The 144,179-nt window shown below is 43.8% G+C and overlaps 3 protein-coding genes and 1 pseudogene across 3 annotated transcripts; 1 reads left to right on the top strand and 3 right to left on the bottom strand.

Annotated features, from left to right (window-relative positions):
* Positions 1-24,558: 24,558 nt before the first annotated feature.
* LOC146274033 (protein NLRC3-like) lies at positions 24,559-27,977 on the bottom strand. Its single transcript, XM_084704041.1, has 4 exons — positions 27,714-27,977; positions 27,141-27,284; positions 24,848-26,693; positions 24,559-24,760 (listed from the first exon to the last, which is right to left on the bottom strand). The coding sequence occupies exons 1-4, from the start codon at positions 27,970-27,972 to the stop codon at positions 24,559-24,561; spliced, it is 2,451 nt and encodes an 816-aa protein (XP_084560167.1). The 5' UTR covers positions 27,973-27,977.
* Positions 27,978-42,010: 14,033 nt separating this feature from the next.
* LOC146274032 (uncharacterized) lies at positions 42,011-57,228 on the top strand (annotated as a pseudogene).
* Positions 57,229-59,030: 1,802 nt separating this feature from the next.
* On the bottom strand, positions 59,031-103,796 carry LOC146274031 (NACHT, LRR and PYD domains-containing protein 12-like). Its single transcript, XM_084704532.1, has 11 exons — positions 103,663-103,796; positions 101,465-101,729; positions 100,679-100,822; positions 98,431-100,273; positions 98,176-98,343; positions 91,861-92,031; positions 90,879-91,049; positions 89,830-90,000; positions 77,718-77,891; positions 67,879-67,925; positions 59,031-59,792 (listed from the first exon to the last, which is right to left on the bottom strand). Exons 2-11 carry the CDS (start codon positions 101,718-101,720, stop codon positions 59,257-59,259), a joined length of 3,681 nt encoding a protein of 1,226 aa, XP_084560658.1. The 5' UTR covers positions 101,721-101,729; positions 103,663-103,796; the 3' UTR covers positions 59,031-59,256.
* Positions 103,797-115,773: 11,977 nt separating this feature from the next.
* On the bottom strand, positions 115,774-140,552 carry LOC146274030 (NACHT, LRR and PYD domains-containing protein 3-like). The gene is given in 11 exon segments (XM_084704039.1): positions 115,774-116,640; positions 116,643-116,992; positions 118,477-118,523; positions 120,506-120,679; positions 120,778-120,809; positions 128,277-128,451; positions 133,267-133,434; positions 133,568-135,380; positions 135,786-135,929; positions 136,358-136,622; positions 140,296-140,552. Coding segments are annotated over 10 exon segments (3,342 nt in total). The 5' UTR covers positions 136,614-136,622; positions 140,296-140,552; the 3' UTR covers positions 115,774-116,457.
* Positions 140,553-144,179: the final 3,627 nt, after the last annotated feature.

The following is a 144,179-nucleotide window of genomic DNA, read 5'->3' as shown; positions in this document are numbered from 1 at the left end:
CCCTCCCTCCCTCCCTCCCTCCCTCCCTCCCTCCCTCCCTCCTGCTCTGAGAAGTCAGCCCTCCCCTCCCTCCCTCCCTCCCTCCCTCCCTCCCTCCCTCCCTCCCTCCCTCCCTCCCTCCCTCCCTCCCTCCCTCCTGCTCTGAGAAGTCAGCCCTCCCCTCCCTCCCTCCCTCCCGCTCTGAGAAGTCAGCCCTCCCCTCCCTCCCTCCCTCCCTCCCTCCATCCCTCCCTCCCTCCCTCCCTCCTGCTCTGAGAAGTCAGCCCCTCCCTCCCTCCCTCCTGCTCTGAGAAGTCAGCCCTCCCCTCCCTCCCTCCCCTCCCTCCCTCCCTCATGCTCTGAGAAGTCAGCCCTCCCCTCCCTCCCTCCCTCCTGCTCTGAGAAGTCAGCCCTCCCCTCCCCTCCCTCCCTCCCTCCCTCACTCCCACCCTCCCTCCTGCTCTGAGAAGTCAGCCCTCCCCTCCCTCCCTCCCTCCCTCCCTCCCTCCCTCCTGCTCTGAGAAGTCAGCCCTCCCCTCCCTCCCTCCCTCCCGCTCTGAGAAGTCAGCCCTCCCCTCCCTCCCTCCCTCCCTCCCTCCCTCCCTCCCTCCCTCCCTCCCTCCCTCCCTCCCTCCCTCCTGCTCTGAGAAGTCAGCCCCTCCCTCCCTCCCTCCTGCTCTGAGAAGTCAGCCCTCCCCTCCCTCCCTCCCCTCCCTCCCTCCCTCATGCTCTGATAAGTCAGCCCTCCCCTCCCTCCCTCCCCTCCCTCCCTCCCTCATGCTCTGAGAAGTCAGCCCTCCCCTCCCTCCCTCCCTCCTGCTCTGAGAAGTCAGCCCTCCCCTCCCCTCCCTCCCTCCCTCCCTCACTCCCACCCTCCCTCCTGCTCTGAGAAGTCAGCCCTCCCCTCCCTCCCTCCCTCCCTCCCTCCCTCCTGCTCTGAGAAGTCAGCCCTCCCCTCCCTCCCTCCCTCCCGCTCTGAGAAGTCAGCCCTCCCCTCCCTCCCTCCCTCCCTCCCTCCCTCCCTCCCTCCCTCCCTCCCTCCCTCCCTCCCTCCCTCCCTCCCTCCCTCCCTCCCTCCTGCTCTGAGAAGTCAGCCCCTCCCTCCCTCCCTCCTGCTCTGAGAAGTCAGCCCTCCCCTCCCTCCCTCCCCTCCCTCCCTCCCTCATGCTCTGAGAAGTCAGCCCTCCCCTCCATCCCTCCCTCCCTCCCTCCCTCCCTCCCTCCCTCCCTCCCTCCCTCACTCCCACCCTCCCTCCTGCTCTGAGAAGTCAGCCCTCCCCTCCCCTCCCCTCCCCTCCCCTCCCCTCCCCTCCCCTCCCCTCCCCTCCCCTCCCCTCCCCTCCCAACCTCCCTCCCTCCCTCCCTCCCTCCCGCTCTGAGAAGTCAGCCCTCCCTCCCTCCCGCTCTGAGAAGTCAGCCCTCCCTCCTTCCCGCCCGCTCTGAGAAGTCAGCCCTCCCCTCCCTCCCTCCCTCCCTCCCTCCCTCCCTCCCTCCCTCCCTCCCTCCCTCCCTCCCTCCCTCCTGCTCTGAGAAGTCAGCCCTCCCCTCCCCTCCCTCCCTCCCTCCCTCCCTCACTCCCACCCTCCCTCCTGCTCTGAGAAGTCAGCCCTCCCCTCCCCTCCCCTCCCCTCCCCTCCCCTCCCCTCCCCTCCCCTCCCCTCCCTCCCTCCCTCCCTCCCTCCCTCCCTCCCTCCCTCCCTCCCTCCCGCTCTGAGAAGTCAGCCCTCCCTCCCTCCCGCTCTGAGAAGTCAGCCCTCCCTCCTTCCCGCCCGCTCTGAGAAGTCAGCCCTCCCCTCCCTCCCTCCCTCCCTCCCTCCCTCCCTCCCTCCCTCCCTCCCTCCCTCCTGCTCTGAGAAGTCAGCCCTCCGCTCCACTCCCCTCCCCCCTCCCTCCCTCCCTCCCGCTCTGAGAAGTCAGCCCTCCCCTCCCTCCCTCCAGCTCTGAGAAGTCAGCCCTCCCTCCCTCCCTCCCGCTCTGAGAAGTCAGCCCTCCCCTCCCTCCCTCCCTCCCTCCCTCCATCCCTCCAGCTCTGAGAAGTCAGCCCTCCCTCCCTCCCTCCCGCTCTGAGAAGTCAGCCCTCCCCTCCCCTCCCCTCCCCTCCCCTCCCCTCCCCTCCCCTCCCCTCCCCTCCCCTCCCCTCCCCTCCCCTCCCCTCCCCTCCCCTCCCCTCCCCTCCCTCTCCTCCCTCCCTCCCTCCCTCCCTCCCCCCACTATTTAGTTCATCACATTCAGTGGGACTGAGATCAAAGACAGGATTGTTATTTGTCAAAAATTAACACCCAGCCCTCCCCTCCCCTCCCTCCCTCCCTCCCTCCCTCCCTCCCTCCCTCCCTCCCTCCCTCCCTCCCTCCCTCCCTCCCTCCCTCCCTCCCTCCCTCCCTGCCTGCCTGCCTGTTCTGAGAAGTCAGCCCTCCCTCCCTCCCGCTCTGAGAAGTCAGCCCTCCCTCCCTCCCGCCCGCTCTGAGAAGTCAGCCCTCCCCTCCCTCCCTCCCTCCCTCCCTCCCTCATGCTCTGAGAAGTCAGCCCTCCCCTCCATCCCTCCCTCCCTCCCTCCCTCCCTCCCTCCCTCCCTCCCTCCCTCCCTCCCTCCCTCCCTCCCTCCCTCCCTCACTCCCACCCTCCCTCCCTCCCTCCCTCCCTCCCGCTCTGAGAAGTCAGCCCTCCCCTCCCTCCCTCCCCTCCCTCCCTCCCTCATGCTCTGAGAAGTCAGCCCTCCCCTCCCTCCCTCCCCTCCCTCCCTCCCTCATGCTCTGAGAAGTCAGCCCTCCCCTCCCTCCCTCCCTCCTGCTCTGAGAAGTCAGCCCTCCCCTCCCCTCCCTCCCTCCCTCCCTCACTCCCACCCTCCCTCCTGCTCTGAGAAGTCAGCCCTCCCCTCCCTCCCTCCCTCCCTCCCTCCCTCCTGCTCTGAGAAGTCAGCCCTCCCCTCCCTCCCTCCCTCCCGCTCTGAGAAGTCAGCCCTCCCCTCCCTCCCTCCCTCCCTCCCTCCCTCCCTCCCTCCCTCCCTCCCTCCCTCCCTCCCTCCCTCCCTCCTGCTCTGAGAAGTCAGCCCCTCCCTCCCTCCCTCCTGCTCTGAGAAGTCAGCCCTCCCCTCCCTCCCTCCCCTCCCTCCCTCCCTCATGCTCTGAGAAGTCAGCCCTCCCCTCCATCCCTCCCTCCCTCCCTCCCTCCCTCCCTCCCTCCCTCCCTCCCTCCCTCCCTCCCTCCCTCCCTCCCTCACTCCCACCCTCCCTCCTGCTCTGAGAAGTCAGCCCTCCCCTCCCCTCCCCTCCCCTCCCCTCCCCTCCCCTCCCCTCCCCTCCCCTCCCCTCCCTCCCTCCCTCCCTCCCTCCCTCCCTCCCTCCCGCTCTGAGAAGTCAGCCCTCCCTCCCTCCCGCTCTGAGAAGTCAGCCCTCCCTCCTTCCCGCCCGCTCTGAGAAGTCAGCCCTCCCCTCCCTCCCTCCCTCCCTCCCTCCCTCCCTCCCTCCCTCCCTCCCTCCCTCCCTCCTGCTCTGAGAAGTCAGCCCTCCCCTCCCCTCCCTCCCTCCCTCCCTCCCTCCCTCCCTCACTCCCACCCTCCCTCCTGCTCTGAGAAGTCAGCCCTCCCCTCCCCTCCCCTCCCCTCCCCTCCCCTCCCCTCCCCTCCCCTCCCCTCCCCTCCCCTCCCCTCCCTCCCTCCCTCCCTCCCTCCCTCCCGCTCTGAGAAGTCAGCCCTCCCTCCCTCCCGCTCTGAGAAGTCAGCCCTCCCTCCTTCCCGCCCGCTCTGAGAAGTCAGCCCTCCCCTCCCTCCCTCCCTCCCTCCCTCCCTCCCTCCCTCCCTCCCTCCCTCCCTCCCTCCCTCCCTCCCTCCTGCTCTGAGAAGTCAGCCCTCCGCTCCACTCCCCTCCCCCCTCCCTCCCTCCCTCCCGCTCTGAGAAGTCAGCCCTCCCCTCCCTCCCTCCAGCTCTGAGAAGTCAGCCCTCCCTCCCTCCCTCCCGCTCTGAGAAGTCAGCCCTCCCCTCCCTCCCTCCCTCCCTCCCTCCCTCCATCCCTCCAGCTCTGAGAAGTCAGCCCTCCCTCCCTCCCTCCCTCCCGCTCTGAGAAGTCAGCCCTCCCCTCCCCTCCCCTCCCCTCCCCTCCCCTCCCCTCCCCTCCCCTCCCCTCCCCTCCCCTCCCCTCCCCTCCCCTCCCTCTCCTCCCTCCCTCCCTCCCTCCCTCCCCCCACTATTTAGTTCATCACATTCAGTGGGACTGAGATCAAAGACAGGATTGTTATTTGTCAAAAATTAACACCCAGCCCTCCCCTCCCCTCCCTCCCTCCCTCCCTCCCTCCCTCCCTCCCTCCCTCCCTCCCTCCCTCCCTCCCTCCCTCCCTCCCTCCCTCCCTGCCTGCCTGCCTGTTCTGAGAAGTCAGCCCTCCCTCCCTCCCGCTCTGAGAAGTCAGCCCTCCCTCCCTCCCGCCCGCTCTGAGAAGTCAGCCCTCCCCTCCCTCCCTCCCTCCCTCCCTCCCTCCCTCCCTCCCTCCCTCCCTCCCTCCCTCCCTCCCTCCCTCCCTCCCTCCCTCCTGCTCTGAGAAGTCAGCCCTCCACTCCACTCCCCTCCCCCCTCCCTCCCTCCCTCCCGCTCTGAGAAGTCAGCCCTCCCCTCCCTCCCTCCAGCTCTGAGAAGTCAGCCCTCCCTCCCTCCCTCCCGCTCTGAGAAGTCAGCCCTCCCCTCCCTCCCTCCCTCCCTCCCTCCCGCTCTGAGAAGTCAGCCCTCCCTCCCTCCCGCTCTGAGAAGTCAGCCCTCCCCTCCCCTCCCTCCCTCCCTCCCTCCCTCCTGCTCTGAGAAGTCAGCCCTCCCCTCCCTCCCTCCCTCCCGCTCTGAGAAGTCAGCCCTCCCCTCCCTCCCTCCCTCCCTCCCTCCCTCCCTCCCTCCCTCCCTCCCTCCCTCCCTCCTGCTCTGAGAAGTCAGCCCCTCCCTCCCTCCCTCCTGCTCTGAGAAGTCAGCCCTCCCCTCCCTCCCTCCCCTCCCTCCCTCCCTCCCTCCCTCATGCTCTGAGAAGTCAGCCCTCCCCTCCCTCCCTCCCTCCCTCCCTCCTGCTCTGAGAAGTCAGCCCTCCCCTCCCCTCCCTCCCTCCATCCCTCCCTCCCTCCCTCCCTGCTCTGAGAAGTCAGCCCTCCCCTCCCATCCCATCCCCTCCCCTCCCTCCCTCCCTCCCTCCCTCCCTCCCTCCCTCCCTCCCTCCCTCCCTCCCTCCCTCCCTCCCTCCCTCCCTCCCCTCCCTCCCTCCCTCCCTCCCTCCCCTTTAATGACTGTAAAGAGCGGGGCTGCTTAAATTGCTCGCTAGCACAACATTTTGATAATTCCGCTTCATGATGACTGCCGACCGACGAGGTTTTGTATTTTGCCAGCAGCACAGATCATGAGAGGGGTTCCCGATAACAGTGTCATTGCACTTTACTGCACTGACTATCAAAGGGGCGCTCACACAGTTTGTTGTTGCATTTTATAGATAACCAGTCGTTGTCTTGGGGCCCCAAGCCGGCTCGGCGCCCCAAGCAACTGCTTGTTTTGCTTGCCTTGTCGCGACGGGTCTGTGCGTGTGTCGTAATTTTTTCCCGGTACGGCGTACCGGCCAGTACCGGCTTACTTTCACCCCTGGTTCAAACCGACACTAGGACCTAGGTTTGAGCTGAGCTACATTTGACAACGTCTGGTTTTAGTGACCTCTCTTTCTGGAGCTAAAAACCCAGTTTCCCTCATCTCAGGGTTTAAAAACTCAGTTTTCACTAAACCCGCTTTCTGGGAATACAATTATGATTGTGGCTACAATCATAGTTGAACCATATTGTAGATTGTAGAGTAAACATGCAGTTTTTAATTGTTTTATTATGAAATGCAAGGCCTATTAACGTAGTTTGATATATGTTCAGTGTTAAGCAACATTACATAAAGAGGTGCATGTCCTTACTTGAGTTTCTCCAGTCTGCAGTGTGGATCCTCCAGTCCAGCAGAGAGCAGCTTCAATCCTTTTTCTCCTGGATGATTGTAGCTCAGGTCCAGTTCCCTCAGGTGGAAGGGGTTGGACCTCAGAGCTGAGGCCAAAGAAGCACAGCCTTCCTCTGTGACCAGACAGCCTGACAGCCTGTAGAAAGAGGATCAATATAGTGACAGAATCCATCTGGGCCTCCAGAGTGAGTCAGCACAGAGGGGTTCATTTGGCAGGTGCTGTCATAGCTGCACAACGTGCAGGGAGAGTGTGTACTGGCAACATCAAGCACGCTTTACGGCGTTCTATACATTATCCCGCTTATTACACGGCTACTTGACAAAAACAAATAACTTAACACAGTGTGTCTTTTTACAATGTATTTGTTACCATTCGTAGGCTTGTGTTGATCAGCAGAGAAATAGTTCGCCAAAGACGTTGAACTTCATAGACGTTTTACATTATTTAGGCTTCAAATCAGCTGACGTTGCTAAGCAACGGAGTACGCTGGGGTTGAGAAGTTACCGGACTACTTGCGGAGTGCTACGAAAGACGTGAATCCGAGGCAAAAAGGCCACTTCCCTTGACAGCTGTCAAATATGCATAGCAACGGTCAAATATGAAAAAAATGTTCACTGTTGAACGTTGGGAAGCCCCATTCAAGTGAATGGAACATTCTACAGCGTTAAGAACAGCCGTGTAATAAGGTTATCTAATGACCTAACATCATTAAATAAATACTGTTAAGCATTCTTCTTCGGAATTTCAACGTAAGAAATGAAACATATATGATGTCATTTCTTTGTAATCATCCCAAATAATGTTAAGTGTATGGGTATTTTTCCAAGTAGGCCAATCGATACGTGCGATGCATTGTGGGCTGCGCGCCGTTTACTGAGTGTACCGGTCTGACAGTATAACTCCGGGCCACTTTTTTTCCCCGAGTCCGCCCCTGCTCGCGTCCCCATACCGTGCCTCAGTCAACTAAAATGTAGCTAATTTTACATATAAAACGGTGAAATATCAGCCTACCTGGCAAACTTCACTGAGTTGGACTCCAACTGAAGAATATCCTACCTCAGTCGCTCTTTATTAGCTAGCCTCAAAATGTCCTGGTTTATACACCGCAAATATCCTGTAGTTATCCTGAGGTAAACTTCTTCTAAATTATTGTCAAAAACCTGTGAACTTCTTTTGTTCTGGACTGGCAAGTCATTTTTTGTTGACTTAAACTTTCAGATGTTATACTTTTTCTTATCTTTGAATTTTCTGAGCAGATATAGCCTACATCGCAGGCTCCGACGGTGTTCTTTCTAGAAACACGGCTAACTGATCAGAGAGAGATCACATGACTTAGCATGACAAGAAACGTCATGCCATTGGACAATATGATCATATTAAAATAACAGCAAGTTCTTCTGAAAAATGTAAGGGGAATTAAATGGAAGTGAAATTAACCAAATGTATGCCAATAAATGTATGTATTTTAAAATAACAGAATGCTTATCAGTATTTCTTTAATTCTGTTTGGTCATTAGATAATCATATTCTGCTCCAAAAGAGCAACATAACTACCTGTTGGCTCTGCCTTCCATCCTGAGAGAAGAGGAACTGCTATATTCGGATGCTGTTCATGGATAACGGTTAATCATTTAACCCCATCATGCCTGTCTTTCTGTATTTAAACATTTTATATTCTTGCTAAATATATTTACAAGTGAAAAGCACACAGGGCGCCAGTGGCGGACATGCCAGTTCTGGTGTTCTAGAGCAAATGCCAATGGAGCTCCACGGTGCTGGGCAGTGAGCACAGGGCACACTGCAGGACGTTGTGCCCTGAGGCCACCCTCATGAAGTCTGTTTCTGATTGTTCGGGCAGAGACATTCACACCAGTGGCTTGCTGGAGGTCATTCTGTAGGGCTCGGGCAGTGCTCAACCCAGGGCCGGCCCACGCTTTTATTGGGCCATAGGCAGAATTGATTTGGGGGCCCCTCCGAATTTGTATAATTACTATTAACATAATATATAACATTTTTTAATTAAGCTGTAGTTTCATGTGCTGTTGGGGGCCCTCTGGTGGCCATGGGGGCCCTAAGCAGCCGCTTAGTTTGCTTATGCCTTGGGCCGGCTCTGGCTCGACCTGTTCCTCCTTGCACAAAGCAGCAGTTATCGATCCAGTAACTGCCTGTCTCCTGGAATCTCCTCTATGTTCTGGAGATTGTGCTGGGAGACACATCAAATCTCCTTGCAACGGCACGTGTGAATGTGCCATCTTAGGGTTGCCTCCCGTCCCTTAAAATACGGAATCGTCCGGTATTTGAGAATGAAATAGCGCGTCCCGTTTTGAATCAATACAAATTGCTGATTGGGTAATACACGCTGCCATCGTTGGTTTGATTGGTTTGTTTCAGGATCACGGCTAATCAGAGCCAGAGGAGGGCGGGTCTCTTGGCGGAGAGTCGATTTGAAAGAATGGCAGAGGCAGCTCCAGATACCCCCCCACGTAATAAGAAGTACACTTATAAAAGGAAGTTGGCTTGACATGCTCCAATACTGCACACTACTACTTCTGGTCCACTGCTGTTATCGTGTTCATGATGTTCATGAAAGATTTAAATTTAAATTTTACATTTACATTTATTCATTTAGCAGACGCTTTTATCCAAAGCGACTTCCAAGAGAGAGCTTTACAAAGTGCATAGGTCACTGATAATAACAACAAGATAGCCCCAAAGCATTGCGGGTAGCCAAAACAAGAAGCACACATTGTGAACAACCAAAAAGTAAGTGCGAAAGGGAAAAACCATAAGAACATGTAGTTAAGCAAGTTACAATTAAACAACATGAATCTCTAAGTGCAAGTGTACCTTTAGAAAAGCAAGCAACAGTAAAAATAAAAATAAGCTTAACTAAAATAGAATACAACAGTTTAAATCAGCTACCACTAACCAACAAGAGCAACAGTCTCTAAGCAAGAGTCATTGTGATCCTTGAGGAAACTAGCGTTGGGTTCAGCAAACCATTCCTAAGTACCGTTGTACTCCCGGAACAAGTGCGTCTTGAGCCTTTTCTTGAAGGTGGAGAGACAGTCTGTGTCTCTGATGGAGCTGGGGAGTTGATTCCACCACTGGGGGGCCAGGCAGGAGAAGAGCTTGTGTTGGGAGTGGGCGGTCTTGAGCGGTGGGACCACCAGGCGGTTGTCTGAAGAAGACCGTAGGTGGCGGGTGGGGGTGTAAGGCTGCAGGAGAGACTTGATGTAGTCGGGTGCAGTCCCGTTCACTGCTCGGAAGGTCAGTACCAGGGTCTTGAATCTGATGCGGGCCGTGATGGGTAGCCAGTGGAGAGAGATGAGGAGTGGGGTAACGTGGGAGCGTCTGGGTAGGTTGTAGACCAGGCGGGCCGCTGCGTTCTGAATCTCCTGCAGAGGGTGGGTTGCGCATGCTGGGAGACCGGCGAGCAGCGAGTTGCAGTAGTCCAACTTGGAGAGGACAAGTGCTTGGACTAGCAGCTGGGTGGAGTGCTCAGACAGGTATCTCCTGATCTTCCGGATGTTGTAGAGGGTGAATCTACACGACCGGGAGACTGCAGCAATGTGGGCCGTGAGGGAGAGCTCGTCATCCATGATAACCCCAAGGTTCCTGGCAGAGGATGAGGGGGTCACCGTCGCAGATCCCAGGGTGATTGAGAGGTCGTGGGAGATGGAGGGTTTGGCCGGGATGATGAGAAGTTCGGTTTTGGCGAGGTTCAGCTGGAGGTGGTGCTCGGTCATCCAGGCAGAGATGTCTGCGAGGCAGGCCTCAATCCTAGCTGAGATCCCCGGATCGGTTGGGGGAAACGACAGGTACAGCTACTAGTAAACCGAACAGCTGTTTGGCCCTAGCCCACGCTAAATAAAAGAAAGGCAGGCCACAAAACAATAGTGACCGTCTCTTGTGAAACCCAGACGTAACAGAAAGAACAGGCGCTAACCTGGTCTTAACTTTGAATGCTCCATCCCCAACCCCCTCGGAATCAGAAGGGATTTTATTTGCCATGAATGTTTGCACAGACAAGGATAAATTGCATAAATTAAACATATAGGAATCTTGAAACTTAAATATGTGGACTAACTATACAAAAGGAGCAAAGTCGAGCTAATACTAAGGGGATTTAAAATAAAAAATAAGTACCCATAATTTACAATCTAACCTAACCTTCGCCAACCACCAGAATTCCTGGCATCCGAACATTCCGGGCATTCCTGTTAATGGCAGACAGCAGGTTGATTGGCATGTCGGACCCCGCGAACACTGCTGGTAAACAACCAACTAACAGCCTAACATTTAACACACGTCTTTCTGTATGGGTCGCTACACTATGTTTGTACTTAAACAGCTAAGATTCCTTGATGAGATGCCTTATCAATCTATTAACGTTATAAAAGATGAACACTGCAGTCAGATAGCTACCCTGTTTGCTATTGTATAATGCCTGTTTGTAGTGTATTTCAGAGTAGGCCATGATCTAGTAACTTAAAGGCTGGTAGTTGATTGAAGATAATAATGGGGATATGTTTAAGATTTAGATTGGACTCAAATGTGGATAATTGGATGTCTAGGCCTATATGTTATTTTTGCTTAGGGTTCACTTCAAACATTAAAAGAAGGGATGAGATAGCAGACTTCTTTATAAAGCTGAGCAAACAGGATCAGGTGGAAATAGACCCCAGTCCTTGCACCACCCCAAGACCTCAGAGCAGCTCCCTCCCCGAGGCTACAGGCACCAGGTCAGAGCATACTAGGCAGTCAGTCACTGAGTTTAGCTTGTGTTTGTAGGCCACACATGTAAGCCTACACAAAGGTTTTTTTTTCCAATTAAGCCTCACTTTAAAATGTTGGTTCTTGTTTTGATGGCTGTGGCATTTTTTATTAGTATACACTAATAGTTATGTTTTAATGTAAAAGATTAATAAAAGGATCTAACCTCTAACCTGGTTAGACCCAGATTATATATTCATGAAAACAGAGTGACCACAGTCTCGCCAGTTTGTGAGTACAGTACAGTGGGTGTCAGAAAGAAATGAATTGCTTTGGATAAACAGGCCACAATGAAGAACTCAGGCTTAAGTGAATTTTAATTTCTATTTCTCATCAGCAATCATATGAATAATTGACACTGCTTAGATGCCAGGCTAAGGTTACACACACATTTTCAGTCTTGGTCTGTGGACCCCCTGAAGTAGCCCTGGCCACCCCTTGGCCACCCCATATATAAAAGTCTGGTTCCGCCACTGCAATCAGGGAGGCTGGCACTGTCTAGGTGTTTAGGGTTACATCAAGAGCACTGAGTTGGAACTGATTATCGATGTTCAACATCCATTTGCACATTTTATTTTCATTTCTTCTTTATGCATGATTATGCTTTGCCTATGATCTGCACCTCTCTTCCTCACCAACCACCTCTGGAAAAGTGAAACTCTCACTGAATTGCTCCTCCCAGGCTTTCCTAAATGTTTTAACTGAGGTTTCCTGAGAGTTTCACCTTGTCTTCTGTTAAATACCTTTTGGGCTTATGTATGTAAAATGAATGTGTTTTCATAGTGGTTAAACTGTAAGCTCCTTTGTTTATTGTTGGAATGTTCTGAGACTAGTTAGGTCAAGAGAGGGGATGAAGGATTTAGAGGTATGTCTGTTTGACCAGTGAAGACTGACCACTGTGGGACAGTAAACCCTGGAGGATGGGTGTATGATATTAAATGGCCTGCTATCTAAGATTGTTGATACAATGGAGATTAGTTTGACCAGGGGGGTCATCTGGAGACATGAAGTCTGGGTGAGTTTTGGGTCATTTTGATGTTTTATGACACCCTGACTTGTTGCAGGAGAACCTCATCACCTGGGGGAAGGAGCTCTGGGACATCAGGTTCTGAGGCTGTTGTTTCAGCTGTCACTGAATTGGGTTAGAAACATTTGACAGACGTGTCCTGATTGTTGTATAGAAATGAACAGATGTTAGGTACTATATAAAACTCTATATAAACTATACAGGAATGTGTTCCGGTGCACCTGCAGTATGGCCGCACTGACGAGAGCTACGTGTAGCAGAGTCTCGACAGACAAAGCATGGTACCATCCACACCTTTCTCCTACCCCCGACAAGGAAAGGGTCCTACCCCCTTTGTCCTTATCTCCCAGAGCTTCAAAGCCCTGACCCAGCATGGGGTCAGGAACAGAGAACACATGGTCGCACAGTATCAGACAAAGGATTATAAGGAAGAACTTTCTTTTGTGGATTTACAAACATATTCTCAAGGACTACATGGCTCATGGACACTAATTCAATGACAGTAGTCAATGTGTTATAATGTGTGTTTTTCTCATTTACCTAGAATGTTGTTTAATTGATGTTTGATTATAACTCCCCTTCAGATATAGTTAAATCAGTCAATCTTGGTATCAAAATAATTGTATCATACTAACAAAACCAGTTATGAACTTTGTATTGTTATATTCTGAAGTTTCAGCATCCCATGGACATTTGAGATAACGGAACTCAAAGCTATCAGCCACTTCACACCTCTGGGCAGATCCCAGGACGACGCCCAGGTGGAAGTAACTGACCAATGAGAGAGGTCACCTTCACAGGGATGACCCCCTGTTCTTTGGGGTATATAACCCCCAAACATACAATCACCCCCGCTTGTTCGTAGGATAAACTTGTGGGTGAACGCGTCACTCTCTAACCTATTCCTCTTAACCTGCACCTTCACTGAGCGCCCGGAACTTTGACGAGAGATTCCGATTCTGTTCGTTGGACATAACGAACAATTGACTCCGTTCTTCAAACCGACAAAAGTAACTGCGATTTGCAATATTTCTTACTTGTGACATATTGGCATGTTGTGATTGAATTGTTGATGTTTGATTGTATTCTACAAATGATTTGACTTAATCATCGTTAGATCAGTTTCCATTGATCGTCCATTGTTACTATAGAAGCCTCTTCCTATCTCTACCTCTTCCTCAACTTCTCCCCCCTCCCCTCCACACGCGCTCTACGCAACCATTGTGTAGCGCGCTCTCATTAGAATTTAGGCCTACTGTACTGCTTTAGCCCAACTAACCCATAACTTGTCTGGTATGTGTTCACTATAATTACATTCTCTTAAATAAATCATTGTGTATAATACTCGCTTATCTCTCACGTTATATGATCTGCTCTACTTTCATAGAATTTACTACTTAAGATTAGACTGAAATTATACGAAATTAAGTATTACTAATCTTAAACGAGCAAACCACGCTACATACGCTATTACCTAGCATTGTGTTTGTCTCGTTAGAGTTTGTAAGTTGTTTTGTCAATTTTGTATTTTGCATTCAGTACGACCAGCAAACACTTCTGGATATTAGGTTGTCACTTAGCTTAAGGATTATTTTACAAACTTGAATTCCACTTTCCGGAGTTTGAGCTCGGACTGCAGCGGGCTCTTTGTTGTTCCGCCGCTCAGTTCTTGTTTGAACTCGGAAACGGAGCTTCTAACCTGCTTTTCCAACCATCCTACTCGCTAACGTTCAGGTTAACTTTCTTTGGGCCATGGATGTAGCGGTACTAGCATCTCACTGCTCTCCTGTCCTTGAACTATTAACTGTAAAATCAGACCCTTCTATCTACCTCGGGATTTACTCAGAGTGCAGTCTATATACCCCCCCCCCCCCCCCCCAGGCAGGTAAGGCCACTGCTTTGGATGAACTGTATGGGATTATCAATGATCTGGAGAATGTGCACCATGAGGCAGCCTTCATTGTTGTTGGTGATTTCAACAGAGCCAACATGAAGAAGGTCCTGCCCAAATACTATCAGCACATTGACTTCTTCACACCTGGAGACCAGACCCTCGACTATTGTTATACAGCATTCAAGGCCAGCTACAAACCCCTCCCCCGCCCTGCTTTTGGGAAGGCTGATCACACCTCCATTCTTCTCCTCCCAGCATATAGATGTAACCGGGTCATATTTTGAAGTTGTTCAGTTGTAATGGGACATGTCACCTTTAAATGCCAGAAAACTAAGATGACATCAATAGGTAGTTCCTTGATTGGTGTTGTATTGAATTCTGGGTAATTGGACAGGAGGGAGCGTGGTGCATCAGAGAAGAGGGCTGAATTGAGGGAGAGTTGGTGGTTCTTACAAAATATTACTTGTAAGTGGGACATCTGTCTTGAAATACTGACATAGCAATGTAATAGTATATATATATTTCATTGCTATGAATGGATGAGTTTGTTTTGGAAAGAATGTTTAATGTAGAATGAATGTAGATTCTGGCCACGTGAATTGGCCCAGTCGCTCTGTCATTTGTGGGTGTCGCTAATTTAGGTGTACATTTGTAAAATGAAATCCCGTTTTGGTTTATGGAGTGAATAATGTGAGGTGACATAGTTAACGTAAAAGTTAATGTGTTTGGCTAGGAAATTAAGTTGTATACAGGCTGTATTAAAGTGAATTGTGTCATGTTTCACCTAGCAGATTTAGCCATACTGGTATCAGCACACGTGTTGAGGATCGAGATGTGTGCGTGTTAAGAGCATGTAAGTGGGTATTATTTCTTTGAACATACTGTTGTATATTTTGGTTTTATGTATTGGATGTTAGTGGTGTGTTTTTGTATTTGTCTACTCTCAGTATCACCACTACCGTTTTGTACTGCTAAAACGTACTATTCCTTTTATTTTCTTACACAGCTATTTGGGCTACAGTTTTGGATAGGCTTAGCTTGTGTACCTGTTAGGTTATCATATTAATCTATCAGATAAAGAACCCTGCTCTTTATCTAGTTGGACTTGTGTGTTTTTATTCCCCGCCAACAAATGTTGGTACCAGGAGTGGGGTCACATTTGTCTGGTAGTTAATTAAATAATAGGGGTAGAGTTAAGTATAGTTAAGAGTAAGTATAGAGTTAAAGTTTATTTGACGTAGGTTTAAACATAATAAGGTTACCAACATAACATCATCAGCACACAAACATAAGACAATAACACAAAGACAATTCCATACAGCTCCATCTAGCATTCTAGAATGGACCCGGGAGAATCCAGCCCACCAGCACTACTCAGCCGATGGTCCCGAACCCCCCAGAACATTCTTCAACAGACCATTTTATAGATACGACAGTTCTCAAAAGTCATTGGCCCATCCTACAGACATGAAACTATACCAAATCTCCTCTGTCATTGGTTAAATCCTTAGAACAATACAGTTGAATCCACATTGTCTTCAGACCAACTGTCTCTTCCCCCCAGGTGACAAGAACTCTTTCAGGTCACCCAGACTTCCCGTCTCCTAGACTTCATGTCTCCTAATTAGGTGTTATAAAACTACAGGTGGCATCTCTACCAAATGGAGTCGAATCAACATACATTGTATCAAGCTTCTTAACCAACTGTACACTTCTCCTAAAACACATTCATTGTACATAGGCCCAACATTTCTTTCACAGAAGTGAATGGAGTTATCAGCACTAACAATTCAGCTAGTAGAAAATAATTCATTAACTTTTTTATTCAGTCAGTGGAGGAGCTTGCAGAGAATTTTGAACCAGCAACCCTATCACAGACCACAAAGTCGGAGCCATCAAAGCTTTTCCAAATTAAGGAGGTCAGTCAGGAAAAAGTACATAAAATCATTAATAAACTAAATAAGTCCAAGGCAAAGGATGTGTTTGGGTTGGACACTGCCTTTATCAGAACTCACTGTTCTTCCCTGGTTAAACCTGTAACCCACCTGGTAAACCTTTCCATCAGAGTGGGCAAATTAGTCGTAGAGTATCTCGAAAGCAACAAACTTAGACCAGGGTACTCTACAGAAATGGCTAACTGCTACCTTACCGAGAACAGCAAGAGTAAGTTGGACGAGGGTAATGTTGTCGGAGCTGTGTTTATAGACCTAGAAAAGGCCTTTGACACCGTTAACCACAATATACTCTTGAATAAATTCACCACCTTCAACTTCTCTGAACATGCAAAGTTTTAAAATAAACACTCAACGCCACTACAATCCACAATGGGTATCCCACAGGGATCCATCTTGGGGCCTCTGCTCTTTAGTTTATATATAAATGATTTACCAACCTGCTGTCAGTCAGCCAATTGTCAAATGTACGCTGACGACACATTAAATTATGCATTAGCCAGGGCACCAAGTGCAGCAGCAGAGACCCTGCTTTTTAATTTTGATAGCTTTATGAGGTTCTCTTTTCTTAAACTGACTTTAAATAATCTAGCTCCAGCCGTACTCTGTCCTTTTGTGACAAAAACCAATACAAGGAGAGTGGCCACTAGGGGAGCAGTGGGCAACTGCAGAGCAGAGGAGCGCAAAACCACTTTCAGACAGTCAGGTTTTTCAGTGATAGGGACCCATTTTTTGAATAATTTACCAACTGAAATAAAAACACAAACCAAACTGAAGACATTTAATAGAAAGGTGAAACACTTGAAAGAAAACCAAACATGTAGCCACTGAGTCAGGTCCATAAATACAGGACACACAGTCTGCTGTCCCTGGTGTAATGTATTGTGTTGTTACGTCCTTGTTGTAATGTATTGTGTTGTTACGTCCCTGTTGTAATGTATTGTGTTGTTACGTCCCTGTTGTAATGTATTGTGTTGTTACGTCCCTGTTGTAATGTATTGTGTTGTTACGTCCCTGTTGTAATGTATTGTGTTGTTACGTCCCTTTTGTAATGTATTGTGTTGTTACGTCCCTGTTGTAATGTATTGTGTTGTTACGTCCCTGTTGTAATGTATTGTGTTGTTACGTCCCTGTTGTAATGTATTGTGTTGTTACGTCCCTGTTGTAATGTATTGTGTTGTTACGTCCCTGTTGTAATGTATTGTGTTGTTACGTCCCTGTTGTAATGTATTGTGTTGTTACGTCCCTGTTGTAATGTATTGTGTTGTTACGTCCCTGTTGTAATGTATTGTGTTGTTACGTCCCTGTTGTAATGTATTGTGTTGTTACGTCCCTGTTGTAATGTATTGTGTTGTTACGTCCCTGTTGTAATGTATTGTGTTGTTACGTCCCTGTTGTAATGTATTGTGTTGTTACGTCCCTGTTGTAATGTATTGTGTTGTTACGTCCCTGTTGTAATGTATTGTGTTGTTACGTCCCTGTTATATATACTAATATATTGCATCTGCTGCATGATTGTGTAACTCACACTATGTAGTAAATTATATTTCGATAACTTTTTAGAAAGGCCTGACCAGGGACTGGGGTTGCAAATTAGCCTATTGGCTAAAAACCTTTTACGCAGCACATCTACAACATATTGTTATGTATGTAATAATATGCGGTGCATTGTCCCTGACAAATAAACTAATACATTAAATACAAATCAGAAGCCCTGGGTTGATGCAGCGGTCAGGGCCAAGCTGAGAGCCCGCACTGTCGCCTTTAACTCTGGGGACCCTGATCAGTACAGGAAGGCTAGATACGACCTTCTGAAGGCCATCAAAGCAGTGAAAAGGACTTACAGGACTAAGGTGGAGTCCAGCTACCATGGCTCTGACCCCAGGTGCATGTGGAGTGGACTTAAAGCCATTACAGACTACAAAGGGAGAGGCTCCAGTGAGACCCAGTCCTCTGTCCTACTGCCAGACGAGCTGAGTATCTTCTACGCTCACTTTGAGAGGGACAGTGACCCCCCTGCAGTGGAGCTACCTGAGGGCCTAGCCAGTGGTGTGCCTACAATAACTGTAGCTGAGGCATTGCTCCAAAAAGATCAACCCTCGCAAGGCACCTGGCCCAGACAGCATATCAGGTGCTGCGCGGACCAGCTGGCAGGGGTCTTCAGTGACATCTTCCACCTCTCCCTCAGCCTGTCTGTACTCCCCACCTGCTTCAAGAGGACCACCATTGTCCCTGTTCCCAAGAACACCAAGGTCACCTGCATGAACGACTATCGCCCGATAGCACTGACCTCTGTCATCAGGAAGTGCTTCGAGCGGCTAGTCAAATCATTCATCTGCTCCTCGCTGCCTCCCACAATGTACATTGATACATTTCTCACTACTATATATATATATATATATATATATATATATATATATATATATATATATACTACTATAGAATATTGCACTATTGCTGATAGTTGCTGTACCCCACTTGTCTTAGGTTAGTATAGCTCTATAAGGTCAGTATAGGTCATTATGTGTATTACAGGTCTAGTAAATTGTATTGTATACTATTGTCAAAGGATCCTCACTGAACCTTCGTTTTGAAGTACTTTGAAGAAATGATGAATAAACAAAAAAAGAGTGATGCGTATTAGAGATAATGTGCATTTGCATTACTATGTGTTTGTGACTTTCTTGCATACGTATATCAAGTTTTGCATTAAGATGTGTTTAGAATTTCTTCCGTACGTATATTGATTTACTGGGTCATATGAGCATTTGCATAAGGTGGTTTTAGAAATGGCTTGCATATGTATACAGAATTATAATATGTGCATTGGCATTAAATGTGTTATTAGAGAATGGCTTGCATATGTTTTAAGATGTGTTAGAAATAGCTTGCATAATGGTTTTAGAGCTTTTTTACCTTTTCCATATGAATAAAAAATTGTTTACAGATGTATATTTTAGATAAAATGAGTTTTTAATGCTTGCTGGTAAAAAGTTTGAGTTAGAATTAGTGCTGTCAAACGATTAAAATATTTAATCGCGATTAATCGCATTAATGTCATAGTTAACTCGCGATTAATCACAATTAATCGCACATTTTTATCTATTCTAAATGTCCCTGATTTCTTTTTGTCCCAATCTTTTTTCAAATTTTAATGCTCTTATCAACATAGAAAAGTGGTTCGGATTGCTTTGTGCAAAATTTTTTTTAATTGAAAACAACATTGCAATCGCCTGGCTTTGACGAGGGGGCAGAGAATTCGCATCAGCTGTGTGCTTGGCCATCAAGTGGTATTTTAGACTGGACGTGCTTCGATGATAGCTCAGTTTACAACGACAAAACACACAGATCACTGGTCTTGTCAATAGAACCATTTGGCAACTTTTTAAAAGCAAACTTTCCATTCAGAATCTTATTGGCATCCATTTCGGCATCTCGCGCTCGTCATCCACTCAAAACGTAACGTTAGCCTACTACCAGAGAATGTCTAATATCCGTAAACGGGCTCTGCTACTACTCTTTAGCCAGCTCGCAAGCCAAACGAGTGTTTGGCGTGCCTGTTGTTTTGTTTCCGGTCTAGCTAGATCCGGTGTGGTGTTGTAGTTTTTCTAACGTCGGTAGTTGTTGCAACAGCATGTGAAAAAAACTACAAAGTTTGCTAGGCCAAAAAGAGCGTTAATCGCGCGATAAAATAATTGACGCCGTTAATTTGGGTTTGCGTTAACGCCGTTAATAACGCGTTAAACTGATAGCACTAGTTAGAATGCTTTCAGTGTGACAGTTTGGAACTATTTTATATAGGATGTGGTAAAAACTGCTTGCATAGAGAAAACCGGATCTCCAGATCTTGAGAGACACACAGTGACCAGCTACTTTGACAGCTACTTTAGTCAACGACGCAAGTGTCATTCCTAGTTTGCACTCGACGCAAAGCCGACTTTTCCCTCCACAGACGCACGTCGAAATGAGTTTGCGCTCACGTGGGCGGTTCAGCGAAAAAGGAGGCGTGTTCTGGCGCAAACGTTCCCTGGTGCTATCTTGCAGTTTCCGAAAACCAATTCCACCACTGACCAGGAAAAACGTTGTTTAAAGTCATTGGCGTATTATTCAGATGCTATTTTAAGGGCGCAAGCTTGGTCCGTGCGCACTGCTGGCAAGGCCAGGGTCTTCTTTCTGCGAAACTACGTTACATTGTTCTGATTTATGGCGTGTTACATTTCTTCAATGATTACAAAAAGATTTTCATGAGAAATCTCTATGTATGTGAACTTGATTTGTAACAATTGTGGCAATCTCCTCCCACTCCTGTTTAACCAAAGCTAATTTGGTTAGGTTTCTTCTCCCATGCCCATCAGAATCAGAATTCGGTTTATTCGCCATGAAGCTTATGTTACACAAATACGCGATTTGCTGTGGTAGGAAGGTGCAAACAATAAACATATGCTGGTATAAATTAAGTACATTACTTAAACTAATTCTAAGAACTAAACAATTTTAAAATATAACAATTAAAAAAATATATATATATGTAAAAATAAGAATAATAATTTGAATGAGTAGCATGAGTGGGCAATTTAGTGCAATGAGAAAACTGCTCTGCTTTTCTCATACAATGTCACTTCTCTATCTTGTACGGCCCTGACGACAACGTCGATCTCCTCGGCTGTGAACCTCTGGCGTGCGCCTGGCAAATCCGCCGTTATAATAGCAATTCGCTATGGTTTCTTCTCCTATCTCCATCAGGATCAGAATCAGAATTCGGTTTACTCGCCATGAAGCCTATGTTACACAAACACGGAATTTAATGTGGCAGGAAGGCGCAAACAATAAACATATAGGGCCTACCGTTTCTTAAATTAAGTAAAAAATACAATAGTTCAACGAATTCTAAGAACTAAACAATTTTAAAAATTACAATTAAAAAAAATAAAATATATATATAAAGATAAGAATTTGAATGAGCAGCATGAGCGGGCAGTTTAGTGCAATGAAAAACTGCTCTGCCTTTCCCATACAATGTAATTTCTCTATCTTTTACGGCCCTGACGAGAACGTCGGTCTCCTCGGCTGTGAACTGCTCCTGGCCCGCCTGGCAAATCCGCCGTTATAATAGCAATCCGCCATGGAACAAGTGCTGCTCTTAAAGGGAATGTGAGATGATGCTCTGATTGGTTTATTGCACGTTACGCCCAAACCACACCCATTAGTAATGTAGCTACTTCAGACCAACCCTTTTTAGATTTGCGCCAGGGGCAAAGTCATTTATCCCGCCGGTATAATGGCAACAGCGGCGGAGTCCCGCCCACAAAGTTACTTGCGCTTTGCATTTTGATACTTGCGTTTCAGATCGTCAAAATAGGGGGGCTGATGTTATAAAGCCCAGTGACGTTACGACATTGTGGTTTGGTTTGGTGTCGATTCCCTCAGAGGGAGCCGCTAGCAAACCCAAAACTAAACGTGTGATCTCCGTGCATGAACCTGGGGAACCGTGAGACCCCGAGCGTGACTGGATCACACAGGCCAGACAGTATAGTTGAGGGTTGGTCCGAAAGCTGATCATCGCCGCACACACAGTTCTCTCGCTGTGAGCCCAGCGCATCGTTCAACACAATTTTTTTTTTGCTTATCATAGATGTAATCTATGTTCTAAGTACTTATATGTTTGTTATGTCAGATTGCTTTGTATTGTCTTGTCCCAAGAATTTCAGTGCCCAGTCTGACTTTGTTGTTCTGTGTACCTGACAATAAAATACTTCATGTGTTTTGTGTTCGTCATCACTCTGCCGAACGACTTCTAGTAATCCGGTATGACTGGTCACAGAGCGTTCTGTTTGGTAATGTACTGTACAGAATAAATAATGTGTATTAATCCGGCATCTTGAATGTTCACAGTGTCTTCAAAACTTCCTTGACACTTCCTTGAGAGATTAGGTTGGTTTAGGGCAGTTCTATGGGCGTGTGTAAAGGCCTCTGCAATATTGCTTGTAGAAAGGGCTATACAAATAACATTTGATTTGAAAACAATGACACGGTAGTCAGTAACCAATGTGAAACATTAATCTGCCTGAAAAGCTGATTTCACTGTGCTGGATTGAACCTTTGGAATATTCCAGAAAACAATCCTGTCTATACTGAGACATCATGTGGTCATCCTGAGGTATTTCTATGATGTATTATAATTATGAGAAGGATTACAAACACTAATACCCTCTGGATGTAGACATAAAGAATATGAGTCTGTCATTTTCCTCTCAAACACCAAGAAGTTTTGATCAGTCAGAGGACTGTCTGTCCAGGTTTGCTGACTTTCCTTTTATCTCAAATGGAATCGTACCAAACTATAGTGTCAGAAATGTTACATGCAGTGCACCTTTTTCTTTGTCTTTCTTTCCTTTTTAAAAAAGTGGAGAAGGACCAAATTGAGGGAGGAACAGAAGGGTAAAATCGTCCTTCTCCACTTTTTTAAAGAGTAAAGAAAAAAGGTGCAGTGGTCTCCTCATTCTTTCCAGAGCTATAGTAGTACAATGCACCAAGAAAGTATTAACATATTACATCCAATAGCAAGTCTGTCAGTATACTGTCTGTCTACAATAATATAATAAAGTATGTATGTATAGTATGTAGTATGTCTTAAATATATTCCTGTCCCATCCTGATCTGTTTCACCCATCTCATGTTTGTCTCCACCCCCTCCAGGTGTCTCCCATCTTCCTTCCTACCCTCATTTATCCCCGTGTTTTCTGTTTGGGGTCAGATCTTCTTGTTTGTCAAGGCTACAGTACCAGCATGTTTTTCTCTACCTCCTTTAGTCTTTTCTGCCTCTTAGTTCCTTACATCCTTGGTCCTTACATCCTGCCTGGCCTGACTCTGAGTCTGCCTGCTGCCCTGTACCTGAATGACTCTGTCTTGTGGATGACAAACCTAGCCTGCCCTGAATAGTCTTTTACGACCCCCTTGTACCTTTATTAGACCACAAAAATACAACCAGTGTGTGGTGTGTGACTCAGTGTGTGGTGTGACATTTTAACTTGACTATTGTCTCATGTAGAACACAAATACAGACCTCAGTGTCTCCAGTTTGCAGAGTGGATTCCCCAGTCCAGCAGAGAGCAGCTTCATGCCAGCATCCTTCACATCATTGTTACTTAGCTCCAGTTGTCTCAGAATGGAGGCTGACTTCAGAGCTGAGCTCAGACAAGCACAGCCTTCCTCTGTGATGTCACAGTCTGACAGCCTGTAAAAGGTAATCATGATATGGATTACAAACACAACTTTCTTCTCAAGGTAGAACTAAAGAATATCAGTCTGATAATTTTCCTCTGAAACACCAAGACGGTTTCTTGGTTGTTTAAGTTCCCTCTATCTCAATCTGAATCCTAACAAACTATAGTATGTCAGAAATTGTACATCCAGTTAAATAGTAGTACAATATACTAAGAATGTATTACATACTGCATCCAATAGAAGGTCTGTCAGTATCCAAGGCAGCACACTTTTCTGGCTATTTCTGATACAAAACCCTTGATGCAGGGACAGTGGTGTTGACCACAGGGACAGATACAAAACATACTGCCCAAGCTATCATACCATAATATAATGAAGTACTATGTCTTAAATAGATGCCTGTCCCACCCTGATCTGTTTCACCCATCTCATGTTTGTCTCCACCCCCTCCAGGTGTCTCCCATCTTCCTTCCTATCCTCATTTATCCCTGTGTTTTCTGTTTGGGGTCAGTTCTTCTTGTTTGTCAAGCCTACAGTACCAGCATGTTTTTCTCTACCTCCTTTAGTCTTTTCAACCTCTTCTTAGTTCCCCTGGCAGTGTTGTAGTACTTGAGACCGGTGTCACAACTAGGGGAATATCACTACATTGCCTGTGCATTGTTTAATTTATTTGTTAATATCATAACTGTTATTGGATGTAAAACGTCAAGATTCAAATGCAACCAATAATTTGACTCCTTTCTAATTTGACATTACTCATCACCTCTTCTTGCACCCCAAAAGGGAATGAGGAAGATTAGTTGCTGTCTGAAGATGTTGGCCAAATCAGCTATAATTACATGTGGTTACCTGAACCACAAAGAGTTTACAATAACGTCCAAAAGAAAACACACCATGTGTAATTATGAGACGCTCACTGATGAGGCTGGGACTAGGCCTACATAAAACCTTTATCAGCATTTAGAAAGAAAACATAAAAAAACGTTTGCAATCTGCCTCTGTACCAAAACTCTTCAGAAATCTCTTCCCCCATTACACATAGAGATTTAGGAAATATTAGCTATGTAACATGCTGTATGTTTCAGGGCGTTAGTTTCAGTTGCTTGCCAGATTTTGTTTGTGATAACGAGCCAGGCAACATAAAGCTTGTATTCTTCAACATAAAGAATATAAAGTTATGTTACAGCAACGTTAACTCATGTCCGCTCAGCTGTCTCCCAACTTAATGTTACGTAAGTTAAACACTGTGGTACCGCGCTCCTTCCTTCAGAGAGAGATGTGAAAGCAGAGACTGAGTACTAATGTGCCTCTAAGAAAAGAACAAATATTACAATAATATTTAAAAAGCAGCATTGCCTGGCCAAGCACACTGCACTACTTTAAGAGTGCTAATTACTGTTACAGATCAAATCTAACTTTGTAACTAGTCAAACCCTACTGCTTGTGTGTTTTAAGTGGTCTGGTCTGGTCTTGGTCTTAGTTTTGACCCGGTCTCGACCCCTCAAAGTCTTGGTCTTGTCTCGGTCTTGATAGACCTTGGTCTGGGTTTAGGTGGTCTTGACTACAACACTGTCCCCTGGTCCTGACCTCCTGCCTGGCCTGACTCTGAACCTGCCTGCTGCCCTGTACCTGAATGACTCTGCCTTGTGGATTACGACCCTTGACTGCCCTGACTATTCATTGGCCGGCCCCCTTGTACCTTTAATAGACCACAAACTCACAACCAGTGTGTGATTCAGTGCATGGTGTGAGATTGTAACTATAGTTGTGTCATGTTGAACATGAATACAGACCTCAGTGTCTCCAGCTTGCAGAGTGGATTCCCCAGTCCAGCAGAGAGCAGCTTCATGCCTGAATCCCCCAGGTTGTTGTTACTCAAGTCCAGCTCTGTCAGATCTGAGGAGGGGAGAGCTGAGGCCAGCGCTTCACAGCACCGTTCTGAGAGGTTACAGTCATTCAGCCTACATGACATAAGGAGAACATGAGACATCATCAGAGTCATGTTTATCATACAATCAGGAAATATAATATCTAACCCTTATACATACAGAGCAGTTTTGGAGTCTTTGACCACTGGCAGCAGCCTCAGAAGACCTTCCTCTGATCTGGAGTATATCTTCAGGTCAAACACATCGATCTTCTCTTCTGAAGTCTGCAACACGAAGACCAGAGCTGACCACTGTGTAGATGAGAGCTTCTTCTCACTGGAGAGACTTCCTGAGCTCAGGTAGTGTTGGATCTCCTCCACCAGAGAATGGTCATTCAGTTCATTCAGACAGTGGAACAGATTCATGCATCTCTCTGCAGAGGGATCCTCTCTGATCTTCTCCTTGATGTACTTGACTGTTTTCTCATGGCTCTGTGTGTTGCTTCTTGTCTGAGTCAGTAGGCCTCGTAAGTCAGTCTGGTTGGACTCCATTGAGAGGCCCAGGAGGAAGCGGAGGAAAAGGTCCAGCTGTCCATTCTTACTCTGCAAGGCCTTGTCCACAGCACTCTTGTAGAATCGGACTTCTGGTTTCTCTCTGAAAGGAGCCAACAGTTTGTTGAAGCGGGAAGCTGATGTAGTCTCAGACATCAGATTCTCATCATTGTTGATAAATGAGAGAAACACAAACACGGCAGCCAGAAACTCCTGAAAGCTCAGATGGACAAAGCAGAACACCTTCTCCTGGAAGGCTTTACCATCCTCTCTGAAGATCTGTGTGAACACTCCTGAGTGCACTGAGGCATCACAGACATCAATGCCACACTCTGTCAGGTCTTTCTCATAGAAAATCAGGTTGCCTTTCTCCAGCTGGTGGAAGGCCAGTTTTCCCAGTGACTGAATACTCTGAATGCTCTCTTCATCCCAGTGTGGATCGGTCTCAGTTTTCTCATGGTACTTCACCTTCTTCTGTTTGGTCTGTAACACCAGGAAGGCTGTGTACATCTCAGTCAGGGTCTTGGGAATCTTCTCTTTCTTCTCTTTTGTCAGCATGTGCTCTAGGACGGTCACACACATTAGGGAGAAGACTGGTATGTGGCACATGATGTAGAGAGTTCTTGATGCCTTGATGTGTGAGATGATTTTCCCGGCCAGGATCTCATCACTGCATTTTTTCCTGATGTACTCATCCTTCTGTGGGTCATTGAACCCTCGTACTTCTGTCACCAGGTCAACACACTCAGAAGGGATCTGATCGGCTGCTGCAGGTCGAGTGGTGATCCAGAGGAGAGCAGAAGGAAGCAGATCTTTCATGATCAGGTTTGTCAGCAGCACATCTATGGTCTTTGGCTCTGTGACATCATCACAGCTCTCGTACTTCTTGAAGTTGAGGGGCATCTGGAACTCATCAAGACCATCCAAGATAAATAGAACTTTCAATTTTGTCTTGTTTTCTTGTTTCTTGGTGAAAATGGCAGCAAGAAACTCTTTCTCCATTTCTTTGAAGCATTTTTTTATTACACCCATCAAGGTGTGCTTCTCTTTCTTCAACAAATTCAGCTGTCGAAAAGGCAGTGGGAAAATGAAATCAATGTCTTGGTTTTGATTGTCGTTTGCCCAGTCCAGAGCGAACTTCTGTGAACATATTGTTTTGCCAATTCCAGCGATTCCCTTTGTCAGAACTCTTCTGATATGTTTGTTTGGTTTAGATGGGTGTTTAAATATGTTGTTAATTGTAATTGGTTTCTCTGACCCTCTAATCTTCCTGTATTCTCCCTCAATCTGTCGCACTTCATGTTGGTCATTGACCTCTCCACCTCCAGCCTCTGTGATGTAGAGCTCTGTGTAGATACTGTCCAGGGAGATTTTCTCACCATGCTGTTTCATCCCATCAACTATTTCTTCATACTTAGACTTGAGTTGTTCTTGATGTTTGAGTTTGTTGTGTTTGATGTTTTCTGCATATTCATCTACAGAAAAAACATCCACATGTGAACTCAAACGTTTAAACATTTGTGATTCATTTATATCATTCAAATACAGATATCCCAATTTGAAAGTGAATTAGCAGCCTAATGTTATAGCCTCTTCATTACTAGACACAAATTAATTGGGGAAAAGTTCATTCATATTTTGTATGGTGTTTTTATGATTGATGATGATTGTAATTATTGGTAATGTAATGCCCTTTATTCTATCCATCATTCAGCTCTCTGCTTTCTAAATGACAAATATATATCAGCAGATAATAATCAGTAAAATTATTTACTGTGCTTTGAGAATTCAATGTATTATTCAACCCTCTACCTTCTAAATTATCTACAGAAAATTTACCAGTACAGTAAAATTACTATTTTATCATGATCACTTCTTATGTACCATGACAGTCTATTTGATCATGATCATTTCTTACGTACCATGACAGTCTATTTGCTCTGAGGGGTTTCCACCAGGAGCAGCAGCATGGCCTCCAGTCTCAGTGGTGTTGGAGGAACCCTGGACTTCCTGAGGAAGACAGGAAGTTGAAGTGTTCCCACCAGCCTCCTCAGCACCACTGACACCTGTGAGGAGAGAGAAGACAGGAAGAGTCAGGCCTGCACTGTCTCATCCTCTCAGGTGTTCCACTCTGTGGAGCTGTGGGTGACATGGAAGGATCATGTCCTGTGTCTGTGCTGGGTTTCCTGTCCTGTGTGGACTGGGGTTGGTGTTAGCGTGCTGGACTACCACTAATATAATGTCATCTTGTTTAGTTAAGAGAAGGGTGTCAGTCATCCTTACAGTGTCTGCAGTCCTAAGTGATTGATACACATGCAGAATAACACTGCAGACACAGAAAGGAGGGGAACATCTCCTCTACACTGCATCTCCGACAGTGAATACAACATATGTCTAGATATAACATACCACCTTATGACATTGCAGCATTATCACTGCATTGTTGTTTTTGTTTCCAATTTGGGATACAATAACAATACCCATAGAACACTTACTCATCAGCCACTTAGCAAGATTATTCTGATCCATCTTCCTCAGGATCTCCACAGTGATCTTCAGAGCTCCTTCAAGTCTGTATGTCTCCACCATCTTATCCACTGTGTCCATTTCATCAGCGTTCTCCAACTTGCTCGATGGGATGGGATTAAACCCATCCAGAACTTTATCCTGCAGGAACCATTTAAACTTCTTCCGCTCCTTTCCCTCTAGCTGCTGCAGAGTTTCCAACAGCTGCGTTTTATTACTTGTGGCCATTGTGGATCCCTAGAGAGAGTGGGTTGTGTGTTGCTTAGTAAAATAAGGGTCAACCATTTCTTAAAAACGACAAATGACAAAAGAGGTTTCTAAATTAGTATGTTAAAAGCCATGACACAAGTATTCTGCCGTGCAAAGGCAAAAGACCGTAACTTCAATTTTGTCGAAAATTATATTTTTTCATTTTCAGAACAGTTAAGGTCTGCTTTATCATGTGGCCAAATATCTTAAATGAACTCGTCTGTTTTTCAGAGAAAATAAGGTTGTTGTCTTCACCGTAACTTCCAAAAGCCTGCTTTGGCTTTAGAAAGCCAATGCAGAATGCCGTAACATCCGTTACGGTTCTTTGCCTTTGTTTTGCGGCACTCAAAAACGTTCAAATGGAGTTACGGTTTCACTTTAATAATTAATACGTAACCTAGCAACAACAAACACATCTAGCATTAGCCTAGCCTACTCGCTGGCGTTCAACACAAAACATCCCAAACATGAGTCGTTTGTAAGTATCCTTCCCTAGCAGTTAAATCAAAAACACTCTTGTCTTGTGAGTCTTGCGACAGGTAACCACGTGTATGTTACATTGGCTTATAATATACAGAGTTTATATCGTGATACGCAACTAAGTGAGCGAAGAAACGGAAGTTACTGTATTTTGCCTTGGCATGACCACTTACTATAGACTATAGTATACTACCGAAACTTCAAAATAGCGGTCAAAAGTGCAGTTTAAGATTGACATTTTCAAAAATGTCTAATTTAGACCATGTGTAATCACTAAAACATCAAACTGATATATTTCCAGTGTCCTACCTTACATTTGGCAGGACAACTACTTTGAAAGTGCAAAAACATTGAAGTCGTTTTTATCCGTTCTACACTTCGGCGAGTTACGGTCTTTTGCTTTTGTAGGGCAGTATTGTTGTTTTCTTTCAGACTCATTTTGTTTCACACTTCACAACATTTTGTTTTTGTAGTCTTGTGTGTTGGTATCTGATTGGTTTTAAATAATCTCTCTCTCTCTCTCTCTCTCTCTCTCTCTCTCTCTGTGTGTGTCGTTTTAACTGACACTTTTGACACTTTTGAAACACCTGTATTTTAGCCCAGGCGGCACCAGCAGTTATGGATCCCATGACAAAGACATTGTAGTGAGGTCAGCAAGACCACACAGAGCCAACATCTTGCCACACCTGAAGAGTGATTCAATCACATCAGACAAACCTAATCAGCCCTTGTGACACCCTCAGTATGCTGATTACCCACCAAACGCCGATGCAAAGGAACCATAGAATTGGGGGGGGACCTCCCCAATCTCAGCCCTCCTGCTAGCTTGCAAGCTTCAAAGGGGCTTCTTGAGACAACACGTCTCCAGCAACCATTTGCATCTGTTTGGCGGCAGTTGAACAAAGAACATACCTTAATCAGAACTTTTGAGGAAAGCTCTTCAGACTTCACCTTTACCACGAGAGTACAAGGTGGAGAATTATGAGAGGGATATTTGTGTCATGTTTGTTACTTTGTTTTAATGTTGTGTTCACTGAAATCTTGATTCTAGTAACTACTCCTTCTTCCTGAAAGATAACCATGTCATTCTTGGTATCTACACAAAGCTCTCATAATAAAACAATCATTCAACTATATTTTGTAACTGTACCAAGATGTCCAGAACAATATTTGAATGATCTTTTGAACCAGCCAGAGACCAGATCACACCTTTGGTAGGTGTGAAGGAAGGAGGGGGGAGTTGACAACCCAGCTTCCCCCAATCAACGTCTGACCCCAGACAGGTCCTCCCTCGAACTCTGAACTGTATAAATATCTGAGATGACCATCAATCTCGGACTCCAGCGAAACCAACCATGGCATGAACGCCATCGGGATTGGCGTTCCAAAGGACGTCTCCAAGCTTCTCCTGAGATTCAACTTTATAGTGACACTACGTTCACTACGTTCTGGACGTTTCAACAGAAGAACAAAAAACTCAATTATCATTGCGACTTGACTGAGATCCCCCATACTCAGCCACATGACCCGGCAGCGCAGCCGCGCTTTCACCTCCGATTCTTCAAATGAACCTTTGGCGCAAACCGCCCTCAACCTCATTGATCAACCCCTGATCAAACGTAACTATGGCTAACGCTCTTTCCTCCCCGACTTGGCATTGGCGTGAGCTCTGTTTATGATTTGTAAGGATGTAATCATTGACTTACCATTTCTGTCTTTCTTTAAGTTAGTCCATTTCATTCTGTTCATTGAAACCAATAACTCATATCAAACCCATAATCTAACTTGTTCATAAGATCTGTTTACCTTACTTGAATAAATTCATTGTAAAGATATTTTGACGTGCGTGTTCACTGATGTTACGATTGGCTCTACACTTAGAACGAATTCATTCCTAAAGATGAGACTGATTATTACATGTTAAATATAGGATTCCCTAATGTCCTAAACCAATATTAGGGTGGTGCCCCGAACTTTATGATAAATTAAATATTTATATTTTAACACGAGGAAACCCCGCTACAACATGACCTGTTCCTTATGAATATAATCATGACACTCATGACACTTCACACCAATGAATCCTTCAGCAGTGTACAAAGAAAAGTAGAATGGAGCAACAATAACACACTAAGCTAAACTTATCCCTATGCTGCCAGTGATAGCTGGTTCAATCTACTGTCTGGAGGTGCTCAAAATGAAATATAGAAAAATATATTTTCATTTCATTTATGATGATGACATTTTGTATTTATTCTTCAAGAAAATGTCATTTTCCTGTCAATCAGCACCCTCCCCCTCTCTATCTCCACTGTAGAGTTTAGTTTGATTCTCATCTATCTGGTTTGACCCATTTCTACATTCCAGTCCTGTGCTGCTACAGGGCTCTGTAGAAACCATGTCATGGATGAGGAAATGCAGTTTCACTTGACACTCCCAGTAGAAATTATCGGTGTTGGGTGGAGTTGTGGGTCTCATGACTTATAAGAATGATGGGTAAATACGACCTGATCTAAACATTTTTTTTTAAACCTCTGCCAGTCTGATGTCCAATCCCCCCTAATCATTCCAGAAACATGACTTGTCACCCTGTCACATGATCATCACTGTACTGTGTTCTGTACTGTAACTCTGGATGTTTGTCCTCCCTCACCTGCAGCCTACATCACTGCCCTGCCAGAACCCTCCTCTCTCTGCTCTGTCTCTGATCACCTGCCCTGCCAGAACCCTCCTCTCTCTGCCCTGTCTCTGATCACCTGCCCTGCCAGAACCCTCCTCTCTCTGCCCTGTCTCTGATCACCTGCCCTGCCAGAACCCTCCTCTCTCTGTCCTGTCTCTGATCACCTGCCCTGCCAGAACCCTCCTCTCTCTGCCCTGTCTCTGATCATGGTATTTCTCATGCTGAGGATACTCTTGCACAGTGCAAATGAAACATTCACCAATGCACAGAGGAACACATGGAACAGGTTTACACTAGATGGTGTATTGAATGAAGGTTTATGTCATCATGGGTTGTCATGGGCTAGCTATCTCTTTGACCTACAATCAAAAGCTGTTAGCACTAGCTCCCCAGTCTATAGAGGACCAAAGTAGTCTAAATAGGATATATACATTTGATAAGTTGTAAACCCTTGATTACACATGTACAGTGTTGTTGTCAAAGGTCAAAGCCTGTCTCCTCCCCTGGCCACTGTTAACTGATAACACAGCACATCCTCTTCCTGTCAATCAACACAGGTGGGAGGTCCTTAAGCTCTGACTGTTTAGACAGTGTTGCTAACACAGGTTAGCCTCTGATCACATTTACAGACACACCAGACACCTCTTAGTGCTCTACGGCCCACCGTCATTATGCTGCTTGCTAAAGCTGCTCATGTCTGCATGGCCAGAAGTTAGTTCTTTGTGAGATGAGACTTGGAAATGTCTGAGACACTAGTGTAGGTCAGAGGTCACCATGTTGCCATTTCTATGAACCATCTAAAGAATAAACAAACGCTATCTAGCACCATGAATGCTGCATCTTCTGGCTGTGCTTACGAAGGCTGTGTTGATGTCACCCCCTGATGTTCCTTGTGAGGGTGAAACCTCCCATATTGTGATACTATTTAACTGCCCTTCATTCCTGTATTCATGGTCCAGTCCTCTGAGATGCTCAGCTTGAGTGTATCAGACAACTGCACCAAACTGATCTGGAATAAATGTTTGATTTTGTCTTTAATTTGTACAGCAGTTGGGTAAGATAAGAGACTTCCTCAGTACTCATAGCTCCACTTTCCCCCTGAAGTTCAGCCTCCTGGGTCCAGATGTATGACTGCAACTCGCCGCTCGCCTGTCTGCCAGCATGCACAACCCGCCCTCTCCAGAAGATTCAGAACACGACAGCCCATCTGGTCTTCAATCTACCCAGACGCTCCCATGTTACCCCGCTCCTCATCTCCCTCCACAGTCTTCCCATCACGGCCGGATTCAAGAATCAGATTCAAGACCCTGGTACTGACCTTCCAAGTGGTGAACGGGACTGCCCCCAACTACATCAAGTCTATGCTCCAGCCTTACACCCCCACCCGCCACCTACAGTCTTCTTCAGACAACCGCCTGGTGGTCCCACCGCTAAAGACTGCCCGGTCCCAACACAAGCTCTTCTCCTGCCTGGCCCCCCAATGGTGGAACCAGCTCCCCACCTCCATCAGGGACACTGACTGTCTCCCCACCTTCAAGAAAAGGCTCAAGACGCACTTGTTCCGGGAGTACAACGGCACTTAAGAATTATTGTCTGGACCTGATGTTTCCTCGAGGATCAGGACCAGGATTTTTCCACATGTAAAGCCTTGCACTTTTCGAGGTTCATGTTGTTTAATTGTATCTTGTTCAACTACATGCTCTTATGGTTCTTGCCTTTGGGACTTATTTAGTTTTCACAATGTATGCTTCATGTTTTGGTTACCCGCAATGTTTGGGGCTATCTCGTTGCTATGATCAGTGACCTTTGCACTTTTGTAAAGCTCTCTTTTGGAAGTCGCTTTGGATAAAAGCGTCTGCTAAATGCATAAATGTAAATGTAAATTAAGCTTTGAAATTGTGAGAAAATCGTGAAGCTCCGCCCCCTCGAATGTATTGAATTTAGCAACAACAACGAGCTAAATCAATTGCAGATGTCAGAACAGACCTACATGCAGTCTATGAGTGTTTTATGTCATTACTTTGTCTTTGCATCCTACCAGCTGAGTAACAGAATGCAGGTTGGCTTTTTGCTGCCTATACAAAACCTGAGCTGAAAAACGGTTGTTCAACGGTCTACCTCCAAGTTTCAGTGCCACAATGTTTTCACCCTTTGCACAAGCTTTTAGCTACTCCTTTCACACGTATATAATGTACTGAGAAGCAAATCATGGAATTAGCTTTACAGCATCTTTAACACATTATCACTTTCAACAACATTAACTCAAGAGACCTAATGAACCGTGTAATCTTATCTAAACAGCTTTACTGCCTTCTCTGAAACTGCTCTCTCTGTCATCACATGTTCTGTAATAACACCCAGTCCAGTAGACATCTGTACTGTGTAGACAATGATTAACAGGAAAGACCAAGACGACATCAGATGCACCTTATTATTTTTTTGCTGGATTTTTACACACAGTAAACACACACCTTAAAACTATGATATGAACTGAACTATGAACTAGTTCAGAATTTAAATGGTGAACTATGAACGTGAACAATTCATGTTTACTTGTATGAACTGAACTTTGAACGAGTTCATGAGAGGTATGAACGTGCACAACACTGCAGATGATCTTATGAGAAGGTAAGACAGGACCTAGGAAGAACCAGTACTCCCCACAGGGAAAGTTAAGTAATAAGGAAACTATTGACGGGTTACTGAAGGCTGGTGTCCCGGTACACTGTAGCACATGTAACACGAGAGATGGAGAGAGTAATGGACAGAGACAGAGGGAGAGAGAGAGGCAGGTGTGTGTAGTGTGTGTATCATGCAGAGAGAGAGAGAGACAGAGGGAGAGCTGGTGTGTTTGAGACGGATGAGTAGATTAAATAAGAGTCAGAAAGTCAGGAAGGGAGGGACTGTCAGAGCTGCTGGTAGAGGTGTTCATACTGGGGAAACATCACCAAGTCTAACTCTGCTATATCAACATTGGATTAGATTCTATTATTTAACACATTATCACTTTCAACAACTTAACCTCAAGAGACCTAATGAACAGTGTAATCTTATCTAAAGCAGCTTTACTGCCTTCTCTGAAACTGCTCTCTCTGTCGTCACATGTTCTGTAATAACACCCAGTCCAGTAGACATCTGTACTTTAGACAATGATTAACAGGAAAGACCAAGGATCTGTATTGTGCTTTTGTACTCAAAATCACCTTCAGTACCATGAAAAACTAACTACTGAGTACTGACAAACAAATATTACCATTAAACCCATTAAAATCCTTCACTCTCTACTAGATACAGTTATTCATGTGAGCGTCCAACCAAATGTTCCAACGTTTCAGCTGTGTCTCTTGACCACACCCTGGTCCTCCATGTAAAAGGATTGTAGGTCTGAGCGTTCAACTAGAATCATCCTCACTTCCTGCCTGACCTGAACATGGTCCCTGGAGGGACTTACCTCTGCTTTCTCCTGGTCTGAATTCACAAACACAACGTCAAGTCAAGCAGGCATTGTCGTTCGCGCTGAAGAAGAAATCTGTTCATGCTGTTTGTGCTGCTCCTTCAAAAGGAGTGACTCTGTACAAAAGGTTCAGTAACAGATCAAAGTCTGGTCATATAGACGCCATCATTCATTATAGTAAAACGTACACTGAACAGTAAAATAAAACAGGTCAGAGTCCAGTGATATAGAGCCCATCATGAGAGCTGTTAACCCTTCAGCTAGGAGGGCCCTGGGTGTACTGTCACATCAGAACATCAGACACAAGTGAAGTTACAGACCTACAACTAGCTGAAGAAAGACAATATCCCTGAGACAAGATTTTTTTTATAGATGTAGAGTTGTTGGTCTGGATATCTACAGGACTTCAGGTCCCAGAATCCACCTCTCCACTGCCCTTGTTACCTGAGATCACAGTGACTTCACAATGCCCTGGTGGAAACACACTCTAGAATGTTGAATCATTAACAGCATAAACATCTAAAGCAGATTATTACACTCTGACCAGAAGTTCTGCTCTCCTGTATTAACCCTGCCCTATCTCCCCTGTCCCCTATAGACCTGCTGTACCTGGACTGACCCTCACCTGTGTGGAAGAAATTGCGATTTCCTGTGTGCTTACATTATTCACTAATCAATAGAACTAGTCATTGGATACTAGTTAGTATGTTCTCATGTAAGCTTGCTATTAATAAGAGTAGATTGTGTCTATGTGTCAGGGTTAATAGATGTTCGGGGTCAGGAGAAAGTACTGGCTAAATGTTCCTTGTTATGGCTACAAGGAGAGCTCCAACTATGATCTCTCTAGGCTGAGTGGTCATGTGTTGGGAGCTGTGAATCTTTTTCTCTGAGACTGTTGTAACGTCATTACTGCCTGACTGTCACTATCTATGTTTACATTCTTGTGCCCTATAAAAGATGGTCCTCCAGCCTTCAGGGCTGAGAGAGACATGATTGAGACCTAAGCCTGGTGTTGTGTTGTCATTTATGGTCAGAGGTCCGATTTTCTCTCCCAATCTGCAGATTGATAATACTTATTGAAATCCAGAACTCAACTGAACTTAGTCACTCCGTTTATGAAGAGACGGACAAAAAACTTTCTTCATCAATTGGCGTTGTCGAGCAGCAGGATTGCAGAACCAGATCCAGGAGAGACCCACGGCGGCACCAGTATAAAGCAGAACCCGTGACGCGCAAAAACCAAAAAGGTAAGGGGATCCTTTAAAAAAAAAAAAAACCCATTCACGGACTGCTTTGTGCTTGGTGCGCCTGCTGTCCCTCTGTGATACTGGTAACGTAAACAATTTAAGAACCTTTTATTGTGACGTTCAGTTGGGAGCCTGGTCTTAGCAGAGCAGAGTCTGCTAGGCCTCAACAGGAGGAAGATAATAGAACGTTTTAGTTTAGGTAGAGTTTGGTTTAGTAAATTTGGGTCATTGTTTGACTTGCTATTTTTACTTTGTCTTGGTCAGAGTTGGCAAACTCTGATAGCGTACAAGAACCCTGGTCGCGGGAAGTATTGAATGTGAATCTGATCTGTTAACGGAGAATACGGACCATATACTCTTGATCTGAGGTAAAGGATCTGTTAACAGAGAGTTATGGTTTTACAGATACAGACCAGGGGTGAACCAAACAAGGAAATGTTATTTTCTATGCATGTTAAAAAAAATTCTCTTTTGAACAGAGATCTTATTGGGATTTTATTTTGTTTGAATTGTAACTGTATTAAGTGTTGTTCTTCCTTTAGACCAAGCACAGTAGGTGGGCGGTCATAATGTGTTAGGGTCAAAGGCTTTATGCGAGAGACCGACTTTTAATGGTAAAGTGGGTTTTAAACAAGTTAGGGATACTTTGTCAATGTAAAAGGGACAGTTAGGAGGTTAACTGACAATCTTGGCACTTAATGATCAGCGAGGGACACAATCAAACACTAAGGGAAATATAGACTGGCAGTTATATGATTTAACTCGTCTTTTTTTAAGCACAAAATTGTGGTTATTTTGTTACTCATGAGGTAACGGAGTTTTGGAAATTAGTGTATGCGCGTTCCCAAAGAGTCGGGTCTTTGTATGCGCGTCCCATGATCGAGCGCCGGAAGGCGAGGATACTTTGGCTTGAAAAGGCCATATTTGTAGTTCACCACCACCACACTTCTTGTAGTTTATTCTTAAGAGTTTGTGTGACTGTTCTAAAGTGCTGTCTGATTATTGCTGCAGTAAATCAATTAAGTTGGTTTCATACCGTTATGAGATTCGTTACAGATAGCCTACATTGTAATTCAGTATGGGTAATCTAGCGTCCAATACGAAAGCAATAGAGACGTTGTTACCTGAGAATAGTCGGTATATGTTTGATTTACATGGAATTCAAGCAGTGTCAAGCAGTGTCAAGCGTTGAGAAATGGCATGCATGGACTAATCATGACCCGACACATTGTTTTCCGTTGGAGGGAACATTTGACGTAAAAGTATTGGAGAGCTTAAAAGTGGTTTTGCAAGACAAGGAAACAAGTCGGATGACTAAACAATTTGTCAACTGGCCAATGTTTATGATATGGTTAACTGAAGCTACGAGACGACGTGGAGTTGGCTATCTTGAGAAAATACGGTCCGAACAAGCTAAAACTGATTCTGATAGAGAAGCTAGGAAAGAGTTGGAACGTTTCGAGCGAGACAAACAAGAGACTGCTAGAATCGAGCTAGAGCACTTTGAGAAACAGAAGGTGCGGGAGTCATTGTTAAAACGTGATCAGACTGAACAATTTCAGAGAGTGAGGGAACTCGAGACATTGCTTGAACATGCTAACATGGAGTTGCGTGAACAGACTAGTGCGAAAACAAATTGTGAGAAGTCAGTAGTCGTGAAAAAGGCTGAAGGTAGCGCAAATTCCCTAGGAAAACCACTACCTAAGATTTGTAGCTTATTTACCGAAGATGAAGATGATGTTGTTGCTATGACTGTGGCTATGCAAAGGAGAGCCAGAGACAGGGAAAATGCATTGTTAGGTGAAGCATCGGGTCAGGAGCAGCCAGCACAGAAACTACCAGAAAAGGTTGAAGGGTTACTTGGTGCTACAAGCACCACAGATGTGATTGATCCGGTAGGCCTAACTAAAGATGAACTAGCCCTGCTGACGAAATTGAGACAGTTGAGCAGCGACCCACGGCGAGAAACAGAGAGGGCAATCTCTAGAGGTCGGGGTTTCCAATCAGCTCGGGGTTCACGTAACTCAAGCAAAGAAAGAGAGCCCCATACATATCAAACACGCAAGACATGTAACACTGACCAGTTAGACCCTCCAGTGCCCATGTACCCTATGCAAGCTTATCCAGGTCCTGATGCATTACAGCCTGTGTACCTTTATCGCCCGTGGTCAGTGACTGAGCTGAGGGAGTTAGGTAAGGGTTTCCCTGACATAAGAGAAGACCCAGCAAAATTTATTAGAGAGCTGCAAATAACTATCAATGCACACAGACCTACTTTTCTAGATTTGAATCAATTGTTAGAGGTAGCACTCCAGCCTGGAGTGTTGAGAAAACTGAAAGCATTGATTCCTGATGAGGATAACGCAGAACTAGTTTGGCCTGCACCAAACGCTGAACTTGAAAATGCACCATATGAAGCACTTAAACGCCGTTTGATAGCTGTAATACCAAAAATGGGAGTTGGTGTTCTGGACTGGAACAAAGTGTATGATTGTAAACAGAGGAAAGACGAGGAACCTACAGACTACCTAGAAAGGCTTACTAAGATATTTGACAAACACTCTGGGTTTACTGCGGCCGCTTCCCCTGTGCCACTTTGTCATGTGTTCATGTGTGGTTTGCTCCCTGAACTCCAGGTAGAAGTTAAGAAACAAGTTCTGCATTGGGAGAACAAAACAGTTGATATGATTATGGATTATGCAAAGCATAATTTTACATTAATGCAAGCAAATGCAGGAAAGAAAGTTGAGAAACCAATGGCTTTGCAAATAAGCTCTTTAGAACAACAGGAAAAATGATTCAAGGGTAAAGGTAAAGGTAAAGGAAAAGGGAGAAACTCGAAGGGGGGGAGACAGACAGATTAAATGGGCAAGGATGTTTGTCGACGCTGCGGGAAGAAAGGTTACTGGGCCCACCAGTGCCCTGAGACGTATGCGCAGTTTGGTAAAAAGACCCAGCATTCGTATGGGATCCAGTCCCCTCCTAACCAACAGTATCGCCTTGAGTACAATGGGTTTTCACAGCCCCAGAATCACCACCCCCAACAGAGACAGTTGACTTGGCCTGATACTGAGCCGTTCGAGCCGCCGCAAGGTCAGAGACAACAACAACAATAGGGAGGCCTAGGACTCGAAACACAACATGTATGCCGGTAGTAACTGTGTCTAGTGATAATGAACCTATGATTACGTTGAAGGTGGAAGGCAGAGACCTTCCTTTTCTGATAGACACAGGAGCAACTAGATCTGTTATTGCAGCACAAAACTATCCAAATTTTCCAAAATCAAGACAGACAGTCAATGCAGTGGGGGTATCTGGGATTCCTGTTCAAACAGTGGTTAGCAAGCCGTTAAGAGTTGATATTGGTCCATTGAGTGATGAGCATGCGTTTCTTTTAACTACGGGGTGTGAAGTAAATCTTTTGGAAAGGGATTTGTTGTGCAAACTGAATTGTGACATTAAATGCACTACTGATGGAGTGTTCTTATCTATTCCTCAGGAAAAGGAACACTTGGCCTATCACATTCTGTATTCCCACACAGATCCATTGGTGGACTGCAGAGATTGTTCAGAGCGTTCCACCACGGATGCAGCCTTATTAGCAGCAGTGCCCGAGCAGTTATGGGCTGAGCATGCAAATGATGTAGGACGCATTAAGAACGCTATCCCAGTAGTTATCACTGTAGATCCCAAAAAACCTTTGCTGAACAAACCACAGTATCCTATCAGTAAGGACGCAGAAAAGGGAATTGAGCCAGTAATTGCATCATTGTTAGCACAAGGAATCATTGTATGTTGTAAGAGCAAATGTAATACCCCAATTTACCCTTTGAAGAAGGCCAGTAAAAACACTTGGAGGTTTATTATGGATTTGCGAGCAGTCAACGCATGTGTTATCCCAACACATCCTGTCGTGCCTAACCCTGTTACAATAATCAGCTGCATTCCAGCTGACACAACTCATTACTCAGTAATTGACTTATGTTGTGCCTTTTTCTCTGTTCCCATTGCAGAAGAGAGCCATTATCTGTTTGCATTCACGTTTTGCCAGGTCCAGTATAAGTTTGCAGTTCTGCCACAGGGGTACACCGAATCACCTACGTTGTTTAGTCAAGCCTTACGAGAGGACCTCCAGGATGTCACCTTAGCAGCCGGCTCTACTCTGGTGCAGTATATTGATGACCTTTTGATATGTTCTAAGAACCTTGCCTCCTGCCAACAGGACACTATTGCTGTGCTACAGGCACTGGCTGAGAAGGGCCACAAGGCCTCAAAGGCAAAACTGCAGTTATGGTCCGAGGAGGTCAAGTATCTGGGCCATACACTCAAAGGTACAGAGCGGCTATTGACTCCTGATAGAGTGGAGGCCATCCGGTTGATACCGAAGCCTAGAACAGCAAAACAACTAAAGTCTTTTCTAGGTTCAGCGGGGTATTGTCGTCAATGGATCCTTGATTATGCTTTGTTGGCTAGACCTCTCCTTGATTTAATGAAGGGCCAGGCTGATACTCATTTGTTGTGGAACACTGAAGCTGATAAATCATTTGTATCTCTCAAACAGGCCTTGGCCCAGGCGCCAGCCTTCGGTCTGCCGGACTACACCAAGCCATTCACACTGTACTGCCACGAGGCCAAAGGGTTTGCCCAGGGTGTACTGACCCAGCAGCATGGTAATCTTAGGAGGCCTATCGCCTATGTGAGTTCGTCTTTAGATACTGTGGCAGCAGGTTTTCCCCCGTGCTTACGAGCAGTCTGTGCTGCGGCAACATGTGTGGAAGCAACTTCAGATATAGTGCTGGGGTCGCCCTTGGCAGTGATGGTTCCTCACGCAGTAAGTGCTCTTCTGTTACGCACCAAAACTCAACACCTGTCAGCCACTAGAGCTACAAAGTATGAACTGTAATTGTTGACTCAAAGTAACATTACATTCCATAGATGCCCCACATTGAACCCAGTTTCATTGTTGCCCACCCCTGATGATGGTGAACCACATGACTGTGAGATGGTTGTCGATAAAGTGCTAACACCCAGACCTGATTTGTTTGACAAACCTATGGAAAATGCTGAACTTGTGTTGTACGTAGATGGATCTTCGTCCCGAGCATGGGATGGCTCTCTAAACTCTGGATATGCGGTCTGCACGGACAGTGAGACATTCGAATCTGGTAAACTGTCTCCACAATGCACTGCACAGCAAGCCGAGTTGTTTGCTCTGACAAGGGCATGTTGTTTATCAGAAGGAAGGATCGTAAATATTTACACCGACTCAAGATATGGATTTGGAGTTACTCACGATTTTGGTGCCATATGGCGAGAAAGGGGTTTCATTAACTCCTCAGGTGGAGCAATCAAGAATGGAAAGATGATTGATAATTTGTTATCTGCAATACTACTACCGAGAAAGCTAGCTATTGTTAAGTGTGAGGCTCATACTAACAATACAGATGATGTTTCAAGAGGAAATGCTAGAGCTGATTTAGCAGCAAAGGCTGGAAAGGGACCAAAGAGAAGAGACGCAGCCCACCCACCTCCAAGTGGTCCTTTTATGCATTTACAAATTGATTTTATTCAGATGAACAAGTGTTGTAATTTTGAGTATGTACTTGTAATTGTTGACATGTTTTCGAAATGGGTAGAAGCCTACCCATGTCAGAAAGCGGGTGCTACCACGGTAGCCAAGATTCTCATGAGAGATGTGATCTGTAGATATGGGATCCCCACAAGACTGTCCAGTGATAGAGGTTCCCATTTCACAGGTCAAATTGTTCAGGAACTTTGTAAAGCGCTCCAGATCAACCAGCATTTCCACTGTCCCTACCACCCACAGTCTGCGGGGGCAGTGGAGAGGCAAAATGGAACTTTGAAAAACAAACTAGCCAAGATATGTGAAGAGACTGGCCTAAAATGGCCTGATGCACTCCCACTAGCTCTTATGGCCATGAGGTCCACTCCCCAAAGGAGGAATGGACTTTCTCCACACGAGATAGTTTTAGGGAGACCCATGAGATTGCCTGTCTCTCCCCCACTATCATTGAAACAGATGAATATCCACCAGATGGATGATACAATGTTAAACTTTTGTTACGCCCTAACTAGAGCAGCCAGGGTTGTGCATTCACAGGTGAAAGCTGCCCTGCCTGAACCTGCTGGGGAGCCATGTCATCCCTATCAACCGGGAGACTACGTGTACGTGAAAGTGCACAAACGGAGGACTGCCCTCTCACCGAGATGGACCGGTCCATACATGGTTCTCTTGGTGACTCACACAGCGGTGAAAGTGGAGGGTCGTCCGACATGGATCCATGCGACACACTGCAAAACGGCCCCTCCACCGAACAACACGGTGGAGGGTCCCAACGGAGAGCAAGGGGCCGGTGGAGGAGCAGGTGCACCTCCAAATGGTGTCTGCTCCAACTTGCCATTTGTCTCATCCCCACTGGGCTGCTCCTTCGGGAGTACACCAAGGGGGATGGAGACCCGGTCGCAGCGGCTGATTCGGGAGCAGGTTCCAGTCCAGCGGACCGATTTGAGCCAGAACCAGGACCCTGCCGTCCAGCACTCCAATCCAGGGGCGCCGAGACGAAGGTCCCAAAGAGCACCCACCCGGAGGTGTTGAAGACGTCAAAAGGTGAGTCACATGTGGAGAAAGCCAGAGAGGGGCTGCTGTTGCCACCATGCCTCTCTCCCCCATGTGTGATTCATGAAGCAGATGACAGCACCCAGACAGGAAACCAGAGAGAGGAGCCTGGAGAAGGGAAGACACTTTCAGTCTTCCTCCGGCCTCTACATGAAGCAGAGGACAGCACCCAGAACGGGAACGAGAGGATACTGAGGCAGAGGACCTCGGTTGTTTCAAGGAAACCGAGGCCGCTGCCTGAGCTACGACGAGAGATGATATCCACAGATAAACTGACGCACACACCTGACAGACATTTACTGATAACGGACGCACGAGTCCACAGATATCGCAGACATGAGCCACTACCAGAGTCAATATTACATGCTCCCAAAGAAACTGATTTGAACATTGACACCCATCACCTTGGAGTACACATGAAGACTGAATACTTCGCCAACACCTTCCTAAGAACCGCCAAAATGACTGCACGGAAAATGAGAGGAAATGGGTCTTGTTGGGTGTGTGGTATGATTCCCCAACATGCAGGAACCTATCCTTGGATAGCGGTCCCACTCTCTAAGGCAGATATGTGTGAGATCTGGAGTTGGCAGTGTATCGGGTTGAATGTGAAAAATGTTACTGTACACAAGCGACACATTCCTAAAGGAGTTACCTATTCGCCCCCATTGTGGTTAGCCTATGCCCCACAGGCGTGGTTATGTGTGACTCATAACGGGACAGGGAGGGCATTGGGGAACAGCACGTGTAATCATACTGTGTCGACATATGCTTATACAAAGTTGTCTGATTTGCCTGTTAAAGGAGGACCGATAAGTATTACAACAGATCCATTTGGGGTTCCTCATGCAGCTAACAATGGCACCATGTGGGTATGTGGTAACAGGGCTTATTATTTTCTGCCAGCCAACTGGTCAGGAACATGTTACCATGGGTTTATTGTAGGAGCCCTCAGACCTGTAGATGGGTTGCCCCTGCACCCCTTGCCAAAACATTGGTGGCACCGCCACAAGAGAAGTATTGTTAATGCAGATGCTAAGAAGCTGGGATCACATCACTTGGAATCAATAGTGCACAACCACTTTTCACGTTTCTCAGCTGCCATTCTCCCTGCGTATGGTATTATCACTGCCTTTAGAGATATTAGGAGCTTAGCAGTAGGGTTGGAGTCCATTGGTAATGAGACAGCCGACGCCTTAACTGCGGTTGCTTATGAGATGAAGGCTATGAGACAAGTAGTGCTGCAGAACCGGATGGCACTGGATTATCTGTTGTCAGCTCAGGGAGGTACATGTGCTGTGATAGGTCATGACTGTTGTACTTTTATCCCAGATGAATCTGCTAATATCACAAATATGGCTGCGCACATTAAAGAGATCATTTCCGATTTGGGGGAACCTGAACCTTGGAATTTTGCTGATTGGCTGACCTCCTCTGTGGGGGGTTTCTTTTCGACTATCATTCAAATGGGAATCACTGGATTGGGCATGTTAATCGTTGTTGTGCTGATTGTGGTTTGTGCTTGGAAGATGTGTACTGCCTGCTGTGTACAGTGCTGTGCAGTGGGCTCTCGGAAGGCTGCCAGTAAGATTATGGTAGCCCAAATCAAGCCACAGACAAAAGCAAGCAAGACTGATGATTACTTTATTGCCCTGGGAATGATTGAAATGTCTGATATTTAATCTCAAGTACCAAGTGTCTACTTTGCCATTGTAATAAAGATGGCCATTTGGCTCCTTTCTATTTTCCAACTGATATACAATGCTTGACCACAGATCAGTTAACAATAATTAAAGGTGGTTACTTTATTACTTTAATACTGTTTGAAATACTCTGAATTTAATGAACAGTGTTTGATCGATACCCTGCTGTGTTGAGCTCACAAGAGCATGACCAGGGGGTATGTCCAGCAGAGAAATATGCCTATGTTTCTAGAATCATTGATGAACTGTCATTATGCTGTTCACTTCATTGATTTTGTTTTACCTATGATTGGGTACTACGTAATACTTTTAAATCCTATAATCATGTATGCTGCGTTGGGTAGTAACAGATACGGTATTGTTTGATTGTTAAGGTTTTGAAATGTTATAAAACTTATGAAATGTAAGGCACCATAGCAGGCCCCAGATAAACAGTTGTTGTGTTGACGTTAAACGTCAAAAGGGGGGGACTGTGGAAGAAATTGCGATTTCCTGTGTGCTTACATTATTCACTAATCAATAGAACTAGTCATTGGATACTAGTTAGTATGTTCTCATGTAAGCTTGCTATTAATAAGAGTAGATTGTGTCTATGTGTCAGGGTTAATAGATGTTCGGGGTCAGGAGAAAGTACTGGCTAAATGTTCCTTGTTATGGCTACAAGGAGAGCTCCAACTATGAACTCTCTAGGCTGAGTGGTCATGTGTTGGGAGCTGTGAATCTTTTTCTCTGAGACTGTTGTAACGTCATTACTGCCTGACTGTCACTATCTATGTTTACATTCTTGTGCCCTATAAAAGATGGTCCTCCAGCCTTCAGGGCTGAGAGAGACATGATTGAGACCTAAGCCTGGTGTTGTGTTGTCATTTATGGTCAGAGGTCCGATTTTTTCTCCCAATCTGCAGATTGATAATACTTATTGAAATCCAGAACTCAACTGAACTTAGTCACTCCGTTTATGAAGAGACGGACAAAACACTTTCTTCATCACCTGTCCCTGACCACTATGCTCCTATAGACCTGCTGTACCTGGACTGACCCTCACCTGTCCCTGACCACCATGCTCCTATAGACCTGCTGTACCTGGACTGACCCTCACCTGTCCCTGACCACCATGCTCCTATAGACCTGCTGTACCTGGACTGACCCTCACCTGTCCCTGACCACCATGCTCCTATAGACCTGCTGTACCTGGACTGACCCTCACCTGTCCCTGACCACCATGGTCCTATAGACCTGCTGTACCTGGACTGACCCTCACCTGTCCCTGACCACCATGCTCCTATAGACCTGCTGTACCTGGACTGACCCTCACCTGTCCCTGACCACCATGCTCCTATAGACCTGCTGTACCTGGACTGACCCTCACCTGTCCCTGACCACCATGCTCCTATAGACCTGCTGTACCTGGACTGACCCTCACCTGTCCCTGACCACCATGCTCCTATAGACCTGCTGTACCTGGACTGACCCTCACCTGTCCCTGACCACCATGCTCCTATAGACCTGCTGTACCTGGACTGACCCTCACCTGTCCCTGACCACCATGCTCCTATAGACCTGCCGTACCTGGACTGACCCTCACCTGTCCCTGACCACCATGCTCCTATAGACCTGCCGTACCTGGACTGACCCTCACCTGTCCCTGACCACCATGCTCCTATAGACCTGCTGTACCTGGACTGACCCTCACCTGTCCCTGACCACCATGCTCCTATAGACCTGCTGTACCTGGACTGACCCTCACCTGTCCCTGGAGATACAGGTGTAGGTAGTCAGGTGGAGGAGAGCTGCTCTCCTCTCTCTGTCCCCCCTCCACACCTCCCCTGTGGTGGGGGGTTTGAGCTGTCAGCACCTGCCTGCTCGTCTAGTCGCCAACCAGAATCTAGAATTTCCCGGTCCCTTCCCTCACCCCCCCCCCCCTCCCCCCCTGCCTGTGATGCTGCACCGATCACAGTCCCCAGCCCTGTGGCTACCACTGGTTAGACTGACATCTACCAACTGACCCAAGTCAAACACTGGATTTTGGTGTTTCAACACCCATTGACACTTCCCGGCTGTATGACTATGTTTAGCCTGTGTTCTGCACCTCTTTCACCAACCGTCTCTGGAGGAGGGGATCCCTCACTGAATTGCTCCTTTTAAGGTTTCTTCAATTTTTTCTCCTCTAGAATTTTTTTTCTGGGAGTTTTTCCTTGTCTTCCTTGAGGGTTTAGGTTGGTTGAGGGGCAGTTCTATGGGCGTATGTGAACCCCTTTGTGACATGCTTGCATGTAAAAAGGGCTATAATGTACAAATACATTTTGATTTGATTTGGCCATTCTCTCTCTCTGTCTCTTTCAGCCAGAACAGTGCAGGGGGACACATAGGGACAACCACCCTTTTCTAACCACTTATCTTTATTCTCTCTCTCTCTCTCTCTCTCTCTCTCTCTCTCTCTCTCTCTCTCTCTCTCTCTCTCTCTCTCTCTCTCTCTCTCTGTCTCTCTCTCTCTCTCTCTCTGTCTCTCTCTCTCTCTCTCAGTATTGTTCCTACCCTCTGTCCTCTCTGACAGTAAACTTAGTAACAGTGACTAAATGACATCTTCTGTGTTGCCAACCTCTGTGTTCTGTGTAAACTATGTAATGAATGAGGAAACACCTGTAGTTTAGCCCAGGCAGCACCAGCAGTTATGGATCCCATAACAAAGTACTGGGTACCTGGTTACTTTGGGATTTGAAATAGTAACTTTGCTTTGGGTATATTTCTAGGTAAGATATATGTCGATGTAGACACAGTCATATGGACTATGACACCTATTATGTCCAGAAACATGACCTGTCCCTTATGAATATAATCATCCGCATTGTCCAATATCAGGTGATAATCGACACCTCGTTGGGCATTATCCCGCTTATACCATGGTCACTTGCCAACGATTTTTTAACAAACATTAATTTATGTTTTCAGGCGTTTTGCAAAATAAATCTAACGTTTTTTAACGTTAGCCAACTCTGATATTTTATAGTCCGCTCAGCTCATAGAACCAACACCGGCTTTCAATTGGCTGAGCTATTAGCCTGAAAGCTAAGGTTATGCTAGCAAGATTCAGAGGCAATAACATTGTGTACGGTTGACAAACAGTAAATATAATTTTACAGTATGTTTGACAATAAGATTTGCTAGCTAACCAGCCATGTCACTGTCCCAAAATCAATATCAAGATTTTCACAAACAATTATCGGCCATATACTAGTACTAGGCTACAGTATGGCCGCAGCCTGTGGAGCGAGTTGAATAGCAAATGGATGTGAGATGACCGCATCAAAGTTGACATTTTCTCCAAACAGTGATTCTAATTTGACAGTATGTTTAACAACAAGACTAGCCAGATATCGAGCCATGTCATTGTCCCCAAATAAAATCAAGATTTTTAAGAAGAAAATAATGGGCCATGTGTAGAGTTGCTGCTACTGTCGTATTGGCCGCAGACTGTCTCGATTGACTAGCGAGGTGAAGAGCGAATGGGATGTGAGATGAGCGGTTACGTGACACTGACACACTACATTCAGAAAAGAAACATTTTTCAAATAGGTTAAAATATATACTGAAGCCACTCATTGTTGTAAATACAAGTTAGCTTGTTAAAGTCTTTCAAAATTGTAAATGCAGGCTTTGACTACGTCACTGTTGTTATGGTTACGTATTTCAGATACTTTGTACAGGCTCCTGTGTAGCCAGCGGAATAATTTAGAATGGTCAAAAGACAGTTTTGCTGCAATGACGCAGTAGGTGTCCGTTATCACCCGATAATGGACACCCCTGCAGCCAATCAGAATTGAGTATTCACCCAGACCATGGTATAAAGAGGCATAACTGTAACAAATAAAACATTTGTGAAATTATTTGAAAGCCATGAATCAACCCCAAACAGCAACTATAACCAATCAGCAGTGTCACAGAGGGCTTCACAGCTGCCCACAGACCAGCACCTATAACCAATCAGCAGTGTCACAGAGGGCTTCACAGCTGCCCACAGACCAGCACCTATAACCAATCAGCAGTGTCACACAGGGCTTCAGAGATGACCACAGACCAGCACCTATAACCAACCAGCAGTGTCACACAGGGCTCCAGAGATGACCACAGACCAGCACCTATAACCAACCAGCAGTGTCACACAGGGCTTCAGAGATGACCACAGACCAGCACCTATAACCAACCAGCAGTGTCACACAGGGCTTCAGAGATGACCACAGACCAGCACCTATAACCAACCAGCAGTGTCACACAGGGCTTCAGAGATGACCACAGACCAGCACCTATAACCAATCAGCAGTGTCACAGAGGGCTTCACAGCTGCCCACAGACCAGCACCTGTAACCAATCAGCAGTGTCACAGAGGGCTTCACAGCTGCCCACAGACCAGCACCTATAACCAACCAGCAGTGTCACAGAGGGCTTCACAGCTGACCACAGACCAGCACCTATAACCAACCAGCAGTGTCACAGAGGGCTTCACAGCTGACCACAGACCAGCACCTATAACCAACCAGCAGTGTCACAGAGGGCTTCACAGCTGACCACAGACCAGCACCTATAACCAACCAGCAGTGTCACAGAGGGCTTCACAGCTGACCACAGACCAGCACCTATAACCAACCAGCAGTGTCACAGAGGGCTTCACAGCTGACCACAGACCAGCACCTATAACCAACCAGCAGTGTCACAGAGGGCTTCACAGCTGACCACAGACCAGCACCTATAACCAACCAGCAGTGTCACAGAGGGCTTCACAGCTGACCACAGACCAGCACCTATAACCAACCAGCAGTGTCACAGAGGGCTTCACAGATGCCCACAGACCAGCACCTATAACCAATCAGCAGTGTCACAGAGGGCTTCACAGCTGCCCACAGACCAGCACCTATAACCAATCAGCAGTGTCACACAGGGCTTCAGAGATGACCACAGACCAGCACCTATAACCAACCAGCAGTGTCACACAGGGCTCCAGAGATGACCACAGACCAGCACCTATAACCAACCAGCAGTGTCACACAGGGCTTCAGAGATGACCACAGACCAGCACCTATAACCAACCAGCAGTGTCACACAGGGCTTCAGAGATGACCACAGACCAGCACCTATAACCAACCAGCAGTGTCACACAGGGCTTCAGAGATGACCACAGACCAGCACCTATAACCAATCATCAGTGTCACAGAGGGCTTCACAGCTGCCCACAGACCAGCACCTGTAACCAATCAGCAGTGTCACAGAGGGCTTCACAGCTGCCCACAGACCAGCACCTATAACCAACCAGCAGTGTCACAGAGGGCTTCACAGCTGACCACAGACCAGCACCTATAACCAACCAGCAGTGTCACAGAGGGCTTCACAGCTGACCACAGACCAGCACCTATAACCAACCAGCAGTGTCACAGAGGGCTTCACAGCTGACCACAGACCAGCACCTATAACCAACCAGCAGTGTCACAGAGGGCTTCACAGCTGACCACAGACCAGCACCTATAACCAACCAGCAGTGTCACAGAGGGCTTCACAGCTGACCACAGACCAGCACCTATAACCAACCAGCAGTGTCACAGAGGGCTTCACAGCTGACCACAGACCAGCACCTATAACCAACCAGCAGTGTCACAGAGGGCTTCACAGCTGACCACAGACCAGCACCTATAACCAACCAGCAGTGTCACAGAGGGCTTCACAGATGCCCACAGACCAGCACCTATAACCAATCAGCAGTGTCACAGAGGGCTTCACAGATGCCCACAGACCAGCACCTATAACCAACCAGCAGTGTCACAGAGGGCTTCACAGATGCCCACAGACCAGCACCTATAACCAACCAGCAGTGTCACAGAGGGCTTCACAGCTGCCCACAGACCGGCACCTATAACCAACCAGCAGTGTCACAGAGGGCTTCACAGCTGACCACAGACCAGCACCTATAACCAACCAGCAGTGTCACAGAGGGCTTCACAGCTGACCACAGACCAGCACCTATAACCAATCAGCAGTGTCACAGAGGGCTTCACAGCTGACCACAGACCAGCACCTATAACCAACCTGACCCAAACTCACTCTCCCTTCACTGCTGTTTCACTAATGGACTCATCCCATCCCTTAGTTATTGTTCACTGCTTTTCTCAGTTTAGGTCAATACATGCATAACTTTGCAACCCCATGTGTGCAATCATTTTTGTCACAGACTAAAAGCCAGCCATGACAGGTTTAGTTGTGCAAGGCTCCATCTTCTCTTCAAGAGGAAGCATTGTGGTATCTTGGTCTCATTTCCTGCTCTAAACCAGTTCTCAGTTTGAGCTGAGTGGATAAGGGAGGGAAACCTGTCATCGTTTACAGACAGTATAGTTCCACATGAGTGGAATATGTACCCGAGGAAGATCAAGATTCATCAGAAGTGAATAGTTACAGTACAGTATTTCAGTGGCAAATTCAAGGAAGATTGTATTTAGCCAGATCACAGAGTAACTGCATCTTGGCTAACAAGCGCAAAGGAAAACCAATAACTAGTGCAACAATAACATTAGGCGTAAGTAATTGGCTTCAGTATATAGAAACAATAACAACTTGATTACAGTAACATCTCAATTCCTCAACTACATTCAAACAATGACGTGTCGATGACAGTAGTGACAACAACACCAGAACAACAACAGTGTGATGATGAATAGCAGGGTTGGTCTATATACTGTCCACATGGTCTGACTCACCACATATACAGTGTGATGATGGATAGCAGGGTTGGTCTATATACTGTCCACATGGTCTGACTCACCACATATACAGTGTGATGATGAATAGCAGGGTTGGTCTATATACTGTCCACATGGTCTGACTCACCACATATACAGTGTGATGATGGATAGCAGGGTTGGTCTATATACTGTCCACATGGTCTGACTCACCACATATACAGTGTGATGATGGATAGCAGGGTTGGTCTATATACTGTCCACATGGTCTGACTCACCACATATAGAGCAGCTTGTGTCATTTTCAACCATGTGAAAACACCAGCCTAAAACATCAATAATTAAAATTCAAATTGCTGTGGTATCAAAAAATAATTACAAGCCCACATCTACACCCACGAGAGTAGAAGATTTGCTCTTTTGACCACAGAACCAATCAATCAATATGCTACTGTGAATAATGACATATTATCACACTTACCTTATTTGACTTTAATCATATCTGATTGTCTTGAGGATCTGGGTGCTCTGTATTGAAGTGATGTTCTGAAGGCATTAACTACCAAGTCCATGCAATGCAGATGTGAACATGTCCTGTTGAGAGACAGATCTCTCTTCAGGCTGTGGGCGGATGCTGACAGGAAACCACAAGGTGAGAAACAGCACGTACACAACTGGCTCATGTACATGGAGCCACGAATAGCTTCAACCTGCATGGGCTGCCATTATCAGCCTTCCAGTGTGTCACTCTGAATAACATATGGAATAGTCACATTTCATGAACAGGAGTAATACAACGTTTTATATGATGATAGTTGTCTTTGTAGGCAGAATAGCAGCCTGAATATTACATACTGTCCCCTGACTGCTGTTCAAATGAGGAAGTTGAACATGCTAAGGTCTGCTGTATCAGATGAAACTCTCTCCTCAGAACATGACAGCTCTCAACTCAGGCTCCTTCCAGGAACAACAACACCTTAACACATTTACAGTCATGGGTTTGACAAAGATGACCAGAGACCAGGGTTGTGTCTCAGTATTATATCTGTCTCTACTTCTCCTTCATCAGCACTGATCTGGAAACCAGAGAGAATAAACAACATGGGCCACTGGGAATGACCTTTCACCTGTCAACTCTGACCAGGGAGGTACTGCAGGGAATGACCTTTCACCTGTCAACTCTGACCAGGGAGGTACTGCAGGGGGGTCGCAATTGTTGTTGTTGATCAGACTAGTTTTATTTTGTATTTAATGTCTGTAAATACACATTAAAATGTACCCTACATATTGTAGCAAACGGAGAAATGGAGGCAGAAGACGTTATCTTTCAGTCAGCAGTAACAGATAAATGGAGGCAGAATACGTTATCTTTCAGTCAGCAGTAACAGATAAATGGAGGCAGAAGACGTTATCTTTCAGTCAGCCCATTCAGCTCCTCACAGGAGCTCTCTCAAGCTGGGCAGTGGTTCACTCACAGCATGAGACTAGCTTGGACCTCCAAGCTTCCTGTACACAAAGAGGAGGACCTGCCCCTATCAGTGCTGTGCCAATCACAAGGCCACATGTTACACGGTGGCTCTGTCAGGTTCCCTGTGATTGGCCGAGAGCCTATTCAGTCCCCATCTGACTAAGATCCCCGCCCTAATATTATAGAAAAGAAGATACCTTTGTAAAAAAAATCTATAACAACAGGGTAGCTATGTTCATACATGGCACAAGGCCCAGTTTAATATAAAACAACATTTTATGCAACATATATAATAGGGGGTCCCTGCTCCATCTCTCCATCAGTTTGGGGGTCCTACAAATAGGTTTGAACAATAATCAATATATATATTTTGTTATTATTTTGTTGGGGGGGGGGGGGTGGGGGTGGTTGTCTGTTGTCTCTGCCTGGACATGAAATACTTTTGTTTAGCATTTTGTTCATTTACAACCGATTCATGCACTGTCAGTTATAATATATTTCCTTTCAATGCCAATACTGAAGGGGCATACAGCATGTCACTCCAAAGGTATTTAGTAAAGTTTTGGTCGGTTGTCAGATCAAATACCTCTTCAGAACATGCTAGATCTACAAATAGGTCTGAACATTGACCAAGATGGGAGGTAACATAAAGACTCATGTAGAATAAACATGGTTCACTTTGTCTGAATAACGATCGGTCACCATAACTTTCAGAAGATAAATATCAAAAACACATAGTAGTTTTTTTTGAAAACTGAATGTAAATATTTCACACACACCACAGTCTGGAGTCTGGTGAAGTCAGTCTTTTGGTCTGTTGACCCACCAGAACATGCGTCTGAACTAGATCTATGTTGACTGAAGGTCTGAAGGTCTACAGCAGTGCTGTTCAGGTGACTGCCCATCATAGTGAATCAGCACAGTAAACAACAAGCATCCAACAGTACTGTTCAGGTGACTGCCCATCATAGTGAATCAGCACAGTAAACAACAAGCACCCAACAGTGCTGTTCACCAAGTCTATTGATTGAAGTGCTTGGAGTTCTGTAAATAATGTCATTAAATCTCTGTCAATAAAAATAACGTACATTACACTTACAGTATTGCGTCTTCTCTTTATGAGTGCAGGTTGGGAGTGGACATTTCCTGTTGAGAAACAGTTCTCTCATTGAGTTGTGATACTGAAACTGACACGTAGCATAAAGAGGAAGAGGGAAACCAACAGAAAGAACACAAGTTGAGACCAGGGTTCAACACTGAGGGATTCATCCAGTTAGAAAGGTTGACACAATGGGGCTGACTGGATATAGTTTGTCTTTGTCTATTCTGTCAATGATATTGGATTTGGACTAGTGACTTTGCAACCATACTGCCCATTGTATTTATTTTACACTTTGTCCATTTGAGAGGACATCTTAGGCTTTCCAATGATGTCACAAATGTGAATAACTTCACAAACAGAAGTTAGGTTAATCAGTTATAGAGGCATAACTATAACAAATAAAACATTTGTGAAATTATTTGAAAGCCATTAATCAAACCCAAACCGGCATGTCATGTAACATGTAAACCTCTACAGAGCTTTCTCCTGGGTGTCAGGAGGATCTAGATCTTTGCTGAATAACTGTGCAGCCTGTGTGTCCTGACTGCTGCACAGAACATGCTGCTCAGACACCAGATGGATCATGTCAGGGTGAAGTGTGTTTACTGTCTGTGTTTGTGTATGAGGGAGATCTAACACTGTGTTCCTGTAGTGTTGCTGAGGCACTACATTACAGTAATACCAGAGGCTGGCAGTATTGACAGCAACTCATGACCTGATTATACATAATTAGGGAACACAATGAAACGATCACCTTCAGATTCACAACAGATACACAGAAGTGACACTAAGTTATGAGCAGGTGAGGTGTGCTTAACTCATAGTGAACAAAACACAAAGGATCAGATACATCATCTCTGAGAATGTTGTGACTTCCTGTTTTAGTCTAAACAGTTCTTTCAGTTCTCACCTAAATTACATTTACATGTATTCATTTGGCAGACGCTTTTATCCAAAGCGACTTACAAGAAAGAGCTTCACAAAAAGTGCATAGGTCAACGATCCTAAATGTGCTGACAGGGACAGCATTTCAGGAAGGGAAACTTCATGAGGCCTATAATGATGCTGACTGGTCTTGGAGCAGAGACCAGGGAGATGTCTCAATACATCACCACTAAGACTAGTCACAACATGTTTACAGTGAACACATTCTTTATTGTCAGGAACACATTGTGGGCAGGCTTTGGTGTGTTTGACCTGACCCACTGATAACATCCAGGCTCATGTTAGATGTCTGTATATGAGTAGCTATAACCAGGGGTCAATTCTGACTAATGTCCGATGTCTGTATATGAGTAGCTATAACCAGGGGTCAATCCTGACTAATGTGAGATGAATGTAACCTATTTACAGACATGGTAGCAGTGTCTGAAGAGGAGTAGGGGCAGGGTGGGCAGGTCTGGAGAGGGATCAAGCAGGCAGCAGAGTGGGGGTCCAGGAAAGGTCTGGAGAGATTTCATGTTCCAACTGAGGGGGGCTGGCGCTGTCTTGGTGTGTGGGGCTTCATCAAAGAACCCCTTTTTGCTCTGCTAAATTGCTGCACAAGTCCACACTTGACCGGTGGGAAATCTCATTCCAATATGAATGTGACTGTTAGCTTCTCCTGGCATTCTCTAATCCCTGCTCTCCTCTCTTAGTCCCCCCTCCACACATCCCCTATGGTGTGGGGGGTTTGAGCTGTCAGCACCTGCCTGGTCGTCGGTCTGCCAACGCTGGACCTGGTCGCCAACCGGAAACCAGTTTCCCGGTCCCTTTCCACATCTATTAAGCTGAACAATGGATTTTGGTGTTTCAAAACTGTGTTCTGCTCCTCTCTCTTACCAACCGTCTCTGGAGGAGGGGATTCCTCTCTGAATTGCTCCTCCCAAGGCTTCTTCCATTTGTTCTCCCGTTGGGAGCTTCCTTGAGGGTTTAGGTTGGTCGAGGGGCAGTTCTATGGGTGTATGTGAAGCCCTCTGTGACATGGTTGTCAAGGGCTATACAAATACATTTGATTTGATTTGAGAGGGATCAAGCAGGCAGGAGAGTGGGGGTCCAGGGCAGGTCTGGAGAGGGATCAAGCAGGCAGGAGAGTGGGGGTCCAGGGCAGGTCTGGAGAGGGATCAAGCAGGCAGCAGAGTGGGGGTCCAGGGCAGGTCTGGAGAGGGATCAAGCAGGCAGCAGAGTGGGGGTCCAGGGCAGGTCTGGAGAGGGATCAAGCAGGCAGCAGAGTGGGGGTCCAGGGCAGGTCTGGAGAGGGATCAAGCAGGCAGCAGAGTGGGGGTCCAGGGCAGGTCTGGAGAGGGATCAAGCAGGCAGCAGAGTGGGGGTCCAGGGCAGGTCTGGAGAGGGATCAAGCAGGCAGCAGAGTGGGGGTCCAGGGCAGGTCTGGAGAGGGATCAAGCAGGCAGCAGAGTGGGGGTCCAGGGCAGGTCTGGAGAGGGATCAAGCAGGCAGCAGAGTGGGGGTCCAGGGCAGGTCTGGAGAGGGATCAAGCAGGCAGCAGAGTGGGGGTCCAGGGCAGGTCTGGAGAGGGATCAAGCAGGCAGCAGAGTGGGGGTCCAGGGCAGGTCTGGGTGTTTCTAGAGGTCATGGTATAGAACAGGTAGCAGCTGGTTCAAACAGTCTAACATAACTAGACCCTGTCTTGTCTGTGCTTCCACAGAGCCTCCAGCACCATGGACAGGTCCCACTGGGGCACTGACGCTCTCTGAGGGGGTCTGAGCCTGTACGCACCAGACAGGAAACCTTTAACCAGGTGGCTGAACACAGTCGTCCTGGCTACACCTTCATGACAAGCTGAGACGGCTGTTGCATATACCCTGACACTACCCACAGTCTCCTGTCAAACAGTGATTGTAAAAAGCACCAGAACGTTTTGATCCGGTACCAGATTGGGTCGATGTTTTGTCCTTCATACCACTGAGAGAAAGTCTGCCAGCGTGTCACATGACCCCTTTCAGTGGATCACATGACCCCTCCCAGTGGATCACATGACCCCTCCCAGTGGATCACATGAGTGTGCTCTGTACAGTCTGGATGACAGCCAAGGCAAATTACCAAGTTCATCCAATAATTAACCGTCCCGCACAACCAGCAGAGGGCGCCAAGTCACATATCCGTGTTGCGGTTGGGGGGGCGGCACCTCGACTTGCCCCCCCGGGGGGTGGGGGTGCTGTTGGCACATCTGGCCCAGGACGCCTAATGTGCAAATCAAATGCATGTGCTCTGCACAGCCTCAGACAGACCTCTGTGTTCTAACAGGTCCCTCTCAATGGAATTCTTCAATAGCCAAACAAATGTTCTGGTGCACGTAACTCTGCCAGGCTATTGCATTTTGGACTTCTGTCGATCAATTTCATATTTCTTGTTAGTTAGCCTACTTCCTCCAATCAGCGCTAAAGTGTAGTACCTACCCTTTCCATTCAGAGTTAATGTAATGTGTTTTTGAGTTAATGTAATGTCGTTTTCCATTTGGGGGAGCGTGTTTTTGTATTGGGGGGAGGTGAACAAGTCATCCGATTTGGGGGGAGTTGACTCGTATTTGGGGGGAGTGTTTTCATTTGGGGGATGTACTCATATTAGGGGGTGTGATTTGCACTTCAGGGCCACCGTATTATACCCTCTATAAAGCTTTGTGTTTGTTTGTTTCCACCTTGTGGCAACCCAGGAGTGCAGCACCATGGACAGCGTCCCAGTAGGCACCACAGGCACCACTCCAGTCAGCACCTTGGACAGCGGCACCAGCAAGCCCTGGGTCAGGTGATCAGAGGCAGGTATGTCCCACGGGAGACCACCAGCTGCCCAGGTGAGGCTCATGAGTGGAATGGAGGGGTCCAGCCCTGCTGGAGGAGGATGGATAGAAGAGAGGAGGAGCTGGACTCCAACACATGCAGACGCTCACAGTATAACCAACTCCTACTGTGGGGGTTTGTTCAGTGAGGAGACTCTGGGGCAGCAGCTGTGGTTCCTCCTCCCCACCTGGCCCTGCCTCCCCTGCATGGATCTCCAAGATCTTCAGTTTCTGGATGTCATGTACCCCTCCTGTCCGTCCGTCCATCCGTCTACCTGTCCGGTCCTGCTGTGTCCATCACACACCCCCAGCCCTGTCCTGTCCTGCTGTGCCCATCACACACCCCCAGCCCTGTCCTGTCCTGCTGTGCCCATCACACACCCCCAGCCCTGTCCTGTCCTGCTGTGTCCATCACACGCCCCCAGCCCTGTCCTGTCCTGCTGTGCCCATCACATGCCCCCAGCCCTGTCCTGTCATGCTGTGATGGCATGTGATGGGCACAGCAGGACAGGGCTGGGGGCGTGTGATGGCCACAAATCAAGTTCACATACATAGAGATTTCTCATGAAAAACATTTTATAATCATTGAAGAAATGTAACACGCCGTAAATCAAAACAATGTAACGTAGCTTTGCAGAAAGAAGACCCTGGCCTCGCCAGCAGTGCGCACGGACCAAGCTTGCGCTCTTAAAATAGCATCTGAATAATACGCCATTGACTTTAGTTTTTCCTGGTCAGTGGCGGAACTGTTTTTCGGAAACTGCAAAATAACACCAGGGAACGTTTGCACCGGAACACGCCTCCTTTTTCGCTGAACCGCCCACCGTGGAGGGAAAAGTCGGCTTTGCGTCGAGTGAAACAAGGAATGACACTTGCGTTGTCGACTTAGTCAATTGCGCTGGGTGCAAGATAGGGCCCTGTGTGTTTTTGATGTATGACTATGTTTAGCCTGTGTTCTGCACCTCTTTCACTAACCGTCTCTGGAGGAGGGGATCCCTCACTGAATTGCTCCTCCCAAGGTTTCTTCAATTCTTTCTCTGAGTTTTTCTGGGAGTTCAGATCAGCACCTGTCCAGCCGTGGTCCAGGGAGATAAGGGAGTGGTGCTCTGGTCATGGCAGGGCTCTTCCTGTTCCAGAGGACCAACACTGCCTCTGGCAGTAGTCTACCTCTGGAGCAGTGGCAGGCCACACAAAGTACAGTGCTTATTGTGGAGAGGATGTCATGATTATGACAGTGCCATGACAGTGTCATGTCACTCTTATTCACACCCCTTCAAATAAAGTGTTACCGACTTGGTAATCCAAAGCGACACATAAGGTACAGTGTGTATAGTGTATACAGTACATCAAGGATCAGAGGTGCACAGTTGTGACAGTATTGTGATTCTCTGGTTCTTTCTATTACAATAGTAACATTTATGAAGTGGACCAAACTGCAACCGATGGAGCTAACAGTCTGTTCCTCGTCTGACAAACTCCTCCTTGCTCAAACGCACATTTTAAAGGAGTTTTTAAGGGGGGTGGGTGGAGAGGAGGTGAGAGGGTGGGTGGGGGACAGGTCAAGGGAGAGAGGGCATCACACTAGACACACACACAGACAGTGTATATTCAAGTAGGTAACACTGTCATATTATTGGTCCTAAATGTAGTGTTTACAGTGTATGTATCCATGTGTGTGTGTGTGTCCCCGTGTGTGTGTGTGTGTGTACATGCATGTGTGTGTGTGTGTCTAGGTCCACTGGGTCACCAACAAATACACAGCTTGTCTTCTATCATCCTATATAAAACATTTATTTCTCCTTATTTAGTCAGTACGACACTATTTAGTTCATCACATTCAATGGGACTGAGATCAAAGACAGGATTTGTTGTTTGTCAACAATTAAAACAGTACAAACATTGAACACACCCCAATATTTACAATCACTCTGGGATATCAATTACAACTGTATACACTTCAATAACATCTATGTGAGCACAGTGTGTGAGAGAGTTTGTGGGCTATTCTACCTGACACAGGGACACTGAGGAGTAAGGATAAACCCTGAACCCAGGATAGAGGGGCTCAGTGAATGTGCTGTGGAATGTGTGCAGGTGGGTCAGTGTGTCAGAGGAGACTGTGTAGAAGGACAGAGTGCCGGCCGGCCAGTCCAGATACACTCCTACTCTGTGGGAGCTGGAGGGGGGGGCAGGTATGGCAGTGCTCTTACCATTGTGCCAGGCAGAGTAACTGTTATCATCACAGTTCAGACTCCAGGACTTGTTATTGTGTCCAAACCAACAGTCATAACCCTGTCCTCTCCTGCTGATTCCTTTATATGTCACTGCTATAGAAACCCATCCTCCACTCCACTCTGCCTCCCAGTAACAGCGCCCAGACAGACCCTCTCTACACAGCACCTGTGGACGGTACTCAAATCTCTCTGGGTGATCAGGATACGGCTGCTTCTCTCTCCTCCATGTCACCTTTCTGTTCTCCTCAGACAGAGAGAGGAATCTCTGTGCTGTGTTTGGGTCCAGTGTGAGCTCACAGGCATCTGATGGGGGAGACCAAGACACAATATATTACTGATCATCATCATTGGGTGTGCTCAAGCCTTCGGCGAGAGGACAACCATTGTTCTCTCTCATATATATTTATTATTATTTATTTTCCCACCCCTAAGGATCAGTCAATATTTGGACTACGTAGACAATGTTGGTGTCAAAAGTTTGTCTGGGTAGCAATTGAGTTGCTTGTACTTTTATTTACGTTCCGTTGCGTGGTTTAAGTTGAAATTACGTTTTTGTGGTGAAAAGTGAAGCTGATGGTGGCTAAACTCCTAGCCACAGTCACTGACGTCATCAACGTCTCAAAAAGAGGCTACCTCTAGCTGAACATTAGTTTAGCAGCTCCTTAACTTTTGGGAGATGGCTATGTTAACTATAGATTAGCTTTACTGCAAGGCAGCTGCAGAAACGCCATGCAAAGAGGCCTGGGTGTTAACTATTTACTAATTTTACCTTGTGATATGAAACACAATTGTGAAGTGTAAAGTACAATATGAGCTGATATTATTAAGGAAGTAAATCTGCTTTCGGAAACCGTAGTCTACTATTTCACTGAAGCATTAGCATCATGACATTAGCCTCTGTTGCCATGGCAACGCATACTACAGCAGTCTATAAACACTCCTCACTTTTATTAGTTATATTATTGTTGCTATTTTAACTAGAGAGCATACAATTTCTGGGGAAATTGTGAGGGTGTGCTTGCGGCTGCCCCAGCTACCCATAGTCTCCTGGTGTTTACATATTTTAAAAAGCATTTAAGTGTATGACTGCAGTTCTGAACATTGTGTTCCCTTGATAATTATTTTGTAAAAATTACATGTATCACTCAGATGGTATCGCTCAGTAGGTAACTTAGTCAATTGTTTTCAGATATAAACAACTTGTTGGTTGTCCAACAAGAGGAAGACACAGCATCTGCTTCTTCAACTCCTTAATCCTCTCAGGGCACCTGTTGCACCTGGTTATGAGGTTGTAGGCTATGGGACGTCTAATGCTGGGGACACACTACAGGATAATCGGGCTGATTTCGCCCCTTCCGACAATCTTATGTTGATGGTTCTACAGATTATTCATTATCAGATGTTCCCTTGGTGTGAGGGGTGTCAAGAGTGACCGAATCTGCTGGGAAGGAGGCGCCCCGATCGCGAATCCTAAATATTCAATATGTTGAATATTTGCGATCAGAAATCCTGATGTGTGGGGGGAACCCCGAGGACTAACCCCGAGTTTATCACGTGAAACAAAACAATATCCAATCAGAAAGCAAGCTGAGAGAAGACAGAAGCATAACAAACGGAGTCACGGCGCAACACAAAAATAAATGGAATTGATTTGTGGCAACAGCAAACCCTTTAGTTTTTTCGGTGAAAATCATTCCAAACACTATCATCGCAATTTCTTCCTGCATAAAGTCCGCCATGCTTATTCTTAAATCTCGACAGATTTAGCGAGATTTCTTGTGTTAATGTAACGATGTGAATATGTAGTTAAATTACTGCATAATGTTGGGAGTTCACGCCATCTATTGGCCTTTTGTTGTAATTACCAGAGTAATGCAGCCGGCAGCAAAACTGTGGAATTCTGGGACTGTTACCACAGAATTGGGGAGAATGTCTGTCGGTAAGTTGGGTGAAGAACTGTTGGATCATATATGGTTTCAAAAGTGTATTTATTGTTATTATTTATTGGGAAAAAGGTTAGATTTATGCAATTGTTTGGATTTGGGCATTGAATATAACTTTTTTAGTTTGTTTGATTGATTAGCCGTGTTTGATGCTAGCTATGTTATTCTGCTTTAGGTTTAGAAACCATTTCTCAGTGAAACCCCGACACTAAATTATCCCGTTGCAGAAATAAACAGTTTGTCATCCCTAACTGCGTGTGACGAGTGGTTGAGTTGGAGGACGGAGGACAGCGGTCACATTAACAGTCGGGACACTGGTTGGAAATCTGTTTGTGTGTGGTGTGCTGTCTTTGTCAAATCATGGCACACCACACACTGTAGGAGCAAAACGGCTAAATCTAGGATTTTTTTGTCCTCATGTTTGTGGTCTCTCACAGTTTGAAAATCTTATAAGGTAAAAAAAAAAATTGTTTAGTGTGTCCCCAGCATAATATTGCATTTGTCTAATTATGTGTAGGACAGTGTTTCTGAAGTGGAAGGACATATTGATTCATAAAAGCATCTTAATGTATCAACATAAATATATTAATGTTTTCTGTTATTTTAAAGCAAGCTCAGAGACGTCGCTATATAAAGTAGGACACAGTGAGCTGAGCTATATGACACCGCTTTTTATGACACACTTCAAAGATGTAAAGATTTAACCCATTTAACCCTGTAAGACCCCATGGTTGTACAATTACAACGGCACTTTGAACGGTCTAATTGTTCTTTTTTTTTTTTTCATTTTGGGTGGCTCTTAAAAGAGTCGTTGTTGTGTGTGCTGAGGCTAGCACAGAGTCGTCGGAGACCATCTTGGATGTTTCCCAAGAACACATTGTTTCCAACGTGATCAAGGTGGACACCGTCGGGTAGGTACATCCACACGAAACCGTGTTGTATTTGGGGTTTTGAATGCTCCCCATCCCACGGTCGGCCAGGAAGCTACGTACGCTGCGTTGACTCGATGTCTTGCCCTGTCGATACCAGAAGCGCTGGTGCTCCTCTGCTACCTCCAGACGCAGCGTTCCAGGATATCCGAAAACACCAGCAGTCTTTGGGAACATCTCCATGACGGCCCCCAGGTCTCGCTTCATCCGCCTCGTCAGGTCTAGCCCGGTCACTTGGCTGAGGTCGTTTATCCCGACGTGGAGCACCATTATGTCCGGGCTGGGAAGCATGCCACGCTTCTCACGGAGCTTAGGCACAAGGTCTGCCCACCTCATGCCCCTCACCCCTACCCATTCAATATGGCACTCCAGTGCAAGGTCGGGGTACAGTCCGACCTCCTCCGCGTGTCGCACAAGCCAGTATACCAACGAGCTGCCAACGATCCAGACGTGGGGACGACTTTGGTTTTCCATGGTGTGATATGATCCAACATCCAACATCTGCCTATTATATACTAGCTGGCTTCCCGCTTCCTCTTTTTCAAACAATGCAAGGCTAACATCGCCTGTTTATTTGCCGTCTGTGTTGTTTGTATTCACAATATTCTCATTGGTTGGCCATGAAGACAAATAGCTCTATATTATTTCTGAGACACTCGCGTCCTATTTTGTAATTTTTCCGCCCTGAACGGCATCATTTGAGTAATGAGGGCAAGCGCATCCTTATTAATTACTTTGGAAAAACGTTATGTTTCATTATGCAAGATAGAGGAGCGTAGTTAGAGAAGGATTTAGCAGTTTTATTATTACATTAGCCTATTTTATTAATAATTATTAGAGTAACCTCAAACCTTTCTTTTGTTTCTTTGACCTTACATTTTCTATGAGGGCTTAGTGGCCTCGGTTTACATAATTATTTATAGCGACATCATTATTTAAAGCGAAGAAGCCTAAGCTAGGCCAGAGGCCGTGTGAAGACGTCACACATACTAACCCAAGAGTGGAGCAGGCAGGGAGAGAGAGAGAGAGAGACAGAGAGAGAGACAGAGAGAGAGAGAGAGAGAGAGAGAGAGAGAGGGAGAGAGAGACGGAGAGAGAGGGAGAGACACGGAGAGAGAGAGAGAGAGAGAGGGGAAAGAGAGAGAGGGAGTGAGCGAGGGCGAGAGAGAGAGAGGGAGAGAGAGAGGGAGAGAGAAAAAAGCAACGGAGAGAGAGAGGTGGGGTAGGGGTCAGGTGAGGGGGGTTGGGGTCAGGGGAGGGGGGTTGGGGTCAGGTCAGGGTCGAGGGGTTGTGGTTAGGATGACTGTTAGCTCGCAATGTACAAAGAATGCTCCTGCAACAAAGTTGTTACTTAGTAACAATTAGCCAGCTAGCCAATATGCTAGACGCCCAGCAGAAGTTTGTAGTAACAAAGAATGCTCCCTCCTGCAAGAGGGAATGGTGATCAGCAACCTCATAGTTGAATCAAAACGAATACATTTGGCAGACCGGTGTAAAAATTTACCTAATGGTCAGTAACAAGGCAAAATGGGATATAGACCTAGTGTAGAGAAGCTGCCCCGGTAAATTGTAGGCTCTACTACTGTAGACTGTCTTGGTAGAGATTATGTTGGTTGAATTCGATTTAACGTTACTTCCATTGTACGGTCTAGGCTGAAATGAATTATTTTTATGAACAGATTGACAACGTTTAGGCTGTGGCAATGGAGTTCAGGTTAGTAGTCACTAATCAGATAGTTTCACTTATTGAAATATGTTTGATTTAAGTAAGGGCATAGTGCCAAACGTGCTGCCGTTTCAAACAGTAGCGTTACTGTAAACAGCCGTGGAGATGTTTTTGTTAGCTACTAGACATAGGCTACAACGTTGGAGTGAGCTACACTGGTTTGAAACCACAGGTAATGATAATTTCACTCAAAAATCGTTTACTTGTAATCTAATGGCATAATAAATCCTACAACGAAAATGTATTTGTGAGGAATGTTTATTTTAACGATTGAAAACAGATGCATCATAGACCACTGTAGTAGCTATGTGTTGCCCGGGCAACATAGGCTAATGTCATGATGCTAATGCTTCAGTGAAATAGTAGCCGACTGTTTCCAAAAGTAAATGTACTTCCTTAATGATATTACTTTATACTGTACATTACACATCCCAGTTGTGTGTCATATCAGAAGTAAAATGAGCAAATAGTTATCACCCAGGCTTCTTTGCTTGTGGCGTTTCTGCAGCTGCCTTGCAGTAAAGCAGTTAGCCTAGCCATCTCCCAGAAGTTAACGAGCTGCTAAACTAATGTTCTGCTAGAGATAGTCACGCGAGTTTTCGTGACGTTAGTGGCTGTGGCTAGCAAGTTAGCCACCGTTAGCTTCACTTTTCGCCACAAAAACTTTAATTTCTACTAAACCGTGCAACGGAACGTAAATCCAAATACAAGCAACTCAATGGCTACCAAGACGAAACGTTTGACACCTAGGTTGTCTATGTAGTCCTAATATTGACAAAGTTTTAGGGGGGCATAAAGAAATAATAATATATTAATATATATGTGAGATAACAATGGTTTGTGCTCGCCAAAGGCAAGCACACCCCAAATTTTACTTTTATCACTTGTATTATTGTTTTTATTTATTTTATGTAAAGCACCTTGAGCTACAATTCTTGTATGAAATGTGTTATATAAATAAGGTCTTGCTAACTTACTTACTTACTCACAAATACATTTTCATCGAGCCAAATGACGTTGTGTCCTTGGGCAAGGCACTTCACCCTACTTGCCTCGGGGGAATGTCCCTGCACTTACTGTTAGTCGCTCTGGATAAGAGCGTCTGCTAAATGAATAAATGTAAATGTACTGGGGTCAGCTTCTCCACAAAGGCTACATTGCCTTTTGTGTTTTGACTGACAATAAGTGAGCTTTTTTTTTATGAGCCATTTCCCCCTAAATAATTGTCAAGCTTATTTACGATTTTTGGGGGCATATTTTCAGTTAGCAAATGGTACTGTTTGAATTGCAATTCCATCTGAAAATTACTGCTGGTTACAACGTTGATAGAATAGCTTGTTTAAAAGGGGGTTCAGCTTGTTTAATAATAAACTGACTCATCTGCAACCGACACCCCTCTCTAGTTCACGACAGACAGACTCTCTCCCCCTCCCCCTCTCCCTCTCTCACAATACAGAACGACAGTCTGTATTGTCCGGAACATGTGGTAACAACAGTGTCAGCAACTTAGTTTGTTTTGTGTTTTGGTTTGGTTGTTCCAATGTTCCAGATAGGCCTTTTTGGTTTGTTGAACAATTTGGTTTACTCTGATTTGTGCTTGTGGAGAGGTGCTGATCTGAGATGGGGCAATGTTGGGTGTTGGTTGGTTAGTTAGTCTCATGACCAGCTGACTGAAAGGACTCTTTTGGGGGTTCAGTTCTTGGGTTTGCAGTGCTTCAAATTGCAAAGTATCTTGGGGACTTGATTTGAGATGTATCCAGAATTTTAGTGATATTTTTTTAATGTTTATAATTAATGGATATCGGCCTAATTCTGCTCTGCATGCATTGGTGGGTGTTTTCCTTTGTATGTTTAATATAATTCTACAGAATTCAGCATGCAGGGCCTCTATTGGATGCTTGTCCCATCTAATGTAGTGTAGTCATGCTGACTGAGTGGACCCCATACCTCACTTCCATATAGCGCTATTGGTGCTATTATGCTATCAAATATTTTAGTCCAAATTCTGATTGGTATTTTTATTTTATGGAATTTTTTTCTAATTGCAAAAAAGGCTGTAGAGGCCTTCTCCTTCAGCGCATTCACTCCTAGTCCAAAGTTTCCAGAGGCACTGATTTTGATCCCCAGGTAGTCATAGGACAGGGTGTGCTCTAGTGTGGTGTTTCCTAGAGTGAACATATGTTTGTTTTCCTGAGATCTGGGCTTTTTCTGGAAGATCATTATTTGAGACTTTTTAAAGTTTACTGTCAGGGCCCAGTTCTGACAGTATTGCTCTAGCAGATCCAGATGCTGCTGTAAGCACTGCTCTGTGGGTGACAACAGTACTAGGTCATCGGCATAGAGAAGGAATTTTACCTCCCTTTTGTTTAGGTTGAGGCCAGGGGCTGTAGATTGTTCCAACAGCACTGCTAGCTCATCAATGTACACATTGAAGAGCGTTGGAGATAAGTAGCATCCCCATCCCCACCTTGTCCTAGAGTGAAGAAGTCCGTTCTTTTATTGTAAATGTTTATCCCGCACTTATTTTTGTAATAGATTGATTAGATTATGTGATTATTATTATTTGATTATGTCATAAATATGTCATCCTATACCACTTTGGAGAATTTTATAGTATAATCTTTCTTGCCAGATTGAATCTCTCTCTCTCTCTCCCTTTCCCATCACTCCATCTTTCTATCTGCCTCCTGTTCCCTTCACATTCGAGGGGAAGAGAAGAGGGAGGAGGGGAAGAGGGGAGGAGGGAATGAGAGGAGAGGGAGGAGGGGAAGAGGGGAGGAGAGGGAGGAGGGGAAGAGGGAATGAGAGGAGGGGAGGAGAGGGAGGAGGGGAAGAGGGGAGGAGAGGGAGGGAGGGTAAGGCAGTGGAGAGGGAAGGGAGCAAGGGGTGAGGGGGAGAGGAAACACACACACCGGCTACTGGGAGGAAGAGAGAGAAGAGAGGACAGAAGAACAGAGCAGGAGTAAAGGAGGGGAGGAGAGAGGAAGAGGGAAGGAAGTGGTCAGGGAGAGGATGGAAAAGGGAAAGAGGAAGAGTGGAGGAAGGAGGAGAGAAGACTGGGATAGAGAAAGAAAAGGGGGGATGAAATGAAATGTGGAGGGAAACATGAGGATAGAAAGATGGAGGGGTATGGGGGTAGATCCCTCTCCTCTCTATGAGAGGCCGTCCAGTGCCAAACTACTGAAACACTTGCTCATACACACACTCATGAAACACTCATACACATCCAGTCATCAGTCCAAATCCTTTTACTCTCTCTTCCAAATGAATGAATTGCTCATTAAAAAGACTTATGTTAATGTGTTGATTCAGGATGTATTGGCATGACATCAGTATAAATGTACTAAAGCACAAGTGATGAGTGTATGTGTATAAGCAAGTGTTTCAGTAGTTTGATAGTTGTCTCTCCTCCTTCCTCCACTCCTCTTCTCTTTCCCTTTTCCATCCATCCCTCTCTCAACTATCCATCCAGAGTGGGGAATAGAGGATAGGGGAGAAGGAGAGGGAGGAGAAGAGTGGGGGGAGGGGAGGAGAGAGATGAGATGGGGGGAGAACAGGAAGAGAAGAGAAGGGATGTGAAGGGAAGGGAGGAGGAGGGGAGAAGGGAGGGGTGGGGAGTGGAGGGGACATAGCACACACAGTATTGATGTGGCTAATTGTGTTAAAATCACTGCTTCTTAAAGTAGTGATTACAGTGTGTGTGTGTCCATTTTTGACAGTGTCCAAGTCACTAACGGTATTGTCCCTTGTATGACCTTGTGTACTAGAACCAAGTTGCAGTCAATACTCACATTTCACAAGGCCAGGTTTGATCCTGCACTCTCCACCATGATCCACACTGCAGGGATAAGCAGAGGAATGATGAAAATACACTTCACCTGTTGAGAAGTGACTTAGCAACAGACTTTCTAAGTAAACATGTTGTTTCTCTCTTATCATCAGAGGTGTATTCCAGAAAGCAGGTTTTACTAACTGAGCCTAACCCTGAAGTCTGAGCTTCCCCTCTCAGGGTTCATCAAGTCAGAGTTATCGCTTCCAGAGCAGCTGGTCTGAGTTACTTCACTGTGAATTAGTAAGTTAATTCAGTGGAATGAAGACATTTTCAGAGAGCAAAAAAACAACTGCAACAGCAAAAGAGAGGCAATTGGTCATTCAGTACATTTCAATGCAGTATATTCATTTTAAATATAACCACAGCTCTTACTACAGGTGAAGAAGAAACAATCCTATGGGCACAAAACACACTTAATAGCAGCTGAAATATAAAAACTGTTCAAAACAGATGTTTTTACTTTTACTGTTCAACATCGCAATAAAATATATTGTAGAGCTGCGCACAGCACACTGATCGGAGCAGACAACAGGACAATCAATCTGGAGTTAATGAACCGTTAGGCCCAATCCCAATGTCCACCCTCACAGGCTCACAGACTTTGAGGCCCGTTCTCACTAAGTCTGTGAGGGCTTAGAGCTGTCCCACTGTCAAACTGTCAAATCGTCAAGATTGTGACTCGTGAGGGCTTTTATGCAGACGTTTTAATGCACCCTAAAGTCAGCATTTTTGCAGACTTTCCCACAATTCACAGCGTAGTGATGTGAAACACGAGGGTTACCAGGGGAAGCCTGGAAGAGAGACAAAGATCCTGGCTAACCCTCCTCGTAAGACAAGAAAGATGAAGAACAGTAAACAAACAAGCATGGAAGGAGCAACCAACCCTGACGTAAACAGAGTTAGAAATAACAGTTAACATCAGTAAGTTTAAACACAAAGTTCACTGATGGTCAATATAGCCAGACCTGTGTGTAGTAGGGCTGCACAATTAATCACAATCACGATTTTGGCTTCCCACCATTAAATTATTTGGCAAAGCTAATCTAGCGCTCCGTAAACCATAGGTGTGTTCGACATTGGCTGTGGCTGCATGAAACGGCCAGTGAGAGTTGCTGCTTGCAGTCGGAGGAGTTAGAAACGGCTGCGTAAAGTCATGGCCAATCAAACGCTGTTTGCTTACTTTATCACTGACAAACTGCATGGTATAATTAGCCTACCAGGGTTTTCCCTGCGTAGAGAAAATGTTGGCGCGCTGTAGCAAACCAGGGGAGTCAGACCAGTTAATCCGGCCCAAAAGGCGGGTCCGTCAACTTCAATTGGGGGAAGTGATAGAGGGAGTCTACCTGCCTGTCGAGGTGCTGCAGCCACTGGGCACATGGCACTGGTCACACCTGGAGCCCATCAGGCAATCAGGCCAGGGCTTAAAGGGGATCCAGCCCAAGGTTGGAGGGGGGAGAGAGAACCAGAGAGACAACCCTGGAGGAACGTTGCTGTTAACCTTTCCCTCTGCTTTGACCCCCCAGAACCACACTGAAGGACCACAGACCCCGGATGGGAAGACCCCTAATCTAAAGTTTGTCCCACTACCCTTACCCTGAAACCCTTTAGTAAAAACCCATTTATGTTAACCCCGTGTCTGAGTCCTATTTTATGGTGTTCTCATTAGAGTAAGTTTCAAGTATGCTACAGCCGAACCCTCGTTCTGTTTTGATCAATAGTAATCGAGTTGATAAGCGTGTCTTCTTGTCTGATCAATACGCAACTGTGAGGTGCGCGAATGGACAGAGTGGCCACTAAACTGTCGTTCCGCTGCGAGGGCCAGCCCGACGTGCACGAATACACCTGTACAAATGAAAATGAAGTTTCCACTCAAAATGCTGACAAAAGTTTTATTTACGATTTCCAACGCAGCTTCCATTGGTATTCTTAACCTAGAATGATAATATATAGTGCAGTGTTTCTTCTATGGCTAAAGTTCTGCCGCCACGGTATCAGAAATTAGGCTGTACACAATGTTAGAATTGCACGGACGCGCGCTTCACACCGCAGTTGAGATTGCGTATGTGCGTCCTTGAGAACTGCAAGTCGTATAACTTATGTTGTAAGTTCATTTAAGCCTGTTATTGTATAAGTCTATACACCAATTATTTGTTTGTAAACATTCGGGATGCGCGCAATGTGGTTGCAGAAAACCGGGAATTTTAAATGGCACACGGGACACACGGATAATAAAAATATCTTTATTTTACGATTTAAAAAGACCAAAAAGGTTGAGGAGGACAGCCTTTAAAAGAGAAAGCGATTACTCATTGATCTGTCGCATCAGAATTTTGATTTGGGTCAAGAAAGTCTTGAAATTTGAGTGAGAATTCGTCCAGTACAGACCGCATAGTCGAGCGGCAACCATGTCTTCACTTCATGTCACAAGGTTCATAATTTTACAGTTTTACAGTAAATTTTACATCTAAAAAGTCGAGCAGGGCAGTTTTCAAGAGACATGCAAATTCTGCTTTTAGCCAGCTGGTCCGATTATTTTTCAGATTTGTTTAAACTGGCAATTTGAGTGAGACTGCGTCCCCGTTACACTGACGTTAGCCTCAGTCAGACTCGCTCACTGGCAGTGTGCACAATGTTGTATTTCACTCCATTATACACCAGAAACGTCAGGGAGGATGTAGGCCTAATGTAGATACAAGCCTGATGAAGATAGCCAGCTTCTCGGATTTCTTTAACCGAGCCTGCTTCATTCATCATTTGCCTGAGAAAGCGACCTCCGTTAGCCAGGCTAGTTTTTCCCGAGTATCGTGACTTTTGTGCATAGACAAGTGAAACGTAAATGTATTTGTCCAAAGGCCAAGAGCCTCAAAAAGTTAATATCAAGCCCTGCAATCCAGTGGCCAGAGATATATGATGATCTGATCGACACTCCAAGTGTAATAGACCGGGGAGAAGTTCGTCTTTTGCAACCGACATGCGCAGTTGAGCCTGCTTGACAGTTGTGTGACGTAGGGTGATAATTGGTTTATAATTCTTGCAAATTTAAATCAAGTTAACTGGTGATTATTGTTGTTTGTATTCTTCCCCTGCTAGCTAGATTGCACATGTCTGTTGATTCGATAGCGATTGCTGCCCTTCTTGTTCTTTGTATTTTAGGTGCATTATTATGCTGAAGTAGTTTTAATTAATGAAAAGTGGGTTTATTTTTTTATATTTGCTACAGAATGCTTAGCTTATCAAGATCAAATGAAGCAAGCAGTGTACATGCTTGGCCCACCTTAATCAATAGGCTAGGCTACTGACCTTTTACAATAAGTTTAATTATTACAATATAATTTAACAATTATTAATTGGCAGCATTTATGCCATTTAGAACATTCTTTATGAGTGTATGGTGTCTTTAAGTAGCCTAACTTTATTGCTTTAGGGGAAATAGGACGAACATATGTGTGTGTGTTGGGGGGGGGGGATGTAAAACACCTGGGAAAAAATACATTGATTAGAAAAAAGAAAAAAAAGAATATATATACACATTATTTTATTTTTTTTGAGCACCGAAGACCCATTTTGACCCAGGAAAAACCCTGCCTATGTGACAAAAAAAGTTATTTTGGTTAAAATCAACAAATAATCGTGATAATAATCATGATCTTAATGTTGATCAAAATAATCGTGCTTATCATTTTGGCCAGAATCGTGCAGCGTTAGTGTGTAGGTTGTCCTTTGATGATAAATTCCAGTCTCTTGCACTAAATCACTAACTAGGTGATGTCCAGTAAGTCTGTGAGGGTTCAGGGCTCAGGGTTTGGGGGGACATTGGGATTGGGCCTTAGTATCATCATCCTCTGCACAAAGGTGTCCAAAACTTAGTGATATAATAATATTGTAGTTAAAAACATTTGGCAAATATAACAATATGAGTCCAACGTAATGTTTATATTATATGAAGCTCAAAAACTATTTTGTGTGTGACGGGTATGTAACAGCCACGCTCCGTCATGACAAGGCTCATTCGCCACTCACTGGGCTCGAACGCACCACCTCCGACTTGCTAAGCGTGGTAACACTTTACAATAAGGGTGTATGAATTATCATTCATTAATGCATTAACTAATGCATGAATCATCATCAGTTAATACATAACTCAGAAAGTATTTAATGATGCACTGATCATGAACACATCATTTGGTAATAGGGAGTCACATATGATTTAGTATTAATTAAATCTGGAATCATGTATCAATTCCTATTGACATTAACACATTAACTGATAGGTGAGTTAACTACTTTAGTTAATCGTGCGAACTATGAATGTTAGTTAACTGTGTGAACCAAAACCCTGACTTAACAGGGTAATTCATGTGTTAATTTCTACAATGGCGGTATCCATGGATTGAGACGGTAATTAATCATTTGTTAATAGTAATGTGCCTCCTCAAGTAAAGTCACAACATGAGTTACATTCACTAATCATTAACTAATTATTCACTCGACAAATATTTACTGTCTTTTCAGAGAGACAACTTTTAAATAAACTCTATTATGAGTTGGAATCCTGCATTACAGTCAACATAACTTTTTGACGAATGGATGACTACCATGCCGTTTGCAAAACGTTTTGTGGTATAATTAGCCTACCAGGGTTTTCCCTGCGTAGAGAAAATGTTGGCGCGCTGTAGCAAACCAGGGGAGTCAGACCAGTTAATCCGGCCCAAAAGGCGGGTCCGTCAACTTCAATTGGGGGAAGTGATAGAGGGAGTCTACCTGCCTGTCGAGGTGCTGCAGCCACTGGGCACATGGCACTGGTCACACCTGGAGCCCATCAGGCAATCAGGCCAGGGCTTAAAGGGGATCCAGCCCAAGGTTGGAGGGGGGAGAGAGAACCAGAGAGACAACCCTGGAGGAACGTTGCTGTTAACCTTTCCCTCTGCTTTGACCCCCCAGAACCACACTGAAGGACCACAGACCCCGGATGGGAAGACCCCTAATCTAAAGTTTGTCCCACTACCCTTACCCTGAAACCCTTTAGTAAAAACCCATTTATGTTAACCCCGTGTCTGAGTCCTATTTTATGGTGTTCTCATTAGAGTAAGTTTCAAGTATGCTACAGCCGAACCCTCGTTCTGTTTTGATCAATAGTAATCGAGTTGATAAGCGTGTCTTCTTGTCTGATCAATACGCAACTGTGAGGTGCGCGAATGGACAGAGTGGCCACTAAACTGTCGTTCCGCTGCGAGGGCCAGCCCGACGTGCACGAATACACCTGTACAAATGAAAATGAAGTTTCCACTCAAAATGCTGACAAAAGTTTTATTTACGATTTCCAACGCAGCTTCCATTGGTATTCTTAACCTAGAATGATAATATATAGTGCAGTGTTTCTTCTATGGCTAAAGTTCTGCCGCCACGGTATCAGAAATTAGGCTGTACACAATGTTAGAATTGCACGGACGCGCGCTTCACACCGCAGTTGAGATTGCGTATGTGCGTCCTTGAGAACTGCAAGTCGTATAACTTATGTTGTAAGTTCATTTAAGCCTGTTATTGTATAAGTCTATACACCAATTATTTGTTTGTAAACATTCGGGATGCGCGCAATGTGGTTGCAGAAAACCGGGAATTTTAAATGGCACACGGGACACACGGATAATAAAAATATCTTTATTTTACGATTTAAAAAGACCAAAAAGGTTGAGGAGGACAGCCTTTAAAAGAGAAAGCGATTACTCATTGATCTGTCGCATCAGAATTTTGATTTGGGTCAAGAAAGTCTTGAAATTTGAGTGAGAATTCGTCCAGTACAGACCGCATAGTCGAGCGGCAACCATGTCTTCACTTCATGTCACAAGGTTCATAATTTTACAGTTTTACAGTAAATTTTACATCTAAAAAGTCGAGCAGGGCAGTTTTCAAGAGACATGCAAATTCTGCTTTTAGCCAGCTGGTCCGATTATTTTTCAGATTTGTTTAAACTGGCAATTTGAGTGAGACTGCGTCCCCGTTACACTGACGTTAGCCTCAGTCAGACTCGCTCACTGGCAGTGTGCACAATGTTGTATTTCACTCCATTATACACCAGAAACGTCAGGGAGGATGTAGGCCTAATGTAGATACAAGCCTGATGAAGATAGCCAGCTTCTCGGATTTCTTTAACCGAGCCTGCTTCATTCATCATTTGCCTGAGAAAGCGACCTCCGTTAGCCAGGCTAGTTTTTCCCGAGTATCGTGACTTTTGTGCATAGACAAGTGAAACGTAAATGTATTTGTCCAAAGGCCAAGAGCCTCAAAAAGTTAATATCAAGCCCTGCAATCCAGTGGCCAGAGATATATGATGATCTGATCGACACTCCAAGTGTAATAGACCGGGGAGAAGTTCGTCTTTTGCAACCGACATGCGCAGTTGAGCCTGCTTGACAGTTGTGTGACGTAGGGTGATAATTGGTTTATAATTCTTGCAAATTTAAATCAAGTTAACTGGTGATTATTGTTGTTTGTATTCTTCCCCTGCTAGCTAGATTGCACATGTCTGTTGATTCGATAGCGATTGCTGCCCTTCTTGTTCTTTGTATTTTAGGTGCATTATTATGCTGAAGTAGTTTTAATTAATGAAAAGTGGGTTTATTTTTTTATATTTGCTACAGAATGCTTAGCTTATCAAGATCAAATGAAGCAAGCAGTGTACATGCTTGGCCCACCTTAATCAATAGGCTAGGCTACTGACCTTTTACAATAAGTTTAATTATTACAATATAATTTAACAATTATTAATTGGCAGCATTTATGCCATTTAGAACATTCTTTATGAGTGTATGGTGTCTTTAAGTAGCCTAACTTTATTGCTTTAGGGGAAATAGGACGAACATATGTGTGTGTGTTGGGGGGGGGGGGATGTAAAACACCTGGGAAAAAATACATTGATTAGAAAAAAGAAAAAAAAGAATATATATACACATTATTTTATTTTTTTTGAGCACCGAAGACCCATTTTGACCCAGGAAAAACCCTGCCTATGTGACAAAAAAAGTTATTTTGGTTAAAATCAACAAATAATCGTGATAATAATCATGATCTTAATGTTGATCAAAATAATCGTGCTTATCATTTTGGCCAGAATCGTGCAGCGTTAGTGTGTAGGTTGTCCTTTGATGATAAATTCCAGTCTCTTGCACTAAATCACTAACTAGGTGATGTCCAGTAAGTCTGTGAGGGTTCAGGGCTCAGGGTTTGGGGGGACATTGGGATTGGGCCTTAGTATCATCATCCTCTGCACAAAGGTGTCCAAAACTTAGTGATATAATAATATTGTAGTTAAAAACATTTGGCAAATATAACAATATGAGTCCAACGTAATGTTTATATTATATGAAGCTCAAAAACTATTTTGTGTGTGACGGGTATGTAACAGCCACGCTCCGTCATGACAAGGCTCATTCGCCACTCACTGGGCTCGAACGCACCACCTCCGACTTGCTAAGCGTGGTAACACTTTACAATAAGGGTGTATGAATTATCATTCATTAATGCATTAACTAATGCATGAATCATCATCAGTTAATACATAACTCAGAAAGTATTTAATGATGCACTGATCATGAACACATCATTTGGTAATAGGGAGTCACATATGATTTAGTATTAATTAAATCTGGAATCATGTATCAATTCCTATTGACATTAACACATTAACTGATAGGTGAGTTAACTACTTTAGTTAATCGTGCGAACTATGAATGTTAGTTAACTGTGTGAACCAAAACCCTGACTTAACAGGGTAATTCATGTGTTAATTTCTACAATGGCGGTATCCATGGGTTGAGACGGTAATTAATCATTTGTTAATAGTAATGTGCCTCCTCAAGTAAAGTCATAATATGAGTTACATTCACTAATCATTAACTAATTATTCACTCGACAAATACTGTCTTTTCAGAGAGACAACTTTTAAATAAACTCTATTATGAGTTGGAATCCTGCATTACAGTCAACATAACTTTTTGACGAATGGATGACTACCATGCCGTTTGCAAAACGTTTTATTTCATTCAAACAACACATGCAAGGCCACCTTTCTAAGAAGAAGTCCACTCGAAGTATCGATCAGATCTTCCAAATGCCTGGCTGCAACAGATCCTTGATTCTGGACCGATTCATGACGGTGAACTCCTATGTTAACTTTCCACCAGTGACGATTTCTTTAAGACTGAAAAGGAAGCTCAGCTTCCCCTAAAATATCAAAAAATGTATGGTAAAATATTTACTATAGTGTTAAAATATGTCCCGCCATGGACGCTGAGCGTCTCTGGAGGTGAATAGAGGAGTGGGCTGGCCTGGACGCTGGGCTTCTGCGTGATGATTGGAGGGTGTGTCGAAAGACTGCATCTCCTTTTGATTGACAGCTATTTTGTACTATAAAAAGTCGCCGAACCTACGAAGGGTTAAATTCAGTCCCATCGTGGATTTTTAAACTGTAGTAGAGACAAACTGCTGCAACCTATTTCTGTTTTTTTGCTTGTCAAAATTGCTAGCCACATTCATTTTAGTATAGCCTATGTTTTGGATCATTTTGATAATCACCTTAGCGTCTCTAAATAGATAGGTTAGAGCCTGTCAGCTGGCTGACAAGCTAGCTAGCCTAGGTCTAAATAATGGGTAAAAAAACATTGCTAAGTTTGTATTAGTGAGGTCAGTCAGCTCCACGTAGTTTGCCTTTACCATTCAAATGCTTAATTATTCTCTGTTAGCCTTCACCCTTTTCAAGTTGATGTATAATGCTGAGCTTAGGGGATAGTGGAAAGTTAACATCGAAGATAGATGTTCACCGTCATAAATCGGTCCAGAATCCAGGATCTGTTGCAACCAGACATTTTCTACGGAAGATCTGGTCGATATATCGAGGTGGCCTTGCGTGTGTTGTTCGAGTGAAATAAAACGTTTTGCAAACAGCATGGTAGTCATCAATTCGTCAAAAAGTTATTTTGACTGTAATGCAGGATTCCAACTCATAATATAGTTTATTTAAAAGTTGTCTCTCTGAAAAAACAGTAAATATTTGTCGAGTGAATAATTAGTTAATGATTAGTGAATGTAACTCATGTTGTGACTTTACTTGAGGAGGCACATTACTATTAACAAATGATTAATTACCGTCTCAATCCATGGATACCGCCATTGTAGAAATTAACACATGAATTACCCTGTTAAGTCAGGGTTTTGGTTCACACAGTTAACTAACAGTCATAGTTCGCATGATTAACTAAAGTAGTTAACTCACCTATCAGTTAATGTGTTAATGTCAATAGGAATTGATACATGATTCCAGATTTAATTAATAGTAAATCATATGTGACTCCCTATTACCAAATGATGTGTAAGTACTTTCTGAGTTATGTATTAACTGATGATGATTCATGCATTAGTTAAGTTAACATGTGCTCAAATTGATTCCAATTATTTTTCTTGTTAAAGTCCCTAGCTACATTCACTTCAAACCGACACTAGGACCTAGGTTTGAGCTGAGCTACATTTGACAATGTCTGGTTTTAGTAACCTCTCTTTCTGGAACTAAAAACCCAGAGTTTCCCTCATCTCAGGGTTTAAAAACTCAGTTTTCACTAAACCCACTTTCTGGAAATACAATTATGATTGTGGTTACAATCATAGTTGAACCATATTGTAAATTGTAGAGTAAACATGCAGTTTTTATTTGTATCATGAAATGCATGGCCTATTAACGTAATTAGATATATTCAGTGTTAAGCAACATGACATAAAGAAGTATATAAAACACAAACATCTCCTTACTTGAGTTTCTCCAGTCTGCATTGTGGATCCTCCAGTCCAGCAGAGAGCAGCTTCAATCCTTTTTCTCCTGGATGATTGTAGCTCAGGTCCAGTTCCCTCAGGTGGAAGGGGTTGGACCTCAGAGCTGAGGCCAGAGAAGCACAGCCTTCCTCTGTGACCAGACAGCCTGACAGCCTGTAGAGGCAAGGTCCAGGCTTAGGTAAACAGGAAGATCCTTATCTTATCTGGGCATTTCATTTAGTTATCCTAAGTAGGACCACTTCAAGACACACACACAGGATCTCTGTAAGGGAACCAATGAAAGAAGACCCATGTGACAGACAATTCATCTTTATATTTGTACAACATGGTTTATGTATTGGGAATGTTGGTATGATAATAGAAAATCGAGCATTAGGAACAAGCAAGTTTGCTCAACAATTCAATCAGTTCAACAATTCATTCAATTAGCCAATTCGCTGGCCTGAATATGTCCGCTATTTTAAACAGTTATGTGAGGTGAATCCTTTACACAGGTAGTCCTTTCCTTTCTGTTTCCTCTACTGAGCCAATGCAACACATCCCGATGTGCTGGCACGAGAAGATGAACGAATCACTCACTGATAGAGGTGTTGAAATTAATCGAATAATCAATGCATCGCGATGCGGACATGGACGATGCTGCATCGATGCAGTGGCCAACCATAATCAATTATAACGGAATGATGTCGCTCGTTAATCTTCCCGCGGCATAAACATTCATTCTCAGTAGCCTTACCCGTTCCATCTAGACCTATGATAGACTGTAGTCTCATCTGGGTCTCATTTACTTGACTCATTTGTCGTGATTCGCATACGTGCCACAGCAAAATGGCTGAGTGTAGTTGTGAGATCGTCCTTAAAAAACGCTCCAAGCGTTTTAAAAGGTGAGATATGGAACTTCATTTAGGATTTTACCAACAGGCTTCATGTATAAAGGATTGCACAGCTTTCATACCAGAAGATGGCGTACGGCCAAAACTCGAAAAGTACGTTTAAAACCGGTCGTACGCCAGGTCCTGCGCACCTTTCCTGTATAAATGTCGGAGAAATTAAGAATGTGATGTTTTATACTGAATAATACAGATGCTTAGTAGTTTGTCAGCAGATAACAGAGCCCCCCAAACTAGACTCTAGGCTGTCTTATCACCCTGGGGGAAGGGTGAGCATTTGTTCAGACTAGAAGATGTTGGGGGTTTGTTTGTTTTAAGGAGATGCTGTTTGACAAGGACTAAGATGGGGTGCAAGGTCTGGAGACCATTTGTTGACACTTATGTGAAGGAGCTTTTACGACATCAAGAGATCCTGTTGTGTTTCAATCAGGGTTAATGTCGTAAACACGCACGCACTCTAACACGCACGCACACACGCCTGTGCCAGGTCTATGCAAGGAGCCAATGAAGAAGAGCAATGGAACATTTGCATGCCTTTGTCTTAACCAATGACTGTAAAGAGCGGTTCTGCTTAAATAGCTAGCTAGCACAACATGCTAGCGGACAAACTTTGTAGCACAATGGCGTGTGATGTTTTTGTCTCCTTGTGGGCCGGCCATAAGCAATAAACTTTCTTAAACTTGTTCATCGACTGACTGTGCAATGCTTGATAGATTAATATTTCTGACACAATGGTCCTTCGAGCCGGATTCCAACATCCATTCCACCATCCAGAACCCAAGAACCAAGAACTAAAACTGTGCAGACGTGCATGACGGTGGAGAACCTCGTAGCAAATATGGCTGTTTAAAAAGAGGCCAATTTCGGGGGGGGGGGATGGTGGAAAGGTGACGGAATTCTGGACTAGCTAAGAGGCACAGCTTTCGATGGACAAGGTAAGAATGAAATTGTATATATATATACAGTCAAATTTTGTGTTCCAAATTGATTTAGATTAAGAAAAATTCCATAGTGGAGTCGTTAAAGACGCACTGAGGTCCTATATTAGCTAAGACCCGGTGAAAGACCCAGTGAGGCGAGTATATGGTATCCTATTTTACTAAGACCCAGTGATCGATTCAGAAATACCCGGTGAAGTGAATAGGCCGTGTCGTATGTACAAAGACCTGGTGATTTGTGACGGATCAGTGAATAAAAAACTGATGAGGAGCTTAAAGACCTAGTGATGTACATAGCACAGTTCAGAGTCGATTTGAGGAAGACTACCGTAATAAACCTCCGTGCGCACGTAAAAGATGAAGTGTATACAAGGTGAACCAGTCAGAGAGACTGAGATTGTTGTTAAGGCCTAATTTTATGTTGTTAAGGGCAAAGGTGCTGCATAAATGTGTTTGCTTCTGAGGTTGTTTTGCTGAAATGTATGAGTTTGGTGGTATTAATATTTACCTAATCAAATGGACTAGTTGAAGACTTGCCCAACCAGAACTCTGATATGTGTAAACATCTCTGACGAGTAATCTTAGGTGCATATGTAGACTTTGGACCAAGTTTTATGTTGAAATTGAAGTAGGCCTACTAAGAGTTGATAGAATTGTAAATATCGAGGTTCTATGTAAATATAACCATGGTTAATTGTTTTAAAAGTTGTACAGTGGAAGTGTGAAATGCTTAGAAACATGGAAACCAAGATTCGGGTTCAATGGTGAAATTGAAGTTTGAATTCCGTTTTTGGGGTTAAAGAGTGAGGAGAATGTGGTCATTTGTCTCAAATGAGTCTCAAAGAAGGCTGACATGATTCTAGCGAATTTGCCAGTCCGCTGTCTGTTAAATAATGTCAAAAGAAAAGAGAAAAAATTGCCAGAAAGACAGCGCTTGGATCGGAAAGATCAAGGCTGTGGTTTCGTGAGTGTCCAGAGAGACAGGAAAAATGGCAAAGGTATTTGTCAGAGTTTACAGACAGATTCAACGGCGATGGCGGCGGGTACAGGCTAGTAAAGGAATTGCAGCTTGACATATGAGATCAAAGATGAGTAATCGCATGACGCATGCGCAGAGAAATTGAGAGATTGAAAAAGAAATAGGCAATTTTAGAGAAATAGGCGAATTTGATATTAATTTGGTGATTTTTAAAAACATGTTACGTGATGAGTATTTTGAAATATTTGCTAACAAGGTTTTTGGTTGTTTGAGTACATTTTACACGAGTTTCAGAAATTCCGAGGAAAGGTGACTCCAGAGGGTAATTCTGCATAATTATGTGAGTATTAAGGCTGAAAGATGTGTCCGTTTGGATGAATTCGAAGTTTGGTGGTTAACAAATGCGTGATCAACATTTGTTGTAATTCCTAGCCAAACAGGGAGGTTTTTGGAGCCTTTCCGACCAGAACTTGTATTTATAAGCGGCATATCTGTGTGAAGGTATTCAATAAGAATGCAGAAATTACACCCCTGGCTTAAAAATTGGTTCTAATACCTACAATCAGAAGAGTTACAGAGCAAAATTAAGTGAATAGAAGGTAAACGCCAACCATCTGTGTCGTGCAAAGAAAAATACGTTTTTGCTTTGTTCCAGAGCGCGCTGTTTGTTTGATTCGAGTTTGAAGCGGGCGCTGATGGAAACAGTGATAGATTTGAGTTATTAAAAATTAAGAGTAATTGAGAAAGTAACAAGAGTGTTGCATTAAATCATAGTACAAACTATAAACTATTAAAATTAAATATTTTCATTTAGGTTTTTTGGTCCCAGAAAATTGAGATTTGAAGAATTGTCCGTGCATTACGCATGCCGAGGGCACAATGGCTGGTAAATATAGGAATATTCAAAGGCGTATTCTGTATTACATGCTTTGATAAGACTTTTGAGAAGTTATAGAGTAAGGTTTTGTTTTACGGGCTTATGTTACTCTTGTAAAATTGTGAATTTAAAGGTTTAAAACAGAAAAAGGGAGAATTTATATTTTCTTTTGTCTTAAGGGCATTGTTTGGTTGACGTGATTACGGAGCGAAATACTGGCATGAGTGACTTAGGTCTAGGAGCAGTTAACTGTCCGAACATTGATTTGATAAAACAACATTATGATAACGATAGTTTAAAGCAAATTAAAATGTGGCTCAGAGAATTAGTAGAAGGCTAATTTTGAAATCAAAAGTGAGATTTAGTCAATAATGGCAACCTTGGGTGTTATGGGAACTTATGGGAAGTTTGTGTTTACACAGGAAGGTTGTTTTTATTTGGCAAAGGAATGTGTTTTGTTTATTGGTTCAAACACTTTGATGTTCTGAAAAGGGAACTATCGCATATACTTTAGGTATATGGGAAAACATTTTTCAAATAGTCAAATCTAGGGTTTTTAAGAGTTTTGATAAAGGTATTGGATGCAATTTGGTTACAAATGAGAAAGAGAAAATAACTAAAATATAATTTCATTTTGAGTTTGATTGTAATTTGGCTTTAGGTTTTATTTTGATGTTTTGTCAAGAGCATGACAATGGTTGGGATAAACAGTTAGTCTGTGGTGAGATTGTATTAATGAATGGTATTAGTGCATAAGGAGGGTTATTATAACCTTTGTTCTGAAATAATTTGGGAAGACTCATTAAGTCTGATAAATTGTGGTAATGATGGTTCGTGCTAATTAGCTTGTTTTGGACTGCAGCCAAAGCAGGTTATGAAGTTCTACCTATCTGACCTTTATAGAAAATATAGTTGGGAAAAAATGTTTGGTTAATAGCTACATTAAGAACATTATGTGGTTTATATTTTCATTTGAGAAACATACAGAATAAATTCTGGTTTGGGATGACAATGGTTTTTATCATATCTTTGACAAAAAGAGGTGTGATTTGGTTAAACAGAGAATCTAAAATGATATAGGTCTTAAACTTAACAGGTTTTAAACAAAGGAAGGTTTTTGGAGTGAAAGAAATTAGACTAACAGTTGATTTTGTTTAAAAGGGAACAAAGAAACAGATTTCTAGACATAAGTAATAGGAGTTGAATATCAAATGATGAGGTATTGTCTTATTATATATGTTTGCTCAACAATGGATAAATAGGGCAATGATCACCTGGAAAGATAAGAATTCTGAAGAACTTGTGTTGGTTCTACTAGAAGTAGTCCAAATTCCTGAAGAGGTGGATTAAAAAGTTAACCGATATAAAATGCTAACTAGAAAAGAGATATCTTCTGCTAAATTCTGTTCCAGGTGAAGCAGTAAACCAGGGAGTGGATGAGTCAAACCAGGAGATTGGGTATTGATTAAAGTTAAGAAAGAACTGGTCCAGCCCAGGTGGGAGGGACTGTATCAGGTACTACTCACCACACCCACTGCAGTCAAAATAGCAGAGAGGACGTCTATGCATTTGTTACATTGTAAGAAAGAAGGGACATTGATGCAGGGACAGATTAGTTACGCACCACAGTCTTGAGGCACAAGTCTGACTACAAAGGGGAGTCATTCTCTTAAAGAAAGGCGCGTCTCAAACTCAGTGAAGAAACCAACGGCCAACAGAGACATAGGGTGTAGACTAAATAGGCTTAAAAGATAGGAGACAGTAAGCAGGGAAAGGTAGAAAAGATGGGTGACCTATTTCCTCGTCCGTAGTATTGTGACATCTGTGGTACCATGTGTAGCTTACTGTTGCTAATATTCATAATAGTCTTCCCTATACTATGGTTTGAAAAGGTGATTGCTGCTGTATGATGCCCCTAGTGGAAACAATAGGACAGATAAAGACAACACCGCTGAGACGAGCAGAACACACTAGTATTAAGAACTGGATTTACTGACAGAAAATTCGTGGTTGGAATGGATAATGTTTAAACTCGCAAAAAGGGAAGTCCAACTGTCTTGCATGCGCCAAGCTAGACCTCAACTAGGCACAGTGCTATTCCGGCTGATTCAACAGATTACACAGGGTATAATGTGTGCTTCAACATTATGACAATAGTTTTATGTTAACTGGACAATGAAATAGCATCTCATTACTGTTCGCTATGGTTAAAGATGCAATGTTTTAACCTCAGTGACTATCTACAAGGAAAGATGTCAATTATGAAGAATTTGTTTGCTCAACTAGAAGTTCATACTGATGACATTGATTTTATTTTTCTGGGAATGCTAAAACAGATGTGGCAGCAAAAGAGGCAGCCATACAGGTCTGTCTGTCTTAACATTAGAAAAGGTATAATGAGGATGTGACTGTCTTGAGATATGCAAAAAGTGTCACCAAAATGATGGGTTGTGTAAATTCACAGGAGGAACTTATGTTACTGAAGAATCTATTTCGTTATGCTATAATATTGAGCCATGAGTTTAATCATGTCTCAACAGGAGGGAGTGATAACGAAAGAGTGTTCACAGCATATGGATTTGCAAACTATTCAAGAAAAACTTTAAGAAAAAACTTTTTTAGCATTCCCGATTTGAGTGAGAGCAAGATATGCATGAACTTTATTGAGTTAAAGAAATGTAAAGATTCAGGAGTGGGCCGATGACGAGTCAGTTGCTTTCAACTGACCTCTGTGAGAATGTAATTTTAATTACTGTGTAGTCTACTTCTTCTGAAATTCGCAGACAGGAGAAAGATGCTGTCTCAATCCAGTGTGAGGTTCCTGACCTAAGGAGACTGGATTGTGGCGACGGATTTGACACGTTAAGTCCTGTAAAATGACCCAAGGTGAACGAGGTCATTCCTGTCTAGTTTCAGAGGTGATAAACAAGGAGATATCATGGTACACGTGAGTCAAGCGTGCATTTTGTTTGACGTCAAAATAAGGAAAACTCCGCGCTGTGCCTGTAGTACAGTGCGTTGAGGTTGCCGTTGTAACTAGACTACATCTTCTACGAGAAGATTACACAATCACCATGCACACAATCATGGCATCCGTTTCAACAAATTGGACTTTGAGAAACAAGGAAAAGTAAATATTTAACTGTTTCATTGATAACATTGCAAATGTTAAATAGATTTAGAAGTGAAGTTTTAATCTTGAGATAAGTGAGAAACTTTTCTGTGGAATAAAATTTAGGTACAAACACTCCTATCATGATACGTTCTACCAGTTACGTAAATATGTTCCAGTTGATTTGTTATGTTCCAGGGCAGAAGTTTGAATGTTTGAGAACAGTTATAGTCTGTCGGAAGAGGTGATAACAATGCTGTTTCATTTGTGACTTGATGAAGTATTACTTGGGAATTGCATTAAAGCTTCATGTTTAGTTTTTGAGAAACTTGGTTCTACTACAGAAAATTGATATTAATTTGAAAAGAAATAGAAATTGACAACATGTAATGAGATTTCAGGATTTGTGCCAAAGTGATGTGTCTTATCATGCAAAGGTTGTAAAAGAGTTAGCAGCAGGCTGGAAAGAAATGTCTGTTGATCGTAAGTCCTGACTGCTCTGTAGGAGATCACCTTCGGGTGAGGGGGAGAAGCTTTTGCCACCTATAAAATGGAGATAAGGTTGACTGGGGGAGTACATTTGGGGACAAAATCTGGGGTGACTTAAGGGTTAAACAGGTTTTTGTTTGGGTAACTGAGGTTTATGACTCCCTGACCTGGAGAGAAATGCTTATCACCTAACCTGGAGAGGAAGAGCACAATCAGGGCCTGTCTTAGAAAAACCTGACTGACAGTGTACTGAATGTTTGATGGTTTTAGAGATGACCATGTTAACAACAAGTAGGCATGTTCTTATATCCTGATAATTTCTGTATTGATTTCTTTGTTGCAATCTTTGTTTTTATTTTTATTTTGTGTGAAGGAGATCTGAGATGACGTCCAGGTCTGTTGGTGAATGCAACAAACGTCAAAGATCACTGTTGAGTGATGACGGGTTTTTATCCCAATACCATGGGCTTCCCTCATGTCCAAACATTCACTCTACTAGACTATAATGCTGTATAGTCTTGTTGAATATTACACATTTCTATTTTTATGAATTATTTTTGATTTCATGTATTTGATTTTATTGATTTGTGCGTAGGTGTGGTTTTTGGAATAACACATTTTATCATCTGTATGTTTCAGTATAATCAGGAGGGAAATGTCGGAGAAATTAAGAATGTGATGTTTTATACTGAATAATACAGATGCTTAGTAGTTTGTCAGCAGATAACAGAGCCCCCCAAACTAGACTCTAGGCTGTCTTATCACCCTGGGGGAAGGGTGAGCATTTGTTCAGACTAGAAGATGTTGGGGGTTTGTTTGTTTTAAGGAGATGCTGTTTGACAAGGACTAAGATGGGGTGCAAGGTCTGGAGACCTTTTGTTGACACTTATGTGAAGGAGCTTTTACGACATCAAGAGATCCTGTTGTGTTTCAATCAGGGTTAATGTCGTAAACACGCACGCACTCTAACACGCACGCACACACGCCTGCGCCAGGTCTATGCAAGGAGCCAATGAAGAAGAGCAATGGAACATTTGCATGCCTTTGTCTTAACCAATGACTGTAAAGAGCGGTTCTGCTTAAATAGCTAGCTAGCACAACATGCTAGCGGACAAACTTTGTAGCACAATGGCGTGTGATGTTTTTGTCTCCTTGTGGGCCGGCCACAAGCAATAAACTTTCTTAAACTTGTTCATCGACTGACTGTGCAATGCTTGATAGATTAATATTTCTGACAATAAATCACAATCAACGTGAGATTGACCGCACGTGACGAGCCACTGACCCGCCTTGCCTCCTCCTATAAATGAATATGCAGATGGACTATAAATGCGCTCTTGAGGTCATTTCTTTTCTGAATTACCGTATTTCTTCGAATAAACACAGCCCTCAAATAAACGCTGCATCAAAAATGAACGTTAAACGCCGGCGTTTATTCAAAGAAATACGGTTACTGTGAGATCGAGGTTCTGACAACAGAGGTGGAGGCGAGAAAATGTGTCCTGTTTGGCGGCCTGTCATCAGGTATTAGCGACTAAAGAAAGTGGGCGGAGTGGAAAACTGTTACTATTTGCGCCCTTTCTTGATTTTAACATGTAGCTCTCTCGTATTCTTAGATTGTTTAGTTCTTAGATATAGTAAAACTTTTGTACTTTCACTTTATTTAAGATTCGTATATGTTTAGTGTTTTGCACCTCCCTGCCACAGTAAATTCTGTGTTTGTATAACATAGGCTACATGGCGAATAAACCGAATTCTGATTTTGATTCTAATTGTTATAGTGCTATAAATGCTGTGGGTTCAGAGAACCGGACCATGGCAGAAATTAAGGAGAAATGGTCCGATATAAAACTTTAAATGAAGAAACGAGTGGTGGCGCATCGTAACAGCATGGCAGGTTTGCGTGACATACATTTCCTGAGTGATTTTGTCGTTCGTTTGACACCCTCAAGTTTAACAGAAGTTATTAAGTGGTGGCGGATTAAACAGAAGGCTATATAGCATTTTCCGTTTTGGCATTTTGATGTGATCATACACAAGAATGATCAAACTTTTATTTTCATGTTTCTTTGAATCGTCGACGTCATAAATGTAGTAGTGGAATTAAGCAATAAGCCCCAAGAGGCCGTGGTTTACGCTGATTTTAGAACAGGTAAGGGGAGTTGTTAGGCACGACGTGAAGCGGAGTTGGAGCAGCAACAAGCAACATAGGCAACAAATTTACGAGCAAAAACATGGTGCAAGCATTTGGTTTAGACAGCCCCTCTCCTCAGGAGAAGGAAAACCTTCCGTAAGGTTTTAGCTAGACCTCAGGTAATATGAACGTGATCACCGTTTAAATTCATTTACATGTAGTCATTTAGCAGACGCTCTTATCCAGAGCGACTTACAGTAAGCACAGGGACATTCCCCCGAGGCAAGCAGGGTGAAGTGCCTTGCCCAAGGACACAACGTCATTTGACTCGACTTTGGCTCGAATCGAACTGGCGACCTTCAGATTACTAGCCCCATTCCCTAACCGCTCAGCCACCTGACTCCCCAAATTCATAATTTGTCATTAAGTTGCGTTCAGTTCATCGTTCTCATAAAAATGTACGCGTTCAATGAACGCATTCTTTTGAACTCGTTCATGCACAGCACTGGTGTCCACATGCTGAATGGCTGCAGCACGTATCCTGCGTTCGTTTGGTGCCTACTTTAATGTACACATACGCAAGGTGCAATACAGACAGAAATCGTGGGCCAGTATACTATCCCTGCATCTCAGATGGCTTACCACCATACTCTGAAGTAAAGTATGTCAGAATAAATAAATAGCCAATTACATAGGCTACTAGTATTATACACCAAGCACACTGTTCTTGCTATTCCTAATCTGAAACCCTTCTTGCAGTTGAAGAAGCGCCAACCAAAGGGACTGACGTGGAAATTGACACCACACTGTTGAAACGATGAAGATGGGTATGATTATGGATTTATCTGATTGAAAATGAAACTCTCGAATCACCCCTTTTAGTATTATTTTATATTACTGGAAACCATATGTTAAGCTGTTGACTTATCATTATTACCACTAAACAATAGAAGATATTGAGCCTGAGTGTGAGATCTGGGTGACAGTGAGGGAGAAGGCCACCTGGAGGCAGGCAGAGGCTGAGGAGTGAGGGAGAAGGCCACCTGGAGGCAGGCAGAGGCTGAGGAGTGAGGGAGAAGGCCACCTGGAGGCAGGCATCGTCCTTCACAGGCAGAGGCTGAGGAGTGAGGGAGAAGGCCACCAGGAGGCAGGCATCGTCCTTCACAGGCAGAGGCTGAGGAGTGAGGGAGAAGGCCACCTGGAGGCAGGCATCGTCCTTCACAGGCAGAGGCTGAGGAGTGAGGGAGAAGGCCACCAGGAGGCAGGCATCATCCTTCACAGGCAGAGGCCTGAGCTACAAGTCAAGATGCACAGTTTTTGACCCCACACCTAGAATCTTATCTGTGGCCGCCTGCACAAGGTCAGCACTAGCCCTAAGTAGGGAGGATTTACAAGGAGCCTCATTGTGTAAGCAGCATGAGCAGCCTCATCGTAAATGTGGGCTACAAAACCTGTTTAAATAGAAACACTTATTGTAACCCAGCAGCAAAATCAGTAAATGTACATCTCCAATTTTAAGCAGGGTCAAAGGCACCAAACTCGTTTATAAGTGAATCATCGTCTGCGGCGTACTCTTTCCCGGAGTACAGCACTGGAGTGGAGTGCAACTCCATCATCAACAGTGCTAGCAAATCGACGTGCTAGCGATCGCTGTTTGGGACTGAACAGAAAGAGAACAACTTGCTACGACTGGTAGGACAAGGACCTGATTTTATTTGATTGATATATTTTATTTTTTTCTAACCGGAGCGCTTTGCCAGATACTTGGACCTGGACTGATTACTTTTGTATTTTTTTTGTTTTGAAGGATTGTCGTACTTTAAATCGTTTGTAGGTGTGCGTGAGTTCACGCTGCCTCACTGTTTTGTACATGCTATTGCATTCGTTGATGAGGTTAGATTGAGGGTTTCTAAATTTGGTTGTTCCATTACTTGATTTGTGTATTGATATATTTGTTGTGTTTTTACACTTGTACTTTTAATCAATAATTCCCTAATTTAAATTAGCGTAAAACAGTATCCAAAAAGTAAAGCCCGTTTTCCAGAATAAGAGTCCCAAAATCATATTAGTATAATATAGTGATAACCCCATAGATATTTTAAAAGCAGAAAAACCCAAGCTAATAAGAATAAATAGGTAAAACGTAAGGGAATCAGGGAGAACAATTAATTGACACTTTCATTGATTTGGGGAATTACTATTTTCTTATTTTTGTGTACTTGTCATTACGTCAATTGCCATTGATGTTTGTTTGTTAATGTGTGGTTTTTTTTTTCATGAGAAGGAAAAAATAAAACAGGTAATAGAGAAACAAAATAGCTAAGATAATAACAACAACAATTCTATTACCTCTGAAATATAGCCAACGTGTTCTGTGTATTTCATTCTGTAGTGCAAACAGTACCATCTTTCCAAAGAACCACATATTCTGATACATCTCCCATTGATCACATTATTATTCTCTGTAGCGGTGTTAAAGTTAGACACTCGTTACACTACTGATTTAGATAAGAGTCTATAAAGGTGCTGCAGATGATAGCCCCTCCAGCTCTCTCTTTGATGAAGCCATGAGTGCAACTGTGTTGTCTAAATCAGCCATGCAAATACATCTATATAATGTATGTACATGTATATAACTTTACTATTGTCTCATGTAGAACACAAATACAGACCTCAGTGTCTCCAGTTTGCAGAGTGGATTCCCCAGTCCAGCAGAGAGCAGCTTCATGCCAGCATCCTTCAGATCATTGTTACTTAGCTCCAGTTGTCTCAGGAAGGAGGCTGACTTCAGAGCTGAGCTCAGAGAAGCACAGCCTTCCTCTGTGGTGTGACAGTCTGACAGCCTGTAGAAGGTAATCATGATATGGATTACAAACACTACTATCTTCTAGAGGTAGAAATAAAGAATATCAGTCTGATCATTTCCTATAGGTGTTGTTATTCATTAATGTCACCCAGTGGTAAAATGTACATCTCCAAATTTAAGCAAGGTCAAAGGCACCAAAGCTAAGGTGCGAGTGAAATCTGAAACCTCCAGAACAAGTGACCAATTGTGTTATGAGTAAGATCTGAGACTATCTGTAGTTAACAATAATAAAATAACACATAAAATAGGTGAGCAGTATATAATTGCATGTCTGGGGTGTAAAGATCAGTTGGGTTCCGGAACCTGCTCACTTTTATTGGGATTTTTGTCATCTTGAAGACCAATAAAGACTTTGCATCAAACTTTGCCGAGTTCCAGTGCCGTCTCTTGAACTTTGAGGATTGATTAAAGACTTACAACATTTTAAACAACAGCACAAAAATTGCTAGATGCATAACTCCCTGCCCAGGTAAATGTACAATAATATGATGAATAGTATATCTTTACCTTGTGTTGTCATAAGGGTCAAACATGACTACTATTATATTTAACAGCAGAGAAAACAAAAAAATGCTCCCAACTTCAAATGGCTTACTTTTCCTAGTGACCCGAACATTCATAAAATGTAAAAAAGAATTAACATCACAACAACCACAAAGACACAAATGTCCACAATGGGAAAGTGATATTATGTGTGCTACTAATTTAGATTAGAGTTTATAAAGGTGCTGCAGATGATAGTCCCTCCAGCTCTCTCTTTGATGAAGCCATGAGTGCAACTCTGTTGTCTTAATCAACCATACAAGTACATGTATATAACTTGACTATTGTGTCATGTAGAACACAAATACAGACCTCAGTGTCTCCAGTTTGCAGAGTGGGTTCCCCAGTCCAGCAGAGAGCAGCTTCATGCCGGCATCCTTCAGATCATTGTTACTTAGCTCCAGTTGTCTCAGGAAGGAGGCTGACTTCAGCACTGAGCTCAGAGAAGCACAGCCTTCCTCTGTGATGTGACAGCCTGACAGTCTGTAGAAGGTAATCATGATATGGATTACAAACACTACTATCTTCTAGAGGTAGAAATAAAGAATATCAGTCTGATTATTTTCCTCTTAAACACCAAGACGGTTGGATTAGTCAGATGACTCTCTGTCTTGGTTGTTTGAGTTTCATCTATCTCAATCTGAATCCTACCATCCTATAGTATGTCAGAAATTGTACATCCAGTTAAATGGTAGTACAATATACTAAGAATGTATTACATACTGCATCCAATAGAAGGTCTGTCAGTATCCAAGGCAGCACACTTTTCATTGGCTATTTCTGATACACAGCCCTTGATGCAGGGACAGTGGTGTTGACCACAGGGACAGATACAAAACATACTGCCCAAGCCATCATACCATAATATAATGAAGAAGTATGTCTTAAATATATGTCTGTCCCACCCTGATCTGTTTCACCCATCTCATGTTTGTCTCCACCCCCTCCAGGTGTCTCCCATCTCTCCTCCTATCCTCATTTATCCCTGTGTTTTCTGTTTAGGGTCAGTTATTTTTGTTTGTCAAGACTACAGTCCCAGCATGTTTTTCCTCTACCTCCTTTTGTCTTTTCTGCCTGTTAGTTCCCCTGGTCCTTACATCCTACCTGCCCTGACTCTAAGTCCCTCAGTTTGCCTGCTGCCCTGTACCTGAATGGCTCTGCCTTGTCAACGACAAACCTAGCCTGCCCTGGATAGTCTTTTCCACAAACTTACAACCAGTGTGTGGTGTGTGACTCAGTATGTGGTGTGACATTATAACTTGACTAATGTCTCATGTAGAACATAAATACAGACCTCAGTGTCTCCAGTTTGCAGAGTGGATTCCCCAGTCCAGCAGAGAGCAGCTTCATGCCGGCATCCTTCAGATCATTGTTACTTAGCTCCAGTTGTCTCAGGAAGGAGGCTGACTTCAGAGCTGCGCTCAGAGAAGCACAGCCTTCCTCTGTGATGTGACAGCCTGACAGCCTGTAGAAGATTATCATGATATGGATTACAAACATGTTGTGTTGTGCAATGACTTGGCATAACCACCAGACTAGGTACTACAATACTGATACGTTTAGTAAAATGCTGTATGCAGAAGAGTGAAGTAAAGAGAGAACTGAAGCTGCACAGTTGTCTTGATTGCTGAGTCTACTTTTTCAATTCTACAATACCACATCTTTGACAACGAGGATGTCTATTTCTGTGCCTTTACCTGCTCCATTCATGCCCTGCCCAGGGGAACCAGCAATACCGTTTCCAACGTGGTTGAAAATGTTCGAAAACTACAAGTTGGTGATAGCCGCTACTGGAGATAACTGGCCTGAAGAAAGAAATCGCGCGGTTTTACTTAATGCACTGGGGGCTGAGGGTCAGAGACTTTTCTATACAATACCCGATAGTGGAACCACGTATACTACTGCTATTGCTGCACTTACAGGACATTTTGTGCCCAAGGTTAATGTCATTGCTGAGCGACACAGGTTTCGACAAAGAGCCCAGAGACCGGATGAGACGGCGAATCAGTTCCTAGCTTCACTGCGTGAGTTATCTGCAGCATGTGATTTTGGCAACATGGAGGACCAAATGCTACGTGACCAGCTAATCGAGCGTGTTGCAAATACTCGCATTAGAGACAGACTATTACTTGAGCCGGACCTAACGTTTTCTAAAGCTACTACATTAGCACTGCAAATCGAGAGTGGATTAAGAGATGCTAATATCCTCTCCGATGCTAATGCTACGGCAGCTGCTGCTCCGGTGAGAGCTATACAGAAGCAGCCAAAGTCAAGTCGACGCTCGGACAAGAAGCCCGCGACTCCTGCTCCTGCCAAGCTCCTACCGTCTGGTAACCACCGTTCCTGCTTTCGTTGTGGATCTACTGCTCATCTTGTCAACAACCCTGCTTGTCCTGCTGTTAAGGTTACATGCAACAAGTGCAGTAAGGTGGGACATTTTTCACGCGTGTGCCGTTCAATCCAGAAGGAGGTACGCAAAGTTGTGATTAATGAGCCCACGGTTCTTTACATGACCAATACTGTGCAAGATAAAATCACCTGTATTGTCGAAGTGAGTGTTCATGGACAATGCAAGGACATTGAGCTGATTGTAGATACAGGGTCATCTGTTTCTAGTCTTCCACAGAGCACTTGTTACACTCTCTTTCCGAAATGTGTCTTAACTGAACCTACATTTGCTCTCGTTACTTATGCTAAAGAGAAAATCACTGTTAGAGGGTGCTTAACAGCTACTATTGTACACGATGGTCATTCCACTGTAGGCACTTTGGTTGTTGTTGAGTCAGGTCTCTCCTTGGCTTAGATCTATTTGAGGCATTGCAAATGAAACTTAAAGGGAGGAGAGTTGTAACTACTGTCCCTTATTACCAGTCTCAAACACCTACTACTACTTTACAGGGCGAGCCTACTGTGCCAAGTATTGAACCAGATAATGCTCCAGAGGTTTTAGTTCAGGAAATAGGCTGTGCTAAAAGCTTTGTCCACAAAGTACAAATGCTACCCAATGCTTCTCCTGTTCATCAAAAATTGAGGAGACTCCCGTTTTCCGTGAGAAAGGCTGTTTCAGACGAGATCAAAGATCTTCAAGACAAAAGGATAATAGAGCGCATTAATGCTTCTCCTTGGGTATCTCCCATAGTTGTTCCACAGAGGAGAGATGGCGGGAGACCACGCATGTGTGAGGATCTGAGAGAGCCAAACAAGGCCATTGTTACAGACTGTCATCCCTTACCACACATGGATGAACTGTTCTCAAACCTGAGAGGGGCTACTGTTTTCTCCACTATTGACCTAGCTTCTGCCTACCACCAACTGCCACTGCATCCTGAAAGTCGTGATATAACTGCATTTATCACTCATGAAGGACTTTTTTGTTTTTGCAGGGTGCCTTTCGGCTTAGCTTCGGCTCCATCAGCTTTTTGGAAAATTATGTTGATCGTTCTTGCAGGTTTGCCAGGTGTACAAGCGTACCTGGATGACATCATCTGCTATGGTGCCACACAAAAGGACCATGATGACAACTTGCGCAGAGTGCTACGTGCCTTGACCAATGCTGGACTCAAACTAAACATGCACAAATGCAAGTTCAACCAGTCATCCCTGAACTACCTGGGACACACTATTTCAAAAGATGGCCTTCGCCCTGACCAGGACAGACTGCAGTGATCGATGTTCCTGCCCCACATGATACGTCTTCCCTGAGATCTTTCCTTGGTCTCGCATCCTGGTACAGTAAGTTCATTCCAGAGTTTGCCACAGTTGCTGAGCCACTACGTGCAGTGCTCAGAGACTCCACTGATTTAAACTTCAGGTGGTCAGTTCAAGCAGAGACTAGCTTTACTACACTCAAAGGACAAATAGTTAATAGCCCTGCATAAGCTCCGTATGATCCTGAGTTGCCGACCTATGTTAGTACTGATGCTTCTGATTATGGACTGGGTGCGGTAATGACACAAATGCATTCGGATAAGAGTGAGAGAGTTATAGCGTTTGCGTCCAGAACGTAAATACTCTACAGTTGAACGTGAAGCACTTGCCTGTGTGTGGGCTGTAGAAAGGTGGAGGACCTACCTCTGGGGACGCCGTGTTGTCTTGCGCACAGATCATCAGGCACTTACAACCCTGCTCACCTCCAAAGGTTCTGGACGTGCTGGACTCAGAATCGCCAGGTGGTCAACCCGACTACTTTGTTAGGCGTCACTTACCGCCCGGGTCATCTGAACGCGACTGCAGATTGCCTCTCTAGGCTGCCTCTGACTGTTGCAAACGAGACCACAGATTAACCGGATATGATTGCTGCTGTGTTCAAAGGGTCACTGTGTGCCATTTCACTTTCAGAGTTCACTTCTGCCTGTGAAAGCTGTCCAGAGTTGATACTGTTACGTCAGCAGATTAAGAAAGGTTGGCCCAAATCCAAGAAAGGCCTACCAGAGAACATTACACCATATTTTCAGGTACGAGACGAGCTGTCCGTACACGATTCACTCATAATGAGAGGGACTGATCGCTTGGTTGTTCCCATTTCACTGCGAGCCAGAGTAGTTGATTTGGCACGAGGGACCTCAAGGTGTAGTGGCTCTGTGAGCTTTACTGGTGGCCACAACTAGACAAAATAGTACACTCAGTCATTGCCTCCTGTGTTAACTGTCAGTTCAGTGATAACGTTGCTGTTACTGCTCCTGCACCGCTTATACCAGTTGATCTGCCAAGTAGGCCATGGGAAAAAGTTGCTATTGTAGCGGGGTCTCGTCGTGTTAAAATAGAAATACTTAATTTATCATTAAGTTCGGGGCACCACCCTAATTTTGGTTTAGGACATTAGGGAATCCTATATTTAATATGTAATAATCAGTCTCATCTTTAGGAATGACGGGTGGTGCCCCGAACTTTATGATAAATTAAGTATTTCTATTTTAACACGACGAGACCCCGCTACACTATTGACATCACAGGACCTTTTGAAAACCCTACTTGGGACTGTCGTTTTGCCATTGTACTCACAGACTACTACAGTAAATGGCGGTTGCATTTTCCTCCACTGTCAATTCAGATGCTGTCATTCGCTTTTTAGCCACTGTGTTCAGTAGGGAGGGTAATCCAAAGTTCCTTGTCTCAGATAATGGATGTCAGTTTACTTCCCATGCCTTTGCAAACTTACTAAGTGAGAGAGAGATACAGCACCTGAGATCTAGTGTGTACTACCCAAAAGCAAATGGTGCTGTTGAGAGATTTAACAGAGTACTGAAAGGGTGCATACAGACAACTAAAAGAAGTCGCAGACCATGGAAAGAGGCTGTTACCGAGTTTTTGCACAACTACAGAGCCACTCCGCATGCCACTACTGGTGCAACCCCATTTGAGCTACTCCGAAATAGGAAAATGCGCACCAAACTGAACATTCTTCCTGTAGCAAACAAAAACAGAATGCATGCACAAATCAAAGAGACTGTAAAGTGAAAAAGGAACCGAATGAAGGAATACACAGACAAGAGAATGCGAGCAAAACCACCTACATTCAAAGTGAGTGACACTGTTCGTGTTCGCAGACCTGAACATGTTCCCAAAGGATCATCCAAATTCACAGAACCTCTGACTGTAATGAGAAAAGTCGGACAACATACTTACCTTCTGAGTGATGGACGCAAGTGGAATGCTTCAAAACTTGCACACTTTCCAAAACAAGCCTTAAGTGGTTCTGACCAAAAACATGACACTGTATTTGATACTCTTGCACTGCCTGAAAATCCAGAGAGCCAGAGAGCTAGAAACGCACCAAGATGGTTGACAGGTTTTGTAAAATAAAGAGAAAGCTAAACTTAACCCATTACTGTTCTTAGTGGTACACATGTTATAAGTACTACAATCTTGTTATGAAAGTGTTGTAATATGAGGTTACAAGTCTGAGGCAATATCACAAATGATTTCATTTGTTGCAATAGATAAGATGATTCTTAAATGTTCTTATATTACTGTTGGTAATACAAATTGTAAGTTTGCTAACCTATTTCGTGTTACATAAGAGTTACAACATTTGTACTGTGTTGTACTACAAATGTTACATACTACTAAGTAATTGCGTCAGAAAAAGGGAAAATGTTGTGTTGTGCAATGACTTGGCATAACCACCAGACGGGGTACTACAATACTGATACATTTAGTAAAATGCTGTATGCAGAAGAAGAGTGAAGTAAAGGGTCCCACCCTGATCTATTTCACCCATCTCATGTTTGTCTCCACCCCCTCCAGGTGACTCCCATCTTCCTTCCTACCCTCATTTATCCCTGTGTTTTCTGTTTGGGGTCAGTTCTTCTTGTTTGTCAAGCCTACAGTACCAGCATGTTTTTCTCTACCTCCTTTTGTCTTTTCAACCTCTTCTTAGTTCCACTGGCAGTGTTGTAGTACTCGTGACTGGTGTCACATCTGGGGTAATATCACTAAATTGCCTGTGCATTGTTACATTTATTTGTAATATTATAACTGTTATTGGATGTAAAACATCACGCTTCAAATGCAACCAATAATTTAACTCCTTTCTCATTTTCATTTACCCATCACCCCAATTTGCACCTCAAAAGGGAATGAAGAAGATAAGCCGCGAAAGTAGCTGTCTGAAGATGTTGGCCAAATCAGCTATAATTACATGTGGTTACCTGAACCACAAAGACTTTACAGTAACGTCCAAAAGAAAACACACCATGTGTAATTATGAGACGCCCACTGAGGGACTGGGCCTACATAAAACCTTTACAGGCATTTAGAAAGAAGTTACCCCTGTACCAAAACTCTACAGAACTCTTCTCTTCCCCCATTACACAAAGAGATTTAGCAAGTATTAGCTATGTAACATGCTGTTTGTTTCAGAGCGTTAGTTTCAGTTGCTTGCCAGATTTTGTTTGTGATAACAAGCCAGGCCACTTAAAGCTATGTAGCAAATGATGAATATAAAGTTATGTTACCTCAACGTTAACTCATGTCAGCTGCATTTCTCTCCTGACTTAAAGATAGGTTAAACACTGTGGTACCGCGCTCCTTCACTTGACTGAGAGAGATGTGAAAGCAGAGACCGAGTACTAATGCGCCTTTAAGAAAATAAAAAATATTTAAATAATATTTAAAAAGCAGCATTGCCTGGCCACGTACACCACACTACTTTAAGAGTGCTAATTAGTTACAGATCAAATCTAACTTTGTACCTAGTCAAACCCTACTGCTTGTGTGTTGAGTGTTCTGGTCTTGACCCGGTATCACCCTGCCTTGGTCTTGGTCTTGACTCGGTATCGCCCAGTCTTGGTCTTAGTCTTGACCCAGTCTCAACCCCTCAAAGTCTTGGTCTTGTCTCGGTCTTGATACACCTTGGTCTGGGTTTAGGTGGTCTTGACTACAACACTGTCCCCTGGTCCTGACCTCCTGCCTGGCCTGACTCTGAACCTGCCTGCTGCCCTGTACCTGAATGACTCTGCCTTGTGGATTACAACCCTTGACTGTCAGACTACTCATTGGCCGGCCCCCTTGTATCTTTGATAGACCACAAACTTACGACCAGTGTGTGATTCAGTGCGTGGTGTGAGATTGTAACTATACTTGTGTCATGTTGAACATGAATACAGACCTCAGTGTCTCCAGCTTGCAGAGTGGATTCCCCAGTCCAGCAGAGAGCAGCTTCATGCCTGAATCCCCCAGGTTGTTGTTACTCAAGTCCAGCTCTGTCAGATCTGAGGAGGGGAGAGCTGAGGCCAGCGCTTCACAGCACCGTTCTGAGAGGTTACAGTCATTCAGCCTACATGACATAAGGAGAATGTAAGACATCATCAGAGTCATGTTTATCATAAAATCATGAAATATAATATCTAACCCGTATACATACAGAGCAGTTTTGGAGTCTTTGACCACTGGCAGCAGCCTCAGAAGACCTTCCTCTGATCTGAAGTATTTCTTCAGGTCAAACACGTCCATCTTCTCTTCTGAAGTCAGCAACACAAAGACCAGAGCTGACCACTGTGTAGATGAGAGCCTCTCACTGGAGAGACTTCCTGAGCTCAGGTAGTTTTGGATCTCCTCCACCAGAGAATGGTCATTCAGTTCATTCAGACAGTGGAACAGATTCATGCATCTCTCTGCAGAGGGATCCTCTCTAATCTTATCCTTGATGTACTCTACTGTTTCCTCATGTCTCTCTGTCTTGTTACTTTTCTGAGTTAGTAGGCCACGTAAGTCAGTCTGATTGGACTCTATTGAGAGGCCCAGGAGGAAGCGGAGGAAAAGGTCCAGGTGTCCATTCTTACTCTGCAAGGCCTTGTCCACAGCACTCTTGTAGAATCGGACTTCTGGTTTCTCTCTGAAAAGAGCCAACAGTTTGTTGGACCAGGAAACTGATGGAGTCTCAGACATCAGATTCTTATTGTTGTTGATAAATGAGAGAAACACAAACACGGCAGCCAGAAACTCCTGAAAGCTCAGATGGACAAAGCAGAACACCTTCTCCTGGAAGGCTTTACCATCCTGTCTGAAGATCTGTGTGAACACTCCTGAGTGCACTGAGGCATCACAGACATCAATACCACACTCTGTCAGGTCTTTCTCATAGAAAATCAGGTTGCCTTTCTCCAGCTGGTGGAAGGCCAGTTTTCCCAGTAACTGAATACTCTGAATGCTCTCTTCATCCCAGTGTGGATCTGTCTCAGTTTTCCCAGCATACTTCACCTTCTTCTGTTTGGTCTGTAACACCAGGAAGGTTGTGTACATCTCAGTCAGGGTCTTGGGCATCTTCTCTTTCTCCTCTGTTCTCAGCATGTGTTCAAGGACTGTAACAGTAATCCAAGAGAAGACTGGTATGTGGCACATGATGTAGAGGATCCTTGATGTCTTGATGTGTGAGATGATTCTCCTGGCCAGGATCTCATCACTGCATCTCTTCATGATGTACTCATCCTTCTGTGGGTCATTGAACCCTCGTACCTCTGTCACCAGGTCAACACACTCAGAAGGGATCTGATCAGCTGCTGCAGGTCGAGTGGTGATCCAGAGGAGAGCAGAAGGAAGCAGATCTTTCATGATCAGGTTTGTCAGCAGCACATCTATGGTCTTTGGCTCTGTGACATTATCACAGCTCTCGTACTTCTCGAAGTTGAGGGGCATCTGGAACTCATCAAGACCATCCAAGATAAACAGAACTTTCAATTCTGTCTTGTTTTCTTGTTTCTTGGTGAAAATGGCAGTAAGAAATTCTTTCTCCATTTCTTTGAAGCATTTTTTTATTACACCCATCAAGGTGTGCTTCTCTTTCTTCAACAAATTCAGCTGTCGAAAAGGCAGTGGGAAAATGAAATCAATGTCTTGGTTTTGATTGTCGTTTGCCCAGTCCAGAGCAAACTTCTGTGAACATATTGTTTTGCCAATGCCAGCGATTCCCTTTGTCAGAACTCTTCTGATACGTTTGTTTGGTTTAGATGGGTGTTTAAATATGTTGTTGCATGTAATTGGTTTCTCTGACCCTCTAATCTTCCTGTATTCTCCCTCAATCTGTCGTACTTCATGTTGGTCATTGACCTCTCCACCTCCAGCCTCTGTGATGTAGAGCTCTGTGTAGATACTGTCCAGGGAGATCTTCTCACCATGCTGTTTCATCCCATCAACTATTTCTTCATACTTAGATTTGAGAAGTCTTTGATGTTTGAGTTTGTTGTCTTTGATGTTTTCTGCATATTTATCTAAAGAAAAAACATCCACATGTAAACTCAAACATTTAAACATTTGTAATTCATTCATATCATTGAAATACAATTAACATATCACAATTTGAAAATGAATGAGCAGCTTAATATTATAGCCTCTATATTACAAGATTTAAATTAATTGGGGAAAAGTTCATTCATTGTATGGTGTCTTTATGATTGATGATGATTGTAATTATTGCTAATGTAATGCACTTTATTCTATCCATCATTCAGTTCTCTACCTTCTAAATTATCGACAACATATTTACTATTACAGTATAATTACTATTTTATCATCATTTCTTATGTACCATGACAGTCTGTCATCATGATAATTTCTTATCATTATAATTTCTTATTTAGCATAACAGTATTTTATCATGATCATTTCTTATGTACCATGACAGTCTATTTGCTCTGAGGGGTTTCCACCAGGAGCAGCAGCATGGCCTCCAGTCTCAGTGGTGTTGGAGGAACCCTGGACTTCCTGAGGAAGACAGGAAGTTGAAGTGTTCCCACCAGCCTCCTCAGCACCACTGACACCTGTGAGGAGAGAGAAGACAGGAAGAGTCAGGCCTGCACTGTCTCATCCTCTCAGGTGTTCCACTCTGTGGAGCTGTGGGTGACATGGAAGGATCATGTCCTGTGTCTGTGCTGGGTTTCCTGTCCTGTGTGGACTGGGGTTGGTGTTAGCGTGCTGGACTACCACTAACATTATGTCACCTTGTTTAGTTAAGGGAAGGGTGTCAGTCGTCCTTACGGTGTCTGCAGTCCTAAGAGATAGTTACACATGCAGACTAACACTGCAGACACAGAAAGGAGGGCAACATCTCCTCTACACTGCATCTCTGGCAGTGAATACAACATGTCTGGATATTATTCCACAACACCTTATGAGTTTGCAGCAAGGGCGTAGCCATGGAGTCAACATGGGGGGGGGGGGGCAAAATACATTTTTAATTATAATTTTGGTCAGCGTGCTTGGTTGCCTGTCGTAGTGTAGCACATTTGTATTTATATTTTTATATCAATATATTGGGGGGGACATTTTGACCAGATTTGAATATTAAGGGGAATGTGTCCCCCCCAATATATATTATGATTATGGCCTTGGTTTGCAGCATTATCACTGCATTGTTGTTTTTATTCATATTTTGCAAAACATGCAATTTACAAAACACTTACTCAGCAACTCAGAAAGATCATGTTGGTTCATCTCCCTCAGGATCTCCACAGTGATCTTTAGAGCTCCTTTGAGTCCATATGTCTCCACCATCTTATCCACTGTGTCCAGTTCATCAGCGTTCTCCAACTTGTTCTTTGGGATGGGATCAAACCCATCTGGAACTTCATTCTGCAGGAACCATTTAAACTTCTTCAGCTCCTTTTCCCCGAGCTGCTCCAGAGTTTTCAACAGCTGCTTTTTATTACTTGTGGCCATTGTGGATCCCTGGAGAGAGTGGATTGTGTGTTGCTTAGTAAGATAAAGTTCAAACATTTCTTAAAAACTCGACTTTAAGTGACAGAAGATGTTTCTACATTTGCATTTAGTGGCAAGTAGGGTGAATTGCCTTGCCCAAGGACACAATGTCATTTGGTACAGCCGGAAATTGAACCAACAACCTTTTGATTACTAGCTCGTTTCCCTAACCGCTCAGCCACCTGACTCACTTTCTAAATTAGTATGTTAAAAACCTCTGCCATCACACAAGTATTGTTGTTTTATTTCAGACTCATTTTGTTTCACACCTCACAACATTTTATTGTTTGTAGTTTTGTGTGTTGGCTGACATTAAACTTAGTAACAGTGATAACTAAATTACATCTTCTGTGTTGCCAACCTCCATGTTCTGTGTAAATTACGTAATGTAGGGAGTCAGGTGGCTGAGCGGTTAGGGAATTAGGCTAGTAGGCAGAAGGTTGCTGGTTCGATTCCCAGCTGTACAAAATGACGTTGTGTCCTTGGGCAAGGCACTTAACCCTACCCCACCTGTAGTTGCACCAGCAGGTATGGATCCCGTGATGACAAAGTACTGGGTACCGGGTTAGTTTGGTATTTGAAATAGTAACTTTGCTTTGGGTATATTAGTAAAGGTATATGTTGATGTAGACAGTCATATGGACTACGACACCTATTATGTCCAGAAACATGACCTGTCATTTATAAATATAATCATGCCACTTCATACCAAATGAATCATTCAGCAGTGTACAAAGAAAAGTAAAATGGAGCAACAAAAACACACAAAGCTAAACTTAACCCTACACTGCCAGTGCTATAAACTAAACCTTATCTGTAAGGACCTCTGCAACAAAACCTGTTTCTAAACTAAACCCTATGCTGACAGTGCTAGCTAGTTCGATCTTCTGTCTGGATGTACTCAAAATGATTCTCATCTATCTGGTTTGACCCATTTCTACATTCCAGTCCTGTGCTGCTACAGGGCTCTGTAGAAACCATGTCATGGATGAGGAAATGCAGTTTCACTTGACGCTCCCAGTAGGAATGATGGGTGTTGGGTGGAGTTGTGGGTCTCATGACTTATAAGAATGATGGGTAAATACGACCTGATCTAAACACATTATTTAAAAACCTCTGCCAGTCTGATGTACAATCCCCCCTAATCATTCCAGAAACATGACTTGTCACCCTGTCACATGATTATCACTGTACTGTGTTCTGTACTGTAACTCTGGATGTTTGTCCTCCCTCACCTGCAGCCTACATCACTGCCCTGCCAGAACCCTCCTCTCTCTGCCCTGTCTCTGATCATGGTATTTCTCATGCTCAGGATACTCTTGCACAGTACAAATGAAACATTCACCAATGTACAGAGGAACACATGGAACAGGTTTACACTAGATGGTGTATTGAATGAAGGTTTATGTCATCATAGGTTGACATAGGCTAACCATCTCTTTGACCCACAATCAAAAGCTGTTAGCACTAGCTCCCTAGTCTATAGAGGACCAAAGTAGTCTAAATATGTTATACAAATATAATATTCTTTAAACCCTTAATGACACATACAGTGTTGTTGTCATGCATCCTAGTCTGTTTCCTCCTTGGACACTGATAACTGATAACACAGCACATCCTCTTCCTGTTGATCAGCACAGGTAGGAGGTCCTTAACCACTGACTGACATTGTTGCCAACACACAATAGCCTATGATAACATTTACAGACACAATAGACATGTTTAACAGACATGAAATCATGTTATATTGTAGCCTAGGATCTATGCTGATAAACAAACACATGTCCAGTATTAGGATAAGACATCAGACCAGGGTAGGGATGCTAATTGACTTAATCATAACCTGTCCTGGACTGACAGTAAATCTTCACTCTCCAACATATGAATAAACACCTCTACTGACCTTTATAAAAGTCTGGTTTCACCATCAGCCTCCTCTCTGTGTTCCATCTGGTTCTGTGTGTGTCTGACAGTAATGCTGACAGTCTGATCACCTGGAGTGCTGCCTTGTACTAATCTGATCCCAACAGTAAAGACTGCTCTTACTGCTGTTGTGATTATTTATGGAACATACCTTACATATCTGAAAGTGTCACACCCACTCTCACTTCTGTTTGGACCAGTTGATCCTGTTTGGAGTCTCATTACTGGAACGTTCTTCTGTAAGGGTGCATGCATGCCCAAACAGGATGGGAGAAAGGAAGAGGTTTGAGGGAGAGAGGGGGAGGAGTAGAGGAGGAGAGAGGAGGTAAGGGAGACGGGGTGAGGAGGAGAGAGGGTGAGGAGTATAGGAGGAGAGAGGGGGTAAAGGAGACGGGGTGAGGAGGAGAGAGGGGGAGGAGTGGAGGAGGAGAGAGGGGGAGGAGTAGAGGAGGAGAGAGGAGGTAAAGGAGACAGGGGGTGAATCTTGACGGTAGGGAGAGATGGAGCAAAAGATAGAGAATGTACACTGTGTATATGTGTGAATGTGTTTGTATCAGTGTAGCTACTGTATATGTAAATATACTGTATGTAAGTGTAAGTGAAGGAGAATGTAGCACATTACTGTGTGGTGTGTGTGTTTGTGTGTGTATGTGTCGACTTGCATATGTGTAAATCAAATCAAAATGTTTTTGCATATACCTTTTTACATTTACATTTAGTCATTTAGCAGATGCTCTTATCCAGAGCGACTTACAGTTAGTACAGGGACATTCCCCAAGGTAAGTAGGGTGAAGTGCCTTGCCCAAGGACACAGCGTCATTTTTCACGGCCAGGAATCAAACCAGCAACCTTCTGATTAACCCAATTCCCTAACCGCTCGGTCATCTGAACCCCCAACGTTTTACAAGCAATGTCACAAAGGGCTTCACATACGCCCATAGAACTGCCCCTCAACCAACCCAAACCCTCAAGGAAGACAAGGAAAAACTCCCAGAAAAACTCACTAGAGGAGTACAAATTTAAGAAACCTTGAAAGGAACAATTCAGTGAGGGATCCCCTCCTCCAGAGACGGTTGGTGAAAGAGAGGTGCAGAACACAGGCTAAACATAGTCATACAGCAGGGAAGTGTCAATGGGTGTTGAAACACCAAAATCCAATGTTCAACTTGGTTCAGAGTTGGTAAATGTCAGTTTAAGCAGAAGTAGCCACAGGGCTGGGGACAGTGTGTGATCGGTGCAGCATCACAGGCAGTGCAGCATCACTGGCAAGTGGATGAGGGAAGGGACCAGGAACTCGCTGTTGTCCGTCAAGGAGACCTATGTCCACTTGGTGACTAGATCCAGCTTTGGCAGACCGTCACAGATCGACGTCCACTGGCGACCAGGTCCAGCGTTGGCAGACCCACGACCAGGCAGATCCTGACAGCTCAAACCCCCCACACCACAGGGAATGTGTGGAGGGGGGAGGGAGAAAGAGAGGAAAAGAAAGAAAAGGACAAGAGAGAGAGGGAGGTAGAGAGAGACGTAGAGAGAGGGGAAAGGAAAAGGGGAACGAGAGATAAAGATAGTTGGTGATATTCATTGGGAGCTTCTGCAGAAAGTAGAAAAACTTGGACTTGCTTTATTTATAAATTATTAAATGTTTACAATGTTATTCTCTTTACTTTATGTAACTGATGGAATGTATTACTGATATATAAAACTGATATGAATCTCTTCTTCTACAGGCCTCCACCCCTCAGCTGTAGGCTACACAGAATTCCTGCTCATGTCTGTCTGTCTGTCTGTCAGCCTCTGTTCTGGAGAAACCAAGTTCATGTATGAGGAAATTAAGTTGTTTTGAACTTGACACTGCCAGCAGTAATAATGGGTGTTGCCAATATTTGTAGGTCCCATGACCTTTTAGAATTATGGGTAAATATACAGTAATTATTAAACAAACATGTAAAAATATAGTTTTATTTTAAGCTGTACATTATGGTGGTGTATATACATTACGTATAATTCACAATGCAAACCCCTCACTGTTTGGAGTGTCTTTACTAGAACTTCTGTAAGGGTACATGCATGATCTAACAGTAGGGGAGAAAGGAAAGAGGGGAGGAAGGGCGGCGAGAGCAGAAGGAGAGATGAGGGGAAGTGAGGAGGGGAGAAAAGGAGATATAAGGAGGGGAGGAGGAAGGAAGGAGAGAGCAGAAGGAGAGATAAGGGGAAGTGAGGAGAGGAGAAGATATAAGGAGGAGAGAAGGAGAGACGGGACCACCTTTTTCTAACCGTTTCTCTTTCTTATCCTTCTCTGTTACAGGGTGGTGGTGGTGGACTCAAGTGCACAACACAGACGAGTGAACTGAGGGATGGTCCAGAAGGCTTTAACGTTGGGGTAAGTGCAGAGGGGAATGAAGGTGAGGGAAAACAGACAGGACAGGTAGGCTGTGCAGGGCGGGCTGTGCAGGGCGGGCTGTGCAGGGCGGGCTGTGCAGGGCGGGCTGTGCAGGGCGGGCTGTGCAGGGTGGGCTGTGCAGGGTAGGCAGGGGGAGGAAGACAGTAATGAAGCTTAGCGCCAGTTCAGTCAGACAGGACTGAACTCTGCACGCTCAGGTCACACACGTTATGTTTCACCACTCACTCCTCCTGCCACTGTGAGTGACCCTTCACCTCCATGTTTAGTTTGTCCATGCTACCACTGTGAGTGACCCTTCACCTCCCTGTGTAGTTTGTCCATGCTACCACTGTGAGCGACCCTTCACCTCCCTGTTCAGTTTGTCCATGCTACCACTGTGAGCGACCCTTCACCTCCCTGTTCAGTTTGTCCATGCTACCACTGTGAGCGACCCTTCACCTCCCCCTCACTGATGTCTGTCTCTTCTGATCCCCTGCCGTCTGGCTGGGTGGTCAGCTGCTGCCAAGCAGCTGAGAAAGGAAGAGAAAGACAAATAGAAGGGAGGAAGAGAGAAAGAAGAGGACAATAGAGAGAAGGAGGTAGAGAGGGATGTAAAGAGAGGGAGGGGGGAGGAAAAAGGGAAAGAGAGATAGTCAGTGAAATTCATTGGGAGCTTCTGCAGAAAGTTGAAAGACTTGGACTTGCTTAATTTATAAATTATTGGGTGTGCTTTGCCTTCGGCAAGGGCACAGCCATTGTTATCTCACATATATATTATTGTGAGAATGCTGTTCAGCATTCTCACTTTTGCTTTTCAACTTCTCAGTTCTTCCACCGTTGTTTGGCCTTTAACTAGTCCTGCATACTTTCACCGATTCCTAAAATTTTTGTATCAAAACGTCCAGCTCCTTCAAGAGATGATGGCTATGACTTCTGGTATTTCTCACTTTTATACTTTTTAAAGAATTAAGGTTTTTGTGCAAATTAAACATTTAGCTCCTTCTTGATTTTTATGGTTGAGCAGCCAGCAGAGTGGCACACTCTGCTGGCTGCTCTTTTTCTGATATTCAACTAAATTGACAAACAAATTCCTCTGACGTTCATGTAGTTTAACTTACAGAAACAAGTTATACCTTAAAATGTAGGAAAACGTGTCCTCTTTCAGCCAATGTAACTACTAAAGAGCTCAAATTGACAGATTTTGAGCTTTGAGCCTTGAAGCGAGAGCAGCCTTTCAAATTCTCTCACTAACTTCAATGGAGAGGTGGGTAAAATTCGTCAGAGAATTTCGAAAGTAGACGTGTTTTTAGACTGCCGGTAGAGTCGTATATACTCATTTTTTGGATTGGACGTATAGTTTTGCCTCAAGGTTAACTTGTTTGAGGTGTGGATTCCAGCAAAATTGTGATTCTCTGCCCAGCTTGTTAGCGATCACAGCTGCGCCATCACCGTGGCAACCAAACAGACACGCACCATGAAAGCAGAATTGGGTGACGTTATGGAAACTACCAAAAGAGTTGTATTTCTGACCGCACATATAGGATATCAATGGTTTCGGCAGAGTCTTGGGTCTCAGAATATATCCTTATTTTTTGGATTGGACGTGTAGTTTTGCGTCTAGGTTAACTTGTTTGAGGTGTGGATGCTAGGTAAATGTTTGTTCTTCTCTTATAATCGAGCTAGCGCGATATGGCTCTCCATTCGACTTTCTTCAACTACAGTATCGACCAAATTGGCCTAACAAGGTATGTACATTGAGCTTAAAGTGTACATAATCTAGCTTGATCGTTTTTATTTTAGCAAGTTTCACAGAAATCTGCAAAAATCGAGGCTCAAGACAGTCATAGCTGACCGTCACGAACAGACAAACCAGGGCTGGGGTAAGTGTTTGCTGCAGCTGGCGTTAATCCTACGAACAAACGCATCGTAACTGGAAAGTTTTTACTTTTAATTGACGATATTGATCACAGATGTAAAGTAACTTGTCTTTACTCTAAATATCTTCTCCGTTTTCAATTTGAAGTATAGTAGATCTAGTTTATGTAGGAAATCTTCATTGCATCCTTTCCATAGCTTCACGCCTTCGGTTATTATTCAAGCCTACGGTGTTAATACCACTTTGACACACTTGAAATGATCCGCTGGTTAGATGTAGCATGATATTATTATTTACGTACAAAAAACTCACCAGGGACAACGACAACATCGGCAACCCTGCACTATGGATTATTATTTTGATGTCATCTTAAATTAAGTGTCTGAACAGGACTGGGTGTGCAGGCACGCATTATAAGTTTCTTCTCGTCTTGAACCTGAAACCTAGATTCTATTTAAAAATGTTGCCAGTCTGGTGCCAATGACCAACGGTTGCTACGTTTTTCCAGCAAGTTCAAGTCATTCCAGTGTTGTCCTTTTACCTTCAAATTCGTTCAAACCAGACTTCAGCAACTGTTTTTCTGCTAAATTTTCACATTTTCCTGCAGCTAATCTTTCTGAATTGTTCCCTTTTGTTTTGCATTTTTCTTCTTTTCTTTTCTTTTCTGCCTTCATCTTGCTCCAGGTCCTTTCAAAAATACCTTTCACAGCAGTACCTTCCAACTGCCAGTACTTTTGCATTTTTCTTCTCTTTTCTGTAATTTTTCTGCCCTCATCTTGCTGCAGGTCCTTTCTAACATACATTTCAGGCCTTTTAAAACTCCAGCAAATAATTCGCCTACATTTTCACATTTTTATGCATTGTTTCTCTCCTGTCTGATTTTTTTCACTTTTTGTTTTGCATTTTTCTTCTCTTTTCTGTAGTTTCATGCCTTCGTCCAGCTCCAGCCCCTATTTAAAATACCTTTTGGGCGCATTGAAGCTTCAGCTTATAACTCTCTAGACATTTTCACATTTTTCAGCTTTTTTAGCATTGTCAGCTATCCCCATTCAGGTTTTCAGCATTCTCACTGCTGTTTCGCCGGAACAGCCTTTTCTAGTTTGTATTTATTTTCCCACCCCTAAAACTTTGTCAATATTTGGACTACATAGGCAACCTAGGTGTCAAAAGTTTCATCTTGGTAGCGATTGAGTTGCTTGTATCGCGATTTACGTTCCGTTGCACGGTTTAGTAGAAATTACGTTTTTGTGACGAAAAGTGAAGCTAACTTGCTAGCCACAGTCACTGACGCCACTAACGTCACTAACGTCCCAGTCACTGACGCCACTAACGTCACTAACGTCACGAAAACTCGCGTGACTATCTCTAGCAGAACATTAGTTTAGCAGCTCGTTAACTTCTGGGAGATGGCTAGGCTTAGGCTAACTTCTTTACAGCAAGGCAGCTGCAGAAACGCCACAAACAAAGAGGCCTGGGTGATAACTATTTGCTCATTTTACTTTGTGATATGACACACAATTGTGATGTGTAATGTACAATATAAGGTAATATTATTAAGGAAGTACATCTACTTTCGGAAACGGTAGTCTACAATTTCACTGAAGCATTAGCATCATGACATTAGCCTCTGTTGCCCGGGCAACGCATCTTACTGCGGTATATGATGCATCTGTTTTCAATCGTTAAAATAAACATTCCTCACAAATACATTTCCGTTGTAGGATTTATTATGACATTAGATTACAACTAAACGATTGGTTGGTGAAATTAATATTACCTGTGGTTTCAAACCAGTGTAGCTCACTGCAACGCTGTACTGTAGCCTAGTCTAGAAGAACGCTAGTAGCGTAAGCTAAAAAAAAACATCTCCACACTGCAGCTGTTAACAGCTCGTAGGATGTCAAACGGCGGCTCATGTTCGGCACTACCCCTTACTTCAAAAGTCTTTCAATAGGTGAACCTATCTGACTAGTGACTACTAACTTGAACTCCATCGCCACAGCCTAAACTTTGTCAATCTGTTCATGAAAATAATTCATTTAAGCCTAGACCGTACAACGGAAGTAACATTAAATCGAATTAAACCAACGCAATCGCTACCAAGACAGGCTAGAAAGTAGTAGTAGCCTAAAATTTACCGGGGCAGCTTCTCCACACAGCAGGGCTATATCGCATTTTGCCTTGTTACTGACAATGATCGCTACCACTGACATTTTTATGAATGAGTGATTTTCCCCTAACTAAATGTCAAGCTTATTCACGTTTTTGGGGGCATATTTTCAGTTAGCAGATGGTACTATTTTAATCGCGATTCCATCTGAGATAGCTACTGCTGGTACGTCGTTGTTAAAATAAGCTTCAAAGGGGGTTCTTTATTAATGAATGAATGCAATATGAGTAGGCTAAATGCCTGAAAATATCACGAGAAGGGAAAAACTTGCAATGACATTTAAGTCATAGAGATTAGGTCAATTTTTACACCGGTCTGCCAAATGTTTTGGTTTTACATTGTGATATGAAACACGTTTGTGAAATGTAGCTAGCTAGCTACATATGATAGCTCTATAGCTACTACGCTGATATTATTAGAGCTAAGCTAGTATATCTACTTTCGGAAACAGTGGCCTGCTATTTCACAGAGGAGTTAGCTCTAGATGTTACCCCAGCACATCTGCTACTATCTGCAGTGTTACCAAGTGTCAGACCTAGCTACAGCTAACTTGCTACCTTGTTAGTCTTCCGTTCCAGACCTCTTCTGGGAGGTACTGTACAAATCGTCCAGCCACCAGCTAGTGCCGTAGTGATAGTCAGTTAGCTAAAAAAAAATCTAGCTAGTCTAGTCAGCTTTGTTGTATTTGGTAGAATACAAAGTGATTATTTAAAGTCAAGTAGCTAAGTGAAATGTTCGGTTTACACATAACAACAGACCAGGATGGTTTACAAAGATGCCTTTTCCATTCATACGTCTGAGCTTTCTTTTAAATAACAGAAAACATTAATATATGTAGTTTAGATGGTTTTATGAATCAATAAGTCCTACACCAGCTTGCGATCCACTTGGGTTATCTGATTACAATTTAATAAGTTACCTGGCGCTGCATCTTCATGAGCTACATTTGGCCTCCTTCTCTTCCAACCAGCCATTATCACCTCTCCTCCATCTGAGTGATGCATGTAATTTTTACAAACTTATTATCAAGGGAACACAATGGTCAGAACTGCAGTCATACACTTAAATGCTTTTTTAAATATGTAAACACCAGGAAAGTATGGGCAGCTGGGGCAGCCGCAAGCACACCCTCACAATTTCCCCAGAAATTGTATGCTCTCTAGTTAAAGTTTCCAATGTCATTCTCTGTACTTTATGTGACTGATGTATGAATGTATTATTTATATAGAAAACTCATCTGAACTCACTCTTCATTCTGATTACCAGCCACTCCTCAACTGTACAAACCCTTCCTGCCCATGTGTGAAGTATTTCTGTCTGTCAGCCTCTGTTCTGTAGAAACCATGTCATGAATGAGGAAATTAAGTTATTGTGAACTTGACGCTGCCAGCAGTAATAATGGGTGTTGCCAAGATGTTTAGGTCCTATTCCATGACCTATTAGAATTATGGGTGAATATACAGTAAATATTACTGCAAACAAACATGGAAAAATATTGTTTTAGTTTAAGCTCTACTTAGGGTGGTGTACATTTTTCAAGTGTCATTACTAGAACCTACTTCTGAAAGGGTACATGCATGATCTAACAGGAGGGGAGAAAGGAGGAGGAGGGGAGGAGGAAGGGGAGGAAGGAGAAGTGAGTGAGTGAGTGAGGGGGGGAGGGGGGGAGGTGATGAGGAAAGATAGGGGAGTGGAGATAGGAGAAGGGGAGGGGAGATATAAGGAGGTGACATGGGGGGGCAAGAAGTCTTAGCAGGGTGGCATGGGTAAATGGTATGTGGGAATCCCCATATATATATATATATATATATATATATAGAGGGAGAGGGAGAGGGAGAGGGAGAGGGAGAGGGAGAGGGAGAGGGAGAGGGAGGGAGATTTCTTTTCAGTGTAGTAGGGTGAACACAGACACACACAAACAGGAGCAGGGGCGGTTTTAGGCACGGGCAGAGTGCGGGGTACAAGTGATAAACTCGCCCGGGGCGCACTGGGACCGGCACTGAATCGGAGGCCCATGTCCTACTGCTGCCCTCTAGTGGTGCTACAGGACACTTGTCTCATTAAAAACCAATTGTAAAAGACTTTACAAGTGTTTAGGTGCTCCATGTGTTTAGCTGCCATTGAGGGTAGAAGATGTTGTATTGAATCCTGGTACAAGTGGTTAGAGTGTGGGCCAACACATGGAGATACCTGAGGGCAGCCATATCATGAGCATATGGTCTTGACTCCAGTATCTCAGCAGTAGAGAGGTTCTAGGAGTTAGTGAGGAAGTCACTGCCTTTAGAGAGGCCTGATTCCAGTATCTCAGTGTTACCTCAGGTCTAGGGGTACCTGAGCCGATCCATAGATCTGTACAACTGTGGTAGAAGAAAAGAGAATAGAATAGAGAGTAGAAGTGTAAAGACAGTTAGCAAGCTGTGCATGCTTTGATTTCCATTTTATTCTGGCGCATATTTGCTGGTCACCAAAGCTTCTAGCTTCACACTCCACTCTACACTCTAGCGCCATCTAATGCACTGGTGGAGGCTGACAATTGCAGTTGACAATTTGTAAACTTATCGTTTAAAAAAATTATTAAAGGGGTGCCAAGATTTCATTTCTTTTTGTAAACGTTAAATATTCAACCCGCTACATCAGCAGTAGAGAGGTTCTAGGAGTTAGTGAGGGAAGTCACAGCCTCTAGAGAGGCTTCCCAGTGGGGCTACATCAGTTTGGGGATGTGTGTGACTCACCAGGGGAGGTCAGAGCAGTGCTGCAGCAGAGACAGCAGAAGAGGCTCTCTCATCGTCAACCACCTGGTCAGCTCTGTGTCCGTACTGAAGCAGAGCTGCCCGCTGAGGAGACACCGCAGCAAAAGGAAGTAGACCACGTTTATTTTATAACTGAACATTGGTATACAAGGTACAACATGAACGTACTTGAAGTATACCTATTTATATTGTATTTTTGTAGGAAGTAGACTAAGTTTACATTTACATTTATGCATTTAGCAGACGCTTTTTTCCAAAGCGACTTCCAAGAGAGAGCTTTACAAAAGACCATAGGTCACTGATCATAACAACGAGGTAGTCCCAAACATTGCAAGCAGCCAAAACATGAAGCATACATTGTGAAAAAGCTAAACAAGTGCCAAAAGGGAAGACCCATAAGTGCATGCAGTTATAAAGTTACAAATTAAAACAACATGAACCACAAAAAGTGCAGGACTGTACCTGTAGAAGAACAATCAACAGTCAAATATTTCACAGCGAGTACAAGACTTAACTTCGTTATATCTAACCTACAAGAGCAACAAGTCACTCAATAAGAGTCATTGTGATCCTGGAGGAAACTAACATCAGGTGCAGTCAAGCATTCCTAAGTGCCATTGTACTCCCGGAACAAGAGCGTCTTGAGCCTTTTCTTGAAAGTGGGGAGACAGTCAGTGTCCCTGATGGAGGTGGGGAGCTGGTTCCACCATTGGGGGGCCAGGCAGGAGAAGAGCTTTTGTTGGAACCGGGCGGTCTTGAGCGGTGGGACCACCAGGCGGTTGTCTGAAGAAGACTGTAGGTGACGGGTGGGGGTGATACTTGATGTAGACTTGAGTTTGCCCACTTTATTTTTCAAGAAATGTGTTTCTGTCAGTGTATGTGTCAGTGTTCAGTATGTATGTGTATTATCACACTGGAGGAGAACAAGACAAGCTGAACAACGACTGATAAAACGGCAATCTCCATTGGTATGGTCACAGACCTTAGAGTTTGAGATGAATCAAGTGAATGAAGTAAACCCAGGCTGCTGTATATAGGGGTGAAGCAGAGTACCAAGGTGATCCACTAGGTGGCAGCAGAGGCTGCTGTATATAGTGGTGAAGCAGAGTACCAAGGTGATCCACTGGGTGGCAGCAGAGGCTGCTGTATATAGGGGTGAAGCAGAGTACCAAGGTGATCCACTAGGTGGCAGCAGAGGAGGTGTCACCCTGCAGAGCTGACAGGAATCTTTGGTGTTGTCTCACCTTTTCTTTCCCCCAAGAACAGTCTGAGCTCCGAGCCCTGGTGGTCAGCTAACTCTTCAGAGAGCAGATCTCAGCGCTGATCTCCTCCTCCTCTCAGAGAGAACACACCTGGGGCCTCCTGTATAAACGTTGCGTACGCACGAAAAGCTTGCGTACGCTGGTTTTCACGCACACGGTGTGATGTATAAAGATTTACTTGAAGTGAGAATGTGCGGGCCTTCACGGAAACTTTTGAGCAGACGTGAGAATGTGCGGACCGTACGCGAAGTCTTGTCTGGCTCTGTAACATGGTGAATTCTAACTGAAAAGTGCAGAGACTCACCAAACATTACAAAATAGTTTCCACTACAGTTACTGCCATACGTCTATGACGTTGACTATTCAAAAAACATAAAAATAAAAGTTTGATCATTAATGTGGATGATCACATCAAAATGCCAAATCCCAAAACGAGAAAAGCTATATAGCCTACTGTTTATTCCGCCACCACCTAATAACTTCTGTTAAACTTGAGGATGTCAAACGAACGACAAAATCACGCAGGAAATGCATGTCACGCTAACCCTATAGCTGCCATGCTGTTACGATGTGCCACCACTCGTTTCTTCATTTCAAGTTTTACATCGGACCATTTCTACCTAATTTCTGCCATGGTGAGGTGAACTCATGGGCGTCAGCAGCATTTTCTAAGTGGGGGGGGACACATTTTGCGGGGGGTCTGGGGGATTTTTTTTAAGATGTAGATGCAATTTCCCGCATTCTGGTGCATTTACCACTACTATTACTACCATAGCTGTTATACATATACTGAGGGGCTGGACATTTAAATATTTTGAAAACTAAACTTCCCAATAAGCAATGGGACATCTTCAACTCCCTGTCACCTTTCAGCACTCACCTCAGCAACAGAGCTGTCTCCACTGCCCCTGCATGCTGCCCCTACCTCTGACTCACTCTCTACCACCTATATCAAGAGACATGGAGATGCATTGAGCATTCTTTCATATTGATAATTGACATAAGCTTAATGTAGATTGTATGCATCTCCCTAAAGCATGACTGGACTGTTCAGAAATGGTCAAATGTGTGTTCAAACCTGTAGTCTTTTCCACAGATCACATCCTTAGGATGTAAGCTTTCAGAAAATACATGGGTTAGGTGGTTGAATCCGTTTCCCTAAATTGCACAGCCCAAAAAAGCATCAGCCATATACTCCATTTACCAATACCGAATTTATTATGCATGGGCAGCAATACTAATATGGAGAGAAGGACGTGTCTCTTGTCTCATTAGATAACATCCTGAAGGTATAAGCTTTCAGAGAATATATGGTTTTAATGTTTGAATCAGTTTTGCCTTCATGTTACAGACTAACATGTAGTAATGAAATGCTACGAATTGCCAAAATTACAAGTTGAGCAACCTTGTTTAATTTGGAAGACAATTCTGAAATAAAGGGTTTTTCTTTCTTCTTTTTTTTTTCCAGTCGGTAACTAGCATGTTAGCTAAGGTTAACTCCAGATTAGCTCACGGTTGTTATGGCAATAAAAAAACACTAGGTAGGTAGAAGGGTCTGATTTTTACAGTTAATAGCTCAAGGACAGGAGAGCAGTGAGATGCTAGTACCGCTACATCCATGGCCCAAAGAAAGTTAACCTGAACGTTAGCGAGTAGGATGGTTGGAAAAGCAGGTTAGAAGCTCCGTTTCAGAGTTCGAACGAGGACTCCAGCAAGTTGGCCTGGTTTCTTCTTCCTCCGTCTCGCAGGTAAACAGAGCGGCGGAACAACAAAGAGCCTGCTGCAGTCCAAGCTGGAACTCCGGAAAGTGAGCTTACAGTTTAACCACTATGAAAACACATTCATTTTACATACATAAGCCCAAAATGTATTTAAGGTGTGGGACTGAGAACAAAGACAGGATTGTTGTTTGTCAACGATTAAAACCTCCCTCCTTCCCTCCTGCTCTGATAGCCCAGTCATATTACTGGTCCTAAATGTAGTGTTTACAGTGTATGTATGCATGCATGTGTGTGTGTGTGTTCATGTGTGTGTCCATGTGTGTGTATGTGTGTGTGTGTGTGTCTAGGTCTACTGGGTCACTAACAAACACACAGCTTGTCTTCTATCATCCTATGTAAAACATCTTTATTTCTTATTTAGTCAGTAAGACACTATTTAGTTCATCACATTCAGTGGGACTGAGATCAAAGACAGGATTGTTGTTTGTCAACAATTAAAACAAAACATTCTACACACACCAATATTTACAAACACTCTAGGATATCAATTCCAACTGTATACAGTTCAATCTTCATTGACATCTATGTGAGCACAGTGTGTGAGAGTGTGTGTGGGCTATTCTACGTGACACAGGGACACTGAGGTGTCATAATGAACATAGAACCCAGGATAGAGGGGCTCAGTGAATGTGCTGTGGAATGTGTGCAGGTGGGTCAGTGTGTCAGAGGAGACTGTGTAGAAGGACAGAGTGCCGGCCGGCCAGTCCAGATACACTCCTACTCTGTGGGAGCTGGAGGGGGGGCAGGTATGGCAGTGTTCTTCTTATTGTGCCTGGCATAGTAACTGTTATTACCACAGTACAGACTCCAGGACTTGTTATTGTGTCCAAGCAAATAGTCATAACCCTGTCCTCTCCTGCTGATTCCTTTATATGTCACTGCTATAGAAACCCCTCCTCCACTCCACTCTGCCTCCCAGTAACAGCGCCCAGACAGACCATCTCTACACAGCACCTGTGGATGGTACTCAAATCTCTCTGGGTGATCAGGATACGGCTGCTGCTCTCTCCTCCATGTCACCTTTCTGTTCTCCTCAGACAGAGAGAGGTTTCTGTATGCTGTGTTTGGGTCCAGTTTGAGCTCACAGGCATCTGATGGGGGAGACCAAGACACAATATATTACTGATCATCATCATTCACAGGGGGAGAGGAGAAGGAGGGAAGGTGGAGAGGGGATGAAAAGAGGGGTGGAGGAGACAGGGGAGGGGAGAAGAGGAGATGAAAGGAGAAGAAAGGAGATGTGAGGGGAAAGAAGGGGACGAGGAGAGGAAGGCAGGACTGGAGGGGTATTGATGTGCACACATAGCACACACAGATGTACTAGGGATGCACCCATCAGACTTCAGTCCCGATACTGACACCAATGCCTGGGCTTTGTGTATCTGTTGATACAGATCCGATACAGATGTATACCTCCCACCTTCCTTCCACCATGTGGAAGAGACTAAAGGCACCAGACTTTACTAATGAAGACAAAATAACAGATGTAATGTACTGATTTCTTATTAGTTGTCATTTAAAAAACTATTGTGCATTCAAAATGCGAAAATAGAATGTAATTACATGTATGAAAATAAATACAATTTAGCAGTAGAAACAAAATAGTGTACAGGTCAAACATACAATAGTAATCAAACAATTACCAAACAAAATGGTAAAAATAATGTTTGAATTCTTATTTGTTTTCACTGGTTGCTGGTGTTTGAACCATGGAAATTTAAATTGAAGCATTGCAACATGCGGTGTACAGCTTGTGTACAACCAGTGGACAGATAAACTTAAAAGCAACATGGAGCGAGCCAATGAGTTGGCTGTGTGGAGATATTTCACGTTTGCCATGCCAACTAGCTTGTCGGCTGTTAGCAATGTCTACAAAGTAAATGTTTTGTGGGGTGGTGGTAGTACTGCAAAGTACAATAGTACCAATTTAATCAAGCACATCCAAAAGCACACTGCTTGGAACAAGCCGAATTCCTGCAGCTCAACGACTCTACTACACTGTAGAATCCACAGTGTAGATTAACCCGTTAACCTGTGAAGGAGTAGCGTCTCACATATGTGATCGTTCGAGTACGGGTTTCACGTCGCATATGCGATTTCTTAAATTCCAACTGAATATTTTCCGATAGACAAAAACTATGCGACAAACGCTGTATGGCTTCAATATGTACTAATGAGAAGGCTAACAGGTAACACTAGCATGCTAGTAGCATTGCTACGAGTATTATGCTTGCCGTGGGGACCGTTGGAAATATTTAGAACTCAAGCATCTAAAGGTTCGGTTAACTCATGCTGCTGAAAAATGACATAGAATATGCTGTGAAATAAAGGATGGATCGGCCAGTGGATCTGTACATTTTTTCAGCTTCCCGATCCAGCTATTTTTTCAATATCTGGGCCGATATCCGATCTTTCAGTAATATCGGATATTGATGTGGCTAAGTGTGTTAAATTATTGCTTCTAAAAGTAGTGTTTACAGTGTGTGTGTGTCCATTTTTGACAGTGTCCAAGTCACTAATGGTATTGTCCATGTATGACTTTGTGTACTAGAACCAAGTAGCTGTCAATACTCACATTTCCTAAGGCCAGGTTTGATCCAGCACTCTCCACCATGATCCACACTGCAGGGATAAGCAGAGGAATGATGAAAATACACTTCACCTGTTGATAAGTGACTTGCAACTGACTTTCTAAGTAAACATGTTGTTTCTCTTTTATCATCAGAGGTGTATTCCAGAAAGCAGGTTTAACAAACTCTGAGCCTAACCCTGAACTCTGACTTGATGAACCCTGAGATGGGAAGCTCAGAGTTATCGCTTCCAGAACAGCTGATCTGATCTGAGTTAGTTCCAGTGAATTCAAAGTAATTTGAATTCACTGGAATTAAATTATCATGCGTGTAGGCGAGTATGAAGACATTTTCAGAAAGCAAAAAAACAACTGCAACAGCAAAAGAGAGGCAATTGGTACATTTAAATGCAGCAGTGTTTCCCACACATCGAGTAATTTGTGGCGGTGCACCACAGAATCAACACCGGCCGCCACATATTGCGTTTCGTTATTATTATTATTTTTAATTACGCTATTTAAAACACGCAGCGTATTCGTTCAGCTGCATTTCCTTTCCCTGCTCTCCCTCCGTATTTTTGTCACTCACGCGTGTCTCTCACATACACACACACACACACAGTCACAATGTCGCAACGTCAGCACACGTTAGCAACAACACATAGATACGCCGTTCTAGTAAGACAGACAGCAATATCAGCGAGCCTTCAGCATTAGTACCGTAGCTAAAAGTTTACGACAGTTGAGGCTACTTTTCCCCATGTAACTACAAACATGTCTTAATCTGCTAGACAAGTGGGTTCCCCTTCGTTCTGTAGGTGAGCAGTCTAAGCCCTACTTACACGTTGTCATGGAGCCGACCAGCTTACATTTACATTACATTTACATGTATTCATTTAGCAGCCGCTTTTATCCAAAGCGACTTCCAAGAGAGAGCTTTACAAAGTGCATAGGTCACTGATAATAACAACAAGATAGCCCCAAAGCATTGCGGGTAGCCAAAACAAGCACACAGCTTAATAGTTATTTAGCACCAGCGTTGCTACCTGCATATACATTTACATTTAGTCATTTAGCAGACGCTCTTATCCAGAGCGACTTACAGTAAGTACAGGGACATACTCCTCAAGGCAAGTAGGATGAAGTGCCTTGCCCAAGGACACAACTTCATTTGGCACGGCCAGGAATCGAACCAACAACCTTCTGATTAATAGCCCGACTCCCTTAACCACTCAGCCATCTGACCCCCCATATATGCAGTATTTGTTTACAATATTGTCAGGCTTCAACCAGTGCTGCAGAAAGACAGGGTAAGAGAGAGAAAGAGAGAGATTTGTTAGGTCATTGAAGAAAGAGTAGGAGAGGAGGACAGCATCTAACATGCTGCTGTGAGAGAGCTAGCTGAAGCAACAGGTGAGGTGGACAGACAGATGTAGAAACAGGCAGGTAAGAAAGCAGGTCTCAGGACAAGGGATCTCATTTCTAGTCTTTGGTTTCTGGCAGATAGGACTTGAATGGGCGTGTGGATTTTGTGAAGGTGTGAATCATTTAATATAATAAAGTTATGTGTAACGAATCATTAATGAAGGAATTATTTTGAACCCCCCTTCCCCACTGGTCAGAATCGAGGCAACCCCTGACAAACGGCTTTCTAAACTGTGGGAAACACTGATGCAGTATATTAATTTTACATTTAACCACAGCTCTTACTACAGGTGAAGAAGTGGAACAATCCTATGGGCACAAAACACACTTAATAGCAGCTGAAAATGAAATGAAAATAGACACTTTGCCAATAGACACATCAGTGTTTCCCACACATCGACTCATTTGTGGTGGTGCGCCACAGAATCAACACCGCCACGATTTGTTAAAGGACCTCGACCTACGGTCTCGGTCAACAAACGTTTGAACAAATCTCTGCTTACAAAGGCGTTTGCAGACCTGTCAAAAAGTCCATATTTGCAGTTTGATGTATGTTCAGTGTTAAGCAACATTACAGAAAGAGGTGTATAAAAAACAAACATCTACTTACTTGAGTTTCTCCAGTCTGCAGTGTGGATCCTCCAGTCCAGCAGAGAGCAGCTTCAATCCTTTTTCTCCTGGATGATTGTAGCTCAGGTCCAGTTCCCTCAGGTGGAAGGGGTTGGACCTCAGAGCTGAGGCCAGAGAAGCACAGCCTTCCTCTGTGACCAGACAGCCTGACAGCCTGTAGAAAGAGGATCAATATAGTGACGGAATCCATCTGGGCCTCCAGAGTGAGTCAGCACAGAGGGGTTCATTTGGCAGGTGCTGTCATAGCTGCACCTCCCCTCATTAGACAGAGTGACCCACGTAATCTGATATCAGAGAAGTTGAAGATGTAACTCTTTATCCTGTATGTGTATGAGAATGATACTGTGTTTAGCATTCCATTTGTGTAGAGAGAGGCCAACCCCCCAGGTGAACTATAGGCAAGGTCCAGGCTTAGGCAAACAGGAATATCCTTATCTTATCTGAGCATTTCATTTAGTTAGCCTAAGCAGGGCCACTTCAAGACACACGCAGGCAGGATCTCTGTAAGGGAGCCAATGGAAGAAGAGCCATGTGACAGACAATTCATCTATATATTTGTACAACATGGTTTATGTATTGGGAATGTTGGGATGATAATAGAAAATCAAGGATAAAGAACAAGCAAGTTTGCTCAACAATTCAATCAGTTCAATAACTCAATCAATTAGCCAATTCCCTGGCCTGAATATGTCCACTATTTTAAACAGTTATCCTATTCCAAAGGAATAAATCAGTGCATCTAAACCAGCCAAGATAATTAGAGTATGCTATAGGGAAGGGAACTGCACATTTATGTGGCAGATAATATATTCAAAAGAAAAATTCCCGCATTAAATAAAATACGTCATGACAGTTTGCATTTGATTTGAAATGGTCACTTATTATCCCACTGGCATTTAATTATCACGGCAAACAATTATACTGCACTACTGTTAGTAAGGTAAAAAATAACAAAATCTGTAATTATCACTCCAATCATTCACGTCTTCTATGCTAAACCGAGCAGTCACGTGAAAGTGAATGAGGTGAACGAATCCTTTCTGTTTCCTCTACTGAGCCAATGAAACAGTCCAGATGTGCTGCCATGAGAAGATGAACGAATCACTCACTGAGACTACTAGTTACTCCTGAGTCAGAGAAGATGAACGAATCACTCACTGAGACTACTAGTTACTCCTGAGTCATTCTATAGATTCGTTTAATATGAAGGAATCTTTCACGAACGACACATCACTACTGGTCTCTTGGTTGGGATTGTCTATTATACCAGATTTTTGATGGGTAGCAAAGTTAAACGTGAACATACCACTTTACAATTAATACATGTAAATAAATAAAATAAAAATGTCCATTCCTCTGTATACTGAGGTAGTGACCAAATCAACTAATAAGTCTCCCTGTGTGAGTTCATGTTTAAACTGTAATTAAGCTGTAGTTCTCCTTTAGCTTTCCGGCAGTATAGACAGCATCTCTCTTCCACTTTCATAACTGTAGGAGCCATTTGTGTTTCTTGTTGGCATGTCATATTATTTTGGTTAGATAGAACTGTCAGTATATTTTGGACACTGGGTGGCAGTCATTGAAGGCACAGGGTTCTATATTTAGGGACACAGGTGACAGGAAGGGGCACAGGTAGAGGGAAGGCACACAGTTCTCACCAGACCAGAGAACAGACCACCAAGGACATTGGGAAACCTGGTATGTCAATCTACATTTTACAAGTGCCGTCTCACATTAAGTGAGACTGCCCTTTTATTGGAACTTGAGCTTCAAACTGAAAAGGTGTTTTTGTAATCCACAAACCCTGGCCGCTATCCCCGCTACATTGTCGTCATCTGCACTGGTATGATTGACGTAGATGGAAAATCTGAAGTTCACAGGGATGCAAACACGTATGGTCAAAAAAGAGAGAGGTAATTGAAGCCCTCGCCTTGTGGCAAATATCCATATACCTACATTGCCACTAACCCCCTGACATCCCTGGCCCACCCCTATATGCACAGAGTAAAATTACATTCTGAAGATCAAAATACACCGACACTAATTTGTAATATTCAATTTCATTTTTTATTCCGAGACATAAACTCTTAAATTATATAGCACTTCTTCTGGTTTTACTCCTTCTTCCTCTTCTTCCTGGCCACCTCTAAGGGCACTAAATGTTGATGATCCTAGCCAACTCCTTCAGCTGAGTAACAGCCTGGGAATGGCCCCTCACCACAAGATCAATGGAGGACAAGGCCTGTAGGGTCTTACTTTTGAGAGGCAGATTAAACACATCGGTTGTGTGCTCCCCACCGGCAACACAAATGCATACTTGTCAGTCCATTCTATCAGAAATTTGTGATTTTCTGAATCAACTTTTCGTTGGGTTTTGTCACGCAATGATTTTTGCTAAGGAAGAAACAGGTAGGCTAGCTACCGTTAGCAAATTGATTAGCCTGCGTGGTTGCGAATGACATACACAACCTGCGTTACCCACAGAGGTTGCGGCCAACGTTGAGTGAGTGAGTTGTCATGGTGATTACAGTTATTACAGCTCCTGATTATAGCTTTAGATTGGACACGGAAGATATAAAGTACATCTATTAGGAAAAAAATATAGGCTATAGCACAAAATCACGCACCAATGAATTGCGTCTAGGTATTGCGGTCCGGATCCGGACCAGAGTCCGTTTATTGAGTACCCACCGCAGACAGTAAAAGATACGCAGCAAGAAGAAACACTGGTGGTTCTATAGGCTACTGCTGATTTGCTTATTTCCTATTTACTTGTTGGGTGGAGGCAATCCAGAATTACTGTTGGTGCAATTATAATCAGACCCCCCCGCCCACCCCCCCTTAAAAAAAAAACTCTTAGGATCTGCGCGATTCACGCAAGTCACCCAAACTGACGTGAAAAAAGTGGGAGGCGCGCCGAAAAGCGCGCTGTTATTATATTTAACAGCAGAGAAAACCTCCAAATCGTTTTTTTCCGGCAACTTCAAATGTCATACTTTTCCTAGTGACCCCAACATTCGTAAGATGTCAAAAACAATTAACATTACACAACAAAGTGATATTATGTGTGCTACTAATTTAGATTACAGAGTCTTTAAAGGTGCTGCAGATGACAGTTCCTCCAGTTCTCTCTTTGATGAAGCCATGAGTGCAACTCTGTTGTCTAAATCAACTATACAAACACATGGGCCCTATCTTGCACCCAGCGCAATTGACTTAGTCAAGACGCAAGTGTCATTTCTAGTTTTCACTCGACGCACGTCGTAATGACTTTGCGTTCCCGTGGGCGGTTCAGCGAAAAAGGAGGCATGTTCCGGCGCAAAAGTTCCCTGGTGCTATCTTGAAGTTTCCGAAAAACAATTCCGCTATTGACCAGGAACAACGTGGTCTAAAGTCAATGGCGCATTATTCAGATGCTATTTTAAGGGCGCAAGCTTGGTCCGTGCGCACTGCTGGTGAGGCCAGGGTCTTCTTTCTGCGAAGCTACGTTACATTGTTTTGATTTATGGCGTGTTTCATTTCTTCAATGATTATAAAAAGATTTTCATAAGAAATTTCTATGTATGTGAACTTGATTTGTAACAATGGTGGCAATTTTCTCCCATGACTGTTTAACCGAAGCTAATTTGGTTAGGTTTCTTCTCCCATGCCCATCAGAATCAGAATTCGGTTTATTCGCCATGTAGCCTATGTTACAAAAATACGCGATTTACTGTGGCAGGAAGGTGCAAACAATAAACATATACAGGTATAAATTAAGTACAAAAGTACATTAGTTAAACTAATTCTAAGAACTAAACAATTTAAAAATTTAAAAAAATTACATATATGTAAAAATAATAATAATAATAATTCGAATGAGCAGCATGAGTGGGCAACTTACTGCAATGAGAAAACTGCTCTGCCTTTCCCATACAATGTCACTTCTCTATCTTTTACGGCCCTGACGAGAACGTCGGTCTCCTCGGCTGTGAACCGCTGGCGTGCGCCTGTAAATCCGCCGTTATAATAGCAATTCGCCATGGAACAAGCGCTGCTCTTAAAGGGAATGTGAGATGATGCTCTGATTGGTTTATTGCACGTTACGCCCAAACCACACCCATTAGTAATGTAGCTACTTCAGACCAACCCTTTTTAGATTTGCGATAGGCGCAAAGTCATTTATCCCGTCGGCAAAATAACAACCATGCTGAAGTCACGCCCACAAAGTTACTTGCGCTTTGCGTTTTGATACTTGCGTTTCGGATCGTCAAAATAGGGGGGCATTGTGATTATAACTTTACTAATGTCTTGTGTAGAACATAAATACAGACCTCAGTGTCTCCAGTTTGCAGAGTGGATTCCCCAGTCCAGCAGAGAGCAGCTTCATGCCGGCATCCTTCAGATCATTGTTACTTAGCTCCAGTTGTCTCAGGAAGGAGGCTGACTTCAGCACTGAGCTCAGAGAAGCACAGCCTTCCTCTTTGATGTGACAGCCTGACAGCCTGTAGAAGGTAATCATTAGCGAGGGATCACACACACTATTACCCTCTAGAGGTAGAAATAAAGAATATCAGTCTGATCATTTCCTTTGGGTGTTGTGGTGAGTTACTGTTGCAAGATGAAAACAACAGGTGGACAAGGTGTTCTCATATAGAGCTTCTCTCCTCTGGAACAGACTTCATGTTTTAATCAGGGAGGCTGGCACTGTCTAGGTCAAACTCAAGGCCCGCGGGCCAAATGTGGCCCGCCAAGTCATTTTATGTGGCCCGCGGAAGATTAAATGGTGTATTGAAATAAGTCTGGATTGACCATAAACTACATCTCTCACAATGCATTTCAATTATGTTACGGCAAAGTGACAACATCCCGCCTCTAGAAAGCAGTGTATGCACATCAATGTTAAACGCAAAGTTTAACAGGGTTAAGGCAAGCATGGTTTGAATGACAGCACTCCAATGCAGCCGGTTCTGCAAACGTAGGCTACCCCATGCGCATTTTCAGCCAAGGTCCCCGGGCATTCAACCCAAGTTGGTATTGCTCTCGAACTTGGTGTACTCAGCCAAGCTAGCGTGTTTTTGCTTCTCCTGTCGACAATTTGGAGCCAGAAATGATGAAGACATCACCTTCACTAGACAAGGTTTTATCAATTGGAAAACTGCTTTATTTATGTTTATTTTGCATAAAGTTCAAAAAGCTATTCTGCGTTCAAATGAAGGGCAAAAAATGGCGCTGTCGCGCTATGCGTGCTTGCATAAAGTGTGGAAGTCCCTATCTAGCATCACAACAAACCCAGAATACGTCTTAAATTTGGGCTAATCCCCAATGTTTACAACGCCTGGCTCCGTGCCTGGTTAACACTCGGATCGATAAGCAGTCTAAAAAATGGTAGGCCTATCAATATAAAAAATATGATCCCCTTCCATAATCATGATACCCCCCCAAAATTGTAACTGCACCCCCAGTCAAAGCAGGCTGCATCCGGCCCTGGATGGAAGGCAGTTTCAATAAAGATGGGAAAGCGAATGTTTGTGCTTCAAGGAGAAAACCGGTATGCATTTTGTGTTATAAGGCGATGTCGGTCGTTAAAGAGTACAATCTCCGCCAGCATTTTGACACCAAACACAGAGATAAATATGCAAAATGTATCCTCCAAGAAAAACAGCAGATTGTCCAAGAATTAAAAGGCGGACTGCAATTACAGCAGAACACGCCCTGTGTTCACAACAGCTACAACTACATTTACATTTACATTTATTCATTTAGCAGACGCTTTTATCCAAAGCGACTTCCAAGAGAGAGCTGAACTAAAAATCGTTACTGACATTACATCGTAGTTACAACTGGCCCTTTGAGGGCAACCATAATGCTGATGTGGCCCTTGGTGAAAATGAGTTTGACACCCCTGGTCTAGGGGTTACATCAAGAGCAATGAGTTGGAACTCTGATTATCTGTGTTCAACATCCATTTGCACATTTTATTTTCACATGGTTGAAAGTGATGGTTTGGGGGCTCTTTTGCTGGATCCAGAGTCAGCCACTTCCACAGAGTGAGTGGCACCATGAACCAAAACTGCTACCATAGCATTTTGCAGCATTTCAACCATCAACTGAGACTCGCTTACTTTGACCCATGTTAATCTGTGCTTGAAGCTGTTGTCCTGTGAGCCGCCTATCACGCAAGCTGTTCACTTTCTGAAACTTGTCTTCTGATTCTGTTGTGGCTTTGGGTCTGCCAGACCTCTTCCTGTCAGTTTCCTCCAGTTTCCAGGTGCCTTTTGATGGTGTCGGAAACTGTACTCACTGACACCTTGGCTTTCTTGGCAATTTCTATCTAAAGTAAAGACCTACACTTTTAAGGGTTATAATGGTCTGTCTGTCTTCCTTTGTTAATTGAGAAACCTAAACTATTTTTTTTATACCTCTGGCAGTTTACCACTTACCTTTGTACCATTTCAGGTTATTCACTGGACTTGAACTACTTAAATTTCAATACAAATTGTAAAAATGGGGGTGTTCGTTTGACCGGTCGTTTATATATTCTAGTTTAAAGTTGTAACATTCTTGTCTGCATTCTGTTCTCTTTTTGCTTTAATGTTATGCTACATGTAGGAAGACCCACCTAAAGGAATTCAATGTTACCTTTTATGGTCTGTGCAAATGACCAATACAAGTGTGCTCAACTTCCAACGTTGCACCTGACACTTAAGGCTGAAATATACTTCACTCTAAGTTCATGTACACATGCTGAATGGCTGCAGCAGGTATCCTGCATTCGTTTGGTGTGTACTTTGTGCGCGTCTCCCTGACCCTTAAATGTACAATAATATGATGAATAGTATATCTTAACCCTTGTGTCATAAGGGTCAAAGATGACTGTAGTTTTATTTAACAGCAGAGAAAACCCCCAAATCGTTTCCAACTTCAAATGTCTTACTTTTCCTAGTGACCCCAACATTTGTAAAATGTTAAAAATAATTAACATCACAACAACCACAAAAACACAAACGTCCACAATGGGAAAGTTATATTATGTGTGCTACTGATTTAGATTACTCAGGGCCTCATCTACTAACAATGGTGCAGTTTACGCTGCGTCTGTTTTTGCGAGTTGAATAATAGCGCCCGCTATGCTTCCTCATTTTGCGTAGTATTTATCAAACCTGACACCCATCAGGCAATCAGTGCATACTCCGCCCTCAAACGTAATTTGCGCGTCTCTAAAAGAACAATGGGCTCGCATATTTCTATCATGGATCTTCCTACGGGAAAAAGAAAGCGCAAGCTTAAATGTAGTGACGTGCATGAAGTAACAGCAAACCTGAACATATTACAGGGCAGAACATTTACATGTATTCATTTAGCAGACGCTTTTATCCAAAGCGACTTCCAAGATAGAGCTTTACAAAAGGGCTTTGGTCAATGATCATAAACCACGAGATAGCCCCAAAAACATTGTGGGTAACCAAAACATGAAGCATACAAACATCCACACTCCCCCCCAAAAAATTGGCCTATGTCTTCGCCTTGCTCGGATCACTGCTGTCATTGAATAAGGTACATTGGTACACACAGGAAAACCCGCTCCTGGTTTACACCTGCGTTTAAGAGGCAGAGAATTTCCCCCGCAGAATAGAGGCGCACTCTTACTGGCGGTCTTTGTAAATACCGCAAAAAATATTATTAGGCGCACGTTACACGTATCCTCCCACCTTTTTGGGTGGAACTCCCACTTCCCCCCTTTACTATTGTCTCATGTAGAACATAAATACAGACCTCAGTGTCTCTAGTTTGCAGAGTGGATTCCCCAGTCCAGCAGAGAGCAGCTTCATGCCGGCATCCTTCAGATCATTGTTACTGAGCTCCAGTTGTCTCAGGAAGGAGGCTGACTTCAGAGCTGAGCTCAGAGAAGCACAGCCTTCCTCTGAGATGTGACAGCCTGACAGCCTGTAGAAGGTAATCATGATATGGATTACAAACACTACTATCTTCTAGAGGTAGAAATAAAGAATATCAGTCTAATCATTTCCTATAGGTGTTGAGGTGAGTTACTGTTGCAAGCTGAAAACAACAGGGGGACAAAGTGTTCTCATATAGAGCTTCTCTCCTCTGGAACAGACTTCATGTTTCAATCAGGGAGGCTGGCACTGTCTAGGTGTTGTAGCAGAGAGTCAGACCACCAACACAGCCATTTCTGATCACCTCGGTAAGACACAGCGCTGACGACATCACGACGACTGACTGCATTGTATGAGCCTCAAAGGGCTGATCCCAGACCTGGTGTCTCCTTCCCCCAGGCAGGGAGAAGAGCCAGCCAAACGGCCCACCTTCCTCAACCTCTCCCTACTCCAGAGAACGTTGGATTAAACAAAGGATTGATCCAAAACAGACATTTAATGGATTTACAAACATCTCTCAAAGACAGTACTGTTTGTGGACACTAGAAGGATTATTGGAATTTGTGTGTGTCAATGTATGCTTTCCCTTTAATGCTGTGTTGATGTAATTTGATGTTTTTAATGTAACTTCCTTTCCTGTTATGATAAATCAGTCAATATTGATATAAAAATGATTTCAATCTACAAACTAAACCCTTTATTAATGTTGTATTGTGATATTTGGAAGTATAAGCAATACATGGACATTTTAAATAACTCAAGTTACCAACCAGTTTAACACCTATATGCGAATCTCTGGATGATAATGGGGAGTAACTGAATCAAAGAGTTCACCTTCGAAAGGATACCCCCTTTTGCAAAGATTATAAAACCCTCACGCACGAGCAAACCTTGCTTTTTTGCCAGGATTCAATGGAAGTGTTTGCGACACATCTGACTTATCCTTCTCAATCAGAAACTCACTGGTCATCTCTACTCTTGATGCATGATTATGCTTTGCTTATGGTCTGCACCTCTCTCTGTCACCGACCACCTCTGGAGAAGTGGTGTCGGAAAAATTGAAGACTTAACCTTTTATTCTGTATACAATTATTTACATTTACATTTTACATTTAGTCATTTTAGCAGACGCTCTTATCCAGAGCGACTTATAGTAAGTACAGGGACATTTCCCCAGAGGAAAGTAGGGTGAAGTGCCTTGCACAAGGACACAACATCATTTGGCACGGCCGGGAATCAAATGAGCAACCTTCAGATTACTAGCCCAATAGGCTCTGTGCACAATCGTACTGACGAACTTCCGCTGTAGCCAAACATCGGTAAATCAGTTTCCGGTTTACTGGAGACCATCACCCGAGTTTCCAAAATGCTCAGCTTTAGTAGATGTCTCCAAGACCTGCCTAAAATAAGCGTCAGTGACGTACATCGCATCGTAAATGCTTTTCCCCCTGCTCCAACAAGCTGCGGGACAAGGGATTCAAACTGTACATATCCAGTTATCTGCACAACTATAAGGGTAAGTAGTTTAATGTGGTGTTCCGGTCGGCTAGCGGCTAAGGTAGTTAGCGATGTGTTCATTTTTAGTGTTGTATAGAAGCTTGTTTTTCTTAATTTTAAACGCTAACTGTCCGTTTTTATGTATTATCATTTGTATTTTCTGCCCCTCTCGGCATCTCCCCTGTCCGAGTCAGAGCTCTCTGACCTCATTCTCTCTCATCGCCCCACCTCCTGTCCCCTTGATCCTGTCCCCTCCCCTCTCTTTCAAACCATCTCCCCCTCTATCATTACTTTTCTGCTCCATGTCCTAAACTCCTCTTTTACCTCTGGCACCTTCCCCTCTGCCTTCAAACAGGCCAGAGTTACCCCTCTACTCAAAAAACCCTCCCTTAACCCTGCCGTCCTCCAGAACTACAGACCGGTATCACTGTTACCCTTCTTCTCTAAAACAATTGAACGTGCTGTATCTAACCAACTGTCTAACTTTCTCTCTCAGAACAACCTGCTTGACCCCAACCAATCGGGCTTCAAGACCGGCCACTCCACAGAGACTGCCCTCCTTTCAGTCACCACTGCCCTCCAGTCTGCCAGAGCGGCTTCAAGGTCATCCGTCATCATTCTGCTGGACCTTTCTGCAGCGTTTGATGCGGTTAACCACCAGATCCTGCTCTCCGGACTTTCTGAAATGGGCATCACTGGCACTGCACTCCAGTGGATCTCATCCTACCTGTTGGGAAGATCCTACCAGGTCTCCTGGGGAGGAAAACTGTCAGACCCTCGCCAGCTCTCCACTGGTGTCCCACAGGGCTCCGTCCTTGGACCCCTCCTCTTCTCTCTGTACACCACCTCACTTGGACCAATCATCACCTCCCATGGCTTCTCCTACCACTGCTATGCTGACGACACACAGCTGTACCTGTCGTTCCCCCCGACCGATCCGGGGATCTCAGCTAGGATTGAGGCCTGCCTCGCAGACATCTCCGCCTGGATGACCGAGCACCACCTCCAGCTGAACCTCGCCAAAACAGAACTTCTCATCATCCCGGCCAAACCCTCCATCTTCCACGACCTCTCAATCACCCTGGGATCTGCGACGGTGACCCCCTCATCCTCTGCCAGGAATCTTGGGGTTACCATGGATGACAAGCTCTCCCTCACGGCCCACATTGCTGCGGTCTCCCGGTCGTGTAGATTCACCCTCTACAACATCCGGAAGATCAGGAGATACCTGTCTGAGCACTCCACCCAGCTTGTCCAAGCACTTGTCCTCTCCAAGTTGGACTACTGCCACTCGCTGCTCGCCGGTCTCCCAGTATGCGCAACCCGCCCTCTTCAGAGGATTCAGAACGCAGCGGCCCGCCTGGTCTACAATCTACCCAGACGCTCCCACATTACCCCGCTCCTCATCTCCCTCCACTGGCTACCCATAACGGCCCGCATCAGATTCAAGACCCTGGTACTGACCTTCCGAGCAGTGAACGGGACTGCACCCGACTACATCAAGTCTCTCCTGCAGCCTTACACCCCCACCCGCCACCTACGGTCTTCTTCAGACAACCGCCTGGTGGTCCCACCGCTCAAGACCGCCCGGTCCCAACACAAGCTCTTCTCCTGCCTGGCCCCCCAGTGGTGGAATCAACTCCCCACCTCCTTCAGAGACACAGACTGTCTCTCCACCTTCAAGAGAAGGCTCAAGACGCACTTGTTCCGGGAGGACAACGGTACTTAGGAATGGTTTGCTGAACCCAATGCTAGTTTCCTCAAGGATCATAATGACTCTTGCTTAGTCTGTTGCTCTTGTTGGTTAGTGGTAGCTGATTTGAACTGTTGTATTCTATTTTAGTTCATCCTATTTCTATTGCTTTCCTACAGGTACACTTGCACTTAGAGATTCATGTTGTTTAATTGTAACTTGCTTAACTACATGCTCTTATGGTTTCTTCCCTTTAGCACTTATTTTTTGGTTGTTCACAATATGTACTTGTTTTTGGCTACCCGCAATGCTTTGGGGCTATCTTGTTGTTATTATCAGTGGCCTATGCACTTGTGTAGAAGGACCATTTTGAGGGAGGACCAGAAGGGTAACATTTACAGTGGCCTTCTTAAATGTGCAGTGGTCTTGTAATTCTTTCCAGAGCTATAGTAGTACATTACACCATGAAAGTATTACATAATACATCCAATAGCAGGTCTGTCAGTATACCATGCAGCACACTTTTCTGGCTATTTCTGACACACAGCCTTGATGCAGGGATAGTGGTGTGTCAAGCACAGGGACAACAGTACACTAGCAGACAGATACAAAACACAATGCCATGTCAGCCTACAATAATATAATAAAGTAGTATGTCTTAAATATATGTCTGTCCCACCCTGGTCTGTTTCACCCATCTCATGTTTGTCTCCACTCCCTCCAGGTGTCTCCCATCTCTCCTCCTATCCTCATTTATCCCTGTGTTTTCTGTTTGGGGCCAGTTCTTCTTGTTTGTCAAGCCTACAGTACCAGCATGTTTTTCTCTACCTCCAGATTTAGTCTTTTCTGCCTCTTAGTTCCCCTGGTCCTTACATCCTGCCTGGCCTGACTGAGTCTGCCTGCTGCCCTGTACCTGAATGACTCTGCTTGTGGATGACAAACCTAGCCTGCCCTGAATAGTCTTTGTCCGGCCCCCTTGTACCTTTAATAGACCACAAACTCACAACCAGTCTGTGGTGTGTGATTCAGGGCGTAGTGTGATTAAAACTGTGGTTGTGTTATATTGAACAGGTATGCAGACCTGAACCACAAACAGTTTACAATAACGTCCAAAAGACAGAGATGTTCACTGATGAGGCTGGGACTATTCCTTCATAGAACTTTTACCGGCATTTAGAAAGAAAACATTAAAAAAAGGTAAGCTACGCATACGTAAGTGACACACACTGTCAGGCACTCTGCACTACTTTAAGAGTGCTAATTTTTAGTTCAAATACACAGTTACAGATCAAATCTAACTTTGTACCTAGTCAAACCCTACTGCTTGTGTGTTTTGAGTGTTCTGGTCTTGACCCGGTATCGCCCTGCCTTGGTCTTGGACTTGACTCGGTATCGCCCAGTCTTGGTCTTAGTCTTGGTCTTAGTCTTGACCCGGTGTTGACTCCTCAAAGTCTTTGTCTTTTCTTGGTCTCGATACACCTTGACTCTGAACCTGCCTGCTGCCCTGTACCTGAATGATTCTGCCTTGTGGATTATGACCCTTGACTGCCCTGACTATTCATTGGCCGGCCCCCTTGTACCTTTAATAGACCACAAACTTACGACCAGTGTGTGATTCAGTGCGTGGTGTGAGATAATAAATATAGTTGTGTCATGTTGAACATGAATACAGACCTCAGTGTCTCCAGCTTGCAGAGTGGATTCCCCAGTCCAGCAGAGAGCAGCTTCATGCCTGAATCCCCCAGGTTGTTGTTACTCAAGTCCAGCTCTGTCAGATCTGAGGAGGGGAGAGCTGAGGCCAGCGCTTCACAGCACCGTTCTGAGAGGTTACAGTCATTCAGCCTACATGACATAAGGAGAATGTAAGACATCATCAGAGTCATAGTTTGTGGGATATGATCATACAATAATCAAATTTACATCACAATATGTGCTGTTGTAATATTATCATTTTTTTTTAAAGCCTTATACATACAGAGCAGTTTTGGAGTCTTTGACCACTGGCAGCAGTCTCAGAAGACCTTCCTCTGATCTGGAGTATAGCTTCAGGTCAAACACGTCCATCTTCTCTTCTGAAGTCAGCAACACAAAGACCAGAGCTGACCACTGTGTAGATGAGAGCTTCTTCTCACTGGAGAGACTTCCTGAGCTCAGGTAGCGTTGGATCTCCTCCACCAGAGAATGGTCATTCAGTTCATTCAGACAGTGGAACAGATTCATGCATCTCTCTGGAGATGGATTCTCTCTTATTTTCTCCTTGATGTACTTGATTGTTTTCTCATGGCTCTGTGTGTTGGTTCTTGTCTGAGTCAGTAGACCTGTTAAGCGAGTCTGATTGGACTCCATTGAGAGGCCTAGGAGGAAGCGGAGGAAGAGGTCCAGGTGTCCTTTCTCACTTTCTAAGGTCCTGTCCACAGCACTCTTGTAGAATCTGACAGCCGGTTGGAGGAAGGTTATTCTCTTGTAAAATTGTTTTTCCATTACGTTCTTGTTGTTGTTAATGAATGACAGAAACACATGCAGAGCAGCAAAAAGCTCCTGGATGGTCAGATGGACAAAGCAGTACACCTTCTCCTCACCACCCCATTTATCTTCTGAAAAGATTTCTGTGCACATCCCAGAGCAGTTTGCAGCTCCTTCAACATCAATGCCACACTTCCTCAGGTCTGCCTCTCTGAAAATCAGGTTGCCTTTTTCCAGTTGTGTGAAAGCCAGTTTCCCCAGTGATTGAATCATCTTAATGTTATTTTTGTCCCAGGGTGCATCAGTCTCCTCTTTCCTGCTGTACTTCACATCCATCTTTCTGACCTGGTCAACCAGGAAGTGTATGTAAACTTGAGTCAGATTCCTGGGCATTTTTTTTTCTCCACAGGTCTTTAAAACTGTTGCAATAATTAAAGCAACGACTGGTATGTGGCACATGATGTAGAGGATCCTTGATGTCTTGATGTGTGAGATGATTCTCCTGGCCAGGATCTCATCACTGCATCTCTTCATGATGTACTCATCCTTCTGATCATCATTGAACCCTCGTACCTCCGTCACCAAGTCAACACACTCTGAAGGGATCTGATTGGCTGCAACAGGTCGGGACGTTATCCAGAGGAGAGCAGAAGGAAGCAGATCTTTCATGATCAGGTTTGTCAGCAGCACATCTATGGTCTTTGGCTCTGTGACATCATCACAGCTCTCGTACTGCTTGTAGTTGAGGGGTATCTGGAACTCATCAAGACCATCCAAGATAAACAGAACTTTCAGTTCTGTCTTGTTTTCTTCTCCCCTTGTGAAAATGGCTGTAAGAAACTCTTTCTCCATTTCTTTGAAGCATTTTTGAATTACATCAATCAAGTTGTGCTTGTCTTTCTCCAACAAATTCAGTTGTCGAAAAGAGAGTGGGAAAATGAAATCAATGTCTTGGTTTTGTTTGTTGTTAGCCCAGTCCAGAGTGAACTTGTGTGAAGAAAAGGTTTTGCCAATGCCAGCGATTCCCTTGGTCAGAACTCTTCTAATGAGTTTCTCTTGTTCATCTGAGGATTTGAAGATGTTGTTGAATTCAACTTTTTTCTCTGACCCTCTAATCTTCCTGTATTCTTCCTCAATCTGTCGTACTTCATGTTGGTCATTGACCTCTCCACCTCCAGCCTCTGTGATGTAGAGCTCTGTGTAGATACTGTCCAGGGAGATCTTCTCACCATGCTGTTTCATCCCATCAACTATTTCTTCATACTTAGACTTGAGAAGTCTTTGATGTTTGAGTTTGTTGTCTTTGATGTTTTCTGCATATTTATCTAAAGAAAAAACATCCACATGTAAACTCAAACATTTAAACATTTGTAATTCATTCATATCATTGAAATACAATTAACATATCACAATTTGAAAATGAATGAGCAGCTTAATATTATAGCCTCTTTATTACAAGATTTAAATTAATTGGGGAAAAGTTCATTCATTGTATGGTGTCTTTATGATTGATGATGATTGTAATTATTGCTAATGTAATGCACTTTATTCTATCCATCATTCAGTTCTCTACCTTCTAAATTATCAACAACATATTTACTATTACAGTATAATTACTATTTTATCATCATTTCTTATGTACCATGACACTCTGTCATCATGATAATTTCTTATCATTATAATTTCTTATTTAGCATAACAGTATTTTATCATGATCATTTCTTATGTACCATGACAGTCTATTTGCTCTGAGGGGTTTCCACCAGGAGCAGCAGCATGGCCTCCAGTCTCAGTGGTGTTGGAGGAACCCTGGACTTCCTGAGGAAGACAGGAAGTTGAAGTGTTCCCACCAGCCTCCTCAGCACCACTGACACCTGTGAGGAGAGAGAAGACAGGAAGAGTCAGGCCTGCACTGTCTCATCCTCTCAGGTGTTCCACTCTGTGGAGCTGTGGGTGACATGTAAGGATCATGTCCTGTGTCTGTGCTGGGTTTCCTGTCCTGTGTGGACTGGGGTTGGTGTTAGCGTGCTGGACTACCACTAACATTATGTCACCTTGTTTAGTTAAGGGAAGGGTGTCAGTCGTCCTTACAGTGTCTGCAGTCCTAAGTGATAGATACACATGCAGAATAACACTGCAAACACAGAAAGGAGGGCAACATCTCCTCTACACTGCATCTCTGGCAGTGAATACAACATATGTCTGGATATTATTCCACAACACCTTATGAGTTTGCAGCATTATCACTGCATTGTTGTTTTTATTCATATATTGCTAAACATACAATTTACAAAACACTTACTCAGCAACTCAGAAAGATCATGTTGGTTCATCTCACTCAGGATCTCCACAGTGATCTTCAGAGCTCCTTTGAGTCCATATGTCTCCACCATCTTATCCACTGCGTCCAGTTCATCAGCGTTCTCCAACTTGTTCTTTGGGATGGGATTAAACCCATCTGGAACTTCATTCTGCAGGAACCATTTAAACTTCTTCAGCTCCTTTTCCCCGAGCTGCTCCAGAGTTTTCAACAGCTGCTTTTTATTACTTGTGGCCATTGTGGATCCCTGGAGAGAGTGGATTGTGTGTATCTTAGTAAGATACAGTTAAAACATTTCTTAAAAACTCGACTTTAAGTGACAGAAGATGTTTCACTCTTATCCAGAACGATCTACAGTAAGTAGGCTACAGGGACATTCCCCCCGAGCCAGGTAGGGTGAGGTGCCCAAGGACACAACGTCATTTGGTACAGCCAGGAATTGAACCAACAACCTTCTGATTACTAGCCCTTTTCCAAAACTGCTCAGCCACCTGACTCCCTTTCTTAATTAAAACGTTAAGCCATTTCCATGACACAGTATTGTTGTTTTCTTTCAGACTCATTTTGTTTCACACTTCACACATGTTGTTTGTAGTCTTGTGTGTTGGCTGACAGTTACCTTAGTAACAGTGATAACTAAACTGTCTTGTGTGTTGGCTGACAGAAACCTTAGTAACAGTGATAACTAAACTGTCTTGTGTGTTGGCTGACAGTGAACTTAGTAACAGTGATAACTAAACTGTCTTGTGTGGTGGCTGACAGTGAACTTAGTAACAGTGATAACTAAATTACATCTTCTGTGTTACCAACCTCCGTGTTCTGTGTAAACTCCACCCTACTTGCCTCTGGGAGAGCCACCGGCACACGTGTGGTGAGCATGCATCTGCCCCACTACTTTTCAAAATGATAAGGCCTCGCCCCACCACTTTCAACTCAGCGTAACTCAGGAGTATTGAGCGCATGTAATGTATCTACTATTAAAAACAAAAAACTTTAGCAACTTTATTTCTTCTTGCAATTAATAAAAATATAAATTTCAGCCTGTTTACTCTGTTGACTACATTTCAAACGCCTACTGCAACAAGTGAATGCACCTGTCAGTCACAGTGATCTCCTAGCTACAGCCAACCAATGCATTTTAAGCTACTACATGTTAACTAGAAAGCTATCTTACGTGACATTATTAGCTAGCGAGCTAGCTAAGTAGGTGGTATTTTAAGCTCACTGATGACATTTGTTTGCCACAGAAAATAGATATGTAGCAGAGAGTCAACAGACAAAGCATGGTACCATCCACACCTTTCTCCTACCCCCGACAAGGGAAGGGTCTTTCCCCCTTTGTCCTTATCTCCCAGAGCAGGAGCCTCAAAGTCCTGACCCAGTATGGGGTCAGGAACACAGGCCACATGGTCTCAGTATCAGACAAGGATGTGGATTTATAAACATTTTCTCAAGGATGACATGGCTCATGTACACATTCACAATTCAATGACAGTAGTCGATGTGTTATAATGTGTGTTTTTCTCATTTACTTAGAACGTTGTTTAATTGATGTTTGAGTGTAACTTCCCTTCAGGTATAGTTAAGTCAGTCAATCTTGATATCAAAATAATTGTATCATACTAACAAAACCATTTATGAATGTTGTATTGTTATATTCTGAAGTTTAAGAATTCCATGGACATTTTAGATAACGGAACTCAAAGCTATCAGCCACTTCACACCTCTGGGCAGATCCCAGGACGACGCCCAGGTGGGAAGCTACTGACCAATGAGAGAGGTCACCTTCACATGGATAACCCTGGTCTTTAGAGTATAAAACCCCCAAACGTACAATCATGCCCGCTTGTTCGTAGGATTAACTGGAGGTGGTGCCCCCCAAGAACTACTATACTTAATTAAGTATTACTAATAGTATTGCTAATCTTAAACGTGCAAACCACACTACAGATGAAATGATGACTCAAACGATGATACGTGACCCAAAGAGAAAAAAATCCAATCATAAATTTGGCATGTACTGTACAATCATGTACTGTAACTATACATTTTACATGCCTTGTGTGTAAGTGTCTACTAAGTTACTCAAATGTATGTGAATGTTGAATGTTGTATGTTATGTTGTATGACAATTATCCATTGTCAATTAACAAAGAATACAAATAGGACACAGAAGTTGACTTGTTCATTAAAATATAGACTGGTCCCGAAGAAAGGCCCCGACATGTCCCAGATTTTGCCCTGTGGTGCCACCTCTGCCTCGGGGGAATGTCCCTGTACTGTAAGTCGCTCAGGATAAGAGCGTCTGCTAGAAATACATGTAATGAATGAGGAAACACCTGTAGTTTAGTCCAGGCAGCACCAGCAGTTATGGATCCCATGATGACAAAGGGTACCGGGTTAGTTTGGGATTTGAAATCGTAACTTTACCTTTTCTTTGGGTATAGTTCTAAAGGTATATGTCGATGTAGACAGTCATATGGACTACGACACATATTATGTCCAGAAACATGACCTGTCATTTATAAATATAATCATGCCACTTCATACCAAATGAATCATTCAGCAGTGTACAAAGAAAAGTAAAATGGAGCAACAAAAACACACAAAGCTAAACTTAACCCTACACTGCCAGTGCTATAAACTAAACCTTATCTGTAAGGACCTCTGCAACAAAACCTGTTTCTAAACTAAACCCTATGCTGACAGTGCTAGCTAGTTCGATCTTCTGTCTGGATGTACTCAAAATGATTCTCATCTATCTGGTTTGACCCATTTCTACATTCCAGTCCTGTGCTCCTACAGGGCTCTGTAGAAACCATGTCATGGATGAGGAAATGCAGTTTCACTTGACGCTCCCAGTAGAAATGATGGGTGTTGGGTGGAATTGTGGGTCTCCTGACTTATAAGAATGATGGGTAAATACGACCTGATCTAAACACATTATTTAAAAACCTCTGCCAGTCTGATGTACAATCCCCCCTAATCATTCCAGAAACATGACTTGTCACCCTGTCACATGATTATCACTGTACTGTGTTCTGTACTGTAACTCTGGATGTTTGTCCTCCCTCACCTGCAGCCTACATCACTGCCCTGCCAGAACCCTCCTCTCTCTGCCCTGTCTCTGATCACCTGCCCTGCCAGAACCCTCCTCTCTCTGTCCTGTCTCTGATCACCTGCCCTGCCAGAACCCTCCTCTCTCTGCCCTGTCTCTGATCACCTACCCTGCCAGCACCCTCCTCTCTCTGTCCTGTCTCTGATCACCTGCCCTGCCAGAACCCTCCTCTCTCTGCCCTGTCTCTGATCAGGGTATTTCTCATGCTCAGGATACTCTTGCACAGGGCAAATGAAACATTCACCAATGCACAGAGGAACACATGGAACAGGTTTATACTAGATGGTGTATTGAATGAAGGTTTGTGTCATCATGGGTTGTCATGGGCTAACCATCTCTTTGACCCACAATCAAAAGCTGTTAGCACTAGCTCCTCAGTCTATAGAGGACCAAAGTAGTCTAAATATGATATACAAATATAATATTCTTTAAACCCTTAATGACACATACAGTGTTGTTATCATACATCCTAGTCTGTTTCCTCCCTGGACACTGATAACTGATAACCCAGCACATCCTCTTCCTGTTGATCAGCACAGGTAGGAGGTCCTTAACCACTGACTGACATTGTTGCCAACACACAATAGCTTATGATAACATTTACAGACACAATACAAATGTTTAACAGACATGGAATCATGTTATATTGTAGCCTAGGATCTATGCTGATAAACAAACACATGTCCAGTATTAGGATAAGACATCAGACCAGGGTAGGGATGCTAATTGACTTAATCATAACCTGTCCTGGACTGACAGTAAATCTTCACTCTCCAACATATGAATAAACACCTCTACTGACCTTTATAAAAGTCTGGTTTCACCATCAGCCTCCTCTCTGTGTTCCATCTGGTTCTGTGTGTGTCTGACAGTAATGCTGACAGTCTGATCACCTGGAGTGCTGCCTTGTACTCATCTGATCCCAACATTAAAGACTGCTCTTACAGCTGTTGGTATTGTTACTGTTCATTGAACATTCTGTACATATTATTCAAGTACAAAATTAAACCCTCACTCTTGGTTGTTCCCGTTTGGAGTCTCAGTACTGGAACTTTCTTCTGTAAGGGTGCATGCATGCCCAAACATGATGGGAGAAAGGCAGAGGTTTGAGGAAGAGGGGGAGGAGGTAAAGGAGACAGGGGGTGAGGAGGAGAGAGGGGGAGGAGGAGGTAGAGGAGACAGGGGGTGAGGAGGGGAGAGGGGGAGGAGAAGGTAGAGGAGACAGGGGGTGAGGAGGAGAGAAGGGGAGGAGGAGAGAGGGGAGGATTTGATCCTGGTTAAGGCTTGTTGTGACTCGTACTTGAGATCCTTTTTCTTAACCTGAGTCTTGATAGGAAGGAGAGAGAGATGGAGCAAAAGATAGAGAATGTACACTGTGTATATGTGTGAATGTGTTTGTATCAGTGTAGCTACTGTATATTTAAATATACTGTGTGTAAGTGTGAGTGGAGGAGAATATAGTACACCATTGTGTGGTGTGTGTATTTATGTGTATGTAGGTTTATTTAATAATAATATTATATGTATGTTTGTAGGTTGGTGTAACGGAGTTATAAATCTAAATAGATTAAATGTAAATAGAGTGTGAGTTTCGCCATAAATAAGCGTTTTATTAGTGTTGGTGTTTTGGAGCCACCTTTGGGGATGGACGTACTGCAGGTCTGCAAGATATATTCAGGTGCCGTTGTCATAATCAGACAGAAGAGATATGCCTGTCAGCGGTAGGTCCATTATGCAATTTGACCATCACAATTTGTAAAATAATTTATAGCTAGAAGCAGTGAATGTCGAGAACTTCGACATGTAACGTGTATTTTCTAAGTATGTATTGTGTTGGTTTGTAAAGCAAGTTTGCCAATTGGCAGAAAGTTTGATTGCATTATTTTACTTGAACACGAGGTTAATTGTACACAATGTGATTAGCTAGCTAGTTTGCTAGGAACTTCTCATTACTCACGTTCCGTTAGCTAGCTTAATATTGATAGAATATAAATAATAACTAGAGAGGGTACAATTTCTGGGGAAATTGTAGGGTGTGCTTGCTTGCGTTAAAATACATAGCCTACTTATTATTTATAAAGATTACATAGATTTAAAAGCATATTTTTTGAAGAGTAGAATTAAATAGTTGTCTTCTCATTTCCCCTGCAAGAGGGAATGGTGATCAGCAACCTCATAGTTGAATCAAAACTAATACATTTGGCAGACCGGTGTAAAAATTGACCTAATCTCTATGACTTAAACGTCATTGCAAGTTTTTCCCTTGTAGTGATATTTTCAGGCATTTAGCCTACTCATATTGCATTCATTCATTAATAAAGAACCCCCTTTGAAGCTTATTTTAACAACAACGTTACCAGCAGTAGCTATCTCAGATGGAATCGCGATTCAAATAGTACCATCTGCTAACTGAAAATATGCCCCCAAAAACGTAACATTTATCTAGGGGAAAATGTCAGTGGTAGCGATAATTGTCAGTAACAAGGCAAAATGCGATATAGCCCTGCTGTGTGGAGAAGCTGCCCCGGTAAATTGTAGGCTACAACTACTACTAGACTGTCTTGGTAGCGATTGTGTTGGTTGAATTTGATTTAACGTTACTTCCGTTGTACGGTTTAGGCTGAAATGAATTATTTTCATGAACCGATTGAAGTTTAGGCTGTGGCAATGGAGTTCAGGTTAGTAGTCACTAGTCAGATAGTTTCACTTATTGAAAGACTTTTGATTTAAGTAAGGGTATAGTACCGCCGTATGACTTCCTACGTACAGCAGTAGGCTACTGTAAACAGTTGTCGAGATGTTTATTTTTTTAGCTACTACTAGACTATGCTACAGTACAGCGTAGCAGTGAGCTACACTGGTTTGAAACCACAGGTAATGATAATTTCACCAACAAATCGTTTACTTGTAATCTGATGTCATAATAAATCCTACAACGAAAATATATTTGTGAGGAATGTTTATTTTAACGATTGAAAACAGATGCATCATAGACTGCTGTAGTATGTGTTGTCCGGGCAACAGAGGCTAATGTCATGATGCTAATGCTTCAATGAAATAATAGACTACTGTTTCTGAAAGTAGATGTAACTGCTTTCTTATATCAGCTTATATTGTACATTACACTTCACAATTGTGTTTCATATCACAAAGTAAAATGAGTAAATAGTTATCACCCTGGCCTCTTTGCTTTTGGTGTTTCTGCAGCTGCCTTGCAGTAAAGCAGTTAGCCTAGCCATCTCCCAGAAGTTAACGAGCTGCTTAACTAATGTTCTGCTAGAGGTAGTCACGCAATATTTCGTGACGTTTGTGACGTCAGTAGCGTCAGTGATTGTGGCTAGCAAGTTAGCCACCGTTAAATTCACTTTTGCCAAAAAAACGTAATTAAAACCTAAACCGTGCAACGGAACATAAATTCGAATAGAACCAACGCAATCGTGACCAAGGCGAACCTTTTGACATTGACATTCTCTATGTAGTCCAAATATTGACTAAGCCTTAGGGGCGCGAAAATAAGTAAGGGGTAATGTATAGAACACCGGTCATTATCGGAAAATAAGCCCCGACAGGTCGAACAGCACCCCGACGCGAAGCGGAGGGGTGTAGCTTCGCTCTGAAGGGGCTTATTTGACTAATAATGACCGGCGTTCTATACATTATCCCGCTTATTACACGGCTTGCCAACAAAATTACTTAACACAGTGTGTCTTTTTACAATTTATTTGTAAAATACCATCCGTAGTGTTGATCAGCAGAGAAATTGTTCGCCAAAGACGTTGAACTTCATAGATGTTGAACATTCTTTAGGCTTCAAATCAGCTGATGTCGCTAAGCAACGGAGTACGCTGGGGTTGAAAAGTTACCGGAATACTTGCGGAGTGCTACGAAAGATGTGAATCAGAAACAAAAAGGCCACTTTCCTTGACAGCGGTCAAATATGCATAGCAACGGTCTGTTATCAGACCGCAGAACGTTGGGAAGCCCCATTCAAGTGAATGGAGCTTTCTACAGCGTTAAGAACAGCCGTGAAATAAACATTATTAATAAACATAGATGTGATATTACAATGGTTCGCCGAAGGCAAGCACACCCCAATAATGCCGGTAGTGTCCGCTGCTACGACTGGTTTCAAAAACAGGTCCAACTGGCCAAGTGAGACCATGAAAAAACTATTTACCTGTAGGTAGATCAATACACTATCCTTATACAAACAAACTCATCTCAAAAGAAAAAAATTAAAGTCAATAAAAAGTCGAGAAAACTGTAGAAAAATGAAGAGCTGCTAAAACAGCTGCCACTCACAGCGGCGCTACGTCACGCTGGAAGGACTTGAATTAAATTAATGTCTGTGGTGTGTACAGGTCTCTATGTAGTCTAATCCACCACACCTGTACAGGTCTCTATGTAGTCTAATCCACCACACCTGTACAGGTCTCTATGTAGTCTAATCCACCACACCTGTACAGGTCTCTATGTAGTCTAATCCACCACACCTGTACAGGTCTCTATGTAGTCTAATCCACACCTGTACAGGTCTCTATGTAGTCTAATCCACACCTGTACAGGTCTCTATGTAGTCTAATCCACACCTGTACAGGTCTCTATGTAGTCTAATCCACACCTGTACAGGTCTCTATGTAGTCTAATCCACACCTGTACAGGTCTCTATGTAGTCTAATCCACACC

This window comes from Hypomesus nipponensis, chromosome 9 (assembly GCF_054491055.1).
Source record: "Hypomesus nipponensis isolate SF chromosome 9, ASM5449105v1, whole genome shotgun sequence".
Taxonomy (NCBI): Eukaryota; Metazoa; Chordata; class Actinopteri; order Osmeriformes; family Osmeridae; genus Hypomesus; species Hypomesus nipponensis.
The sequence above is the reverse complement of the archived record's forward strand: the minus strand, read 5'-3'. Positions and strand labels throughout refer to the sequence as shown.

What these genes read in the sequence shown, in the direction of transcription:
- LOC146274033 (XM_084704041.1), bottom strand. Translation starts at nt 27,972, where the DNA reads ATGGCCACAAGTAATAAAACGCAGCTGTTGGAAACTCTGCAGCAGCTA. An exon ending in AGAGCAAATAGACTGTCATG is followed by an intron (nt 26,694 to 27,140) that starts GTACGTAAGAAA and finishes TTTTTTCTGTAG; the next exon opens with ATGAATATGCAGAAAACATC. An exon ending in AAAGACTCCAAAACTGCTCT is followed by an intron (nt 24,761 to 24,847) that starts GTATGTATAAGG and finishes TATGTCATGTAG; the next exon opens with GCTGAATGACTGTAACCTCT.
- LOC146274031 (XM_084704532.1), bottom strand. Translation starts at nt 101,720, where the DNA reads ATGGCCACAAGTAATAAAAAGCAGCTGTTGAAAACTCTGGAGCAGCTC. An exon ending in TGATCTTTCTGAGTTGCTGA is followed by an intron (nt 100,823 to 101,464) that starts GTAAGTGTTTTG and finishes CTCTCCTCACAG; the next exon opens with GTGTCAGTGGTGCTGAGGAG. An exon ending in TGCAAGCTGGAGACACTGAG is followed by an intron (nt 92,032 to 98,175) that starts GTCTGTATTCAT and finishes AATCTTCTACAG; the next exon opens with GCTGTCAGGCTGTCACATCA.